The sequence below is a fragment of the Rattus norvegicus genome, chromosome 11 (genome assembly GCF_036323735.1).
Source record: "Rattus norvegicus strain BN/NHsdMcwi chromosome 11, GRCr8, whole genome shotgun sequence".
In the NCBI taxonomy this organism is placed as follows: Eukaryota; Metazoa; Chordata; class Mammalia; order Rodentia; family Muridae; genus Rattus; species Rattus norvegicus.
The window spans coordinates 34,962,854-35,107,032 of record NC_086029.1 but is presented as its reverse complement, the minus strand read 5'-3'; the positions used below and the strand labels follow the sequence as shown (position 1 = coordinate 35,107,032).

General features: G+C 36.7%; 1 pseudogene; it reads left to right on the top strand.

Moving 5' to 3' along the window:
* The first annotated feature begins 87,649 nt into the window (after nucleotides 1-87,649).
* Pes1-ps1 (pescadillo ribosomal biogenesis factor 1, pseudogene 1) lies at nucleotides 87,650-89,939 on the top strand (annotated as a pseudogene).
* The last annotated feature ends 54,240 nt before the right edge of the window (nucleotides 89,940-144,179 follow it).

The window sequence follows — 144,179 nt, the reverse complement described above, 5'->3', positions numbered from 1 at the left end:
CCATATATTTCAATATCTTTAATTCACATTTCTCTACAATTTTTCTTGATGTGTAGAGTTCAACTGTGAAAAATGGTGTCCGTCATAGGAGCTATGATTAGGGTTTAAATGGCAATGAGAAGAGAAAATTTTTCTGCCACTTTGCACTTGCTGTATTTCATACTTACATCATTCCAGAAAAACAATTGGAAAGTGGCTGGGGAAGAAATTTTACTTCCTAGTGAGAACAGATTTTTTGATAGATAGAATGACTGTAGTCAAGAGTTAAATGCACAGCCCCAAGATTTGTCCTATCAATTTTCTGTCATAGAACACTCATACAAAGTGTAAAAGCGGTAGGGGAATATCAGTGTAATGTCTGCTTAGAGAATGTTTGGCAGTGGTATTGTGGCATGTGGATATCAAATACTGTGGCAAAGAAGGCAGAGAATGAAACTAAAAAGGTCAGAAAAGCAACTGTTAACACTAAAGCACTGACGAGTCAGTGAATGAACACAATATCTTTAAGAAAATTGTAAAATACTTCTCAGTATCTGAGGTTATTTTCACAGAAGCTTTTTAAGGATAGCATTCACAATGTTCCTACTTCTAATGATCAGGAAATGCTTAAAGAGCGTAACCTTTTTCAATACATATATAGCAGAGGACTACCAGGTATGAGTGCAATCAGAGATTTGCCTAACCCTCAAGAGACTGGAGGCCCAAGGGAGTTTAGAGATCTGGTGTGTAGAGGTGGGGTGGAAACATCCTCAGTGAGACAGGGCGGGGCGGGGAGGAGATATGGCATGTGGAGCAGTCAGATTATGGACTGGGAGGGGAATAATATCTAGAGTGTAAAAAAAAAACCAAACAAAAACAAAACAAAACAAAACAACAGCAAACCAAACCCATGTATCAATGGTTTTAACCAAACTCAGATCTAAAATACTTTTAAAAATAATCTCTTAAAGAATAAAATATGGGAAATATTTTCTTTTATTGTCAATGTCTTTAAGTAATATGCAACAATAGATATTTTGTAGTTTTGGGGTCCTTTGTAATCCGTTGGTTACAGGCAATGAGTGGCATGCTCTCCTAGGTTATAGACAAATATTCCCATGCCATTTTATCCAAATTGCTTGACCATCCTAGGATTTTCTCATCCATGGGAATTCTTCCACCATCCTCTGAGATTATGAGGGTGAAACCACACTGAAATTCAGATCCTCATTCTATTTCCCAGAGTGACTTCAATGCATGTTATTTGACTTTCAGACTCTAAATAGACCAACTTAAAAAAAATAAAATCTTGTAATCAAGGATCCTTCTCACTAATACAGGAAATTGTCTTTTCATGGCTCATAAATTAAAGGAAATTGCTTATTTTTACCTTTTCTTGTCCCGCTAAGGGAAAGTGATTTTAAAAATGTCACCTTTAAAATGAAAGTTTTACAGACAGTAAAGCAAATGTGTTGTTATCTGCTGTATTCCATGACCTGAGATTATTATAGGCATTGGGGGATTTTGACGTGATATCTCAGAGTTGGGAAGATATATTAAAGAAGGCCTAGTGCCTGCTAGAAAGGCAAATTATATTAAATATAAATCCTGCAGGCTAGACAGAGCGAGGGCTGTTACAGATTCAACAACTGCCTGCAAGTGCAGCTCCAAAGGATCACACTCTCTCTGGACTCTGCACACACCCACAGTCAATGCACACTCACAAAGATAGACACGGTAAACTAAAGTAAATATTTTAAAATAGTTTTCCTTGTTTGCCTTTCTGCCTCTGATGGCTTTTCTCCTAGACTCTTGGCTCTGCAAGCAATGCTGGCCACCCATTCCTGATCTCTCATGAGCCTGGATGTTCTTGTTAGCTCAGTAGAGCTCAAAGAGCCAAGGCCATACCCAATTAACTTCAAATTGACAGATAATTTACAATTCCATGCCACCAAGTTGGCATCTCTAAAGGCTTCTAATTCATTTCTCTTGAGGTTTGGTCTTCTGCTATGCATCGCAATGCTAAAGACTGGCTCCCAATGCCTGGTTACATTAGGGATAAGAGAATCCACAGTATAATACAACCTTGCTCCTTCATTTACAAGTATTGGTTATCTAAAGATTCGGACAGCCTATAGCCTAGCAGAAATGAGGTAGGTGAGATTTAGGTTCCCAGGCCAGAGGTACAAGGGGGGATGGTAAAGGGAAAGAGAGAAGATGAGAGAGGAGAAGAAACCATGAGGTAGCTGACTCGTGAAAACATGACCATGACAGTTGGCCAATTTGAGTTAGGAGTTGCCCAGATGGAACAAGTTATAACAAGTATTGATGGAAAAGTAGATTGCAAAAGCTTAGAGAGTACATATATGCCCAGCTCTAGTGCATTAAAGGCTTATTATAAATATGACACTTGCATTTTTTTTATCCGGGAACTGAATGATCAAAAGCAGAGTACAAATCCCCAATTGACGCTAAATATTACAGCACATTTCTTTATTTCAAAGGCAATTGCATTTGTTACCTTTCCTTTCTATATGTCTCATTTACTTTTGAGATAATATTTACATATTGTGAACACTACAGTAATTATTTGACTCAGGAAAATAAAAAAAAAAGCAAAACTAAATTTACAGAGAGAACTAATGCATTCACAGAACAATTAATCTACCAATTAGATTTAACTAAGATCCTATTCTAAACGTAATTCAGCATAAGAAAACAAATATAAAACTACCTGTAATTTTTCTACTTCATAAAATTTAAAAATGTTTTGTTTTATTTTTTTATTTTTAATTATAATACAATTACAATTACCCTTTTCTCTCTCTAGACTTTCACATATACATCTCTCTCCTCAATTTCAAAATAATGCCCTCTTCTTTCATTAATTAATATTACATATGCATGCATTCCTATAGATAGATACATGAATATTCCTAAATATAACCTGCTAAGTTTGGAAAATGTTACTTGTGTGAGTGTTTTCAGGGTTGAACATGTGACACTTGACAGCCAACTATTGCACTCTTCCTGGGGAAGTATATTTCTCAGGGTTCCCCCAGCTCTGCAGAACTGTCTGTGGTTCCTTATGAAAGACTGAGGCATTCTGGGTTTTTCCCAGTCAGCTTAGGTAACTACATCGTGGTTGCCCTTTTCAGAACAAGTTTGATCAGTCAATCATATTGGTGAGAAATTATGGATATTGCCTGTGACATAATGAGGAGATACAACTGATAGTGAACTTCCTGGTCTTGATGATGCAATCTTTCTACCCCATCTTTCCCAAAGCTCTCTGAGTTTTATTGCAGGGGTAAGATAAGAACTTAATATACACCTGTCCTTATACCCATCGTCAAGTGTAGTATTGGCCTCACATCCGTTTTTTGTTACTTTTGCAATGACAGATGCAACTGTACAAAACCCCAATAAAAACCTAGAGCTCTGGGGGCCAAGTCACAATGTATTCATTTACAACATTTGAATTTCTGAAGAAAGTTCACTTCAGATGGCCAAAGATTGAAAGCTTTTTATCATAACAATTTCTGTTTCAAATGAAAGGTGTTATTTAATTCTAAGGTAGTAAACAGTTATATGATGTACAGTATAGACCTGTAATGAAGCAGCAGTTGGTTCTCAGTGAATATGATTTTTGATAAACAAGTTCAGAATTTAGGCTAATTTTATACTTTGATCTTTAAATTCACTATTAGATGAATTTATGTTTTTGTGTGTTGGTTCTCACTTTCATTAACAAAAGGGAAAAATTAACAAACATAATTCAAGACATCCTAAATATCATTTACTTTCTCTGATTGCATATTTCTAATGCTTGCAGAAAATATAGTCCCTGTACATTTTATGTCCATTTGTTAATGTCAAACTTTAAAAAGTAATCAATGACAAGCATTCTGTAGACAAAATTATGTATCCCAAGTCGAAATGCAAGTCACTGTCATACTTGACGATTGTTTGCACTATATCTGAAGATGGAAATGTACGTTATCTCACTTTCACATTGTTCCCTATAGAATGGTTCAAGGTAGCTTGCAAATGATAGACTAAAGGAAGAAAAATAATGCACTGGTCATTGGATTTCTGAGAGGTGATTATCTGCACTCAGCTAAAAATAGCGAAACTCAGTCACTATGAAGAAAATGAAAATTCTTTAAAACCTGTCTACCCACTTGAATGGTCAGCATAAAGAAAGTATTAATAGGCATGCATGTACTGCTCTATAATTGCTTTTTGAAAACTTGTTACAGCTTTAAATAGAGTTTTTGAATTACTTCTCAAGATGATATTTAAGTATGCTCTTCATTTACAATGCACATCTTTATAATATTTCTTTTATTTTCTTCTCAGTGGTTTTCTTCCATGAGCTTTTTTCATGTAAATTGCTGACTGTCAATTATTTTTGTTTTGGTTATGTACTTTCAGCCTTGCTCCATTGTGTCCTTCCTTTTGTTGCGCATTTCAGAAAAAGTGAATTTTAATATCTTTTATTTTAGATGCATTCTTCCATTTTATTTCCGCATCTAAGTACTTATATGCTTTTGTGTGTTACATTGTTTATATTGGAGGACATGTCTTTTTGAAAACTTTGTTTTTAAGTGGCCTTACAACTAAACACTACTTTATAGAGAACTATGATAAGAAGTAAGATATACAATTTTTAAATCTCACATTGTCACTATTTAATCTTAATGAATGTATCATAATACATTATCTATGAAATCATCAAGCTGAAAATAAAATGATTTCAATTTAAATTTGTATTATCTCATAATTTTATGCACACATGGAAGATTTTAATCAACCCTAACGCATCTCCAATACCTCTTGTCTGCCTCTGTTATTCCGTTATAATTTTACATAGTCTTTTAAAAAATTCACTAAGCCTATTTAGAGCCAGCTATAATATCATGGATGATGAGCCATCTACTGGAGCATAGCCAGATACCTGAGAAAACTGACTCTTCCGCTCTCAGGAGCATCAATGACCAATAGTTCCATAGGCAGAGGAACAATCATGTAACTACCTTGCTCCGTCATGCTTGGCTTCTCTTGGCTTAATCTTGTGCAGATCCTCTGATTATATCCAGAGTCACTGTGAATTCACATGCTTCGTGCTATAGTTGGAAAACACTGTTTCACTGTTCTGAGCTACTGTCTCTGGATATTACAGTCCTTCCATACCCTCTTTCAAGATCATCTCTAAGGCTTGGGAGAAGTAGGTCTGGTACATGGGTTCCATTTGGGGGCTTTGAATTTCTTAATGTCTTACTCTTTGCACGTTTGCCTATTGTAGGGCTCTGTATTAGTCGTTTTTGGATTTAAAAAAATAGTTCTTTGTGGAGGGCAGAGAGAAGGAATATTCTATGGGTATAAAGACAATACCCATAGAATATTCCCAGTGAACGGGATTCTTGGGGGTAGAGTGGTAATGGTGAGAGGATGGGGAGGGGAACACCCATATAGAATGGGAGGTGGAGGGGTGAGGGGGATGTTGGTCTGGAAATCGGGAAAGGGAATAACATTTTAAATGTAAATAAGAAATACCCAAGTTAATAAAGAAAAAAAAGACAATAACATTAGAGGGTGGTCTATTACTCTGTATGTATTGAGAATAATAGCAGTGATTAAAGCCTTTAATCTATGTACTTGAGTGATAATGCAGACATATTTCTAAGAGTTAGAGGATAGGCCCATTTACAAAGTAAGTTCCAAGTCAATCAGAGCTACATAGTTTGACCTTGACCACCTATCCATAAAGAAAAATTACCTTTTATGCAACTTCAAAAGTATATGGTATTCTATTCCCTGTCTTCAACTTCATAGTGTATAACAAACAATACACTGTACCGTGAGAATATCTAACAAAATTAATTTGTTAGGTCTGGTATGTGATTGATTTTTAACACATTGAAATAAAAATATTTTTTTCAATTCTTTTCTCATACAACGCATTCTGACCTTAGCCTCTTCATACCCTATTCCTCTCAGTTGACCTCATTTTACCCCCTTTCTCTCCCACATATCCACTGCCCTTCCATTGTTCTTTAGAAAAGGGAAACCTCCCAGTGATATCAACTGAACACAGCATAACAAGTTGCGATCAGACTAGGGACAGAACCTCATAACAAAGCTGGGTGAGGCAACCCAATAGGAGAGAGAGTCATGTGAGTAAGCAAAGGAGTCAAAGATATCCCACTCGCACTGTGGAGAGTCCTATTGAAATCCCAAGCTAAACAACCACAGCAGGTATCGATAGGACACAGTGCAGACCCATGCGGGCTCTGTGTTTACCTTTGTGAGTCTCTTCAAGCCCTGTTTAGTGAATTCTGTGAGTCATGTTCTCCTGGTATATCTGACCCCTTTGGTTCTTACAAAATTAATTTGAAAAGTCTAATTTTTTTAGTATATTCAATTCAATATATTTTCCTATATCTTATGATTAAAGCTAATTTCAAGAGTAGAATCATGAGTCTATTTCCTGCACTAACTTCTATATGTCACTTAGTTGTAAAGACAGGTAAAAGGAACGTGTATAAGGAAATAAATACCTTAATTGATATTTGCATCACTACCATTTATTTCTATAAAATAAATTGATAATATGATTACATGGATCATTACACCCAGTCATAATACTGTGTTGGGATTTGACATATTATTTTACCTTGTGATTGCTCGGACTCTGGAAAGGTTATGCGTGAAATGCAGTAAACCAAAATCTTCTTTCTTTAGCCCTAGGAAAATACATCAAAGAACATTTTTAGTGATTTGTCCAGCATAAAGGCCAAAAATTATACATTGACATAATTTTCTACAATGCTGCACTGAGTAAATCTCTATTATAATCTCTTACATCTGTGGAATCTGCAGAAAGTATTTTGGATTTGTACCTTAGGTGTAAATCCACTGACCTTGAAAATGTTACATTCTTGTCAATATACGAACTTTAGAATCTTCTGTCACAGTTAGACTATAACCCACATTGAGATGGCTTCACTTTTCAGTGCATTTCCTTACCTATCTCTTCAGAACCAAAGTTTTAACTATGAATATGTATCATTTCTCTTCTTATTTTTAAACCCATTCACAGAGAAAATATTTCATAAATTCCTACCTTATGTACAATTTTGAATGACCTGTTATGCCAGCATGAATATATGTTTATACTGATCTAAGAAACACAAAACAACTTCAGAATTTTAGGAACTGATTACATGATCACAACTAAACTAAGAAATATTTAAAATAATTGGAAACCATTATATTGTGCATTGTTAAGTTACAATAGGAACGTTACTAAACTTGTCTGTTATAATTACTATAATTATTTATAATTATTTATATCACTAGAGAAAGAAAGTCTTAAATGTGTACATTATAAAAAAATCGAATTCAAGTTTATTACAGGTGGGAGGAAAAAAAACGGGAAAGGGGACAATCTGTATAATGTATATAAACAATTTTAACCAATAAAAATGTGTAAATGAATAAAGAGTGATAGTTTACATATATTTACATTTCTAGACACACATTTGACATATAAAAACAAGAGACTTCCTAAAGTTGTATGGAGAAATGTCATAACAATATATTTATTGTCATGTACATGAGGTATTTTAGAATTTTGTATTATCCAACAATATTTAATAGCATGGAACATTGATAACAGTTCCAAAGGGTAAACATAGCATCAATCTAAATATTTTAAATTAACGTTTAATAAAAACGGTATATATTTTTTTCACCTCTTTGCTCTGAATATAATGGGGAAGAGGCATTAATGTTACAGCATAGTGTCATAGAAGTCTAAATTATATCAGGAAATGTATACTGGCCTGTTTTCTTTTTATACCATGAAAAAAACCAAAAAATGATACAGATGGAATTTTTTTTAAGTACCCATTTAAATCAGCCCACCACTCTGGTAGTAAGAGGAGAGCTATCATGATAGCATCTGACATTCTGGTTAAAGACGGCAAGAGTGCACATAAGGTTAGAACATGAATGTGTGGAAAAGCAAGCTCCAGTGCCGCCATAAACGTAGCCACACAAAGACCACAGACTGTTTCTAATCACTTCTTTATCCTAGACACTGGTTTGAAGGACATGCATGCATATTGGACATTTTTCTATTACCACTAAGTATTTTATATAGATGTCCTTTTATGTACATTTTCTGTAGTTTTTGTTTTAAAGAAGACAAACACATTTTATGCGATGAGAAAGCAGTATCAGCATTATCCATATACCTTCACATGCACAGAGAAAAATATAGAAGATTGTATCTTTGGATAAGAATCAGTGTGATTTAGGCTAAGTAGATATGGAGGTTGAAATTAAACAGTATCAAAACTCTGTGTTGATCTTGTGATCAGAGGACAGAATGCAGTTTCCATTAATTATTCTTGCCAATTCTCCGCATCCTTTCTTTGCTAATTGTTAAGAGAAGCCTAGGTTATTTGGTTGTTTGGTTATTTTTTTAGCTGATTTGATTGTTTACTTGTTTTTGTTTTTCCTATTAGAATGAACAAATTCTTCACAAAATGTAGGAGGTGGGCTGTGAAAAGTACCCTGATTCCTGGTCAAGATAGGCATGTCCCAGGAGACTAGATCTTACATAGCTACAGCCCAACACAACCCTCTCTAGAGAGGTTTGAGACAGATCAGTCACATAGGGCAACACCCTAAGCCCTTCCTCCACAGGTGAGGACGTGAAGGTGACCAAAAGTCACATAGGCTTAAGACAGATCAGACACATAGAAGCAGGACCACGCACCCAGATATGTAGATGAGGTCTTCCCAAGCTCTTATGCCAAACCAAAAGGAAGTACTTGCTGTCAGACACTGACCCAATAAAAACTGTATTTAAGAATCCTGTCCAAAAGTGTTACAGATGTGCAGGAATTATTCTATTGTCTGAGAGCTTCTGTCAGAAGAGCTGTAATACCGCCACTTGGGGAAGGGATATGCTCTCCCAAAATAGCTGCCAGAAGCTCTCCTGCACCCTTCACTAACCTAGCTAGTCCCATACTGGTTCAGCCTGGCTGAAAATTAAGGCTGAGCAACACCATTGGAGGTGGTGAAATGCCATTCCCCTCCCTGCCCGAGTTCTCTTCTCTTCTCCTGAACCGGCACACCTAAATGTTCATGTTGTTTTCCCATTGCTGGCAGAGTACCTTCTACATACATAACAAATGTCTTCTTGGAGTCTCTGTGGAAAACCATGCATGAATGGGTGATGATTTGTTTTCCGGTTAAAAGATATGTTTGCTCTCAGGGGCAAAAGATACCATAGAAAACATTAACACAACCTTCAAATAAAATGCCAAATGCAAAAAGCTCCTAACCCAAGAGAGAACCAAACAACAAACAACAACAAATATGTTTGCTTTGCTTTTCTAGAACTCTTGATCAGCTCTTGTCAGTATCTCTACCTTTCACTTGGTTGAGTTATAGCTCTTTAGGTTGTGAATTATTTAATAAATAGCCATCAGTACTAAGATTATTTTTCCAGTTTGCACAATCAGACCATTATTTGGGTGTTAAAATATCTTGACATAAAGGTAACCAAATGTGTGAAAAACCTATACAGTAATAACTTTAAAACACTAAAGGAGATGCAGAAAGAACTGGAAAATGGAGAGAAAAAACATATTTATAAATTAGTAGAATTAATAGTATAAAAATTATTATGCTATCAAAAGCAATTGCCAAAGTCAGTACAATTCTAATTAAAATATCTTCAACATACTTCATAGGAAAAAAAGTAACATTCATCTGGAAGCAGAAAAGACATGGGTAGTATCTAAAGCATTCTTGAGAAGAAAAGGAAAACCAGAAGTAATTCCATTATGTTCCTTAAGATATAATAGCCAGAAGCTGGAAAGAATACAGACATCCTTCAACAGAAAATGTGGTACATTTACACAATGGAGTACTACTCAGCTATTAAAAAAACAAGTTCATGAAATTCTTAAGCAAATGAATGGAACTAGGAAATATTATCCAGAGTGAGGTATCCCAGTCAGAAAAGAACAAAAACTGGATCAGTAATATGTCCCATGTAGCCACCTATAAGAAGAAAGTCAGAGTGGGACCGAAAGATTATTGTGTTAAGTAGGACAAGTGACATAAAGTCAAAATAATGGTTCAATATGGTGGTCAAGGATTGAACCCTATTTCTTTTCTGGACTTTTTCAACTGTCTCATGGCTGGTTTATCTGCTGCTATTCTTTATATCACATAATATCATTTCTATACATTAGAGTAAGATGATTAGTATTTATGTTTATTCAATACTCTTGACATTCTCTATTAAATTCATCTGAACATTATTGTAACAAAAAGTCGTTATATGACTGACAGTGTTTAATGTTGTTAAAGCCCTACTAATATAGATCTTATCTACAGTTTACTTTCTGATGCATTTCTCTAAATATCTTCCATCAGCCACAAATAAAATAGCAGCTCAGAGATTTGCTATATTTTTGTTTTTGTGTACTCTTCTATTCTGTGATTCTGGTACACAGGTCTAGTCTTGTATCACATGGACTTTTCTCAAAGGACTTTCTTTTATGATATTAATTACAATTTCAAGAAGTTTTCCTGGATATATTACCCAATTTTTTAAAAAAAAAGATTACTTATTTTTATATCACTGAATATAACAAAATATATTTGACACATTGAAATATATCTTATGTTGTCTATGCACCATAACAATTATTGTCATATGAGAAATACTTTATTACTTATTGTTATCTCTCCAAGTAGAAAACACAGGGCAATTCATCAGTGTTAGAGCCTTTATTAAATTGATGTATAATATCTTCTCTTTATAGTAAATATGTATAATCAACCTTGAGAAAGTATAATCACAATAGAAGAAATAATAATGTGATTATTTTGAAGTAATAGAGAATACTATGTACAATTGAGATTCATTTTGATTAATAGTATTGAAATTCACTTATTTATATTACATTGTGGATTTATACCTAAAATCAAATGTTTTATTCCTCACCTAAGGTAGAGTCAGTTGTGGGACCGTAAAAGTCCGCCTTGGTCCTGGTTGAGCTAAGGCTAGAAATCCCAGAAACCCTCAAGAGACAGGAGGCATTTGGCCTGACTCCCAGGAAACCAGGCCCCTGTCACTAGCCACAGCTCTCCATAGATTTGTGGCCATCAGTCATATAAGGGCAACACTCCCAAGCCCCTTCACAGGTAGAGGACAGGACCAAAGGCTCAAGACAGATCTCCATTATAAACCTGAAGGCCTGGAGGCTTAGCCAATGAACCTTTCCTTCCCAGACACTCCTCCCTGCAAAAGGTATTTCATTTCAGTTCCACCCTAAGAAGTGGGATACAGTTCTATACATTCACTTTCTGCCATGACAATAAATGCCTTAAAGCCATGGACTGCCTCTTTCTTTCTTTTTTTAAAAGAAGCTTTCATTACTTTTTTAATATGTGCATTACAGGAAACAAAACAAGAGGGCAGGAACAAAGTCACCCAGTCACAAGCAGCTCAGCTCGATGTGTCCTTCTAGATCCTGTGAGTGTACATACACTTAGGTCATTGAGATTATATAGGATGTGCCATGCTTTCCCCACATTGTGAATATTCACCAACTAAGAACCCCACGCTACAAGAGGGTTTTGATAACCAAGAATACACCATGCCATCTCAATCTGTCAGACACAATTGTAATCCTGTCTTCTTTGGCAAGAGAAATTCCATAGACGACAAAAACGGCAGCAGACACACTGGCAAAGTTACAACTGAATTCCGCTCACAACAGTGCTCCGCTCACAAGGAAACGCAAAGCAACAGACCACACTATGTATAGCATTACTAAGCTTATCCTCAGAACTATACACTAACATTTGTAGAAGGGGTGCCCCCCCCCCGTTCAAGAAATGTATTCCTATGCAAAAGCCGGAAGATGCACCCACAGTGAGGGACTCTCAGGATTTCAGTCTCCACATAGCTGCAGACCACACCCTGAGAACCTCGCCGCCCCTCCAGTCAGCCTAGCAACATGAATTTCCCCACACTGTCCAGACATGGCTTAACAATTCCACGTTCAGGAGGAACACTCTGTCAGTTCTACCATATCACTAGCTATACTTTAGCCATGTGCTCTCCTTTAGGACATAACATTCAGAGGACGAGGAATGAACAGTGCACAACGAACACAAGAATTTTACCAAGATGCACATAGGGCCCCTGGGTACAGACAGCTGTCTTCTAGATGTAGTAGTACTAGTCTTTCCCTCTCCCATCCTCTTCTCTGCACAATTCCTAAGCGCAGATTGCTTGCCACCAAGCTGGTGGCCTGAGTTTGATTTCCAGGATCCACATGATAGGAGAAAAGTAATTCACAAATTGTCTTTTAGCCTCCACACAAGTGCAGGGGCACACGTGTGCACACAGTAATGCATAAGTGTAAAAAGTGCACACCATCGTAAAAATAAGAGGGCTGACACCACTCTTTAGGATTGTTTCATTTTGTGGGGAAGGTCACACTGGGGAAATGGAGGTCAAAGTTGGCCTTTGAGCAGATGCTGTTACCAGCGGGTGGAGGTGGGCTAGGGCAAAGACCAGTGCTGAGAAAAAGGCACTGTAGCTGTTGGTTCAAGCTGTCTAGCCATCGGTTAGATTTGCATTTCAGTTAACGTTGTTGCCATGCGTTAGAAATAGTCCCAGAGCCTAAAGGATGTTAGAAATAGCAAAAGAATCACTAAAATTCAGGCTAGTCTTTGAGGAGGGCTGTCTGGGCGTGGCCTCTTTTTACTAGGATCCACCACTGTGAGGAGCTATGGCAATGGCTTTTGCCTTTAGAGTTACAGTTGAATCTCCAGTAGAAGTCCTCTTTGTGCTCCCAAGTATGGCCACTACCAAGCCAAACCAAAGCATCAAGCTGTCAAGCCAAGAACTCCCCCTGCTGGACTAGTCAGACAGCTGGAGATTCCCCCAACCCCCTACCCCTATCCAGTCTACAGCTTCTCTGGGTGTCAGAGAGCCTGAGAACAAGATGGCCCCTGCCTTGCCAGAGGCCCAGGGACCCCCGAGCCAGCTCCAGCTATGTCCCTAGCCTTAGACTGCACTTCCCAACCCTCGGAATGGAATAGTGTCCCAGGGCTGCCCTAGAGTCCAACACCTGGCTACAACAGAGTGGGATAAGCATGGTCAAACTTCCAGTGTCCTGCCTCCCAGAGCAACTTTACACTGTGGTGTAGCTGACACGGGACCCCACCTAACTCTGTAGGCAATTACTGTGATGTTTAATGAAGTATGCCAACAAAAGTCATGCAATTTTCAGAGTAAAGATGATTTCTCTCTGTGAGAATGTTAACATATAAGATTGACATTTGGGTGAACTGACACAGGTAAGTAAAATGTTCTTGATTAGATGTGTACCATCCAATTTGTGTCAAATTTCGACTAAGTAAATGTAGACCGAGGAGAAATTCATGCTCTTTACTTTCCAGATAAATCACTTGTGTTATATATAATATATAGATTTATTTTATATAGTAAAATAAAATTATATTTTATATAATAAAGTTTCTTAATCGTTTTTGAATACTACTTCATTAGTGTCTAATCACAGGTATTGTATCTACAAAATGCAGCAGATCCTATTCTGGCCTTATAAAAATTCTCTTTATTATTATAGGGCATCAAGTCATTTTATATAATTCTGTATCCATCTAAATAACTGTCTTCATGTGGAATTGTATATTTCTATGGGAATGCTTCTCTTTTTTGCATACATATTTGTGTTCATGTTTAATCATGTATTCTCATTTTCATTTTTATGTTTTATACATAATTCATAAATATGAAATATATATAAATAAATGCACTATATATGTAATATTTATATTCCAATAAACAAAACACAATAAGCGTTCATTCATTGAAAACAATACTCAATTTCAGCTATTTAAAACCTTATCCAAATTTTGGTACTTGTTTTCTAAACAATAATATAAATTGACAACCTGTAGATTGGGAAAAATCTGCACTAACTCCACCTCCGATAGAGGGCTAATATCTAAAATATATAAGTAATACATAAAGCTAACCACCAAAAAAAACAAACAAACAACACAATCAAATATTTGGTATAGAACTAAACTGAGAATTCACAACAGAGGACTCTCATGGCTGAGAAGCAACTAAAGAAATGATCAAAGTCCTTAGTAATCAGAGAAATGCAAATCAAAGCCACCCTGAGATTCCACCTTACACAAATCATAATGGCTAAGATCAAAACCTCAGATGACAAACATGTTGGCGACGATGTAGAGAAAGAAGAACACTCTCCCATTGCTGGTGGGATTGCAAGCTGGTACAACCACTCTGGAAATGAATTAGGAGGTTCCTCAGAAAATTGGACATAGTACGACCTGAGGACCCAGCAATATCACTGTAGGGAATATACCCAAAAGTTGCCTCACCGTGCCACAGGAGCAATTGTTCCACTATGTTCGCAGTGTCCTTAGCCAGTGGCTAGAAACAACCTATATGTTTCATGACAAAAAAATGGATACAGAAAATGTGGCTCATTTACACAATGAAATACTACTCAGCTATTAAGAACTAGGATATCCTGAGTTTTGCAGGTAAATGGATGGAACTAGAAAATATCATCCAGAGTGAGGTAACTCAGACCCAAAAGAATATGCATGGTTTATATTCACTAATAAGTGGATAATAGTAAAGAAAAAAAAAGTACAGAATACCCAAGATACAGTCCACAGAACTCAAAAAGTTCAGCAACCTGCAGGGCCCACGTGAGGATGCCTCAGTCTCACTTGAGAGGGAGAAGAGAGCAACCACAAGAGGGGAGAGAGACGGAGGGACAAGGGAGGGAAAGGGAATGGGATTGCGGGGAGAGCAGAACATGATTTGGTATTGGGTAGGGAGAAAGGACTGAAGGCCTGAGGATCAGCAGAAAGAATGGATGACCTTGGGAGGAAGGAGGTTGGAAAAGCGTTCCAGAATGTCCCAGAGACCTGGGAAGTGAGAGACTCTCAAGACTGGGGGGGTGGGGGGGGGTTTAACCCTGGATGAAAGGCCCTACAGTGGGGAGAGGGAACTTATTGAATCCACGTCCAACAGAAGACAGGACATCAAGTGAGGGATGGAGTTGCTATTCCACAGTCAAAGCTCTGACTCATAATACTTCCTGCCTGAAAAAGATGCAGGGATGAAAATGGAGAAGAGTCTGAGGAAAAGAAGGTTCAGCGAGAGGTCCCAAAGTGGGACTCAGCTCAAGGGGAGGCCCCAAGGCCTGACACTATTACTGAGCACTCACAAAAAGGTACCTTTCATGACTGCCCCCTGAAAGAACCAACAAGCAGCTGAAAGAGTCAGATGCAGCAAATATTTGTACCCAAACAATGAACAGAAGCTGAATTAGGGAAAAGCTGGAGAAAGCTGAGAAGGCTGGCAACCCCACAGGAGTACCAGCAGTCTCAATTAACCTGGACCCCTGCAGCAGGAGGGTGATAAAATCTGTAATAAAAGAAAGAAAAGGGAAAGAATAATAATAAAAAGAATACATGTTTCTCTACCAAACATAATAAAAAAAGAGAGGAAGTTTAAATACTATTTAAACTAAGTCCTTGGCAGCTTATATTCTTTTCTGATATATCCATGTTTTACTAAAAGTGTTTTGAATTTTCAACTTTACTCATTATGTAATTACAGTTTAGAAAAAAATTATACCATTTATTTTGGAAGCAAATTAAATTAAATATCAATAGTAAAGCCCTTAAGATAGTTTTGTTTTATGCGCAGCATATGAGACTGAACATTTTAGAGTAATTGTGATTAAAAACAAACACTAAAAGCAAAAACAGCCAAAAGACAAAAAAAAAACAAAAAACAAAAAACAGAAGCATGTCTGAATCCAAAAGCAGTGTCACCACCATTTGCAATACCATCAAGTTCCTGAACTGCTTCTCTAGGGTAGCACTCAAATTGTTGTTGTCTGTTAAGATACTTTTGCCTCAACTCACAGTATATGGTACAGGATAAACTACACTGTAAATTTACATAAAAGTATCTGTGTTATGCATCAGAGTAATCTTTTAAATTTTCAATTTTGAAGGAACAGTGATTTAATCCATTATTCAAACAGCATGGAAGCCATAGAATATGTTAAACACATTTAGGTGAATCATGATTCATATGTTCTGAATAAAAATCTACTGATATTTTCATCTTGGTACTGTGCCTCTCACCTGTGATATTTATTCTAACCTGTATTTCACCAAGTGATGACATATTACAGTTGCAATGATGGAACATTAATTGTACATTTGCTCATGATATAGAGATCCAACAAATATCCTTGGCGAAATTCAATTTGAACAGTTGCTTTCTGTATATAAATAGTATTATTCAAAATGACAATGTATAATCTTTTTTTCCATTTTTTTACTGAATATATTTTATTTACATTTCAATTGTTATCCCCTCTCCCAGTTTCCCATTTATAAAACACCTATTCCATCCCCACTCCCCCTGTTTCTATGAGGAAACACCCACCACTTATGGCTTCCTTCCTGACATTGATCTACACTGGGAAATTGAGCAGTGGTATGACCAAAGACTTCTCCCATTAATGCCCAACCAAGCCATCCTCTGCTACATAGGCAGCTGGAGGCATGGGTCCCTCCATGTGACCACTTTGGATGATAGTTGAGTCCCTGGGAGCTATGGTTTGGTAGTATTGTTGCTCTTATGGGGTTGCAAAACCCTTCAAGCTCCTTTATTCCTTTATCTAAATCCTCCATTGGGGACCCAGTTCTCAGTTCAATGATTGTCTGAAATCCTCCTCTGTTTGTCATGTTCTGGCAAAACCTCTGAGGAGACAGCTATGTCAGGCTCTTGCCAGCATGCACTTCTTGACATCAGCAATATTGTCTGGTTTTGGTGGTTGTATGTGTATGGGCTACATCCCTAGGTGTGGGAATCTCTGGATGGCCTTTATTTCAGTCTCTGCTCCAAACTTTTTCTCCATATCTCCTCCTCTGAATATTTTTATTTCCCCTTCAAAGAAAGACTGAAGTGAAGCATCCACATTTTGGAACTCCTTTTCCTGAGCTTCTTTTGGTCTGTGGATGTGTAATGTGACTTTTTGGGCTAATTCAGTGAATACATACCATGTGTGTTTTTTTTTTTCATATTGAATTACCTCACTCAGGATAATATTTTCCAGTTTTGTTTTGTTTTTATCTTAGCCATTCTGACTGGTGTGATGTGGATTATCAGAGTTGTTTTGATTTTCATTTCCCTAATGACTAAAGATGTAGAACAATTCTTTAGGTACTTCTCAGCCATTCAATATTCCTCAGCTGAAAATTCTTTGTTTGGCTCTGTACCCCAATTTTAATAGGGTTATTTGGGTTTCTGGAGTCTAACTTCTTGAGTTCTTTATATATATTGGACATTAGCCCTCTATCAGATGTTGGATAGGTAAAGAACTTTTTCCAATATATTGGTTGCCATTTTGTCCTAATGACAGTGTCTTTGCCATAAAGAAGCATTGCAATTTTATAAAGCCTTATTTATAGACTCTTGATCTTAGAGCATAAACCATTGGTGTTCTGTTCAGAAAATTTTCCCCAGTACCCATGTGTTTGAGGCTCTTCCCCACTTTTTCTATTAGTTTGAGTGTATATGGTTTTATGTGGAGGTCCTTGATCCACTTGGACTTGACCTTTGTACAGAATGATAGAACTGATTAATGTACACTCTTCTATGTGTTGACTGCCAGTTGAACCAGCACCATTTGTTGAAAGTGCTATCTTTTTTCCACTGAATGTTTTTAGCTCTGTTGTCAAAGATCAAGTGACCATAGGTGTGTGGGTTCATTTCTGGGTCTTCAATTCTATTCCACTGGTCTATCTGCCTGTCTCTATACCAATACCATAAAGGTTTTTATCACTATTGCCCTGTAATACAGCTTGAGGTCAGGGATGGTGATTTCCCCAGAAGTTCTATTATTGTAGAGAATAGTTTTTGCTATCCTGGGTTTTTTGTGTTCCAAATGTAAATTGTTCTTTCTAACCCTAGGAAGAATTAAGTTGGAATTTTGATGGAGATTTCATTGAATCTGTAGATTGATTTCAATAAGATGGCCATTTTTACAGTATCAATCCTTCCTATCCATGAGCATGGAAGATCTTTCCATCTTCTGAGATCTTCAATTTCTTTCTTCAGAGATTTGAAGTTCTTGTCATACAGATCTTTCACTTGCTTGGATAGAGTCACATAGTGGTGTTTTAAGTTATTTGTTACTATTGTGAAGGGTGTTTTCCCACTAATTTCTTTCTTAGCCTGTTCATCCTTTGAGTAGTGGAAGGTTACTGATTTGTTTGAGTTAATTTTGTATCCAGCAACGTTGCTGAAGTTGTTTATCATATTTAGGTGGGATTTTGGGAGCCCCTTAAGTATACTATCATATAATCTGCAAATAGTGATATTTTGACTTCTTCTTTTCCAATTTATATCCCTTTCACCTCATTTGCTGTCTGATTATTCTTGCTAGTATTTCAATGACTATATTGAACAGGTAGGGAAAGACTTGGCAGAATTGTCTAGTCCCTGATTTTAGTGGGATTGCTTCAAGTTTCTCTCCGTTAGTTTGATGCTGGCTACTGGTTTGCTGTACATTGCTTTTCCTATGTTTTGGTATGGGCCTTGAATTCCTTATCTTTCCAGGACTTTTAACATGAAGGAGTATTGAATGTTGTAAAATGCTTTCTCAGCATCTAATGAGATGATCATGTGTTTTCTTTTTCCCTTTGCGTTTGTTGATATAGTGGATTGCAATGATGGATATCCCTATACTGGAACCCTCCCTGCATCCCTGAGATGAAGCCTACTTGATCATGTTGGATGATCATTTGGTTGTGTTTGTTCTTGTATTCAGTTTGTGAGAAATTATTTAGTATTTTTGTATCAATAGTCATAAGGGAAAATGGTCAAAATTTCTCTCTCTTTGTTGGGTCTTTGTGTGGTTTAGGTATAAGCATAATTGTGGCTTGATAGAAGGAATTTTGTAGTGTTCCTTCTGTTTCTGTTTTGTGGAATAGTTTGGGCAGTATTGGTATTAGGTTTTCTATGAAGATTTGCTAGAACTAAACCCATCTAGTCTTGGACATTTTTTTGGTTGGGAGACTTTTAATGACTGCTTCTATTTCTTGAGGATTTACGGGAAATATTTATATGGTTTATCTGATCCTGATATGACTTGGTCCCAGGTATCTGTGTAGAGAATTGTACATTTCATCCAGATTTTTCAGGGTTTTTTTTTGTATAGGCTTTTGTAGTAGGATCTGAACTTTTATTTTTTTTTAAATTCTCATTTTCTGTTATATCCTTTGGTTTTGCTAATGATAATAGTGTCCCTGTGCCCTCTAGTTAATCTGGCTAAGGGTTTAATCTATCTTGTTGATTTTCTCAAAGAACCAGCTCCTAGTTTTGTTGATTCTTTGTATAGTTCTATTTGTTTCTACTTGGTTGTTTTCAGCCCTGCATTTGATTGTTTCTTGCTGTCTACTCCTTCTGTGTATTTGCTTCTTTTTGTTCTAGAGCTTTTAGGTATGCTGCCAAGCTGCTATTGTATGCTCTTTCTTTCTTTTCTTTTTTTTTCTTTTTTTTTTTTTCGGAGCTGAGGACCGAACCCAGGGCCTTCTGCTTGCTAGGCGAGCGCTCTACCGCTGAGCTAAATCCCCAACCCCTTGTATGCTCTTTCTAGTTTACTTTTGGAGGCTCTCAGACCATTGAGTTTCCCTCTTAGCATTGCTTTCGTTGTGTCCCATAAGTTTCAGTGTGTTGTGCTTACATTTAATTAAATTCTAAAAAAGGCTTTTATTTCTTTTTTTTTCTTCCTTGATGAAGTAATCATTGAGTAGAGCATTGTTCAACTTCCATGTATATGTGGACTTTCCGTCTTATTATTGTTGTTATTTTTGCTGCTGCTGTTGTTGTTATTGGAAATCAGACTTAGTTCATGGTGATCTCTTAGGGTGCATGGGATTATCTCAATCTTCTTGTATCTATTGAAGACTGTTTGGTGACTGATTATATGGTCAGTTTTGAAAAGGTACCATTAGGTGCCTTCTGTTTTAGGATGGGACATTCTATAGATGTTGTTAAATTATTTTGTTTTATAACTTATGCTAGTTTGTCTGTGTCTCTGATAGTTTCTGTTTCCATGATCTGTCCACTGCTAAGAATAGGGTGTTGAAGTCTCCCACTATTATTGTGTGAGGTGTAATGTGTGCTTCGATCTTTAGTAAGATATCTTTTATGCATGTAGGTGTCCTTGCCTTTAAAGCATAGATATTCAGGATTGAGAGTTCATGTTGGTAGATTTTTTTTTCTGTAGTGAATATGAAGTGTCCTTCCTTATCTTTTTAGCTTCTGGTTGAAAGTCAATTTTATTCGATATTTACATGGCTATTCCAGCTTGTTTCTTGGGACCATTTGCTTGGAAAATTATTTTCTAGCCTTTTACTCTGAGGTGGTGATTGTCTTTGTCACTGAACTGTTTCCTGTGTGTATGTAGCAAAATGCCCGGTTCTCTTTATGTATCCAGTCTGTTAGTCAGTGTCTTTTTATTGGAGAATTGAGACCACTGATGTTGAGAGATATTAGGGAATAGTGACTATTGTTTCCTGTCATTTTTGTTTTTATAGGATGAATTATGTTTCTGTGGTTCCCTTCTTTCCAGTTTGTTGCAAGATTACTATCTTGCTTTTTCTAGGGTGTAGTTTCCCTCCTTGTGTTGGAGTTTTTCATCTTTTATCCTTTGTAGGGCTGGATTTGAGGAAAGATATCGTGCAAATCTGATTTTGTCATAGAATATCTTGGTTTCTCTTCTATGTTAATTAAGAGTTTTGCTGGATATAGTAGCCTGGGCTGACATTTGTGTTCTCTTAGGATCTGTATGGAATCTCCAGGGATCTTCCCACTTTCATAGTCTCTGGTGAGATGTCTGGTATAATTCTGATAGTTCTGCCTTTATATGTTTCTTGACCTTTATTCTTTACTGCTTTTAATATTCTCTCTTTGTTTTGTGCATTTAATGTTTTGATTATTATGCAGTGGGAGGAATTTCTTTTCTGGTCTAATCTATTGGGAGTTCTTTAGACTTCTTGTATATGTTCATGGGCATCTCTTTTTTTAGGTTAGGACGTTTTTTTCTATAATTTTGTTGAAGATATTTATGGCCCTTTAAGTTGGGAATCTTCGCTCTCTTCTATACCTATTATTCTTAGATTTGCTCTTCTCATTGTGTCCTGGATTTCCCGGTTCTTTTGGGTTACGATTTTTTTGTGTTTTGCATTTTTTCTGAATGTTGTGTCAGTGTTTTTTATGGTATCTTTTCCCACTGAGATTCTCTCTTCTATCTCTTGTATTTTGTTGGTTATGCTTGAATCTATGACTCCTGATCTCTTTCCTAGGTTTTCTATCTCCGGGGTTTTCTCCCTTTGTGATTTCTTTATTGTTTCTATTTTTAGATTCTGGATGGTTTTCAATTCCTTCACCTGTTTGCTTAATTTTTGTGTTTCCTCTTCAATGGCTTCTACCTGTGTACCTGTGTTGTCCTATATATATATATATTTTTTTTTTTGGTTCTTTTTTTCGGAGCTGGGGACCGAACCCAGGGCCTTGCGCTTCCTAGGTAAGCGCTCTACCACTGAGCTAAATCCCCAGCCCCGTCCTATATTTTTTAAGGGAGTTATTTATGTGTATCTTAATGTCATCTAACATTATGATGAGTTGTGATTTTAAAGCAAAATCTTTCTTTTTCTGTGTGTTGAAGTATCCAGGGCTTGCTGTGGTGGGGGTACTGGGCTCTGATGATGTCATGTGGCCTTCGTTTCTGTTGCTTTGGTTCTTACCCTTGCCTCTCCCCATCTGCTTATCTCTGGTGTTAGCTAGTCTTGCTGCTTCTGACAGTGGCTTGATCCTCCTGTCCACCTTTGTTTTAGTACTACTGAAAGACCTGCTCTCTCCCAGGGATATCTGGTTACTGAGAGCTGGGGCACAGGGTCAGCTCAGGGTGCAAACAGAAACTGGAAGTATCCTGTCCCAGACTGCTCCTCAGTTACTGTGTCCTTAGGGTTCAATGTGGTTTCCTCTGGGGCTAGGGTTGTGAGCAGAAGTGGTTGTCTCACCTGTCCTCTAAGGAGTGTCAACACTTCTGAGAATCTAGCTCTCTCCTAGGGACATCTGAGTACAGAAACCTCTGACACAGTGTCAGCTCCGGGCTCAGGAGGAAACTGGAAGTACAATCTTATAAGTAGTAAAATCGAAGAAAAATGTAAATCAAAATTTAGCACAACTCCAGTGTTTATGTATTATCGTAAGAGACTTTTGTCAATGATTGTCTCAAGAAACGTATTCAAACCACCTGTACTCTCTAATAATCTATTTGGAATTTAACCTTGAGTTTCTTTGTATTGATGTGGTATCATAGTTTTAATTTTTCAAATACATATTTTATAATAGCTTTATTTTAGGTTTGTGTCTTAAGTTTTATGTTATATTTTTTTCAGTTTAAGCTCATTTATTTATAACTCTAAGAACTTCATTTCATAATTTACTGAAAATTTCTTTGGACAATTATTGAATTATATGATATCTAATTTTCTTTGAAAATTTCAAAATTATCTAATAAGCCTGGCTCAGCTTTTGACAACATAATACAATATTGTCATTTACAATGTTGAACCTTAATTGATAAGTGGCTATTAGCCCAAATGCTTGAATTACCCTAGATCCCTAGAACAAACGAAACTCAAGACGGATGATCAAAATGTGAATGCTTCACTCCTTCTTTAAATGAGGAAAAAGAATACCCTTGGCAGGGAAGGGAGAGGCAAAGATTAAAACAGAGACTGAAGGAACACCCATTCAGAGCCTGCCCCACATGTGGCCCATACATATACAGCCACCCAATTAGACAAGATGGATGAAGCAAAGAAGTGCAGACCGACAGGAGCTGGATGTAGATCGCTCCTGAGAGACACAGCCAGAATACAGCAAATATAGAGGCGAATGCCAGCAGCAAACCACTGAACTGAGAATAGGTCCCCTATTGAAGGAATCAGAGAAAGAACTGGAAGAGCTTGAAGGGGCTCGAGACCCCAAAAGTACAACAATGCCAAGCAACCAGAGCTTCCAGGGACTAAGCCACTACCTAAAGACTATACATGGACTGACCCTGGACTCTGACCCCATAGGTAGCAATGAATATCCTAGTAAGAGCACCAGTGGAAGGGGAAGCCCTGGGTCCTGCTAAGACTGAACCCCCAGTGAACTAGTCTATGGGGGGAGGGCTGCAATGGGGGGAGGGTTGGGAGGGGAACACCCATAAGGAAGGGGAGGGGGGAGGGGGATGTTTGCCCGGAAACCGGGAAAGGGAATAACATTCGAAATGTATATAAGAAATACTCAAGTTAATAAAAAAAAATAAAAATAAAAAAAAAGAATTATACAATCAATCTTAAACATAAATCATAAAAAATAATCTATTAATGCATGAGTAAAGTAAGCCTATAATCTTGTGTTGACAACATTCAAATCATGCATCTGTGAGCAACAGACTGGACAGACATTCCTGATGAATTTTAAAGAAAATTTTCCATAGACAAATTTTTTCAAAAAATTTTAATATTGTGAATGTGAATACACAGAGTCAATCTGGGAAATATTTATGCCTTACTATGTTATTATTACATTTCTTGAATAAAACGTGTCTGTTACTAATTAGTTTTCTTTGAATGCTTTCATCAGAATTTTGAAAATTTCAACAAAACATACTTAATTGTGCTTTTGTGTTTATACCTAAGTTTTGAAGTATTTGATGAATGGCATTTTAAAAATAATGAATTTGCTTAGCATCTACAGTATTAGTAGCTATTGAAAGATAGTTCTCAGAGAGTAGTAAAAATTCATAATGATGCATGAGGATAAAAATTATGTATCTTCTGCTTGATATTGGCCTTTGTGTTACATAGTTTGTGGGTTTTGAGGAGTATATTTTCAGTCTTAGTGTTATATTTAGGATTCATATATGTAAAGAAATACATATTACCACTTACCAGATATAATTTTAAGGAAGTGTGGAATAACAATTACTTGAGAAATACTTTATAGTTATTCATATTACAAGTTTATATTGTATTTTAGTATTGATAAATATAAATATTATATAATTCCAATATCATGGTGGTATTTGTTTCTTCTTCATTCCTCTCCTGAATTTGTGAAGGTGCCATGACTTGTCTATACAGTACTCACAAGACTCAAGCTACCCCTATTATAAAAAACTTCCTGAAGTATATCTTTCAGAGTATTATGAAGACTGTTAAGGAAGGGGACTATCCAGTCATCATGTTTAACTCCAACAATGACCAGCACGGACAGATCTCCCTAAAGGTGTAGCAGTAGCACAGTCATATATTGATGAAAATTAAATGCTCTCTAATTGAATGTAAGGCTCGCATAATAGGATAGAAAGTATGCCTAATACTAAAACAGTGAAAACAACCGAGAGCTAATAATATCATGAATCTTAGATAATAATCTGTTGAGGGAGAGAGAGAGGTCAAGTTGTGAAACAAAACCCAAACCTGCCTGCAGAGAATAGAATTTGAGCATTGTGGAGACCGAATGCTGCAGGTTAGGATGTTACCTGGCCTCAAGCTAAGTTCTGGCACCACAGACTTCTTTGCTCATGGACCTTCAGAAAAGGCGTGGAATGATTTGATGAACCAGAAGAGAAAGTTGCTTGTTGTAAAAATTGTGACTTCTAGAAATGATAAGGTATTACAACCACCATACTTTAGCATTATAGCTGCTAACACAAAACCAACGCATGGAAAATATCAATAAATGGGCTCATTTAAAAGGGGGAAGATTTCATTAAGTAATACCCTTAGAAAAAGAACTTGAGGCAGCAAGTGATTGCTGAAAGGAAGAACTAACTGCATGCAAGATGAGCATATCTATCTTGAAATGATATATTTACAACTCACTTTATAGGCTCAGTAGACTATATGTATACACACACACACACAAACACAGACATTAACACACCTACACAAACAGACTACACACAGAGACATTAACACACCTACACAAACAGACTACTCACACACACAGACATTAACACACATACACAAACAGACTACTCACACACAGAGACATTAACACACATAAACAAACAGACTACACACACACACAGACATTAACACACCTACACAAACAGATTACACACACACACAAACACAGACATTAGCACATCTACACAGACTACACACACACACACACACACACACACACACACACACACACACACACAAGCAGCCACAAAAATAATCAAAGAAATATTGGCCATCAATTTGAAAGGGGTTCAGAATGCCCATTGGAGAGATTGGACAAAATATGAATGGTAGGGGTTGGAGAGAGGAGAGATAAAATAGATTTAGTAAACTTACTTTTTTCAAATAGAAAGGAATACAAGCTGCAACATACCCTTTAGAAAACTACAGCAAATGTAGACAAACTTTTCTTTAATCATTGTAAATCCTGTTAATTTGAAAACTGGAAATCATTGTTAACTGTTTTTTGTTGGTTTGTGGTTTTACTTTTCTTTAAAATGAACGTATAATGATGTCAAAGTTAATATGGAACACTTAGATTTCTTATATTATCACAATTATAATAATTTTATCATTTTAAATCTATATTTAATTTTATAAATGAACATACTTAAGCTTTCTATAATTTTCTATCTCCAAATTATTATCTATACTTAGTATAAAGAATAAAAAATGTATTACCTTAACTTGTAAAAGGTAGAAATAATAAGGATTTAAGATATCAATGACTAAAATGTTCAGAAATTGGGTACTTGTGGGTGTTTGTGTTTAGCATCATAGTAACATTTCAAATCAGTACACTAACGAGTCAGGTCGTCTGAATACTTAAGATAATCCCCAAAGGCTCTTTCAGCACTTCCCAAAAACGGTGTACAATTTTCAGGCTGCATTTGTACAATTTAGTGCACTGAAGCATTAGTTACTTCAAATGATGCCCTCAAGACTCAAACTAGCTGAGTAGCTGTAAATGGCTTTCCAGATTTCCAAATATAATTTAAGGGTTTCTATAGATAAAATGATAAAATAAACATTCTGCTACACTTGTTTGACCCATGCATTATTTTTACTGGCTATTTTTTTATTTACATTTCAAATGTTATCCTTTTTCCTTGTTTCCTGTCCATAAACCCTTTATCTCATCCTCCCTCCCTCTTTTCCTATGATGGTGTTCCCCTCCCCAGCCACCCACCCCTTCCCACATCCCAGCCCTGACATTCCCCTATACTGGGGGGTCCATCCTTAGCAGGACCAAGGGCTTCTCCTTCCATTGGTGCCCAAGAAGGCCATCCTCTGCTACATATGCAGCTGGAGCCTTGGGTCTATCCATGTGTACTCTTTGGGTAGTGGTTTAATCCCTGAGAGCTCTGATTGGTTTACCCATAAATTTTAGTAATTACTTTTATTTTATTGAATTGCATGATACATTTAAAAGCCATTTATGACTTAAAGTTTATACTTTCTAAGAAATTTTGAGGAAGAAAAGAAGTCAAATCATCTCATTTTCATATTTCAATTCCTTTTCCAATTGCCTCTGATATGATATCCTTTTACCCAACTTTATTTATTTCATTGATACAAAAGTTAAGCTGCCATGTTCTTTGGCATAATGATTGTCATGTAATAAATTCAATCTTTAGAAGGCATAGTTTCTCCTCTTATTAATAATAACCATCCTCAAAAAAATTTTAGTTTATATCTATGAGTTCTTTCAGGCTTTCTGTTTAATCCTTTCTAATTTAATTCTTTATATTTTATTTGAAGGAAAATGACCAGAATACACCCATGAAAATTTGATTATGTTCATTAAATGGAATAAAAGTTATCAGTCAATTCAAGGTAGTACAAATCATTAAATAGCTGTGGAATCTTAGACCAATTCCTTGGCTTATTTAAAGTGTAACTCTGCTTTGTTAATAGTTAGTCTTATTTAACTGAAGATATATTTTCAGATGTAAAAAATTCTGACAAAGGGAAAAAAGTTAAGTATACTGGCACAGAACATTTGAAGACTGATTCATGAATATTATGAGTTAATATTCATAAGGTTAATTAGGTATATATCATGAGTCTACTAAATGGGTTCACATGTAGAAGTAGGAAATAAGGAAATAAATATAATTTTTAAATGTAAATGGATATACTCTCTAAGATACTGATGTGTTTTACATTATATTGATGGAAATTTTAAAAGTGACAGTAACAAAAGTGGTATCACTACAAAGTCCCAATGTGAACCTAATAATCAAAATAAAAATCAAACATTGTATTAAGGTTCTGGGGATATATATATATATAACTTCATAGAGCTTCCCTAGCTTGCCGTTGCTTGTTTACTGTATCTCCCTGCTTCCTGGCTATTATAAGATGAGAATAGATACGGACTATACCTCTAGTCTGATGAAGTTCTTCAAGTTCTCCCTCTTTTAAACAGAATTCTAGACCAATCTGATCCTTCCTAAAATTATAAGTGAACAGAAAAGAAAGAAAACATTGAAGAAAGCAGAACATACCAAATTGAGCCAAATCTTTTTTTCTTAAGGTAGGATGAATGAGCATCTACCTCTGCCCCCATTTCTAGAGGTTTGGTAGCACTGAGAACAACCTGGTGGACACTTTCCCCTTCCCATCCTCCATCCCATGTATTTTATGTTTCCTAAGAGTACGCCTATCAGTGAGCTACACCCTATATCTGAGCTTGATCTTCTACCCAATGTCTATTCCTGCATTTTCTGATACCTGTCAGCATAGGGAAAATCAGGTGGGTTACCTGCCTGCCAACACGTGTCTGGTGGTTCCAACTGGGCATTGGTGAGCTGCATTTACTTGTGTTCCATTTTCCAGCTCACATCTTTGCCTGCATTCCTAGGGGCCTACTGGTTTTAGTGACAAACAGATAAGTTTTCTCCTCCTGAACCCTTTGCCTATGAAGTTCCCCTTCAGCACCAAACAGCTGATAACTATACCCATTCCCTGCACTTCCTTTTCCTACCTACAACTCTGATAGACCTCCCAAAGACCTGCCTGCACCAGGGACTACCAGATGATTAAAGGTCAGTGTGATGGTTTGCATATCCTTGGCCCAGGGAGTGGAAAGTGATGGTTTGCATATGCTTGACTCGGGGAATGGCACTATTAGAAGGTGTGGCCTTTTTGGAGGAAGTGTGACAATGTGTGGTGGGCTTCTCCAAGCATCCTCCTCCTTGCTCCTTCTCGGATGCTCAGGCTGTTCCTGGCTTCCTTCAGATGAAGATGTAGAACTCAGCTCCTCCTGCACCATGCCTGCCTGGATGCTGCCATGTTCCTGCCTTGATGATAATGGACTGAACCTCTGAACCTGTAAGCCAGCCCCAATTAAGTGTCCTTTATAAAACTTGCATTGATCATGGTGCCTGTTCACAGCCATAAAACCCTAACTAAGACAGCATAAAAATACAAACCAGAGGGGTTGGGGATTTAGCTCAGCAGTAGAGCGCTTGCCTAGGGAGCGCAAGGCCCTGGGTTCGGTCCCCAGCTCTGGAAAAAAAATACAAACCAGGGTAATATGGAACCTCCAAGCCCAGCTACCCTATTATAGCAATACCTGAATATATGAACACATCTGAAGCACAAGAAAAATGACACTTAATCCAATCTTGTGAAGATGATAGAGGCTTTTAAAGGATAAAGGGATAAATTCCTTAAAAAAAATAAAAGGAAATAAAAATAAAGGAAAATAGAATCAAATAGGTGAAAAAATGAATAAAACTGTTGAAGACCTGAACATTGAAATGGAAGTAATAAAAAAAAAACCACAAAATTGAGGGAATTCTAGAGATGGAAAGCCTAGGTAAAAGAACATGAACTACAGAGGCAAGCAGACCAAGAGAATACAAGACATGGAAGACAAAATCCCAGGCACTGAAGATACAATAGAAGCAGTTGATACATCAGTCAAATAAAATGAAAATCTAAAATATTCCCAACAAAAAACATTCAGAAATCTGAGACACCATGAAGAGACCAATCATAAGAATAGGAGGAATCAAAGAAGATAGTTCAAAGGATATATTCAACAAAATGATAGAAGAAAATTTCCGCAATCTAAAGAAAGAGATACCTATAAACATACAAGAAGCTCAGAGAATACCAAATAGATTTGAACAACAAAGAAAATCCTTCCAGCACATAATAATCAAAATAGTAAATGTACAGAACAAAGAAAGACTGTTAAAAGCTGCAAATGCGGGGTAGGGGATTTAGCTAAGTGGTAGAGCGCTTGCCTAGCAAGCGCAAGGCCCTGGGTTCGGTCCCCAGCTCCGAAAAAAAAAAAAAAAGAAAAAAAAAAGGAAAAAAGGAAAAAAAAGCTGCAAATGCCAAGTAGTACATTAAACACAGCTGTAAGAATTACATTAGACTTCTCAACAGAGTCTCTAAAAGCCAAAAGAGCCAGAGCAGATGTTTTGTGTTCTCTAGAAGACCACAGATGCCAGCCCAGATTACTATATCCAGCAATACGTTCTATTACTACAGATGGAGAATACAAGACATTCCATGATAAAACCAACTTAAAAATGTATTTATCCACAAATCTGGTCCTCTACAAGATACTAGAAGAAAAACTACAAGCCATGGACATTAACTATACCTCCTCCCCAAAAAACCCCACAGGAATTAAATAAGTCCACACAGTAAAACAAAAAGAAGAGAATCACACCACACCACACACACACACACACACACACACACACACACACACAGTACCACCAACATCATCAAAATAACAGGATTTAATAGTCATTGGTAATAATATCTCTGAAAATCAATGGACTGAATTCCACAATAAAAGGATAGAGACTAACATAATTCTGCTGAGTACAAGAAACAGAGCTCAAGTATAAAAGTAGACAGTATCTTAGAGTAAAGTGCTGGAGAAAGGTTTTTGAAGCAAATGAACAAAAAAAGAAAGCAAGTTGAATATCAAATATATAGATATCCAATGAAAATTATTCAAAAGAGATATGGAATGACATGTCATACTCAACAAAGGAAAATATACCAAGAAAATTCAATTTTGAAAACCTATGCTCCAAATGGAATGGCACCCACATTCACAATAGAAGTATTACTAAAACTTAAATCACACATCAAAGTACACAGTTTAACAGTAGGAGACATCAACACCTCACTCTCACCAATAAACAAATCATTGAGACAGAAACTAGATAGAGAAATAATGACATAGCAGACATTATGAATCATATAAATTGAACAGATTTCTGCATAATATTTCACCCAAACACAAAAGAATATACATTCTCAGCACATCACAGAGCCTTCTTCAATACTTGGTCATAAAGCAAGTTTTATATACACATGAAAATTTAAATAACCGAAACTCCATGGATTAAAGCTGGACATCAGCAAAAACAGGAATAACAGAAAGCCTATAACTTATAAAAAATGAACCACTCTCCCCTCAATGATCACTGGGGTGGGAAAGAAATTAGAGACTTTCTAAAACTCAAGGAAAATGAAGGCATAACGTACCTAAATTTATGATACACAATACATGCAGTGCTAAGAGGAAAGTTTATAGCACTAAGTGATTTAATAAATAAATCAGGGAAACTAAATCCTAACAATTTAATAGCAGAGCTGAAAGTTCTAGAACAAAATGAAGCAAAAACACCCAAGAGGAGTACATAGCAGAAAACCACTAGGACTGAACCACTAAATTAGAAACAATGAGAACACGACTAAGAATCAATGAAAATAAGAGTTGGTTCTTTGAGAAAATCAAGAATATAGACAGCTATTAGGACAGCTAATTAAATTTTATCTTATTTAAGGACATTGTGGCTACATAAACATTTTCATGAATGGACTTCAAAGGTAAAGGTAAAGTATAGCTGTAATAAAAAAATGGACATTTCCTAGTATTGGATTAGGAAATTAGTATAATAAATTGCATAGTAAGGACACCTCGAGTCAGTTTAGTAAACATGTTTGAAGAAATAGTTGTTTTGGTTTCCTGAGTTAATGAACACTATTTCATAACTGGCTTAGTAACCCAGGAAATAAACATGAACTTTCTCTTACTTTTTCAGAAGAAATAAGGAAAAGAGTATACCCCAGGCTAGCAAACAGGAATGAGAGTATGAAAAAAATCCCTGAGAACTCGAAGGTTGAGATAAACAAGGTATTCACTAGAGATTATTAAGTAGGGAAGAAGCTGTGAAAATAAAACATGTTTTCATAGGTCTGGTGACATTTGTTTCTGTTGTCACTAACTGCTTACCATAATTTCTATAATTCTAATTCCATGCGGATAATTTGAATGACATATTCTTTAACTGTATTTTGGGTTATACTAAAAGAAGAAAAGCCATCAAATTTGTGGTAAATATGGTGTTGTTTAGGTTTACTTTGGTTGCTGTTCACTGACTTCACTGACTGGTTTGGGAGAGGCATTGAAAGCTTCTGGTACCCATGAGAATGGACATTTTAAGGGTACCCAAATATACAGAGGACAACTCTAGGCAAGCAACTCTCTAGTTACAAGCAGAATTATTCATAAACAGCACTAGACACTAACTGCTAACACAATTAGGAAATACTGGACGTAAATATTTAGCATTCTTGGAAAGATATCAGACTTTCCGAATTTATTGTTCTTGTACACAATGAAAGTATATTTTGTTTACTTTCTTATTCCTTTGCTCAAGATATAAGTTGAACACCACAGAATATCTAGTGAGTTTTAACTTTTCATTAAGTTTTCTTTATTCTTCAGAATTCATATATATACTGTGAAATAAAATTGTATCAATTTTCTCCTCCCAACTTCAAAAAATACCCTCCAATTCAGGACCCCAAAGAACATAAGAGGTAAGTGAAGATTAGGAAAACTGGGACAAGTGACCTGGACCTGGCATGGTGATTGAATGCATGAACTCTCACTAGCATGTTTATAAGCATAAGATCTGAACAGGATCAAATTAGCCAACATTTAGGATAGGATGGAAATGTGCTCTTAGGGTTTTATCCATTTATGAAATGTTATTTATTGGAAATTGTTTGATGATGGACAAGGAAGATCTCTCTTGTTGTTGCTGCTGTTTTGTTGTTGTTGTTTTGTTGTTACTGCTATTGTTTTAAATCTTTACAATAGTTTTCTCATATTCTGGCAAAAGCCTTTTTTTAAATCTTCATTTATTTCATACATTCTCTGGGGTAACAGCAGATAGAAATTTCATATTGAGAGGTGGTGTGCATTCTCTATTATGGAATGCAAGTATTTGCTGTAGCAACAATTAGGGTAAGAAAAAAACTAGCCAATATGACATAAAGTAATCCTCAAGATAGATTAGACACAGTATGTTAATGTATTTTATGTATACTACCATCACCCGTTTTCTTCAATTAAGAAAGCCTATTTGATATTTCGCCAAAGCTTGTATTTATCCTGAACTCTAATCCCTACTGTATCTGTTTCTGCTCTGTTTTTCATATAAAATTCTCCCCTTCCTCCTCTTTTCTCTTAAATTTGAATTATCAACTAAAACTCTTTCACATGATAGGGATCTCCTTCCAACCACACCTTAAAATTTTGTCCATTCCCTGATTTGATGATAACACATCCTAGATATTTCTCATCCCTCTATAATACATTCCATATTTTATTTCATGTTGTCTTGTTTTATCCCCTTTCTTTTTTTCTTATTCTTATTAAAGCTTTAGAAATAATCAAGGAAAACCACCACAGCTGATTAGACTTCCATCTACATGTCTGTGCATTTCCTACTCTAATGACTTAATGGCAATAAGATTGCACAATAATTAAGGAACTAAATTGTCTAGGGATGTTGGCACGATGCTCATCATCCTGTAAGGATTACCTTTGCAAATCCTCCCAATCTTAAGTTTTCTAACTTATTTTGTAAATGACCTATTGATGTAGAAAATTAAGGATAAGCATATGTCTATTAATATGTTCTGCTTTTATATCTTAGCATTTTGTGGATTAGGAATATGGGCTGATGATTCTTTCTCTCCGTTTGGTACTTGAGTGAATTGTACTCATCTGGTGACTTGACTCAAATTAAAGGTACAAAGGTTTCATTCAAACACTGATTTGGAAATAGGTAATACTAGGCGCATTCCTAAATGCTATTACTTGGAGTTGAAGTCAAAAGATGACCAAGCAAACTAGACAGTGAACAGCTATGGCTTAGAGTAGAAAAGAGAAGTTTGGTATTATAATCTCCTTAATTATTAGGCCAGCAGTCAAGCAATATCATGCCAGTTGCACCAACTGAATTTCTGGAAATGAAACCTAATTATTTAAAATGGTGCAGTTTTTTACTGATTCTAAGAGATATTTATAGTCTATTATTATTATCACTATGTTTCATTTAAAGGTCTATATCTTAGCTAAGTGAATTAATGGTATAAATTCACAAAATAGCATGTGGATATCTAGGCTTATTGTTTGCGATGAAATCTTTAGCTTAATGTCTGCAAAATGTAGACCCATGCTTCTAAATGTTGAACACCTATAATTAAAAATTACAAGAAGCTATATTCAGTCAGACTTCACAAACAGGGCACTAAAGTAATTAAGTAAACACCTTCAAAAATTTTCTATTCTTATCTTCTTTTACTCACATTTTCATATTTATCTTCTTTTAAAATATTTCATTGTCTTCTCACACAGAGTGTTTTTACAATTGATCCACCTCTGTAGGTCAGACATGTTGCAATAACTCAGATATAAACTGGCATATCCATGAAACAATGTAGTCATTAAAAATGGGCACTTCATTGACTTCTCTATTTTCAATCCTGTTTATAAAATGCGGTATATGAAATGTTATAATTATGGGAAGGTGGAAATGTAAGTGGTACTAGAGTACTTTATTAACAATATGATTAACTGAATAATTTTGATATTGTATAATTTGGGTTCCTATGATATTTCAAAGAAATACTGACAATTTGTTACAAACTATTGGTTGTGAAACAAGTCTAAATTTCAGATTATGTTTATAGGTATAAAATAACTCAGTTCCAATATCTACCTTTAATATTATATTTGAAGTCATGAAAAATTCTACCTGGGACATAGGTAATTTTATTATGGAAAAATATGGTTTAAAAAGCCAATATGAAAGCAATATTACAATTATATGAACTCAGAGGTATGTTCTTATATCTAGAGACACATGGAAATGAGAACATTTTCCATTGTATTTACCAAATATCATATTTGAGAGGATTTTTTCATTAAAATGCATAGTAGATTGACTATTTTCTGTATGTATTTTAATTTTAGTACAACATTCATAAAAGGTCATATAATAACAGTATGAATTTTTAATTTGAAAGTTAAGTTAATGTCAGATGACTTCATTGACTTTTCTATGTCATTATTTCGCATACAAGTATCATTGATGTAACAAAAGGGCTTTTAGATTCACTTCAGATATATGCCAATTTATATAGTAATACATTAATTTGTTTCATATTTGAACCATAAGAGACTACTCCATACATTGTATAAGTTTGCCATCTCATGAAAACCTGATATGTATGAGTTGTTAAGTTATTCACTTGGTCTTATATTGACTATATTTTTAACTTATTTATTAGGATAATTGTAATGGAAATGGTGGACATCTCAGATAGTAAAGTTAGTGACCAACATGAGAAAGAGTTGGAAACAATGGGTTTTACGGATTTACCTGAAAGAATGGGTAAAAAATTCTGTAAATTTTCTACTCAATTGCTGCTCTATCAGTGAAATCATTCTGCTGAGCACAAATGAGATGAATCCTGAAAGTGACATCAATGTAGCCACTGTGCAGCATATTTTTGAGTGATTACTATCCCTTAAGCATTGGTTTACTCTGATAAAACATTAGGAAGAGTCATTCTGAGTGAAACTTTGTGACTGTGTGATCCTATTAAATCCCTTGTATGTATATGATCATTTAGAGGTTTCCCAATACCTCTTGGAGGTAATATTTTTATCAAGAAGAAACACATATACAACACTCTATCCATTCCTTCAATTCTTATATTTTCCTGCCTCTTCTTTCTGTAATGTTCTGTAACCCTTGGAGAAGATAATATAGATGTCTGAGAATTTTCCTTAATGTATGGTTGAACATTCAGTCATCATACTATCGTCATGGTCCTTTATTGTAAGCACTTTGATCCTTTGGGAGTCTTAGTGGTGACACTCATCCCAATATAAAGCAAAAGCCTACAGATCAATACCTACATATACATCAGAAAAAAATTATTGCTTTTGTGAGTGCTTTTACCTACCCATGTTCACTCTTTTCAGAATTGTTCAACAGCTGTGTCTGTTGGTCTTCAAAGTGTCTTCTTAATGTTTATCTTTCTCTTTCTTTCTTTCTTTCTTTCTTTCTTTCTTTCTTTCTTTCTTCCTTCCTTCCTTCCTTCCTTTCTTTCTTTCTTTCTTTCTTTCTTTCTTTCTTTCTTTCTTTCTTTCTTCCTGCATGTCTGTCGGTCTGTCTGTCTTTTTCCTTTTTTCTTTAACAAAATCATCTTTTAGAAAGTGGACAGTGTTCTCTTACTCCACATCCTTGCCAGTAAAATTGGGTTATTTGCTTTCTTGGTACCTAGCTATGTGAGCTCTTTGTATATTTTGGATTTAAGTCCACTATCCGATGTGTAGTTTGAAAAATACCTACCCACTGAGGAGTGTACTACTAAGGGGGAAATTATTATGGTCTAATGAAACATAAAACAACTTTACCTTTCCAAACAGTTATTCAGCAAATGAGCAATAGTGAGGACAGAGACCTGGGTGAAGGATGGGATATGATGTAGACCTCTTATTTCCTGTGAATTACCAAGAGTCTCATCATGGATTAATGCCATGAAGCCATTTTTTCCATCTGTCACCTGGTGACAACTCCCAGACTGCATGTTCTGCTTTGAACCTCCAGGGTCAAGACAGAGTACAGTTAATACTCTCCTTTCCTTCATGGAGTAGGAAAGTCATAGCTCCTGTCTTTATTAGGCACATGGAGTAGATAAAAGAGTCAAAGCTTGCTGCACAATCTCCCACCAGTACAGTTCATTCTAAGGCAAGATGTACAGCATATTATAAATGTGTAACTGCTTGTCTTTATGAAAAGACTGTGTTGTGGTTATTCTCCTATAAGGTGCTTTGCTTTTTCTGTCCATCCTTTGTAGTCCTTCCAGCTTCAGAGTTTTCTATATCTTCACATGCTTTGAATTCTGCATCTTGGCAAATTATTCCCCCTAGGAATTCAAACTCAAGAGAAGTTTGGCCTCATTGTGTCTTTAGGGAACTAGGAAGGTTGCCCTGGTCTTAATCCTATTCTGAGTGACACAGGAGCTAGGAACATGATTTATATGTTGCTCTCAATCATTCGGCTTCATCAAATCCTCTATGTCTTTTAATCTTATCACTTCTTAGAGGTTTTACATATGTATATATATATATATATATATATATATATATATATATATATATATATGTGTGTGTATATATATATTCTATTTCTCCTCCTTTCCCTTCTTCTTCCTCCATAATATCCTCTCCCTAAACACTCAACACTCAGGGTGGTTCCCTATTTTGTTTTCCATCCATCAAGAAACTTTGTACTATCTAATATTCATGCTTTCATCCTAAAGATGGGCTTTTATGTGCATACCCATACCCATTCTGGGATTTGGCCTGCCTAGAGCTTGCACAAATGTTGTACATGGTGTCCAATCAGTATTTTCCTTGGTGTATATTCATTGCTGACCTACTTTGAAGGGTGAGAGATCCATTGATCTGTAGGTATAACATTTAAGTCCAAGCCATACCATGATGGTAGAAAAGCCAAGGATACAACATGGCATTTCTAAAAATCATGTAAAAAATTAATTTTCATCACTCACACTTGAAAACTTACAAATTCAACCCAGACAACTGTACATTGAACACTCTCTGCAACATGTTTGCTTTCCTCAGCAGTTTTTACCTTTTCTCTGCTATTTTTTTAATCTCTGCTTTTCAGCTAACTTCAACTGACAATAGTAAGCATCCCTTATGGATCTTACAACTCAGTTTCTCAGGGACTTATTTTCATTACATTGTTTTATTTTATACCATCGTTCCTTCAAAGGAGATTCCATGGTTAAGCGACTCCTGTTTTGTTTTTTTTGTTGTTGTTGTTGTTTTTGTTTGCTTGTTTGTTTTTATTTCCTTAGCACACAAATCCCATTTACATCACTTTTCCTGTAGGCCGGGCTATGGAAACCTCCTTTACTGGATTAAAAGACTTTCACAATTCACATAGGTCAAATGAAGAATATTCCCTACAGATAATATTTTATTTTTGCTGGGTATCTTATCAAGCTCCCTGTCTTGATTCTGAGTCAAGAATTTCCTCTTCAATATTAAACGTCAGAACTGAATGAGTAGTGACTCTTACTTCTATGTTACAACCTGCACAGTCAAACCATTCTTATATGCTCCAAGATTTGTAGCCCATAAAAATACTTTTAGCCCAGTTATATGTTTTTCTATATGGATTGTTCCCCATTACCTGTGAGAAATGGAAAGCTAATATTGGGATTGGTTCTAATGCTTTAATCAGGAATTGGTGTGTCAAAAATGCTGGATGCCCTTGTCCCCAATTGGTTTTTGATTGATCAATAAAGATGTCAAGAGCCAATGGCGAGGCAAAGGGAGATGGCATGGAACCATTAGATTTGTGAGGGCTAGGACACAGGAGAGAAGAGGAGAGAGAAGGATCACCATTATGCATGGAATACAGATCAGATTTAGAGCTGCAGGAGAGAAAGCTAACAAGCAATGTAAGAATTCAGGTAAGTGGGCACTGGCCACTTTCCTGATTGCATCTGGGTTAACAGACAGAGGACTAGAACTGTCCAGCCTTTGAACTAATCATGACATTTCAAAAATAGGCTAGTGTGTGTGTGTGTGTGTGTGTGTGTGTGTGTGTGTGTGTGTGTGTCTTTTATTACTGGAAGAGTTTCTGTGGAGGTAGCTTGGAACAGGATCTACCAGAAGCACAAAGCTGTATAGCTAAATTCACTGCTACAAGCTATCACCTCCATCTTGTCTTTCTTTTCTTTTGTTTTACTTGTGAAATCAGAGACTCATACAACACATAGCATTCACACACCCTTTTCTCCAAATCGATTGCTTTTCTTTTCCTATAAGAGAAAGTAATCCTGGGGAGATCACCAGATTCACACAGTACAAGGAGATGTACCACTGTGCATGCTCTAGGCAAGGATCCCACTTTCAGATTTCTACTGAGGACAGTTTACCTACTGGGAGCTCAACTGCATATTGATTCCCTACTATTCAAAGCAGGAAAGCACGCAGTAGCATAACATATGAGACAGTTTATCATATAGGATGGGCTTCACAGATGTGCCACCTTCTGAATGTTCAGCCTCTGTTATAGTTTCCATGTCTTACAACAATATATTCATAATAGATTCTCCAAATCTCATATATTAGAGTCTACAAGCTATGATTAAGTGAAAGATGCGTTAAAGTATTTTTTTCCTGGTATACTATGACTAGTCATGCCAAAGAAAGGAAACCTAGGAAAAGAAGTCAGTAACAGATTTAGAAAAAATCATTCCAATATACTCCAGGTTAATTATAATTTTTCAAAATTTTTCATCGTGTTGTTTGATAACTGAGAATTTCCCCTAACAGTAACACATGTTTTAAAGATGTGTTAAAGAATGATTTAAAAACATCTGTGTGCACATATTTCATATTTTAAATGTAAATAAATCCGTTAGATTAAGTGGCATTACTGATTGGCAACATATTCCCTAAGAGGCAGGCAGTTAATATCATTATGAGAGGAAGTTTAAATATGAGTCAAATACCTCATACCAAAGCTCATTTTCTCTGATAGAACTATGTAAGAAAATAAGAGAGGAAAATGTAAAAATTTCCAATTTCTGATCAAGTGTATAATGGACTCTACAGAGAGAGACATTTAGTTATGTCAGGTGTGTAGGTGCAGCTGTTTATGGAAGCAGGCTCCCCAGTTCAAACCGTTATTTGAAAAATGTATATAAAGGTGAGGTGGAGCCGTACTGACTCTAATTGTATTTTGTGAACATACTCAAGTGAATTGAATTAATGAATTTGAAAATACACTGCACAAAATAAGTTTTCAGAGGTTCTATTCTGGATCAAGGACTCTGAAATGATTTAAACATGCTGGTACTAACTACTTCTCAAGCATAGACAAATTAACAATCTATAAAACTAGATTTTATCATTTACAGCTCTGAATCTGACATCGTTCAAAGGGCAGTAAGTCAAAAACTTTATGTTCAAATGTTATTTAGTTTGAAGTGCTATAAATCTATGCATTTTTATGTAGTAGAGTCCTAAGAGAAAACTGCAGAATAATTATTTTTGTGACCATGAAGTGGCATTGAATGTGACCTAACTTGTAATGATGTATGCTTTACATAGAATAAAACGGCATTGCCCTTCTACTCTAGAATTGTGAGAGCACTCTATTTGCTTTCCTAGAGAATACAGAGAATTCTGGTAAGGATGCTTGGAGACTGGATTTTAGTGAGTTCATAATTATTTATCTATGTATCTATAGAGAAAAATTCTGTTTATAAATATACAGACCTCATTAATGACTAAGGGATTATGAGAAAAGAAATACATATTTTAATAAAATTTTGGTACCACACGAAAAGTAATACATAGCCTTTGATAAACCTCAGTAATTGTCAACTATAGTACCTGATTTTGTTCTGCTAAGAAGAACCCTAATAAGGGATTAAGAAGAAAATGGATGTTCTCAGAAATTTTGTCTATATATTAAACTTCCTGAATGTGAAAGCACACTATACACAGTGTGTATTCTCACTGTATCAAAACTATTAATGTGTAGATATTACTGCATAGTATTTCTGATTCCAGGTCTTCTTATTTACAACAATGGTAAAACAATGATTTGTAATATACTACTATTGATAGGAATGTCGATGATTTAAAACAATTTGTGAGGGGGAGACCATGATGGCCCAAACTGTGAAGGGGCTTGCAGTGCAGTCTTGACAACATATGTTCAGTTCCTGGATGCCATCTAATTGTGTAAGCAAAGACTCAACTATTAGCCAGTTAGAAGAGATCACGATTACATATTGATTTTCATTGACTTAAACAAGTGTGTGGCAGGACCCATACACATAGAGGAGCACACTCTCAAAAACACTAAATGAACATTCAGATAATTCACTACATTCACATTAAAAACATTAGCTGTGCTATATGATGCTTTCATCACATTGTCCTGCATACTCTTCTGTAACTGTTGCTTAGAAAGCTCTGTTTTGCTCTTCTCACTAAGGATGGCATTTCTGTATCAAACATGTATTCAAGTGTTTGTATTTGTTACTGCCAATACATCATCTCATCTACTGCACATATTAAAAATTATAGCTAAGAGGTAAGGGACTGGATCTACCTCACTGATATGTTAACATCAAGTATCTTAAGTAATATGAAATGAGCTTCTACGCTCCTCCTGTAACTCCTTTCTTCATTTTCTGTCATTTTCTAAAATTAAGACATTGTATATAGTTATGACCATCTTGGGAATTTTGAGCTTTTATTACCAAATACTGAACAAATAGAAAAAGAAAACAAAATATTGATTGCATATACAGCTAGAATTTATTATTATCAGTTACAAGGGGAGATGTTCACATTATTATTGGAATTCCCGATGGCTTTGGAAAGGAATTTCTCTGTAATATCACCTGGTGGTGGAGTGAATTCCCATGTTGAGTTACTTTATTGAACGAACAGTAATATAATAATTTAGCCCCATCCCATAGCATGGTAGAAACCTAAAGAACCAAAGGCTTCCCACGCCATCATATTGAGGCTTGAACTTCAACATGGTGGGGATACTCTCATTTATATTTTGATATTTAAATTCATAACACATAAAGAGTATTATCTATGATGGTATATCCAAACAGTAGCTACAACTTTGTAAAATATCCAAGAGGAAAAACATTCCTGATACAAAGCAACATCTAATTCAACTACAGGATTTAATCACGGATGTGTCTGTTCCAACCTGGTTAAACCTGGCTTTCTTGTCGCGATCTCTGTTAACATCTTTGGTGAGAATATTGCAACTTATATATTTGTGAAGTGAAGCAAACTAGAGTAATTCACATTATAAGGGTCTTATTAGTCAACAAACATTAAAATTTTATAAATTGTTCCAGATTTAATTGGTGTCTGGTAAGGTCCCATTGAAATTGTTTTCACTGAGAGTGTGGATAAATCCCAAAAGCACTGCTTGAATACACATGTACAGAATGATTGCTGAAAACATAACAAACATTTATTCAAGGTGTTGACCTCTGAAGTGTCGTTTTTGTCTGTCATACACATAGTTAATCCACGGGAGTGTGAGCTGCGTGGAACTTAACCATCTTATCTCTTTCTTAGAAAACTAAATGAGACATCACCAGGCTTATGATATTAGTGTGTTACGTGAGCTCTTATTTACACTCACATCCCTGTTTACTGAATATTTATTAGAAAATTTTAACAAGTCCCAGTGTACCTTTTAAATTTGTGGATGCAAATAGCTACACGTTTTCTGAAAACCTGAATGTATGATGAGTGCAAAGAATTATTTAATATCAACTAATACATTCAAATTCAGTTGGGAACATAGCAATATTTTTTAAACATCTTATACAAAGTCTAACAAGTAATTGTAATTAACTCATTATAAACTCATCAGATTTCAATTTAAACATTCACAAATTACTTGATCATTTGGGAGTATGTTTGTAGCTTACATTTTTATTAAATTTAACTTTGAGCTTTTAATAAGTGAACAAAAGATGGCATGAAGTATTTGTAGGAAAATAAATACTTGTGAGAAAATGTATCCTCTTCTCTATTCATAGGCTAATTCTCATTTCCTGCCTCTGATAAATCTATTCATCAGTAAGCAAGCTGTCTCTTCCTTACTTGGAGCTTGTTTCATTGAATATTATTTCAAGTATGTTTACAGTTCAATACATTGTTGCTGTTATTTATATTTCAAGAGAAGTAATTAATTACAGTCCATGCTATGGAAAGAAGTCATGACAGTATTATTCTGGACAGATGGAAACATTTTTCCGAGTACTTGACTGAGAAGCTAGATGGTTGAGAAGGAGCAAAAATCATGTGTTACATGATAAGGAAGACAGGCACTGAAAGCTAAGATACATAGTACTTTCCAAGCCCCATAAAAACATTTGCTAGTTATCCCAAGGACACAACTTTTAGGAAAACCAGCATTGACTTGAAACTACACCTGTGTGTTTAACATTAAACACATATATTAATGGGGACAATCAAATAGTAATGATTCAGATTGGAGTAGTGGCAAAGGGATTTCAATGTAATACAATGGGTGAATTGATATGTGGAGAGATGTGCAGTTTAAATTTTAGAGATGGAAAGAAAGAGAACATATAACCATTTACCACTCTTTAAAACTACAGGACATTGCTGGATTCAAAATAAGTACTAACTGGATAATTTATTCAATTAAAAAACACTATTGCCTATTTTAATCACATATTTGGTGCGCACACACACATAGGAGGAGGAGAGAGGGGAGGGGGAGGGGAGGGGGAGGGAGAGGGAGAAGTGAAAGAAGAAGAAGGAGAAGAAGAAGAAGGAGGAGGAGGAGGAGGAGAAGGAGAAGGAGAAGGAGAAGGAGAAGAAAAGAAGAAGAAGAAGAAGAAGAAGAAGAAGAAGAAGAAGAAGAAGAAGAAGAAGAAGAAGAAGAAGAAGAAGAAAAGAAATAAACAAATGCTCAGACACACATGAGCAGAGGGCTTTAAACTGGAGACAATGAGCAGCACTGTGTCTTCAAACCTGTACACTAATTAACACTTGGTTAAGTGAACATTTTATTCATTATGGCCACACAAAGACCAACAAAAATAAGTTCCCTGGTATCAATGCAGATGCAGACTCAGAGGATGGTAAATGTTCATTGGGGAAATCTCTCCGTAAAGTGAGCTATCACAAGTATATTTAAATATTAATAGTTAGGCAAGTTCAGTAAGCTGACATCTGTAAATTATCATTCTTGCTCTAAAATTTCTTAAAATATGCCCTTTGAATATTGTGAAAGATATCATAGAAGTAAAAAGGTATGATAGATCTGAAATCAATCGTGGATTTGAAAACATCTTTTTCTTTAAAAGGCAGAGGATGAAAGAATCTTTAAGGTTGTACATTTTTGATAATCCTTTTTCAGTTCAATAGCTAGATAGCTTGTTAATAAACTGAGAGAAACAGGAAAATACTCTTTAGTTTCATTTAAAAAAACCTCAGAAACTGATAGGATAAGTGGAATCCCATAAATATTGAATGCAAAGCTTTCCCAAATTTTTTAATTTTATCATCAAGACGAGTATTCCATCCATTTCTCCCATAGGTATCTTGTCACCTTACTCGCTTCTGCCGTTTGGAGCAGGAATTAAGAAGGCAGTGTTTCAGTTAGAGTGTGTGTGATCTAAAGAAATGTTATCCAGAAGAACAAAGAGCTACCACAGCTTCATTAGCTCGGGATTAGTGCGCCCGTATTTAAAGGGTTATGCCACTTGTAAGTTGTCTAGCATGAGTCACTACTGATACGCAATGGTAAAAATACTGCAATGGGAAAACATTGGGCATTGCAACCTGTGCATGCACCGTCTGTTTAGGTTCTCAATTTTCAGAACACATAATCTTTGAATTTTTATCTATGTGTCTGAAATTTAAGAAATGCTTTTTAAAAGGGGTCTTGTGTGTGTTTGTGTGTGTTTGTGTGTGTGTCTGTGTCTCTCTGTGTGTGTGTGTGTGTGTGTGTTTATATTGAGGAACTAAGAAGTTCATGCTGTCAGGAAGCGGATATAGCTGTCTCCTGAGTGGCACAGCCAGAGCATGACAAATACCGAGGCAAATGCTAGCAGCAAACCACTGAACTGAGAACGGGATCTCCATTGGAGGAATAAGAGAAAGGATTTAAGGAGATGAAGGGGCTTGCAATCCCATAAGAACAACAATGCCAACCAACCAGAGCTCCCAGGGAATAAACCACTATCCAAAGACTATACATGGACAGACACATAGCTCCAGCTGCATATGTAGCACAGGATGGCCTCTTTAGGCAACAATGAAAGGAGAAGCCCTTGGTCCTGCCAAGACTGGAACCCCCAGTGCAGGGTAATGTCCCACTGGCGGGAAGTGGGTAGTTGGGGAGGGGAACACCCTTATTGAGGAAGGGAAGGGGGATGGGATAGTGGGCTTATGTCTGGGAAACTGGGAAAGGGAATACCATTTGAAATGCAAATAAAAATAGCCAATTAAAACAAAAAAAGAGTAGAAGACGCATGCCAGTATTTGTGATCAAAAATAGTGTAGCATCCATGTGTCTGTGTGTGCATTAGTAGTTTCAATGTCATTACCAAGATTAGAAAGATAAAGGGATGATGATGTTGTCACATACTCTATCTTTAGCTTCTTAAAACATCCTCTAGCAGATCTAATCAAGCAGGTCCCTCTTACTGGATAATGAGCATTAATGTACAGTATCTCCTTTTATCTGATGGTGAGTGACAATTTGCCCTCACATGAGAGACACAAAACATAGTGTAGCTGGTAAGTGACAGTTATTTAGATCACATAATTTTTAAACCTTCTGAATGAAACAGAATATAAATATTTTATAGCTGTGGTAGTTTGCATATGCTTAGTCCAAGGTGTGGCACTATTAGGACGTTGCGCCTTGTTTGAGGAGTGTGACTGTGGGAGTGGAATTGGAGAGCCGTCTCCCAGCTCCCTGGAAACAGTATTTCCTGGCTGCAATTGGATCAAGATGCAGAACTCCTGGTTCTTCTAGCACCATGTTTGCCTGCACACTTCCATGCTTCCTGCCTTGAGGACAGCAGACTGAACCTCTGAAAGTGTGAGCCAGTCCTAACGAAGTGTTGTCTTTTATAATTATAAGAGTTACCTTGGTCAGGGTGTCCATGCACAGCAATGGAAACCCTAAGACAATTGCCAAGCCAAAAAGCTGTGGCATATGTGTATTTGGAGGTCGCCTGAAGCACATGTTTGTTGGGGTTTGGGACCTGGAAGAGGTTATCTCCCTGGACCTCCTACTCCCCTGCTGATGTCACGTAAATTCAGCAGAATGAGCTAAGGCTCTATGTCTTACCTCATTCTTTATACGGTTGAGCAAGTTCTACCAGAATACTTTTTCAGCAAAACCAGGATAATCTCAACCATTTTTGGCACTGAAAAAATTTAATGTTACTGACCACGGACTCCAGTAGGACTGATCATCTGCCAGAATTTATTTGATTTAGGAATTAATAAGAGTTCAAGAGAGCCTCTAATCTTCAAAGTCACAAATTAGGACTTTTGTTTTCAGCACTGTTATTTTTTTTCTTTTTTTTAACTGTGTGTGATAAGTAGAATGTATAAAAATTCTGGGACAATAACAATTACAAGCTCAAGGTCGTTCGTTTTGTATATTTCTGGCTTTTCTGCTGGCTCTTTTGATATTTTCCGGTTTTAACTTTTTTAATTAAAAGAGAATAGCGTCTGCCCCTCCTTTCCTTCTGCTGTCCTTTCCTGAGCACCCTTCCTTAAACTCTTTCCCTGTCACTCCCAGACTCTCAAGCTAAAAGCCTCTTTTGCTTTGATTATTATTCCTACATATGAATGTATGGTATATTCACATGCTATTATTACAAGCATTGTTGTTGTTACATACAAAATATGTTTATTCAAAAATATGCACATAGAGCTTGCTGTGTCTTCTTATTTTATTTGCGAATGTGTGCTTTTAGGGCTTATCACTCTGAATTGGACAATCAAGAAAGGGTATGGCAGGGCTGCTATCTTCCTTCTGACAGTATTAGCATACATAGCTAGTTGGGTAGGACTATGGCTTACGATATAATTGGGTTAACATGAACTGAGCAAAGTATATTGGACATTATCCAGTATAACTGAGAAGATGTTAGTCAATTTTCCAGAGAGGATCCTGAAAATGCACGTATCCTTTTATTCACATGTGAGCTGTGCCCATGACCTGCGTCTGACTTACTAACACCAAGCTGCCACTCATATTTCTTCTCAAGAAAGTATAAATATTGCTTGGAAAAAGTACTTTTGGAAATTCACTGATTATCATATACTGCCAGAGTCTCAGATTGGATGGCATTCTGGGTCCTTGACAGAAATAATTGCTGGCAAAATCTTGAGCAGTAATACTGTTGATGTTTCTATCTTGAGAAACACTACTTCTTTATTTATGTTCTAGATTTCACTGTTGGTTGCCTGTAAGAAATAGCACTGTTTTTTAATGACAGCATTTACTATAACGGTTAAATGTAATTATGATCAAAAAGAAAATGTCAAAAATTGATATCATAAAAAGAATGCAAATTGATCCATTCTTACCACCCTGTACAAAGCTCAAGTCCAAGTGGATCACATCCAACCAGACACACACAAACTAATAGAAGAAAAAGTGGCGAAGTCTCAAACACATGGACACAAGCTCGAAATACACAAGATGCAATTAACAGACCACAGGAAGCTCAAGAAGAAGCATGACCAAACTGTGGATGCTTCATTCCTTCTTAAAGAGGGGAACAAAAATTTCCATAGGAAGGCATATGGAGGCAAAGTTTAGAGCAGCAACTGAAGGAACAGCCATTCAGAGCCTGCCCCACATGTGGCTCATATATACACACCCACCAAAACTAGAGATGATTGATAAAGCTAAGAAGTGCATGCTGACAGAAACTGAATATAGAACTTTCCTCAGAGACACAACCAGAGCATGTCAAATACAGAGGCAAACGCTAGCAGCAAACCACAGAACTGAGAACAGGAACCCCATTGAAGGAATTAGAGAAAGGATTGAAAGAGCTGAAGGGGCTTGAGACCCAATATGAACAACAATGCCAACCAACCAGAGCTTCCAGGGACTAAACCACTACCCAAAGACTGTACATGGACTGACACAGGGCTCCAACTGCATATCTAGCAGAGGATGGCCTTGTTGGGCACCAGTGGAAAGAGAAGCCCTTGGTCCTGCCAAGGTTGGACCCCCAGGGCAGGGGAATGTCGGATTGGGAGTTGTAAGGGGGGATGGGCAGAGAACACCCTTATTGGAGAGGGGATAGGGGGCTTATGGACAGGAAACTAGGAAAGGAAGTAGCATTTGAAATGTAAATAAAAATATATCCAATAAAAATTTTTTTTAAAAATTTAAAAAAGCAAGGAACCTATCAGTCTAAATAATTATTTGTTTTCTATATTGATATAATAACTATATTTGATTTCAAAATATCAAAAATTATAAAGGGTATATTTAGAATAAGTAAAATTTATAATATTCATTCTAAGGTACAATATATTATATATTAATGCATTTTTTTCATTATATAATTTAAATTATGTTTAAATTATATATTTGAAATACAATATATTTTATTAGTTCATTTATACTACTTGTCATTAAATTAATTTTTGTTGTTTTTTTCTTCCATTTTTATTAAATTGGGTATTTCTTATTTAGATTTCAAATGTTATTCCCTGTCCCAGTTTCCAGTCCATCAGCCCCCTAACACCTCACCCTCTCCTTCTATATGGGTGTTCCCCTCCCCTTCCACCCCCATTACCATCCCCCTCAACAATCCTGTACACTGGGTGTCCAGCCTTGACAGGACCAAGGTCTTCCCCTTCCACTGGTGCCCCTACTAGGCTATTCATTGCTACCTATGCAGTTGGAGCCCAGGGTCAGTCCATGTATAGTCTGAGTAGTGGCTTAGTCCCTAGAAGCTCTGGTTGGTTGGCATTGTTGTTCATATGGGGTTTCGAGCCCTTTCAGCTCTTTCAGTCCTTTCTCTAATTCCTCCAATGGAGGTCCAGTTCGCAGTTCCGTGGTTTGCTGCTGGCATTCACCTCTGTATTTGGCGTATTCTGGCTGTGTCTCTCAGGAGAGATCTACATCTGGTTCCTGTCAGCCTGCACTTCTTAGTTTCATCCATCTTATCTAGTTTGGTGGTTGTATATGTATGTCCCACATGTGGGGCAGGCTATAAATGGCCATTCCTTCAGTCTCTGTTCTAAACTTTGCCTCCCTATTCCCTCCTATGGGTATTTTTTATAATTGCTCCAAAATCACAATTAATAATTAGTCTACTGAGTTTAATTAAATGTGATTTATATCAAATACCTATTTTTTTTTTGCATTAGGTGAGATTTTAAAGCTAGCATCCATTACAAACATCAGCATGCATAGGTTTAAATGGAAGATGAATTCAGGGAGCAGCAATAGGTGAAGGATAGAGAAGACTATGTGCTTGGCCAACGGATGAATAGAACTTGATTCCACGATGACCCTTTGGGATATGACCTGGATCCTATCCTACTTTGGAAAGCAGAGAACATTGTTGTTCTCAAATCATACAGAAGATTTATGTACTAGAAAATCTGCAAAGTTGTGCTAATATGCATAGGCCTCTTCAGTCTATGGCTTGCACCTAGTAACTTTACAGAGCTATTTTGAGACTGACTACAAAATACTATGTTATCCTTTTCTTGTTACCTTCAACACTGAGAATGGATGAAGACACATTTATGTTCATTTGGAATCAAGTTTCCAAAATATCCCATTTGGTACATAACCTAAATTAAAACCCATGCATTGTCTCCACAAAAGTAATTGGATCTGGAAATATAATTGTTAAAATGATTTCTTTCTATCTATAGCTCTGGTAGGGTACTTCTAAAGTACAGTGTACTACACTGGCATTTGTGAGAATCTTAGTATTCTAAAAATAATTGTACAATTATTTTTGACTTGGCTGGGTAGGTGGGGCTCAGTAGTAAAAAGCACCGAATGCTTTGCCAGAGGATCTAGGTTCAGTGCCCTGTACCCACATGGTATATTTCAGTCATCTGAATGCAATGGTTACACAGAGAGACATTTATACAAAATCATACACACAAAAATGTTAAAAGTGTGAAACAACAACAATAAAAAATTGACTGTATATATAATAGTGCGGAATAGAATAGCTACAAAGAGGAAATATTTTAAGACTATTATTACATGACAAACATAAAATTTTATGTAGGTTTGTGATTAAAATTATAGAAATATTTATATGTATTAAATTACAATAGTAATATATATTAAATTTATATATATATTAAATTACATATATAAATATATATATATATTAAATTACAATAGTATGATTGAAGAGTGATACACAAAAATATCTCACATGTAGTAGCACGTATAGATAGTTAAAAGAGCCACATTTCATGAAGCCTTCAGCTTAACGAAACTATACCACATTACCAGAATCTCAGGAGCATTTATCCGGTCCCACTTCAATTAATAGTATAAAACAAACCACAAATTTAAACCAATCCATTACATCTCTTAAAAGTTTATAGAAATAAATTATTTTATTTTGTACCTTACTTCATTTGGTAACAATTCACTTATATTTTACTGACATTCTAACTGACATGTACATAATGCATTTGTGGTCATTGATATTTAATCTTTCTTCACATAAAATTAATTTTTACATAAGTTATTAAAGCATACTTTAAAGTTATAAAATCTTACTTTAAAGTATGGTTTTATATATATATGAAGAATGCTGATTCAGACGCATGATATATTTTGATAAATTTTTTAAACAATATTTAACTTCTATGATAAAGAACATTTACAAGTGAGATTGCGGTGTCATCAGTGCCAAGAGAGTTGTGGCAATAGTCAGAATATGATGCTCACGGTTCTTAACTCAAGTTTGTTAGATGACCAGGTAGGTGTTCCATACTTCCAAAATAAAAAATTTCATAATTTTTGTTGTGCTCCATTTGTAGAAGCAAATAAATTTGCACAGTACTACATATCATCACCAAAATTCTGTAGCAATTTCTGAGATTAAGGCCATCTAGAAACTACCCCACCTGGGGACCCATCCCATCTGCTGACACCAAACCCAGACACAATTGCTGATGCGAAGAAGGGCTTACTGACAGGATCCTGGTATAGCTGTCACCTGAGAGGCCCTGTCAGAGCCTGATGAAATCAGATTCAGATGTATTCAGCCAAACATTGGATACCAGGGGGAAATTTGGTGCAAGGACTGTAGGATCTGAAGGGGTTTGCAAACTCATAGGAGAGGTTGCAATATCAGCCAACCAGACCTCTCCTCCCCTCTTCCCAATGCTCCCAAGGAGTAAACTACCAACCAAGATGGCTACCCATGGCTCTAGCTGGATATGTAGCAGAGGATTGCCTTATCTGGCATCACTGAGACAGGAGCCCCTTGGTCCTGGGGAGGTATATGACCCAGAATAGGGGAATGCTAGGTGGGTGAGGTAGGTGTGCGTGGGCGGGGAGTTGGCCCACCCTCATAGAGGCAGGGGAGAAAGAAAAAAAAGACAGTCTCAGAACAGTACACTGCCTAGAAGAACATAATCCAACCTGCCTGAAAGATGCAACTTCCTAGGAGAAGTTTAAATGGACTTAGGCACCTATAAAGGACACAAAATTGTTCAGCTGCCTTCAGGCTTTCTTGTTTCATGAGCTGCCCCCAACCCCTGGGTGGAGTAAGCGTTGGTGAAACAGTGTGTCTATGTCACTTCTGCTCTTGCAAGTAGTCTCTAACTAATGTTTCTACAATGAACCCTAGTAGAATTTACAGGTTACCTCGCTGGATTTGATGCTATCCATAGTTTGACTGAATGAAGCTGGAGTGAGTATATCTTTATTCGTGTCTCCCTAGAAAGAGTGTCATAGAATTCCTCATGGAGTTCCTAAAAACAGTGATGTTCTCCATACTCACGTTTTTCAAATAATTTAAATGACACAGTTTCCTTCAGCTGTAATTGAACATAAATTAAAAGCCATGTATTAAGAGACAGAAGAGAGCTTTGAAGTTAAACCTTCTCACTTCTTAAGTCTAGCTACCTGATGTTGATCCTGAGAACCCATGTAAAAGGTGGAGTAGAAATAACTGTAACATTGTCCTGTCACAATAGATGTGTCATGACATATTTGAGCACAAGTGTACACACACACACAAACACACTAAAATGTTAAGATATAATTTGGTACAAATTTATCAGTGCCTTATTGGAAATCTGAATAAATCTCCATTTTCATATGTGCCTTTTCACTGGTCCGCTCTAGACTTTTTTGGCCCTTGCCTTGCTTTAGGGAATACATTGATTTTTGAGGGTGAAGATCACCACATTAGCGATTATTTTGTACCATGTCAGGTAGTACACAATGTGTGATTGTCTCACCGTTGGTGATAATAAGTTTCCTAAGTTGAATAAGGTGATAACTCTCGCCTCTCTGTCTTGGAAAAGTTCATTTACACCTTTTTAAAGTAAGAAATATTCTGTAAAATGACGCTTTAGAATTGCCGCAAATGATGCTTCCATTTCTGTGCATCTTTGTAACACTAATCAGAGAGCCATTGTAAAGAACAAAAGACTTTTATTCTATGCCATTACATTCTAGGTGGAAACACCTGCTATTTCTGACAGCCGTCACACCTTACTGCGCTTGCTTCGCGCAGATACCATTAGCATCATCAACCTCTTTGAATTCCATTTACAACCTTCCATTCTTTACTGGGATATGTTTCTTTCTGATATATAATTATACAAATTATTTCACTAGAATAACAGGATTTTCAGGTAACAGAATCCCTAACCAAATCCAAATGTTGTGGCTAGGCTATCTGGCCCTTCATTACTTGATCTCTGTTCTGCATTCATTAAATCCCTACTTTCTTCTCTGTGTTTTCCCTGGTATGAGTTATTTCAGTTTTCAAACATTTGCATGTTTTTCAGTGGCTAAAATTTGTATTCTGGATATTTCATGTCTTATTCTTCCAGCAAACCTGTGTGGTTTTTTGGTTTGTTTGTTAATTGTTGATTTCTTTTCTTTTAATGTGACATTACTCTTGCAATGACTGTAAGTTCCAAAAAAAAGTTATTACAGAAGAATGAAAACTGACAGTCTGATTCAAATTTTTCATTTTAGGATCCATGTATGCTAGCATATTAGATGGCCCTTAAAATGCATTCATTATATATGGGATAAATTCATGAAATTAATCAATTTGGTTTTGCTGCTACTTTTTATTGTATTATGGATTTGGTTCAAATTAAAAGCTGTAGTTTCCTATAAAGGATAAAAAATATGTGTACCTCTTACTTGATATTCAGAATAACGATCTATGAAACAAGAATTGAATGAAATTCTCCCTATAAAAACCTTATCCATTTGTGTGATCTATTATAAAATTTAAATTTGATAATTATAAAAATCTAGGATTGCATTTTAAATGAATAAATATTATTAGTAATTTACAAGAATGAGTTACATAGTAATGCTTAGTTTCATTTTATTAAGTTTTAAATTATTCTACAAATAGTATAAAAATCAACAATTTATAAGTTTTGAAAATATGCTATAGAGTAAATTTATTTAAGTTTATACCATATAACATTAACAAACTGAGTATGCATAATCACAAGCATACTCAAGGAAAGCAAAAGAGAGTCCACAGAAAAATATTAATGATTCTTATTGTGTTACTTGGGTTTCTTCTACTGTGATAAAACATCATATCCAAAAGAAAGGAAAGCGTTTCTTTCTGTACAAGTCCCTAACATAGTCCATAATGAAGAGAAGTCAGAGCAGGAACTCAAAACAGGGATTTCTAGGCAGTAACTGTAGCAAAGGCCATGGAAATTAATTGCCTATGGTCTGCTAGTGGCTTGCACAGTTCGCTTTCTAACAAAACTCAAAACTATATGCCTAGAAGTGGCACGACTCACAGTGAGCTGGCCATAATAAAAGCCTGATCCTGTGGATATATTTTCTTGTTTATGATTACTTCTTCCCAGAGGACCCTAGCTTGTATCAAGTTGGTATAATAACTACCGAGAACAATGTTATAATATAAATTGACTTTCAGAAATATTTTTTTACTCGATTCTTTTGGTTCTAACCCATGTACTCCTGGAAGCTCTTCAAATCTTTTTCTTTGGGAGATTTGCTACAGTTTAAATAGCCAGTTTTATAGTAATTATGATTACTGTAGCACTTCCTTCCATGTATGATAAAGCATGAAAATGTAAATGTATTTCCTCCAGGTAATAGAAATGCAATCTACTATTTCCAAAGTTTAGTTTTGTATCCTGACTGTGAAGGGAAGATGTTGACATGTTGGTTTCTGTATAGTCATATTTATCTATTTACCAATCTCTATTCTAGGTAAAAAATGTTTAAAATAATGAAACATGAAATGTCTAAGAATACTTTATAAATAATCAATTGACATAAGTAATTTCTAATTGAACCAAATGGAACTGAACACATTTAACTATACAATGTTTATTTATTTATTTTTTTTATTTTTTATTTTTGTCTTCAGCATTTCTCAGTGTGCAAGTTTGTGGCTTTAAATGGGAAAATACCACCCTTGAGCAAACAACACATCCACTAGGTGGTAGTATGTCCTTTCTTATTTTCCAAAATATATTTAATTTCAAATCATTTTCTTAAATATTTATTTTGAAGAATGCTGCTAGTTTACTTGTAAAACAAATTTAGAACAGTGTTAAATATGTATTACTGTGTGATATTTATTTATTTTGTTATTTTTAAACTTGTATTTTATGCATCCTTATTATGAATATTGTTATAAAATTACTGATCCAGGCTCATAATTTTAGGGATTTTATTGTTCAAAAAATGTACAAATGGCAAATTCTTGATATATAAATAGGACAGATTTATTATAACATTAAAAGTTTCTACTTCTGTCTCATGTATATTTTAGACATTAAATGTTTATACTCTACAAAAACCATCTTCAACCTAATAAAAGCTTGGAATAGATTTCTTTCATTGTATACATTTTGTTTTTGTTAATAGTATATTTTAAAATAATAATTCACAGGTAAGCAGAAAAGTAAACTCATAAACACTATTTTAAGTGAAAAGTCACTGGGCAATTAGTACTTTTCTTTGGTTCATTCCCCAGTTACACTCTGTATAAAGGAGATTAGCTGAATGCTGTATTCAGTGGTCAAAAAATATCAAAAGATTTTTACAACTTGTTCAATCTCTACCTTTTCAAATTGCTGAGTGTATAAATCAAGAAAATGTTATAATTTACTGTATTATACATTATAAGAGTAAATAAATAACCAATGTGATTTCTTTTTTTTTTTTTCTTTTATTAACTTGAGTATTTCTTATATACATTTCGAGTGTTATTCCCTTTCCCGGTTTCCGGGCAAACATTCCCCTCCCCCCTCCCCTTCCTTATGGGTGTTCCCCTCCCCACTCTCCCCCCATTGCCGCCCTCCCCCCAACAGTCTAGTTCACTGGGGGTTCAGTCTTAGCAGGACCCATGGCTTCCCCTTCCACTGGTGCTCTTACTAGGATATTCATTGCTACCTATGAGGTCAGAGTCCAGGGTCAGTCCATGTATAGTCTTTAGGTAGTGGTTTCTTGAATTTGTCACTTTAGACGTTTTCAAGTTTATAAAGTCTGTTCGGGATTTATTTTAAAATATTCTAAAATGCTACAGGGTTCCAGGTAATGGCTGTGTTGCTTAGATCCACTGAAAGGTGTGAAGGCCTTGGCTTGATTCCTGGGGTTGTGGGTATGTGAATTCCAAATAAAATGAATCACAATTTAGCTATAAAGATTTTCATACCATAATCATTCATGATGTTAACACCTTGACATTCATTTTTAATCTTTTGTATGAAATATAAACCTTTATTATTAAGACATTTGAAGCAAAATTAGTCATGATCATTTCTTAACATAATATTTTCATTGATTACTTTGAAATCTCATAAAATACACCTTGGCCACTCTTACTTTCAAGTCCTACCAGGTCTGTCCCCTCAACTTTCTGCACCCCACCCATCCCACAAAGAAAACTAAGACCACTTTCTGTTGTCCATATAATGAGTGGAGAATGGTCATACTCAAGATGGGCATCCTCTTAGAGAAAAGTGAATCCTTATTCATCCCCCTCCTTGCCATAGGCATGGATTATGTAAAACTACACTTCAGAATCCTTAGCCTGTCTAGGTTGTTTGGAGCAGGAGGATTGGGGTTGGGTGGTGTTACAGAAGACTTCTCCACTGAGAGTCTGCAGCCATTGACAATCACCTGTGTTTCATGGGAAAAGTAATGATTTCAAGAGAATTGATTTTAATATACTCCTTTCCTGAACTATATGCTGTATATTTGCTATGAAGCAAAAGACTGAATGAGTGTCATTGCTAAATCAATGGCACAAATATTTTTGTAAAGTGTCTACCTTGCTAGTTGCTTATTTAGAGGTATTCATTTTAGACCATGATGTATTTGTATATATACCAAGTGGGACAATATATAATGTCCTGTTAATAATTATAGAATTCTGGACATTGAAACTTAAAATCACCAAGGAAAATGACTGAATGAATGATTTAGGAATTAGAAATTATGACTTTCTTAACAGATAATTTTATAGTTCTGTCTCTTTCAAGGTACATGTCTAGAGTCAAATAATACCAAAAACAATGTTCTCCTGATATGTATAGACTATATGTTTTAATTAGAATCTAGGGCTCTTTCTCTTTCTTCATATGCATAGTAGAATTGATAAATTTTTATATTAGTTACAATAACCATAATTTCTGTTTGCCCATATGATATAAACTTCTAAGCAATATAGTCACCCATCATAAAGGTCTTACTATATTATTCTTTGTTAAAATAGTTGTGAGTAGCTGTTATGATCTTCTCAATGATATTGTCTTTTCATTCAGAAATGAATGTAAAGTTTTTATCATACAGCTAGAATTTATCAAATAAACATCACAGCTACATTACATTCATACTAATATTGTATAACCTTCAAATAATATATTCAAATAATAGAATATAGCTATATTTTGCTTACAAATTATAGTAAAAATTTATACATTATATTCCCTAGTGATTAATTTTACTTTTTTGTTGTCTTTATTGTTGCTTCTTGAGATGCTCAATCACTATATAATGAAACATGATATATAACTCTTTATGAACATCAATTATCTTTAAGATAAACTGTATTCTCACTATTTATACATTTCCCAGATTTGCCATCATTTTCCAGATAAGCTACATTTATGAAGATCTTTTTTTGTATGTCCAGCATTTTTTTGATATTTTATATATTCACATTTCAAATGTTATCTCCTTCCCCAGTTTTCCCCTCTCCTATTTCCTGTCCTACTACTTCTATGAGGATGTTCTCTCTCCCATCCACCAATTCGCACCTCAATAACCTGGCATTCCTCTACATTGGGGAACCAAGCCTTCAAAGGACCAAGAGTTTCTCTTCTTATTGATGCCCGACAAGGCCATCCTCTGCTACATATCTAGCTGGAGCCATGGGTGCCCCTATGTGTACTCTTTGGTTGGTGGTTTAGTCTCTAGTAGCTCTGGGGTTCTGGTTGGTTGGTATTCTTGTTCTTCCTATGGGGTTGCAAACCCAATTAGCTCCTTCAGTCCTTTCTCTAACTCCTACAATGGGATCCCCATACTCAGTCCAATGATTAGCTGCAAGCATCCTCATCTGTATCAATACGATTCTGGCAGAGCCTCTCAGGAGACATTCATATCAGTATCCTGTAAGATCTTTTAATATACCTGTTTAACTAATCACAAGAACACACAGCAAATAAAAAAAGGCTCACCCCAAAACTATTAGAGAACTATTATAGGAAATTATAAAGAGAATAAAAATATGCCCCAAAGGTGACACCCTTAAGATGGCTATTTACAAAAGTAGGCATCAAAGTGACTTGAACTTAGAGGTCAAACTGCAGGATGTCTTGGTGGTTATTTTGTGATAGTAGAATGTTCTTATTAGCATTGTTTTAGTATTGTTTTCTTTCCTTCATTTAACTTTTTATTGATTCTTTGTGAATGTCACAGCATGTACCCAAGTCCCACACATCTCCACATCGCCTCATATCTGCCTTTTACCCTTGCACCTACCCCTCCACCAAATTAAATACACACACACATACACACACACACACACACACACACACACACCCAACAACACAAAATAACAAAACAACTCATAGTGAAAGCTCTAGTGTGCCACAGTATATCCCTCTGTCCACATGTCTTCATTTGCAAATTTGTCATCACAATGAGTCATTGATCTGGTTCAAGAATTCTGGCTTCTATGTCAGCATCAATATGGAATCCTTATCAGGATTTCTCCCAGTTATTCTGTGGATACCCTCTGTTATGGAGATATTGTGGCTTTGAATCAGCAGGACTGGCTATTTGATGTGTCTCAATCATTTGTAGATGATATAGACTTTGCAGTGGGGGATCACAGAGCACTGGATCAGGGCCTGGATGGTAGCAGAGCTGGTCATCCCACTGGCTGTCTGCACAACCACAGTAAGGTATTTAAACTTGCTCTTGCTAGGCTACCAAATGCTGCCATCAGTAGGAAGAAGGGTTACCTTTCCTGTGATTTTGCCCTCAGAGTTGGGCTCACTTGAGTTTCTCCCACCTAGGGTGAGCTCTGCTGTGCTGTCCTGGTGAGGTACAGGTCCTGTTTTCCTATGTCCTGGAAGTGAGGGTGAGGGTCATGTCTAGCTCTCTAGAACCCATGTCACTTTGGGCAGCTCGCCCATCAGCCTGTGAAAGCAAGGGGCTGAGAGGGAGTCATCAGTGCCCTTCTATTGCAGATGAATGGTGGGATCAGCTCTCCCACACTCATGTCCTCAAGGTGTTCTCTCTCTCTCTCTCTCTCTCTCTCTCTCTCTCTCTCTCTCTCTCTTATCTGATCACTACATACTCTCACATTGCAGTGGCTCCAGATGCATGCTGGCCATGTGGCTGATAGGCAACTGGGTAACATTCTCTATTCATCCTGTACAACATGTCAATCAGGTGTCTGTGGTCTGCATATGCTGTGCACTAGAGGGAAAGTCTGTAGTTGGTATGACAGTCATCAGTTCTGTCAGTCATCTTCCTTCTTCACTCTGCTGCTGTGATTTTCTTTGAATTAATTTGGTTTTTATGAGTCCTAAGCATAAAACAGCCTGGGTAATCATGTCTTGCATCAAGCTAGGAGGAACAAAAGATCACCATTTGCTCTGCCTTTGACTGACAGAAAAACAAAACAAACAAACAAAAAAACAAAAAAGCACTACCACCAACAAGGTGTCTCATTTCCCAATGCCAGAGGGAAACCATATCATATTTTAACTCATAAGTTCTAATTCCTCTTGCTCATATATACATGACTGAGGGTTATCCACTGGAAAGTGGAGTATTAATAATGGCATTAGCATAAAATAGAATGATTCTCCCTCTCTTAGAATCTACCATTTTCTAATATGTTTTCAGTAAGGGATGGATGTTGGAGGTTATCTACCTTGCTAACAGGGTGGGATTCTTCTTGTTCTGATCCTTGTCAGGCAACCACACTCACTGTGTTTATGAGAGCAAACACCAAATCAGGTCCAAAAAAAAAAAAGTGCACTGCTTTTTAAATTTTAAATGCTGCCCTTTTCACATTATTGTTTGACTGTACTTCTTCAGGATATCCCCTGATCCTGACTTGGGAGTAAGTGATGGAAATATAGACACATATGCTAGGCCTGGGAACCCATGGTCTTATTTTCAGACCTCCATTGTGCATCTCTCCATCGCCTCCTCACCAGTGTGAAAAAGAAGCTCCTCTGGCTAAAACTGTGACAACTCATATGTATGGATATACACAAATGTTTTGAAGATGTTCCTTAGTAGTTTAATGGTAAGTTACCCACATTCTGAAGCAAAAGTAGTACATTTTTAATAATTGGGTCTTACCATGGACTCATGGTAGGTGACCGAGGGCAGTAGCAATAAATTCTAATAATATATAAACCTCTAGGACCAAACTGACCAATAACTCAAAAACTTACCATTTATTACAGAGATTTTAATAGCCTATGTATTTGGGAGCAACATTACCCACCAATAAAGGGTAATTCCATCTGATATATATATATCTCAAAACTAGCCAAGGCACAGAGAATAAAGGATTTTGTAGTGTGCAACCCTAAATGGGACATCTATATCAGTCTATTATTCAACGTCTCAAAAATCACCCCCCCCAAATTTTTTAAAGTCACCTGAGCTAGAGGTAGTTGCTGACTTCAATGCTTGATGGAAACAGCAGGACAGAGCTTAATGCTGTCACAGGCAGCTCTTTGTAAGCTCAAGCAAATCAAAGTCTCACTATGAAGGAAGGAGGTAAGCATGGCGTCCCACACCTAACTCAGAGCTATTAGCAATTAAGTATTTTTTTTCCTTGTATACTTTACATCTAGCTCACTTCCCCTCTCTTGGTCAACCCTCCCACAATCCTTCCCCAATTCTCCCACATCTTCTTTCTGAGCGGACAGGATTCCATGGGTATCACCCCATTCTGGGACTTCAAGTCTCTGCAAAGCTTGGTGGTTTCAGTTCACTGAGGCCACAAAAGGCAAGCCAGATAGAAAAACGTATCACATACAGGCAAAAACAGCTTTTGGGATAGCCTCAGCTCCAGTTGTTTGGAACACACATGAAAACCAAGCTGCATACGGGCAAACTGGAGAACCATACCATGGCCAAGCACCAGTTCCTGACAGCATAATAATATTTGTTAATCTTGCATACAGGAATCTAAAATGGTTGTCCTCTGAGTGACTCCACCCATCAACCGACTCAGACAGATACAGTCACCTACAGCCAGTGAATGGAGACTCTTAAGGAAGAATAGAAAGAAGGATTGCTGCAATAGAATTTTAAGGTGGTGAATTTTGATAAGTGTAACATGTTTCAGTGGAAGGTCAAACATTCAGAAATGTATGGATTAAATGAATTTAATAAAAATTAGAAAAAAGGATACACAGTTGGTTGGATAGGGAATGAAATATAAATTGGGAACGAGCTGTTCAAGTAGGTGACTATAATCAAAATACTTTGTATAAAATTTTCAAAGAACTATTAAACATTATAAAAATAATACATTATAGATATGAAAACACTAAGATACAATAAACCTTTCTCCAGGACTCCAGGGTTCTTTCATTCTAATCAGTACTAAGTAAATAAATAATTGAAAGTCTTTCACTGATGGACCAAGAACCAATGTTATGGTTTTATATTTATTTACCACTGTAATATATTGCCTTTCTATAAGTGAGTTTGAGTTATGGCCATTGTTGCTTTCTCTGAATTCACTACCAGGTAACAATAACAATGTCTGATCAGAATAATCCTGACCAGGCATCCTGAATTCCACAGGAGAAACAGTGTGATGGATCAACAATTTCACTAACTTGTGGGAAGGATGTTACTTAAAGCCTCCCCATTGTCTTTACTGGGCAGCTTCATGCTTCATTGTCTAATAGTTTCCTTTCCATCACTGACAGCTTTCTTATAGCCTTCATTCATTCAAAGCTTCCTCAAGTTCTTAAAGTGTCTGTTTTTCCAAGGTACACAATTCCTCTCTCAGCAACTCTTTACTCTTTTTTCTTTGCCCTTAGTCTTATAACTAAACATGAGAAAATGGTCTAATTCCATGATCAATTATAAAAAATGAGTATACACATCATATGCTATTTAGCAGCAAATAATTTTTTATTATATAGTTTTATTAAACATTATCATATGGAAATATATATGAAATATTTCTAGACATTTAATTTAACTTTGAAGTAAAGCTTTGCTACATAGTTGTTTAGTAATGATCTAGTTATTTAATAATAGCATTGCAAATAAATAACTTTTAAAAATCTTAAGTAATTAATTTCCACATGAGAAGTAATTCAGCATGAAAAGACCATTCTATAGTTCATGTCTTCTTTTCCTTATATTCTACTGAAATTCTTTCTATTTATTACATATTTTTCAGTGGAAAAGAGACATAAGATTTATTCTGAGTATTTACTTCTAGATTTTATTTTATATTTTCAAGAGATAACGTTATATCCTAGATTTCATGAAAACATTTTCTAATTTAAAAAGTATTCATGCAATATAGTATATGTTTCCCATTTATGCTTATAAATTATATATAAACCCTTATCATCTTAATTTTATTTTGTCAAATATTGAAAAGAAAAATAAAATAAGCAAGGTAAGTTAAGAAGAATGAATGTATGCCTTTACAAACTCACTATGCTCAAGAAAATTCCAGAGATGACACTGATTGGCGTAGCTAATTAGAAAAACCTGGAATTAACTTTGGTTATTATATATCTAATTATAAAGTTAGAATATCTATATGTTTATGTTCATATGGGATAAATGCGTCATCATACAAGAGAATTCAGTCTCTTAAGGAATTTTCCCCAGTACTCAAATCAGGAGTACTTTATTCTCACTTAAAAGACTAAGTTGTCTTTAAGTTTTGATAGTCACTTTCAGAACACACATAGCACTGATAGGCATTTTTCTTTCTCTTTTTTTTCTTTCCTTTTTTTAAAAGATGTACTTGTTTATTATATGTGAGTACACTGTCTCTGTCTTCAGACACACAGAAGAGGGCATCAGATCTCTTTACAGATGGTTGTGAGCCACCATGTGGTTGCTGGGACTTGAACTCAGGACCTCTGGAAGAGCAGTCAGTGCTCTTAACCGCTGAGCCATCTCTCCAGCCCACTTTTAGGCATTTCTTGATTTAAGGAGAAGACACAGACATTTGTATCTAACTTTTTCAACCATATTTATAGCAGTTTTATTCTTAATAGCCAGAAACTGGAAACAACTTAGATGCCCCTCAACCAAAGTTTGTGTAAAGAATAGATGGTACATTTATAAGGTGGAATATTACTCAGCTATAAGAAAGAAGAAATCATGACATTTTCAGGCAAATGGATGGAACTAGAAAAGATCATCCTTAGTGATGTAACCCAGACTCAGAAAAGCACACATGGCATGTCCTCACTTATAAGTGGATATTGGCCATAGAGTACAGGAAAACTACGCTACAACCCACAGACCCAATAACAGGGTGGGGACATCTAAGAGAGAAACTTGAGTCTCACTCAAAAGGGAAAATAATAGACACCAGGGCTGGATGGAGGGAGGTAACTAGGTGGAGAATGTGTTGGAAAGAGAGCAAGAGACATCAAGAGTGGGGAGGACATAAAAGGAGAGAACACTGGGAGAGGGAACTCAAATTGTTAGAGAGCTCATCCCTGTCATGAACTAGAAACCTAGGAAATGGAAACCACAAAAAATCTATAATGTGTCCATAGATAAGACCCATAGCAATGGGGGATATGAAGTCAAAACTCCTCACCTCCTGTAACCAGAAAAGACTTCTAATGGAGACACGGATACATGAACCAAACCACCAAGTTTTAAACCCCAATTTCCCCTCCCAACCATAGGTAGAGGCATAAAGATATAGATAAAATTGAAGGAGTGACCGTCCAATGACTGGCCCAGTTTGAGACCTATACAATGAAAGATAGCCCACCCCTGATACTATTAATAATATTCTGCCTTATTTGCCAGTAGGAGTCTAGCATACGTGTCATCAGAGAGACTTCACCAAGCAGCTTATGAAAACTGATTCAGAGACCCACAGCCAACATTAGAAAGAGGTCAAGGAATCTTGTGGAAGAGAGGTAGGAAGGATTGAAGGAACCAGAGAGGTCAAGGACACTACAAGAAGACTTACAGAATCAACTAACCTGGGTTCATTGTGGCTCACAGAGATTGAACCACCAGATAGAGAGCACACCCAGAAAACATCCAGGCTTTTGGCACATATATAAGAGTTGTGTAATGAGTCTTCATATAGGACTCCTAACAGCAGGAACAGGACCTTTATCTGACTCCTTTGCTTGTCATTTTATCCTGTTCCCCTAACTGGAAACAGGCTCTGTTGCCTAGCCACATAGGAGAACATAAGCTGAGTCCTATTGAAACTTATGACAAGGTTGGTTGATACCCATGAGATGTCTTCCTTTTCTCAACCTTTTTTGAGAAAAGGGGAAGACAGGAGAAAATTGGGAAGGTTGTATGAGAGGAGGGGAATGGGAGGAAGGAAGAGGGAAGGCTATGATCAGGATGTAAAATAATTCATTTAAAAATGATAAACATGAAACAGAAATACATCTTTTAAAAAGTTTTTTTCTTTCATAATGGTTGTGATGTGGACAGAAATGATCTCCATATGTTCATATATTTGAAGGCTCTGTTATTAGAGAGGTATACACATGAGAGGAATTAGGTGTCACTTTGTTGGATGAAGTGTGGTATGGGGGCGGGCTTTGGAATTTCAAGTGTTCAAGCCAGTCCCAACGTCTCTCTTCCTATTTCCTGTGGATTGAGATGTAGGTCTCTCAACTGCTCCTCCAGCATTATATATACCTACGTGCTGCAGTGTTTCCTACCATGCTGGTAATAGATTAAACCTATAAACTTCCATCATGCTTTTTTTTATACGAGATTTCATACTCATGATGTCTCTTCACAGCAATCAAGCATTGACTGACATGTTAAAAAACCAAATCATCACCATGAGAAAATATGAGAATGAGTTTTGACCTAAATTTATATAAACAGAGAAGAATACATAAAACATATTGAAATACTGTAATTTCTTTCTGAAATTGAAAGTAAAATATGTATATCCCTTTTAATGTGTATATATATATATATATATATATATATATATATATATATATCCTATCAAATGGATAGCAGGCAAAGATTCCCATTTTGTGAATTTTCACTTAGCTTGATTGATTATTTTCAACTGAAGATGAATTATGAACTTCAATACCAGGCATAAGGAGCCTTCTTTTGAACTATTGATTAATTGACTAACGGGTTCCTCAAATATACAAGCTGTTTGTATTACTCATTGCTGCCTACAGTAGTGGAAGATAAGTCTCTAATTCTGAAAACAGCATGAACTTCAGGAAATTACCCATAGACTCTAGGTAGACCTGAATGCACTGTTACACTGAACAAGCTTTTACAGAACCTGTAGGTACTCTGCAACTTTCCAAAGGAAAGAGGAAAGCAACGAAGGGTCTTACCTATGTATAATGCCTACAAAGGATAGCAGAGTGAGCATGACAGGAAAAGTGTGAGGTGGCAGTAGTCGCAAACATGCCTTTGTGATAATCCATAGCCCTCTTTTTGGACCAAGAAAATGGAATCTCAGTCATTTTGTTTTGGATTTCTCTGATGGCTAAGGGTGTTCAGCATTTGTCTGAGTGTTTTTCTGATATTTGTGATAACTCTGTGAAGAAATCTCTGTTCAGATATGTACACCAGGTTCTAATTAGACTATTTAGTTTCTTGATGCCTACTTTCTTGATTTCTTTATACATTTTGGATATGAAGATTTTTTCTGCCTGCAGACTATTCTAGGACCAGAGCCTAGTAGAATTGTTATCCGTAGACCAGAGAGACCAGCAATTGATGGGAGCAGATGCAGAGTTCTACAGCCGAACTTTAGATAGAGCTCAGAGATTACTGAGGAGAAGTATGATGAATGATTGGAAGAACCAGAGGGGCCAGGGGGATGCCACAAGAACACAGCCCACTGAATAAAATGAAGGGACTCCTTGGGACTTGCAGATACCAGTGAACCCCTTGGGTGTCCTCTGCATACATGTTATGGTTGAGGAGCTTGATGTTCTTGTGAAAAGCCTAACAGTGGGAACAGGATTGTACATGACTCATCTGCCTACCTGTGGAACCCTATTCTTCCTATTGGATTGCGTTGTCCTACCTTGAGGTATGTGTCTGGTCTTTTTCGTGATTGTTATGCTCTATTTTTTGTTGTCCTTGAAAGACCTCTTCTTTTGTGATGAAAGACAAGGGCAGCAGGTTGTGGAATTGGTGGAGAATGAAGGTCGAGGAGAGACTGGAAGGAGGAGAAACTGTGGTTGGGATATAATGGAAAAGTGAAGGATGAAAAAAATAAAAGAGAAAATAATTAACAAGGAGGAATGCTGGAGAAGATGTGGGGGCAGGGGAGAATCCACTCTCAGTATAGCTGGGATTGCCAACTGGTGGCAGGCTTAATTTCACTCTTTATTATGTGTACTAAACACAAGTAGTTATTGACAAATCTTCCTGGACTTTTGGTCACATTGTTAATGCTGTTGGACACAAAAATGTCAAAATGTCAACTTAATGAGTGATAGGTATTAAAGTGTACAAGCAGACATTTTTGAACTACCAAGCCTGCATTTTCTAATCAAATCTAATAATTAGACTTTGTCTTATTTTATGGGGTCTATTCATCTAAGAAATCCTGAATGCACCAGTTTAAAATGGAATCTGTCCCACGGAATGTTGAAACTTTGAGAATAATGCTATCCTGTTATTATGTCCTTTAGTGTCTAGTGGTCAGATGAATATATTACAGAATAGTCAATTGTGACACTAGTAGAGAAGTATTTTTTTCTGGTAACTGGAATTTGGTGTTAATGATTTTCTATTTTAAGTGAAGAAAATCCAGACATATACAAGCAGATTTTTAGATAAATATGTTATGTGACAACCCACACTGTATAAATACAACAATGCAATCTGTGGTATTATTTCAATGATAGTAGACAAATCAAGAAGGTACCCCTTTCTTTTAATACTTAACTGAATTACCAAGGCAATTGCATTCTAAAGCTTTTGGTTGTTGTTGTTCTTTCTTGTGATTATTAATATATCTTGCTTATATTGTTTAGGTTAAAATTTTCCTTGTATGTCAGTTTGATGTTTCTCAGTATCATCAGTTAATTAGTTGAATCTCCAGAATTGTTGCTTTTATATTAATTTCCCTATGGTTTCTGCTACTGATGATGAACACATGGCTTTCTGCTATTCTTACATTCGACCTGGTTATACTGAGTGATACAAATACTTCAAGCCAAGTTCCCTTATGTGAAAAGGTGGTTGGCTCTTTTAAGCATACACATATTTATTCAATTACAGTGATTAAATATGCAAGTTTGTAAGGGAGGCAATTGAAATCATTGTCTCTGGTACTAGGTATTTTTTGGATTTTACTGTCTAATATTTCTAAAAATTTCAGTGGCATGTTATTCATTTTACAACAGAAGTTGTACAGATGTTAAATAATGTAGTCCACTCTTAGGAGAAGTGCTACTGACCACTGTTTATTACTAGGAAAGAAAGCCTCAGGAAGCTTGAGATATAGTGCTCTAGAGAGGGCCCTAGTGCTACAACAGATGATCCTATATTTATGATCATACTGGCAAAGTTAAGTGTATCCAATGCATTAAAAAAAATCAACATCAAAATAATTTGGGAAAAATGGCCTAAAATAGCACAAAAATTGGAGGGGAAGGGATGAAAGATGAATTTGATCAATATATTATAGGAATGTAATAATTTTGTTTTAGTAAATGCTATTGATATTGACTTTATTGAATGACTTTCTGGAAGTCACTGGAATTCTTGGAAGACTGAAAAGTCTTGGAAGGCTTATTAATCTATTCAAACAAACGCATTTTTAAGATCGTTATTAGCATTAATGGTATGTTTGCAAAACACAAATAAATAACATTTTTAACACTTGGTTTTCTAAGAGGCTAGTTAAAAATACAGAGGAAAGATTGATATAAAATTCAACCACAAATTATTCAATATATAGATGGAAATCAAAATACATATTTTACTTGATTGCACATCACTTTCACTGTTCCAAACCTCACAGAAATATTCTTAAATTTATCTTTGTTATGTTTAACTTTATTTGTATATATTTTGAACAAGATCAAAGGTTTATAGAATATTGTAGGAGAGAGGGGAGAAAGATAATGAGACAGAAGACTAGGAAATCTGTGACATTGTGTGTCCTAGAATTGACATGGAAACTTCTCCAGGGTAGTTAAAAAGATGGCTGCCAAAACTAAAACTTAACAAATATGAGAACAATAGATACGTTCACATGGAAGGAGGAATTCTCATAAGTCCCCAGTCTAGAAAACAGATGAAAGGCAACTGATAAATCCTAAGTGGGAAATTTTGCTTTCTTCCAGGATAAGACTCCTAATTCGTTTTCGGGTGCCCATTCATCAGCCCTGAACCCAATCATTCATGTATATGTGTGTGTGTGTGTGTGTGTGTGTGTGTGTGTGTGTGTGTGTATACATACATACAGGCAACACGAAATGGCTGTATTCTGTATTCATATATTTGTGCGTGTCATGTGAGTGTATATAAAAATAATGATTAAAAATAGAGATGGTAGCAGCAGCTCTCTGCTCCCAGACCCGGTGAGAGAGAGACCCAACCGCCTGGTCAGGTGGGCACTCCTGAGGCTGCAGAGCAGAAGAGACCACCAACACTGCTCACCCCTGCCCACATCCCTGGCCCAAGAGGAAACTGTATAAGGCCTCTGGGCTCCCGTGGGGGAGGGCCCAGGAGCGGCAGGACTTCTGCGCCTGAGACACCGCCGGATCCTGAAAGAAACAGACCGGATAAACAGTTCTCTGCACCCAAATCCCGTGGGAGGGAGAGCTAAACCTTCAGAGAGGCAGACAAGCCTGGGAAACCAGAAGAGACTGCTCCCTGCACACACATCTCGGACGCCAGAGGAAAAAGCCAAAGACCATCTGGAACCCTGGTGCACTGAAGCTCCCGGAAGGGGCGGCACAGGTCTTCCTGGTTGCTGCCGCTGCAGAGAGCCCCTGGGCAGCACCCCACGAGCGAACCTGAGCCTCGGGACCACAGGTAAGACCAAATTTTCTGCTGCAAGAAAGCTGCCTGGTGAACTCAAGACACAGGCCCACAGGAACAGCTGAAGACCTGTAGAGAGGAAAAACTACACGCCTGAAAGCAGAACACACTGTCCCCATAACTGACAGAAAGAGAGGAAAACAGGTCTACAGCACTCCTGACACACAGGCTTATAGGTCAGTCTACCCACTGTCAGAAATAGCAGAACAAAGTAACACTAGAGATAATCTGATGGCGAGAGGCAAGCGCAGGAACCCAAGCAACAGAAACCAAGACTGCATGCCATCATCGGAGCCCAATTCTCCCACCAAAACAAACATGGAATATCCAAACACACCAGAAAAGCAAGATCTAGTTTCAAAATCATATTTGATCATGATGCTGGAGGACTTCAAGAAAGACATGAACACACTTAGGGAAACACAGGAAATCATTAATAAACAAGTAGAAGCCTACAAAGAGGAATGGCAAAAATCCCTGAAAGAATTCCAGGAAAACACAATCAAACAGATGAAGGAATTAAAAATGGAAATAGAAGCAATCAAGAAAGAACACATGGAAACAACCCTGGATATAGAAAACCAAAAGAAGAGACAAGGAGCTGTAGATACAAGCTTCACCAACAGAATACAAGAGATGGAAGAGAGAATCTCAGGAGCAGAAGATTCCATAGAAATCATTGACTCAACTGTCAAAGATAATGTAAAGCGGAAAAAGCTACTGGTCCAAAACATACAGGAAATCCAGGACTCAATGAGAAGATCAAACCTAAGGATAATAGGTATAGAAGAGAGTGAAGACTCCCAGCTCAAAGGACCAGTAAATATCTTCAACAAAATCATAGAAGAAAACTTCCCTAACCTAAAAAAAGAGATACCCATAGGCATACAAGAAGCCTACAGAACTCCAAATAGATTGGACCAGAAAAGAAACACCTCCCGTCACATAATTGTCAAAACACCAAACGCACAAAATAAAGAAAGAATATTAAAAGCAGTAAGGGAAAAAGGTCAAGTAACATATAAAGGGAGACCTATCAGAATCACACCAGACTTCTCGCCAGAAACTATGAAGGCCAGAAGATCCTGGACTGATGTCATACAGACCCTAAGAGAACACAAATGCCAGCCCAGGTTACTGTATCCAGCAAAACTCTCAATTAACATTGATGGAGAAACCAAGATATTCCATGACAAAACCAAATTTACGCAATATCTTTCTACAAATCCAGCACTACAAAGGATAATAAATGGTAAAGCCCAACATAAGGAGGCAAGCTATACCCTAGAAGAAGCAAGAAACTAATCGTCTTGGCAACAAAACAAAGAGAATGAAAGCACACAAACATAACCTTACATCCAAATATGAATATAACGGGAAGCAATAATCACTATTCCTTAATATCTCTCAATATCAATGGCCTCAACTCCCCAATAAAAAGACATAGATTAACAAACTGGATACGCAACGAGGACCCTGCATTCTGCTGCCTACAGGAAACACACCTCAGAGACAAAGACAGACACTACCTCAGAGTGAAAGGCTGGAAAACAACTTTCCAAGCAAATGGTCAGAAGAAGCAAGCTGGAGTAGCCATTCTAATATCAAATAAAATCAATTTCCAACTAAAAGTCATCAAAAAAGATAAGGAAGGACACTTCATATTCATCAAAGGAAAGATCCACCAAGATGAACTCTCAATCCTAAATATCTATGCCCCAAATACAAGGGCACCTACATACGTAAAAGAAACCTTACTAAAGCTCAAAACACACATTGCACCTCACACAATAATAGTGGGAGATTTTAACACCCCACTCTCATCAACGGACAGATCATGGAAACAGAAATTAAACAGTGATGTCGACAGACTAAGAGAAGTCATGAGCCAAATGGACTTAACGGATATTTATAGAACATTCTATCCTAAAGCAAAAGGATATACCTTCTTCTCAGCTCCTCATGGTACTTTCTCCAAAATTGACCATATAATTGGTCAAAAAACGGGCCTCAACAGGTACAAAAAGATAGAAATAATCCCATGCGTGCTATCAGACCACCACGGCCTAAAACTGGTCTTCAATAACAATAAGGGAAGAATGCCCACATATACGTGGAAATTGAACAATGCTCTACTCAATGATAACCTGGTCAAGGAAGAAATAAAGAAAGAAATTAAAAACTTTTTAGAATTTAATGAAAATGAGGATACAACATACTCAAACTTATGGGACACAATGAAAGCTGTGCTAAGAGGAAAACTCATAGCGCTGAGTGCCTGCAGAAAGAAACAGGAAAGAGCATATGTCAGCAGCTTGACAGCACACCTAAAAGCTCTAGAACAAAAAGAAACAAATACACCCAGGAGGAGTAGAAGGCAGGAAATAATCAAACTCAGAGCTGAAATCAACCAAGTAGAAACAAAAAGGGCCATAGAAAGAATCAACAGGACCAAAAGTTGGTTCTTTGAGAAAATCAACAAGATAGATAAACCCTTAGCCAGACTAACGAGAGGACACAGAGAGTGCGTCCAAATTAACAAAATCAGAAATGAAAAGGGAGACATAACTACAGATTCAGAGGAAATTCAAAAAATCATCAGATCTTACTATAAAAACCTATATTCAACAAAATTTGAAAATCTTCAGGAAATGGACAATTTCCTAGACAGATACCAGGTATCAAAGTTAAATCAGGAACAGATAAACCAGTTAAACAACCCCATAACTCCTAAGGAAATAGAAGCAGTCATTAAAGGTCTCCCAACCAAAAAGAGCCCAGGTCCAGATGGGTTTAGTGCAGAATTCTATCAAACCTTCATAGAAGACCTCATACCAATATTATCCAAACTATTCCACAAAATTGAAACAGATGGAGCCCTACCAAATTCCTTCTACGAAGCTACAATTACTCTTATACCTAAACCACACAAAGACACAACAAAGAAAGAGAACTTCAGACCAATTTCCCTTATGAATATCGACGCAAAAATACTCAATAAAATTCTGGCAAACCGAATTCAAGAGCACATCAAAACAATCATCCACCATGATCAAATAGGCTTCATCCCAGGCATGCAGGGATGGTTTAATATATGGAAAACCATCAACGTGATCCATTATATAAACAAACTGAAAGAACAGAACCACATGATCATTTCATTAGATGCGGAGAAAGCATTTGACAAAATTCAACACCCCTTCATGATAAAAGTCCTGGAAAGAATAGGAATTCAAGGCCCATACCTAAACATAGTAAAAGCCATATACAGCAAACCAGTTGCTAACATTAAACTAAATGGAGAGAAACTTGAAGCAATCCCACTAAAATCAGGGACTAGACAAGGCTGCCCACTCTCTCCCTACTTATTCAATATAGTTCTTGAAGTTCTAGCCAGAGCAATCAGACAACAAAAGGAGATCAAAGGGATACAGATCGGAAAAGAAGAGGTCAAAATATCACTATTTGCAGATGATATGATAGTATATTTAAGTGATCCCAAAAGTTCCACCAGAGAACTACTAAAGCTGATAAACAACTTCAGCAAAGTGGCTGGGTATAAAATTAACTCAAATAAATCAGTTGCCTTCCTCTATACAAAAGAGAAACAAGCCGAGAAAGAAATTAGGGAAACGACACCCTTCATAATAGACCCAAATAATATAAAGTACCTCGGTGTGACTTTAACCAAGCAAGTAAAAGATCTGTACAATAAGAACTTCAAGACACTGAAGAAAGAAATTGAAGAAGACCTCAGAAGATGGAAAGATCTCCCATGCTCATGGATTGGCAGGATTAATATAGTAAAAATGGCCATTTTACCAAAAGCGATCTACAGATTCAATGCAATCCCCATCAAAATACCAATCCAATTCTTCAAAGAGTTAGACAGAACAATCTGCAAATTCATCTGGAATAACAAAAAACCCGGGATAGCTAAAACTATCCTCAACAATAAAAGGACTTCAGGGGGAATCACTATCCCTGAACTCAAGCAGTATTACAGAGCAATAGTGATAAAAACTGCATGGTATTGGTACAGAGACAGACAGATAGACCAATGGAATAGAATTGAAGACCCAGAAATGAACCCACACACCTATGGTCACTTGATTTTTGACAAAGGAGCCAAAACCATCCATTGGAAAAAAGATAGCATTTTCAGCAAATGGTGCTGGTTCAACTGGAGGGCAACATGTAGAAGAATGCAGATCGATCCATGCTTATCACCCTGTACAAAGCTTAAGTCCAAGTGGATCAAGGACCTCCACATCAAACCAGACACACTCAAACCAATAGAAGAAAAACTAGGGAAGCATCTGGAACACATGGGCACTGGAAAAAATTTCCTGAACAAAACACCAATGGCTTATGCTCTAAGATCAAGAATTGACAAATGGGATCTCATAAAACTGCAAAGCTTCTGTAAGGCAAAGGACACTGTGGTTTGGACAAAACGGCAACCAACAGATTGGGAAAAGATCTTTACCAACCCTACAACAGATAGAGGCCTTATATCCAAAATATACAAAGAACTCAAGAAGTTAGACCGCAGGGAAACAAATAACCCTATTAAAAAATGGGGTTCAGAGCTAAACAAAGAATTCACAGCTGAGGAATGCCGAATGGCTGAGAAACACCTAAAGAAATGTTCAACATCTTTAGTCATAAGGGAAATGCAAATCAAAACAACCCTGAGATTTCACCTCACACCAGTGCGATTGGCTAAGATCAAAAACTCAGGTGACAGCAAATGCTGGCGAGGATGTGGAGAAAGAGGAACACTCCTCCATTGTTGGTGGGATTGCAGACTGGTAAAACCATTCTGGAAATCAGTCTGGAGGTTCCTCAGAAAATTGGACATTGAACTGCCTGAGGATCCAGCTATACCTCTCTTGGGCATATACCCAAAAGATGCCTCAACATATAAAAGAGACACGTGCTCCACTATGTTCATTGCAGCCTTATGTATAATAGCCAGAAAATGGAAAGAACCCAGATGCCCTTCAACAGAGGAATGGATACAGAAAATGTGGTACATCTACACAATGGAATATTACTCAGCTATCAAAAACAACGAGTTTATGAAATTCGTAGGCAAATGGTTGGAACTGGAAAATATCATCCTGAGTGAACTAACCCAATCACAGAAAGACATACATGGTATGCACTCATTGATAAGTGGCTATTAGCCCAAATGCTTGAATTACCCTAGATCCCTAGAACAAACGAAACTCAAGACGGATGATCAAAATGTGAATGCTTCACTCCTTCTTTAAATGAGGAAAAAGAATACCCTTGGCAGGGAAGGGAGAGGCAAAGATTAAAACAGAGACTGAAGGAACACCCATTCAGAGCCTGTCCCACATTTGGCCCATACATATACAGCCACCCAATTGGACTAGATGGATGAAGCAAAGAAGTGCAGACCGACAGGAGCCGGATGTAGATCGCTCCTGAGAGACACAGCCAGAATACAGCAAATACAGAGGCGAATGCCAGCAGCAAACCACTGAACTGAGAATAGGTCCCCTATTGAAGGAATCAGAGAAAGAACTGGAAGAGCTTGAAGGGGCTCGAGACCCCAAAAGTACAACAATGCCAAGCAACCAGAGCCTCCAGGGACTAAGCCACTACCTAAAGACTATACATGGACTGACCCTGGACTCTGACCCCATAGGTAGCAATGAATATCCTAGTAAGAGCACCAGTGGAAGGGGAAGCCCTGGGTCCTGCTAAGACTGAACCCCCAGTGAACTAGTCTATGGGGGGAGGGCGGCAATGGTGGGAGGGTTGGGAGGGGAACACCCATAAGGAAGGGGAGGGGGGAGGGGGATGTTTGCCCGGAAACCGGGAAAGGGAATAACACTCGAAATGTATATAAGAAATACTCAAGTTAATAAAAAAAATAAATAAATAAAAATAAAAAAAATAAAAAAAAATATTAAATAAAAAAAAAATAGAGATGGTAACTCTATGAGACACATGTTGGAAAAGATTGGATGGTTTAAAGTGAGAGATTAGATGTGAGAAATGATAATACTGTTTTAGTTAAAATAATAAAACTTACAAAACTTGTTTATAAAGCTATGTATAACTGTTCAAACATTTTCACTGTTTCATATACTTTCGTTAGAGGTATATCCTCATAAAACTTATAGGACTTTTATTGGTGTTCCATGGAGCTAGAATCACCAGAAGACAATATTATCCAAAATAATAAAATAAAGAAAAATTTGTTTTAAATATGTGACTTAATATATGGATATTAATCTTCCCCATAAAAATGGAAATAAGATAACAAAACACATATATAGGCTTAATATGTTTATGTGTGTATGTGCGTATATGTGTGTGAGTGCACACATGTGAGCATGGGTACATGTATGTATTTATTTTCAACTAATTGTATCTATATACGAAACTCATCAAGTTGAACTGCTGTAAATTCCTTTCATGATAAGATATATCTGGGTATTCCTTATAACAAGTTTTGTATTGCTTAATCTACCCTCTACATTTAAATTCTTCCAAGAAAACAAAACAATAAAGTTGGAGCTTATATCTGAGAGCATAATTGGTTAGATGAGTGGTTATGGATAAGGATTAAAAATTACAATGGCAAGACCTTGTTCTTAGAACATGAAATGACTGAAAATTATGGTGCATTTGTATTGCCTTCATTTTCATGTTAAAATTGCGATCTCAAATGCATGATTATTTTCTTTACTTAATGGGGGCGAACTGTGTAGGTCAGGTGGTCAGGTAAAATCTCCACTGTAGGAAATACACTTTAGATCTTTGAAAAGGCATGACATTTTTTTCCCTGTAATTAGGTAATTAATTCTAGTGGGTTTACAGACGGCATGTTGTGTGAGAGAAGGTACAGGAAAGCTTAAATTCAAAATATTTCAACTTAAACTTAAAGGTCTTCGAATCATGTAGTAAAATATCACATTGAACTCTGCAAACACAGGATATTATTACTTTCAAACTTCATAAAATTTACAAAGAAAAATAACTATAACCTACTTTTGAAGTATTTACGTAAAAGTAAAAAACGCAAAAAAGATGTAAATTACTAAAATGGTAAACTTATGATCTTTATTCATTTTAAAATAGCCAACCACTGTGTTTTCATTCACAATTTGGGACTTTTTGATAAACATGCTAGTCCACACATGATGAAAACACCATTGATTCAAAACCACATTTATTACATTCAGGAACTGAGTCTCTTTCATGTTACAAAAATGGTGAGATTTCATAATAATGGAGAGCTTTCTTGTTGACACACGAAAATGTGTGAAGAAATACAAGAGCATAGAGATTATAGCATTTGAGGATTTAAGATTTATGAAATATATTTATTAGAATATGCCACTAGTTTTAGAGTGTTATGAGATGAACATGTTAAATTTAATGACAATTCTTAAAAATATACAAGTAATTTTAAGTATTCTTAGTTCATATACATATTGATTTTTATATCTCAAACAATATTTTTTAATTTATTTAATAATTACATATGAAGGATGTTTCCAGCACTCAATAAACATTCTATACAAAGGCATACTATCACAATTATTTATTATGTATCAATATGTAGAGATCTAAATGAATTATTATATTTAGAGTAAGTGTATTATCAGCCATAAGAACAAGGAGAGCTTTTTTTTTCTGCATGTCAACCACCACACCATAAGCACACCCCAAACACAAGAGTGTTTCCCTTCCCCTCAAAAATGATCTCAATGGATTTTGTTATGTGGTGGTGGTTTTTGTTGTTCTTGTGCGTGCACATCATTTTGCTTGTAAAAGATTACAAAATTATGCAATGACTTTTCAAAAGAAATATAATTTCTGTGTGGTATTATTGCCTCTTGTTAAAAGAATCAAGGCCCAATAGTAGACACCAGTGATATTTCTCTATTCTGACTGTTCCAAGTGGATGCTTGTACACGAAGCATCATAACTTCACTGCAGCCACTGGTGGGAATGACATTCTCATGCACTTAATTACATCACTTGAACTCTGACGCTTACTGCGCCATTAATGCACAGGAAGGTTGAATCGGGATTTATGATGACTTCTTCATTCTAGGCTAAAAAGAGTCACCTGAGCAAGGTGCTTGGAGACTCATCAGCAAAGCACACGAGATAGAAAATCCAAACATTATATACTGAAAAATAAGTATCATTTCTGCATAGTAGTAAAAGGTGTGACATCCTAATATTTGAAATATGTAACTACAGATATATGGATCTATACTAGAGTATACCCGTAGTAACTGAGGGCTATATTTGATGACAGTGTCACATTTGATTGGAAATGTTTATTTAAAAAATACAATAAAATAAGACTTTCAAAGCAGAGCCAAACAATGAAGACTAGGTACTCATCTATCTGAGATTTTGAGAATCATTTATCCTTCAAACCTCTTCATTGATCTCTGAAGACCTCATAGGCTCATGGTTATGCCACAATGCACAAGGCATTTAGCTTTCTTTCCTTTTTTAAATTTTATTTTTCTTGGATATTTTTATGTATTTACATTTCAAATGTTATCATCTTTCCCCCTCTGCCATAAACCCTCCCCCTGCTTCTATGAGGATACTCCCACTCTCAACTCAATGTCCTGGCATTTCCCTACATTGGTGAAATGAACCTTCACAGGACCAAGGACTTTTCCTCCTATTGAGGCTGGACAAGGTCATCCTCTGCTACATATGCAGCTGGAGTCATGGGTCTCTCCATTTTTAATCCTTTGTTGGTGGTTTAGTCCCTGGGAGCTCTGGTGGGGTTTGGTTGGTTGATATTGTTCTTCCTATGTGGTAGAAAACCGCTTCAGCTCCTTTAGTCTTTTCTTTAACTCCTCCATTGGACTCCCCTTGTTCAGTCCAATGGTTAGCTGCAACCATCCTCATGTGTATCTGTAGAGCTCTGGCAGAGCCTTTCAGGAGACATCCATATCAGGCTCTTGTCAGACAGCACTTCTTGGCATCAACAATAATAACTGGGATTAGTGGCTGCATATGGGATGGATCCCCAGGTAGGACAGTTTCTGGATGAGCTTTTCTTTAGTCCCTGCTACACATTTTGTCCCTGTATTTCCTCCTTCGAGTATTTTGTTCTCCCTTCTAAGAAGAAATGAAGCATCCACATTTTGGTCTTCCTTCTTCTGGAACTTCATATGATCTGTGAATTTTTCTTAGGTATTCCAAGCTTTTGGGCTAATATCCACTTATCAATGAATGCATAACAAGTGTGCTCATTTGTGACTGGGTTACCTTACTCAGGATATTTTCTAGATCCATCCATTTGACTAAGAATTTCATGTAGTGATTGTTTTTAATAGCCAAGTAGTACTCCATTATGTAAATTACCACATTTTCTGTATCCATTCCTCTGTTGAAGAATGGGTTCTATCAACTTTTGGCTATTATATGTAAGGATGCTATGAACATAGTTTTGCATGTGTCCTTATTATTTGTTGGAGCACCTTTTTGGTGTATGCCCAGGAGTGATATAGCTGGGTCCTCAGGTAGTATTATGTCCAGGTTTTGAGGAACCACCAGACTGATTTCCTGAGTGGTTGTACCATTGTACAAAACCACCAACAATGGGAAGTGTTCCTAGCTCTCCACATTCTCACCAGCATCTGTTGTCACCTGAGTTTTTTAATCTTAACCATTCTGACTGGTGTGGGTTATTTTGATTGTCATTCTTCTGATGACTAAAGATTTTGAACATTTCTTTAAGTGCTTCTCAGCCATTTGATATTCCTTAGTTATGAATTCTTTGTTTAGCTTTGAACCCCATTTTCAAAATAGGATTATTTGATTCTCTGGAGTCTAATTCTTGAGTTCTTTGTATATTGTGGATATTATCCCTCTATCAGATGTATGATTGGTAAAGACCTTTACCCAATCTGTTTGTTGCCTTTTTGTCTTACTCAATTCTTCATAGAGTTAGAAAGAGTAATTTGCAAATTCATTTGTAATAACAAAAAACCCAGGATAGGAAAAACTATTCTCAACAATAAAAGAACTTCTGGGGGAATCAACATTCCTGACCTCAAACTGTATTACAGAGCAATGATTAAAAACCGCATGGCATTGGTACAGAGACAGGCAGATAGATCAATAGAATAGAATAGAACTGAAGACCTAGAAACGAACCCATATAGTTTAGGTCATTTGAACTGTGACAAAGGAGCTAAAACTTGCCAATGGAAAAAAGACAGCATTTTCAACAAATGGTGCATGTAGAAGAGTACAAATTGACCTGTCCATAGCTCAAGTCCAAGTAGATCAAAGAGCTCCACATAAACACAGATACACTGAAACTAATAGAAGAGAAAGTGAGGAAGGGCCTCGAACACATATGCACAGGGGAAATTTTCCTAAACAGAACACCAATGCCTTATGCTCTAAAATCAAGAATAATCAAATAGGACCAAATAAAACTGCAATACTTCTGTAAGGCAAAGGCATTTAGCTTCTTCACAACTGAAAAATTTGCATAGAGTTTAGGGAAGCTTGTTGGGAGTGATGTCCTTGAAGCCCTCCATTATTGATGTTATTATTATGGTTAGAATTAAGTATGACTGGGTTCATGGAAAATCCCCAGCCAGCTGCAGAAGACTAATACAATCTGGTGGTCAAAATGGATAATAATATGATAACATCTGACGCGTTAAGATACCCAATGTGATGACTTGTAACCTTTCTGAAAAACCAACATCCTGCTGACTAATAGATATGACAAACCTGTGGCCTTTCTGACAACCTGTCAACATCAGCCTATTCCCTGACTACACGAATATTGTGTCCTTGGCCTGCGTAAATGTTTCTTACTTCCCCCCTCCCTCTGTTATCCCTGCTATGGTATAAATTCAGCTTTGGGGAAAAATAAAATTGTTGCCTTGATCAGACTCTTGTCTTGGCGTCCTTCTTCGTGTCTCTTGTCCCCCATTCTCTTCCAGGTACATAGCACCCCTTCGTTGACAAATGGCGCCCAGCATGCTGCTGTTTGGAGGTCTCCTGGAGGAGAACGTCACCCCTGTGAGTAGACAGGCCTGTCTTCCTTGTTTGTCAGAGCCTTTGCTCCCCACTTGGAGCCTCTGTTCTCCCACTTCTGGCAACCATGGACTGCCTGACATTGGTGTGTGTTTCTCCCCAGACAATGCAGATCTCAGTGGTGAGTGATGGGACAAGCATTCTACAGTCAGCTTTTGTGACAGGACTCAGGGAGTCACTCAGGATGCGAAGAATAAGGTTAAGAAAAAAAATTTAAAGAAATTCTTATACTTTGTAGGAAATATTTGTTCATAGTTCCCCCAGGAGGGAACAATTGATACAAAGGATAGTGCAGAGTTAGTGATTGTTTAATGGATCAGCTAACCCTGTTGCTGTAGTCTGGCTTCTGTAATGAATAAAAGTTGTGTGCTTTTTGGGTTTGAAGTTGCCTCTCCCTGCGTGGTTGAGCAACCCCACGTACATGGATTAAAAACCTTATACCCTCATGCTATTGCAGCAGTCACTTTGTCAATCTGTGCTCTGTGGGTAGTGCTCCTGAGGTAAGGCAACTATGGGGTGCACCATCCTGGAACTGTGCTCCCCCCAGCCGGAAACTGTGCTCCCCCAGACCACAATTGGCAGGGAGATAAGAGGTAAGCTCAAGCAAATCTGTGTTTTATGTTTTGTGTTACTTTCTGTTTTGTCTCTGTGTCATGTTGTCTCGTCTTTATTTCATGTTGTCTTGTGTTATCTGTGTCTGCTCTCTGAAGGGTTCGAGTCCCTTCAGAGGGGGGTTAGAGTCCCCTCGGTGGTCGCTATGGGTCCCGTCAGGAGCGTACAGCTGTGACAGGTGGACGTGCTAGTTGTCACAGGCCACAGGCCCTAAAGGATGCTCTGGGAGGAAAAAGTAATCTGGAGGACACTCTGGCATTCCGTTGGGAGGTGAGATCAGATGGTCCAATTCATTCCAGAAGCAGCTACGGTTAAGTTGCAGTTTGGGCCAGGTACTGAAAGGTATCAGGCATCTGTTAGGACGCCTTGTCTTGGTCTTGTTTGTCTAGTTTGTTTTCTGTGGTATTGTCGAGTGCCTTTTTGGCTTTTGTTTCGTTTTTGGACTTGGAAGGATGACTGTGTTTGAAATCACGGACTGACAACTGGGTTTGAAATCATGGAATTGTTTGTTTTGTTTGTCAAGGAATTTTCCTAGGTCCTCTTGGTGCTTGACTTGGAAATAATTTGCTTGAGAGAAATTGTTTTCTACCCTGGGAGATTTGTCTTTCTCTTTTGAGCCTCCTCCCCAAGGAGAAATGCCCCTCCCTTTGCTCCCCTTGCCCAGTCTAGCAGCTGTTAACAGTTTATCACACATGTGCCTGAAGGACTGCAGGTTAGCGAGTGATCCTGTCTGAAGCAGGCATTAACAAGATCCTGAAAGCTTTGCCTTGGGTCCTGAAGAAAGGATCTCCCTGTTGTTTAGACAGTCACAGCTTCTAAAGATGTGAAAAAAATTCCAGTTGCTGACTTCAGTGGCCAGACCTTCAAGACTTACTCACAGAAGGAGAGCATTCATTATGAGAAATCCTTTGAGGGAGCCTGCCTTATCTGCTGGCCCTATTCCAAGAGAGAGTTGATTTCCAGCATTAAGTCACCTTCCCCGTTAGTCATCATTGACAAAGAGAGTGCCTCTGATCCTAATCACGCAACAGTCAGTTACTGCCCCGTGGTCAAAATGCCCCAGGTTGGGGGGCAGGGGAGCTCCTAAAGTAGTTTCAGAAAGAGTCTGCAGCAGACTGTGTGTAACTTTGTTTTGGCAGACAGAGTTCAGAACAGGCTTTGACTATGTTTTCCCTACAATGATAACAGGAGAAAGTCTTGGCATGGGCTCTTCAGCCTACTCCAACTGAAGACTGTGGCCAAGGTAAGGATCAATGTTTTCTTTTCCATGGCCCTCTAACCCAATGAGACAGCGTGGTGAAGGGCTACTACTGAAGTCCTGGAATTCAGAGGCACAGGGAAAGCTATACTTCCATTAAAGATCAGTACTCCAATGTTAGCAATCTCTTTATTGGATGTAAGAGGCAGGAGGCCCAGCTCAACTGTGACTTCTGCCTCAGGAATAGCAGTAGAGAGAGTCCTTATAGCCAGTTATCTCTAATTATAGCTTACTTTCTGATACTCGAGGCTTCAATCGGATACACCCCTCTGGGCAAGCCTAACTTCAATATTCAGATGCTATTTTCTCCTGGTCTTTTGGCTCAAGGTTGCCAGGCATGTCTGACAGTCTGGAAGAAACTTCCCCGCTAAAGCAAACAGTCATACAATTCTTTTGTCAGTTATTTGGCATCTAGCACCCAGGTCCTAACTATCTCTCCATCCTGTTGTTATTAATTCTTACTGGAAGCCTAGTGTCCTTCAGAGGCTGGGTCTCCTGAGAGGCAGAGCCACTGAGCTGACACTGAAGGGAGGTACTCCTTACGGGAGAATCTAAATCCAGAGAGACAGCCGGTAACAGACTCCAACTGCCCCTCTGCTTGCCTTTCTGTTTCACAGGCAGAAAGCTTGCACTCATTTTTGCACTGGACTTTTCATCCCAAGAAAGCTTCCTAGTTTAGCTGTGTGACTGAATGCTATTTGTCACCTGATCCAGTTGTTCCACCAGCTCTCACCAGGCCACCCCCTAGCTTTCTTGCCTGGCCCCTTTCTCCTGTTCCTAAGAATTTTATCACCCAATACACTGCATTGTTTGACTTATAATACCTCCCGTCCTACTAATGTAAATGTCTCAGATTCCCATTCTAATTCTAAAACAAGGGGATGGTACATCCCCCTAAATATTAAATTTACTTCTATGGTTTGAAACCAGGATTGGACACATTGATATACTTGGGATCTTAGAATGTTTCAATCAGGTGCTGATACAGGGATAATATTTTCCATAAAATTGTTAAAAGAGCCTGTACATTCCTACTCCTCAGCTTCTGGGCACTGATCCAAAGAAGGAGCCCAGAGAGGCACTGAACACGGTGCAGGGCACACGTGACTTCATCTACAGCCTCTACTCCACCGAGAGGAGCTGCTTGCTCCAAAAACTGCACTGCTTCGAGGCCATTGCCATCGCACAAGAAAAGTTAGACGCTCTACCACCCACTCCAGGACATGCATTCTGAGATATATATTCTTCTACCTTTCCTAGGGTTTGACTTTTTTGGATAATACAATTATCCATGTTACATGAAACCAAATTGAATTATCTATTGGAATTATTTTAGGAATTTCAACAATGTCAATCACATGTTATTTTTTCCTTCTATGTATCAACATATTTAATTTTCAGTTTTTGATACTGTACTGAGTTGGAGTTTGATTATTTCTTATATAACATTCAAGGGATACCTATTTATGTCTTTTTTCCTGATGGTTATAATTTAATGCTGAGGTTTCTCCAAATTATTTAAGATGTTTAATATCAGTTACAATTGTAATTCCCTGCCTGGTGGCATCCCTTCTGTGATATTTCATGGTAAACATTTATAATCATATAAATTCATTCAATTTTTAAACTTCCACATCTGTCCAAAATGGAGCAGAGTTTTAAGTATATCTGACTATTTTAATTTTGACTCACACTGTCTTTAAGAGTGAGAGGTTAACCAGAAAGAGCAATTGTCTGGCCCTCCTTTTACATAAGCCATATATGCTAACAAGTGTATTTCTTTCTGATTGGCTTTTTACCTTTAATTTCCCAACTTTGACCAATCACACTGAATTCTGGTTTGTAAGAGAAAGACAGTGTTTGGATACTTCCTGTGCCTTAGAATATGGCTAAAGAAAGCATGAAACAGGTCAGAGAATGCTTAGAAAAGAGAAAATGAGGAAGAGAAAAAGCTGAGAGCTGATATCAAAATTGGTTCTCCACATCCCCTTGGTTGTCCACCCTGCTTCTTTCTCTTTTGGGCCTCCTAATAGGCCTTCTTTTGGTTATATATTTTGGTACTTGGACATTTAAACATTTAACCAGCTTTATTAAACAACAGATAGATAATATGGCAGCAAAACCTATTCAGGTATATTATCGTAGGCTAGCTATGGAGGAGGATGTTTTGATGATGGCCAAGCTCACCTACGCATCTCCTCCCAGCCCAGGCAAGGACATTTTTGTCCTTCAGCCAAATGAGGCCAACATTCTTTTCTGCCTGCTGTCCTGATGCCTTTGCTGAAAAATCAATAAATTGTCACCCCTGCATGCTGAGCTGGACAATCAATGATGGGTAAAAGAGCAATATATTCACGAATAAAGGGCCTAAGACAAGAGGGTTGCCATTATTCACTGCCTTATCCCATGACAGACCCTGGCCACTCTTGGCCATGTAACAAATATCACTCCAACCTAAGACAGACACAGCTCCCAAAGGGCTCATTCCAGGACAGCACGCCATTTGGTCACCTTTTCATTTGACTATAAGGAAGGCGGAGATGTTGGGAATGATGCCCTTGAAGCCCTCCATTATTGATGTTATTATTATGGTTAGAATTAAGTATGACTGGGTTCATGGAAAATCCCCAGCCAACTGCAGAAGACTAATACAAATCTGGTGGTCAAAATGAATAATAATATGATACGTCAAGATACCCAATGTGATGACCTGTAACCTTTCTGAAAAACCAACATCCAGCTGACTAATAGATATGACAAACCTGTGACCTTTCTGACATCCTGTTAACATCAGCCGATTCCTTGACCACACGAATATTGTGTCCTTGGCCTGTGTAAATGTTTCTTACTTCCCCCCCTCCCTCTGTTACCCATGTTATGGTATAAATTCAGCCTTGGAGAAAAATAAAATTGTTGCCTTGATCAGACTCTTGTCTTGGCGTCCTTCTTCGTGTCTCCTGTCCCCCATTCTCTTCCAGGTACCCAGCACCCTATCGTTGACAGAAACCTTAGTTGCGATTTATTGTATGAGAGAATAATTAATCATTATCTTATTCTTGTTCCATAAAATTCAAAAATAAATTTCTAATAAAATTTCAAGAACTTCTAATCTCAGAATTGTTTAAAAGCCCAAAGTTCCTGAGACTCAGGACAATCTTTAAACTAGAACTCACCTTTGTAAAGAATTAGTTTATGATGTCTGTCACAGGATATACATTCTCAATAGAATGGGAGACTGGTGCTATAATGAGAAAATACTGGTCCAAGGCAGAATCAACATTCAACAAGGAAAATACCATTTGCACTTTCATTTCCAATGCCAATGGCTTAAATGGCTTTGGCCTTCCAGTTTTGCTGTCTGAACACACGTTTTCTCTTGCCCTGTGTGTGCAGCTCTCCTTGGCAAATATCCTACATCAATAGCATATGCACAGCTTAGTGTCCCCACGAGGACTCAGGTTTCATTTTTATAGCTTTAACCAATGACCTGTCAGAGACTTTGCCATCTCAGGACATTCAGAAAGATATTTCTGCTGAAAATTTCTGTTTATATATGTTAACATTTAATACTCTGGCAAAATTGCTCATATTGAAAAGAAGAGACCAGGTATAGGTAATTACTGGTACTAGAATTAATCATTTTTATTATTATTTTATTGTAATCCTTAAACAATAATATTGACTAATATATCTATAATTATACAATGTACAGTTTAAAAGTGTTTTTACATCAAGATTTAATGGTTCTATATTATCTTTGAAATCAAAATGACAACACATTTTATAAAGATTTTGGGTTTTCTCACAGATATGTGGAAAATCCTAAAGAATGGATGTATGCTTTTTTTCCCATGTCTTAAATTTTCACTACTGCAGAACATTGAATATCAATAAAATTGTTTTGAGAAAAACAGGAGATGGCAGTGTTTGTTCATTATTTCAGATATGAGATACTTGAACTTAATAATCAGTTAAGCCACAGAATATTAATATATATATGCATATATATATACTTATGTGTGTGTGTGTGTGTGTGTGTGTGTGTGTATGTATGATGCCCTCTCTTGCCTTGTAGTTAATATTAGAAAGTTACAGGTTTAATTTGACAAAGTAATTATAAATGAAAATAAAAATCTCATTTTCCTTTGGCTAGTTTATAAGAATGTGGAATAATAAAGTATATTTTTATAAAATCAACAAGTTTAAATAGTTGAAAGATAGTCATACTATCCAACATTTTAAGGATATCATTCAGTATGCATTATATATAAGTAAATATATGAGTAAAATATTTTATATATGAGTAAAATATTCAATTATTTTCCAACATAGAAAGCCATACTCCAAAAATGCATGATAAATGAATAGCATATTTTACATACATGTCTAAATTATGTACTTTGCCACATATTCATCTATTTAATTATACCTGTTTTTATGTCTATATGAATATATTCACACATTTGTAAATATATATTTACATATACAAATATATTAAATATGATAAATAATGTTGACTATTTGTATACATATAAATTTGGAAATTGTCTAGGTCATTGGGTAATTATTAAAAGAGAAGAATAATAAATTGAGAGATACTGGGAAAAATCTTCTCATGTATCCTCATCACTTTAATCTTTGTAAATTAATTGAAAATTCATAGTGTTAATACGCAAGGTCGAGCCTCTTGAAATAATTTGATATTGTTTTGTTTTGTTCTCTGTATCTCCTTTACTGGAAATTAACTGTATTCGTTACTCAGGCCTTTCATCCCACTTGAAAGTAGACATTATTTTCCCTAGTGGCAATTAACAGGACCGTGGAAGACTTTGGAGACTACATTTTGTTTACATATGTGAACACTATGGCCAATTGCCTGCTCGTCTGGATAATGAATAATTGTCTAGATAAAGTTAACAAGCTTTCTTTACCTGTGCCATTAACATTGGAGAGAAATTGGACATAAATTCATTAATTTTACAAAGTTGGTAAACTTGGTATATATATTTATATTTATACATGTGGTGAAAAACTTGCCCTCAAACATAAACAGACCTACTATAAACTAAAAAGAAAGTAAACTCACAGGGGTTGGGGATTTAGCTCAGTGGAAGAGCACTTGCTTAGCAAGCACAAGGCCCTGGGTTCGGTCCCCAGCTCTGAAAAAAAGAACCAAAAAAAAAAAAAAAAGTAAACTCACTGACTGGAACAGCAATAAGTTTGTAATTCTTTCACTCAAATGACAGAGGCAGGAAAAGGCTAACAGATCATATGTATGAATCCAGGATTGATTGAAATGTAAATTCTTGCCTAAACACCTCAACATAAGATAGAACTAGAAATTTCTGGATGATGGTAAACTAAGTCAATCTATGAGTGAAGAAAGTCTTATTTGACTAGTCCTTGCAAGTATTAGTTCTAAAAGCTAAAAAAAATTAATAAACTTCAGAAAGAAGAATAAAATGACTATGAGCTGTGTCCATTCAAGAAAATTGAAGGCAAACTGAGGATCATTCTGCTTGCAGCGTAGTGAATGGAAATCAAGAAGTTTGGAAACTTGGGTTAAGAGAAAAATCAAAGCCGAAGTGGGACACTCTCAAACTCTTGTGTCAGATTAGATGGATATAGATAAGAAGGTACAGAGGTAGGTAGACAGACAGACAGACAGATAGATGATAGATGGATAGATAGGTAATAGATAGATGGATAGATAGATTATAGATAGATAGATAGATAGATAGATAGATAGATAGATAGATAGAGACATAGACACAGCATGAGACAGAGTGAGAGAGGAGGGAGCATACAAGATATAAAATCTGATAGCAGTTGCATTAGTAGAAGTGAAAATAAAAATAGCTAAATGTAGAATAAAAAAGTACAGTCAATGTAGTACACGTCTCTGAGCGAATCTATAGTTCATCATAGTTAGGGTCTTGGGAGCTGTCTTTCGTAATGGTTTCAGGAAAAGCTTCTCTTCCATGGGAATAACAGAGTAAAACTAATAAATAATTTGCAAAATGAATTTATGTATTTCAGACTATCCTGGAATTCACTATGTAGCTGAAGATTACCATGAACTTCTAGTTCCCATGCTCGCACATTCAGAATTCTGGGGTTAATATGTGTAACATAAACTAGGTATAAAATATATTATACATGCAAGCTAAAAACTGGTTAAAAGTGCAGAGAATATATAGCAAATGTGTGTTTATTCAGAAATGAGACAGAAACTTCATATCACTGCCATCTCAAGGCTCAGCTACCAAGATAGAAGATTGTAAGAGTCAGAATGATTGTGAAATCCGGAAGTTAGGGAGGACTGGAGCAAAACAGTATCTTTTGATATGACCACGCATTTATAAACTCACAGCACTAGCACATCCTCTTAGCTGAGGCCAGTTAAAGCCTCTCAGTTATAGGAACTGGATCCATAGGCAGGTAACAGAGTCAGAGAAACCCCCACTATAGTTGTTGCAGGACTTGCATGAAGACCTAGCTGCACATCTGCTACTTATGTACGGAGTGGGGGGTAGGTCTAGCTCTTTGGCTGTTCAGTATCTGGGAGCCCCCAAGGATTTAGATGACTGTTATTCTTCTTGTGGAGTAACTATCTCCTCCAGATCCCCCAAGTCTCCCCATAACTCTTCCATAACTCTTCCTGACTCTACCTAATGTTTGATTTAGGGTCTCTGCATCTGTTTCAGTCAACTGCTAGGTGGACCCTCCCAGAGGACAGTTATCCTAGGCTCCTGTCGTCAAGCATTACACTGTATCATAAACAATATCAGGTATTGGTTCTTAACCATGGGATAGGTCTCAAGTTGAACAAGTCATTGGTTCATAAAAATTAAAGTGTCACGTGCGAGAGGAAGTAGCTTTACCTTTCCTTGGGGCTTTCTCAACATGGAGCTATGGGAGGTCTGGAAAAGATGTATGAACGAAGCTCTGCCCCCGATTGTATCACCCAAAACAAAGCCAGGAAGAAGCTGTAGCTGAGCCTGCTTGATTTCAGGCATTTACCTTCATGAACCCAAGCATAAGAAGAAAGTTAACAAGGGTTCCACAACAGCCCAAACATTTTACCTTATTAAATTCCTCTTCCATGAATCCATCTTCAACAGTACAAGTTGTTTGTCCAGAAGCTCCTCAAAGCCTATGGGAAGAGTGGATGGAATGCTGTAGCGTGACTGAAGGACAATAAATCCAGCTACAAACTTGACCACATTGTCAACGAGTGGAACCCCACATTTATTGATACATTGCTAGTCCTTGATAATGCCCTGTCTATGTGCTTCCTTTTCTCCACCTTCCCTAGAATGGGCAAGTGCCATGTGCAGACCATTCAGCTGTGACGCCGCCTTACTGTGGAGTTCTGCACTACGTCATTGCTGCCTGAGCCCTGAGCAAGGTCTTCCTGTCCATTAAAGGAATTTATTATTAGGCTGAGGTGATGGGTCAGCCCATCGTATGTCTTGCACCCTATGCTTTCTATGTATTATTTCTATGTATTATCACCCATGATAATACAACAGATGTGGACTAAAGAGTCATGGCCACCTTCACTGAGTTCTATACCACTCTCCTGGGCTTCATCAACTTCCGCCTCTACTAGTCACTCACACTTCACTATCCCCCCAAGATTGAAGGTCAAGCCCAAGTAGAAACTAAAGTTAGTAAGGACACATATGCATTGGACTCTGACAGCTCTATGGAGAAACTGACTGCCCTCAGTGCCAGCCTGGCCCGAGTGGTGGTGCCTGCTATACAGGAGGCTGAGGCTGATGGGTTTCCTACTGGCAGGGAGGTGAAAGCACAGGAGAAAGGTTGAAGGAAAGAGCTGGAAGCACAGGAAAAGCCCAAGAAACTCTTTGAAGCCTGAAGTTCTTCCCGAACCAAGAGGTTCCCAGTGAAGCGTTGGCTTTCATCATCAGGAGTTTTGGTAGGGATGTATCCTGGGACAAGTCTTTGTGCGTTGGAGCCATCTATGACAACACAGACTCTTGCATCACCTGCCAGATTGTTGAGCGGCCAAGGCAGCAAACCCCCATCATTGCCAGGTACTGCGTACAGCCCCAGTGGGTGTTTGACTGTCTGAATGCCAGGCTCCTCCTCCCTGTGGCAGAATATTTCCCTGGGGTGCAGCTGCCCCCAAACCTTTTACCCTTCATAGCTGAGAAGGAAGGAGATTACATTCCCTCTGAGAAGCTGAAGCTCCTGGTTCTGCAGCAGGGAGAAGACCCAGGAAACTTGGAAGAGGAAGACGAGGATGATGAAGACAATGACAATGAAGGTGACACTGGTGTTGCAGCAGAAAACAAAGAGGAAGATGTGGAAGCTGAATCAGAGGAGGAGAAGGAGGCGCACCTGTCAGCCTTGGAGCAGCAAAGCTGGAAGGAAAGAAGCCCCAGGTTAAGGCCTGCACCGTGAAGCTGAAAGACAAGCAGCCACTGGCCCCGGAGGAAGAGACTGAGGCCAACCATCTGGCCATCATGATGAAGAAGCGAGAGAAGGACCTTTAACAAAAGATCATGTTCTGCAAGCGGCACAAAATCTGAGAGGCCAACAAGCTCCCAGAGAAGAGGAAAGCACATGAGGACACTTTGAAGTCTGAGGAAGAAGTCAAGAGGACAAGGCCTGTGTGAGCGAACACCAGCCAGCACTCTCATACCTTCGGTGGTGTGTAGCCAGTCCCAGCCTCCTGTGTGGTTCATGCCAGTGTCTGGGAAAAGAGGACTGTACCCAACCCATCTTAATCCAGGAGTCCATCTGACATCCTCATTTTGTGCTCAGGATGCTGTCGAGGAGTAAGGGTGAGGAATTTATGTTATTAAATGGTTGGATCTTTCAAAAAATTAATGTGTAAGTTTCTCGAAGATATACAAATATATCTATGATACTATCTATTCTTTACCATATTCTTGAAAGGTTTTTATATTCTAGTTCAGAAGTTATACTAATACATATTCATCAGCATCTTGACTCTCTTCTTATTAGTCATGCAATGGAAGAAATTTAGATACACATAAAATAATGACTGTATAATGAAATATTGACCTACACACAGTGGGCTATTATCAATAATAAACATACACATGAATGATTATTCAATAATAAATATATACATACTGGAATATTGTTCAGATACTAAACAAAAAATTAGGAAATTTGAAAAAAATAAGATATATCTGTAAATAACCATTTTGAATGAATGCAACTAAGACTAAAAGAAGTTAAAATTGAGTTTTTTCTCATAGATGCTAGATTTGATTCTTTATATCTGTGTGCCTAAATTGGTGTGCCAATAGATGTCAGGAAACTACGTAGTGAAAATGGGGAAGTTTCATGAGAAAGGGGCCAAAATACAGGTAGGATGGAGGGAGACACTGTAATAATAGGAAAGAAAGGTTAAAGGGGTTTGGATTGGTGACTACATGGTAAAAAAGAGAGTATGGGACTAACCATGAAAGCCAAGGAACTTTAAAATTGACCCCCTTCATGAAAACCTACCACTGTAGAATCTTCCAAAATATGTTTATACACAGAAAAATGAGTTTAAATTGATTTACCCTCTAAAAATGGAATCACTCATCCAATTCTCACCACCTATTAGCAAACCAAGCCCCTGTACATACTATAGAAAACCCATTTTTCAGTTGCTGCTTTATTGAATGCTAAATGACATGGGTAATCACTATTATTTCTGGTTGCTATCCAAAACTTTGTGTTACAGCCGTATTGCTGAGGACACCATACACTTAAGTCATAACACTTGGAGAAACCAATCCGTAAGCAACTGTGGGAGAAAAATAATGAGCAGAGTTATTCTGCCATAACCACAGAGAGCTGCTTTGACAACTGATATCTCAAGATATATTAATTAGTATGATAATGATATGAATGCTAATGAAGTAAACAAAAACTCACCAGTCATATGTAAATTTCACTACAGAAGATGGACATCATGACTAGTCCAATTACAAGGGACAAAAACATGTTCGGATGGGTCATAGGGTCAAGTGGAAAAGCCCACACTATTATTCTAATAAATGGAAACAGTGTTAATGGCTTATCACTAGACACATGGTGTGGATCTCTCAGCCCTCATGAAAGAATCTTATTCTGTAGGACAGATATTGCTGTAGACATTAGACCTTAACATATGCAGAAAATACGACATTACAGAGTGTTAATCTCTAAGTAATACAGCTGTATTGCTACCTATTACATCGGGGTCAGAAATCATCTGTATGAGACTGAAAGATTATGTGAGTCAGAGGTAGCATATGTCTGCATCAGACTGTATTTGTTGAGCACAATAGTGCTATTGGCACATAAATTCACAATGTCTGGGACTACATGCAAACCCAAGTAAGGTTGAACAGAGGGTCATAAATATCTGTCTGTACGTGGTTGAGGAGTTACCTAGAATTGATAGCTGCCAATGTCTAGAGCATTTTAGGGTTTTGTTTGTTCATTTTCTTTTCTGTTTTAATTTTTTTTAATTCAGCCCATGTTTCCCATGTTTCAGTAAACGTTCCATATAAATGCAGCATTAGGAGAATTGAGCGAGTCTAAAATAATAACATGCATATGAAATGCTGAGAGAAAGGCAGTAGAGCAGAATGTGGGAGATTCTGGGATGGATGGCAATATTATTTGGATAAACATGTAAAAGTAATTATTAATAAAGAAATAATATTTGGTGAAGAGATGGCCCAAGTAGTTAAAAGCAAGCACCATTCTTGTTCACGACCTAGATTCAGTTCCCTGCATGCACATGGTAGTTGAAAATTCCATGTGTCTAGTTCTAAGTGATCTGACATACTGAACTTACCTCTGAGGGCATTCAGTAACGCACGACCTACACATACATAACTGGATATAAACCACTCATGAACATAACATAAAACAGATAAATGTAATCTTAAGAAAAAAGTCAAAATGTACACACCATAAGCCTAAATGCACAAATTAAGATCAGTGAAATAATTCTGTCTGGTTTCAACACACATCAAGACTAAAAATTAGCAATGAAAAATCTGAGCTAAATGGCATTATAAATCAAATAAATATCACACATTTAAACCCCCACTCATATAGGTATGAGCAATCTAAGTCCATGAATTTTTCATAAATGTTTTCGTGAATGGTTGGGAAAAATCAGAAGATTAGCAAAAATCAATAATATGCATGAATATTGCATATTTCTTCAGTGCTTACAAAAACCTTTAGTCCAAACTATGATCATAAATATATACATAGAGAGATTTTTTTAAAAATCAGACATTTTAAAATTGATTAAATTATATGCACACATAATTTTTGAGCTTGATTTTCACCCATCCATTTTGAGACAGGATCTTCCTACACAAAGAAAGATGGCACACGACTCCATTAGAATTGCACAGGAAATTCTATTATAGGACAGTGACCCCATGTCTGACTAAATGTCTTTAACTTAATGATTTTAATTTATATAATTTTTCTTTCAAACCATAATATAGATAATGTCAAGCAGACACAACCTTCTGGTAATAGTTTTATTTAATTATTTTCATGGGAATCTGAAACACAGCCTTTCATGCATTATATACAACAAACAAGAAAGCAAATTAAGAGAATTAAATTTATTCTGTGTGGGTGGGAGGGATGAGGAAGTCACACAATCATCCAATACTATTATTTCTTAAATTTTTTGATTTTAGCAGTATCAGTTTTACAGTAAGAATGCTGTTCTTTTTGAAACCATTAAGATAATGAGCCTGAACTAATAAAAATTATGCTGAAGATTATAGCAATACTTTCTGCAAAGCAAGTCAGTTAACATTTGCTATTTATAAATATGTACATATGGTTCACAGCATCAGCACCCAGCTAAAACCCAAAGGGAAGACACGAATGCATTACTACTCACATCTAAATAAGAGCTTAATTATATTAATATGGATGTGTGATAATGGAAAGTATACATAATCCATTTTCCCATTTTTATGCACAAACATCAAATGTGCTAAGCCAGTTTTACTGAGGTTTTCCTTAAGGCACACACTTCTAATCTTCACTGTGATCATTATATGTACTGTCAAATATTAGAAATAATAATTTCCTTATAAATTTAAGGTTCAGAGACCTGTCCTTTTTGTTCATTATATCTAAAGTCAATAAGAAGGAAATGAGTGGCAGTCTGCAAAAGAAATCAGGGTAACAATGCCATTCCCAATAGCTAGAAATAGTATAACACATCTTGGCGTGGTAAACTAAACAGGAAAATGACCTATATGACAGGAACTTCAGGTCTGTGAAGAAAGAAATTGAAGAGAAGAAGATATCTATACATGGATATGGATATAGCATATATATATATATATATATGTACATATATATATATGTGTGTGTGTGTGTGTGTGTGTATACACATATATCCAATACTATATACAATACAATACATATACATCATATATGAACTCGAGATCTTCTATGCACTTGGATTGGTAAGACTAACATGGTAAAAATGACCATGTTTCCAAAGGCACTGTGCTATGCTGTGAAATCAAATTATTCATGATCAGAGAAATCCAACCAGAATACAAACTAAGAAAATACGAAGAGGAAAAGCATTCCCTGATAATAACCAAGATATGTAGGTCCTTTCCATGAGATTTGAAAAACACCCTTCCTACGGACACACACCAGGAAAATGGAATGGCAATATCACAATGCAGAACTCTAAAGACAAATATAATAAGCAAGCATTCAGGGGAAACACTATCTATGAGAAAATACTGAGATTCAATATTTACTCATAAAATGCTAGCTTAAACATAAGTACACTGAAAAATATTGGGCTATTTAAAGTCTAGGGCGACACAAGAAAAGTAAGTGATTTTTTTTTCTTTTTAAAGAAAGAGTTGCCAGTCTTGAAACGTATCTATACAAACAGAAAATGGACTCAACAGACTAGTTTTTTAATATATCTTACATTTATCTTTATACATACCTATGGTGTCTTAAGAAACACACAAAATAAAGCACAATTAAGCCTTAAAGGGGTGCACTTAATACATTCAGGACCTTAAGGTAACTTGTGTGAAATCTATGTGTGATGAAAATGACGGAAATGAATGAAAATTTGAATTTTTGTACACTTAGAAACCAAAAGAATCAGAGGGACTTCAGATATAAACAGAGTGGAAGAGGTCAAAGAGGATAGTTTTATATTATTAAAATTTGTGCAAGTAAAATATTTTTAAATGATCACGAAGTAGAGGAGACACATTAAAGAGGACAGATAGTATTACCAATAGAAGGTCATTTTTTAAATAATGAAGAACATATGTTACCTGAGGTGGTTTGAATGTTTGGGGCAGGGAATGACACTATCAGGAGGTATTGGAGTAGATGAGACTACGTTGGAGGAAATGCATCACCCCGGGGTTGGGCTTTGAGACCCTCTTCCTTGCCATGTGGGGGACAGTCTTCTCCTGTTCAACTTTGAGCAAGATGTAGATCTCTCAGCTTCTTTAGTGCCATGTCTGCGGCCTGGACACTGCCATCCTTCCTGTTATGATGATAATGGACTACACCTCTGGAGCTGCAAGTCAGAACCAGTTAAATGCTGTCCTTTATACGAGTTGCCTTGGTCATGGTGTCTCTTCACAGCAATGAAACTTTAACTAATGTAAAATCTGAACTAAAAAAATGTCCTACAGCATATGCTGTTTTAAATAAAATTCTCTAGTTACACATTACATATACTGTTTTAATAATGGAAGTCAATTGATGCCTATGGTGTTTAGCTTTGTCATTCTGTTCTAGAATGATCTGAGCACTTTCTCTCAGAGATTGTCTTCATTGTGCTGAAATGTGGACATGATGGAGGATTGTCTTAATTAAGTTAACTAGCATAATAAAAACATGTCAATTGTGGGCAGCACCATTTCTTCAGCTGAAGACCCAAACCTAACCAGATAAGAATGAAGAAACTGAAATAAGCACACACAGGTAGGCAAGCCACACGTGTGCATTGATTTCTCTCTGATCTTTGCTTTGGATGTGATATAACAGGTTGATTTATTTATGCACCTGTTTACTTGACATCCCTGTGATCGACTGTTGCCTGGAATTATGAGCTAAAAGAAGCCATCTCTCACTTAAGTTGCTTTTTTGTCAGGGTATTTTATCACAGAAAACTGTTGGAGGTAGAAAAAAAGGTTAGAAAATATCACATGAGGAATAACTGTTATCTGCAGGCAAGACAGTGCATTTATTTCTAACACTCCACAGTCGCGTTCTGTGACCAAAGCAATAAAACTACACAAAACAAAGTTTGAACCACGTACGGTGTGTTGTTACCTTTTTATTGAGGCATAGATACCTTTAAGCATGAGAGTTTTTTGAGAATGTCTTTCAGGCTCTTAAGAGCAGGCAGAATTTTCCCCAGAACATTCTCAGGAATTGTACCTATTCTATTCAGAGAAATTTTCTTTAGTGAGTTATACTAAATGTGTCTTCTGTAGACTCTGATGATGATGAGCCCTCGTTACTCACAGTTTTTGCTGTTGTTTATTTCTGAGAACTTGGGGATCCTCAGTGTGGCTATGCTTATATCAAAATACACACACACTCTCTCAGGTCAGCCTTCCCTCCCTGTAATAGTATATAAAACTAAGTGGTCATCTGTAATTAGGTTTTGAAGGGAAATCTAGGTGATGCAAGACAAATATAGATGCAAGGCTACAACACAGAACTATTAGCTTCAAGAGAGCATTAACTCAGCAGTTAGGGCTCTACAAATCCACAGCAACAAAATTCTTACTGAGTCCGTAGCCCTGAGTTCTTGTTTCATGAATTCAAAGGATAATTTTCAGGAACAATGAGCGCAGTTTAAAATTCAGTTTTGTTTTCTGAGGATTTAGGATTACAGGTAGGTACTCCACAGAGAAAAGGTGAGCAGAGATCCTGATTGGCAGACTTGATCTAAGAAAATGGGCTTGCACTGAACTCTTCTCTTCTGTGAGATTTTAGATGATTTATGGTGGACATTTAGGCGAGGAATAGGGAGATGATGTACTTCGTCCAGTGAACCTACTCCTAGGATATTAGGCAGTACACAGTTCATTTCTGTCTGGATAAGCCTTGCAATTTCATGGATTTCTGATGCTTCAAAATCCCCATATGGTTGTGAGTAATCAGATCAGGTGAGCCTGTAACCTTAGTTGTCTTACACCTGGACTTGGTCCAAAGTTCTCCTTGCTACCGTCTGTCTACACAATTACTTTCAAGCCTATCGATAGAATATTCTCACGCCCTTTGCGATTGTACTTAATCCTGAACCCAAGAAGATGCTTGATTTATTATCTTCATTTTTGCCAGCAACAGCACTTGTTTGCTTCAGCATTCTTTCTGAAAGCTACTCACATATTATTCTTTGCAAGGTGTGACAAGACGCCTGCCCTCAGTTCCTGTGAGGAGAATACATCCCTTAATTTTCGAGCTTTTTCTTTATACCTCAGAATTTCAAACCTGTATACAATATGGCTATACTTATCCCACTTGCCTTTCAATTTCCACCATATGTCCCTCAACTCATCTCACTGCCTGTGGATCACGACAACTTAAAATTCTTTGTTGGAATGAACATAAGAAGTAAAATCATTAGACGACTTATTCCATCTGTATAATAACTTACTTTAATTCTTGCCTAGAACAAGAGTCAGGAGGTTGTGCACATATTTTGGGGGGGTTAGATATTTTTTTAGGGTCGAGGAAGAAACATTAATGAACTACAAAAGTTAGGCCAATGGCGCTAGGGTCTTTAGCATTTTTGCCTCACATGGAAGTTTGTATGTTGTAAATATTGAAAGAGTTGCTCTGACCCACGTCAAAATAATAAATTACATATGTCATTGGATATATTATATTCTTTGTCAATTAAAGTATAAGTAAAAAATCATATAAGTTTAGAAAATATGACATCCATGATAATTATAGCTGTTTCATCTTCTCTTAAAAATTAAGGGGTCAGAGAAAGGACTAGAAGAGCTTGAAGAGCTTGAAGGGGCTCGAGACCCCATATGTACAACAATGCCAAGCAACCAGAGCTTCCAGGGACTAAGCCACTACCTAAAGACTATACATGGACTGACCCTGGACTCTGACCCCATAGGTAGCAATGAATATCCTAGTAAGAGCACCAGTGGAAGGGGAAGCCCTGGGTCCTGCTAAGACTGAACCCCCAGTGAACTAGACTGTCGGGGGGAGGGCGGCAATGGGGGGAGGGTTGGGAGGGGAACACCCATAAGGAAGGGGAGGGGGGAGGGGGATGTTTGCCCGGAAACCGGGAAGGGGAATAACAATCGAAATGGAAATAAATACTCAAGTTAATAAAGATGGAAAAAAAATTCTCTCAGAAATAGTGTGATCGCCTGCCATTTTGAGAAAATACCTAAGGCTGGCTATATGATTAAAGAGTTGAGATTTATTTATCTCAGTTTTAGATAAAGATTCAAATGCAAGAATGCCACATCTCTGAATTTTTCCTCATAAAATGGGTGTGCATTTGAGTAAGAAAGCATGTGCAGATACCAGAAGTCAGTTTTTAAAATTTATGGTTAGTTTATTCTATCAATTATTATGAATATTAGACAGCGTCACAAAAGAACTATATTATATCTTCTTGAGAAATTGACCTAATTATTTTCTTTGCGGTACCTAGTCTTAAAGCACCCATATGATGCTGGAACACTAACATACTGATAATAATGTTTCTTCAAAATCACCCAGTAGTGGTTGGGGATTTAGCTCAGTGGTAGAGCGCTTGCCTAGCAAGCGCAAGGCCCTGGGTTCGGTCCCCAGCTTCGAAAAAAAAAAATCACCCAGTAGCCAAAACATTCTAACTATATCAAACTTGTTACCATTTTAAATTTAACAAAAGCATGGAGGCCATTTGGTTAAAATATATCTTTTAATTATATAAATTAGCATATATGGTATGTATTACATATGATAATTTGTTTTTATTGGAAAAATGTATCTCACTTTACATTTATCATCCCTTATTCAAGTATTCCTGTAAAACTGTTTCCCACTTATTTAAAAAGGGTGAGTTAGCACTAATTATTTTGCAATGAATCTTTTAGCATAGTTGATGATTCAAGTTGACACCATTAGAATTTACTTATTTTACCATGAACTCATTTTTATTCATAGAATGAAATTTGATGGAATTGTGGAAGATGGTTTCTAAGACTCATTTATATTGTCATTTACAAAACTAAAATTCTGAAACTTTAGAAATACTCTATAGAAGAATATATGTGTGGCTTATGATAAATTTTTGGTAATATCTTTCCAATTTACAAGGCATATTGATATAATTAGGTTACAATTCCACTGATAGTAGTAAAAGTACCTGTCAATATATCTACTTCCTATTTATACTATCAACGTGGTTTTTTTTTGGTGTCTTGCCATCACTACATTCTAATATATATTCTTTAAATATTGAGATAGTAATTACACGTGTCCCTTCCTTTCCTTCCTCCATAACTTCACAAATACAACTGATCACTCTTTTTTTAATTTCATGTTCTCCTTTCCCATTTATTGTTATTACATGCACATATGTACTATATATATTTATGTGTGTGTGTGTGTGTGTGTGTGTGTGTGTGTTCCTAATTGTAACATGTTCAGTAAGTATAGTGTCAAATGAGTGAATGTTTTCAGGGCTGACTATGTAGTATTGGATAATCAGGTGGTGTGTGCCCTCCTTCCAAACTAGTCACTTCCTTCCTTTGTTGCTGTAGTATACTTGCATGTGTAGGGGTGAGGCCACCAGTGTCTATCAGTGTCTTCACTGTTTCACTCAGGTCTTAGCAGTCACGTCAGTGATTGTTATGGATGTAACTTCTGGCATTACTAGGAGACAATCTCACATCAAACTCATGGATCCTCTGGTTCTTGCCATCTTTCTGTCTACTCTTCTACAACAACAACAAAAAAAAATATGATTTTCCTACAAGCTACCATATTCATGCACATAAAATGTACTGCCACTCTACTTAGCCTACAAATTTACAAAAGAAGTACTACATTGGCTGATGCAATATACTTCCTAATCTAAATATTTTTCTGACCAAATCTTAATTATTGAAACACATAACTCAAAATAGTAACAAGAAGGCTCCTTATAAATATATAATTTGTGAGAAAATTAACAGACAAATTCTGCAGTATATTAAATATGACCTATAATAATACAAACCTTGAAGAAAAAGGAGTTTTGCCAATGATTAAGTATGGAATCATCTGGTATCCATCTGCACACCAGAGATAAATCTGTGGCACAGGTCTCTGGGCTCAGAATTCAACATTTAAAATAAAAAAAATCATATACACCTGCTATGGATATTCAACCATTTTAAGAAGTAAAATGCATAAATATCTCACCTGACTTTATGTAAAATTATTCATGAAATGTCTTTACGATTATAAACCTGTAAGGATGTCTATGTTGGGGACATTTTTTTTCAATTTTGTATGTTTTCATAGCTAAGTAAAAAATTCATATTTGCCCATTATGTTCATACTTTTTAAAGTTGTGAAGTTTGGATCTATTTAACCTTGTTTTGGGGAGTTTGTGATAATTAGAGGAAATGATGATACACACATATATAGCCTTCAGGAACTCACTGCCTCTATTCAGCTGGGATCTGCACATTAACTCCTCTCATGACTCTGTGCACACATCAAATTATCCAGTTGAGAAACACACATCACATTAGGTATTTCTATTTAACTGAGGGGGATAGTTTGAATACATCTGTTGCCTGTGCACTAATACATTTTTTCTAATGGGTCAAATATTTGCTTTATTTGCTACCTAATCCTTCCAGTACATAAATCAGAACATAATACACACCAATTTATCTACATAATGCAAAGTATGTGTATTATTATTATATAATGAGTCAAATAATTTACTTCTTTTTATTTTGTTATACTATCTTAAATACATCATTCAAGGAAAATAAAAACTCTTATGCTGACAGTGAAATACAAATTATTCAGGTAAAAATCATCATCCTTTATGATTTAAACAAAATCAGCAGTAAATGATTGTATGCAAAAAAAGCTTAAAATTAAGAGAATATGAAACTTAAGGTTAATCAAATATCTTTGTTTTGTGTTAGGTTGAGAAAAACAAACAGGAGATAGAAAGCTGAGAGCTAGAAGAATATAGGATTTTCTCTCTCTAATAAAAAGCCAAAGAGGAAAATAATGACAAGCCGTACTTTTACTGGAGTTCACACACTGCCTCTTCACTCTATCAATATCCTGCCATTCTTGGTTGGTGCCTGACTTTGTAAAGTAGTTAAACAATTTGCCCATCTTCATGTCTTCTTTTTCATGTGGCTGTTATCAATTGGCATTTTTATATCTCAGAGTGTGTAGTACTTTATTTACTGGGATTAGGACTATTTAAAAGTGGTAACATTATGAAGAAAATTGCACACTACCCAATTAACTCTTAATTGTCATTAGTCCATCCATGAAGGGCGAGCTCAATCCTTTCTAGAAATTAATTTAAAAATTCAAAGTTCCACTTTTTTCCTTTCAAAGTAAAGCATTTTCTATGTTCAAGCTGTACACATTTCTGCTTTTAATTCACTCCAGATCAATAAAGATTCATAAAGTAGAAACCAATATTGTTAGAAATTCAAGTTACATAAGTTATAAGTTTCAAAACATTTCAAATATTACAGAAAATTACCAGAAAGCTGATTACACTTGTCGGAATTTTGCCATAAGAGCATATACATTTTTCCAGATCATTAAACATATAAAGAAATGAAAATTTATTATAGTAAATTAAATAAATACACAGTCATATAAATATATTATTTATGTTATACACACTACATATCATACATGCATATTTCTAACTAAAAAGTTACAAAATTTTTAGAGATTACATACATAAGAATTAGTTTAAATATAATTATTCTATACTTATGTAACTACTACATGAAAATACATGTACAATTCAATTTGAAAAAGATACCAACACTGTTAAAAATTTTTATCTAAAATGCCATATTTAATTACACCTGAAAATGTCTGTGTTTTAGTGTCAGCAATAGCATCATATGCTACTACCTTCCCTATACATATTATTTAGTGTTCTTTCATGTGAATTGCTCAAAAATTTCTGTTCCTTTTTGGAACTATTCCACTGAAGGAGTCTTTAAACAACTTTTAAATTGCCCATCTAGGTAATGGCACAATTTCACCATTGTAGTTCCTACTGTTAAAGTTTAAAGTGCAATCATTAGCCAAGGTTTATGCTCTTTCAGAGAAATTTTCCATGTTTAATCTATTCATAGTTTTAAAAAGTATTTAAAAGACTATAAAAGTTGTAGATATTTTCCTTCAAAAATATTCCTTCCCCACGTTTTCAACGAACTCTCTATGACAATGCTGGGAGTTTACTTCCTCGTCATGTAAATGAGGGTAGAGAGGAGTACTGGAGAAAATGTACATTGAATTCCAGAATTAGCCAAGATTACCAAGGACATTTACTTAATGCTCTCGTTGTAATCGAGTCATTTTCCAAGTGAGTAAGTAGGGACGGAGATATCGTGAATCTATATACAGGTAAGCATAACTGTTAAATGTAGAAAGCTTGGAAAACTCCCTATTGCTACTACACAGTCAGAGAAAGCCCTTGTCATAGTTTGTTTTCCTGATGCTCTAATAAATAACCTTGAAAAACAAACGATGTTAGAAATATTTTACTTCCTAATAGTTCTTCTTGGCACTGAAATCAAGAAAAGTGAAAAGTGAAGCACGTTCATATTGTCTCTGAAGTTAGAAGTAAAGAGCAAGGAATTTGTGCTTGCTTGCCCGCCCCTTCTTGCACAGACAGGTACCGCCTGGTTTCCGTTTGGATTTCTCACACCAGTTAAAGTAACTAAGACAATCTCCTACAAACAGGCTATGAGGGTCATTTCCCATCTTTTCCTCGACTGTCAAATTAACAACATCATAATAGTCTCTCCTACACAGGATCCTAATTATTCATTGAATTATTTGTGAAATATCAAATAGTTATTAATTCAATTTTACACTGTTTTTATAATTTTTCATACAATTAAGATTAGCATCCTGCATGGTCTGGAGGACATACATTCTATCTATGCCTACTTCATTCACAATCAATGATATCACATATTGTCAATGATATATATATTATATATATATTGTCAATGATTATATTATATATATATATATATAATCATTTCCACCTTCTAGTATTTGGCAGAATATTTAATAAGAGGCTTTTCCTGACTTGTGTATGTGAGATCTTCTGGTATGGTGACTAAATGTTGAAAGGTAAATGAATAATGTGCCACAGATGTAGCCAATATAAGCATTTTTTTTAAAAAAAAAGATGAATGCAGGTTCATAAAAAATATGAACACAAAGAATTTCTATTTCACACAAAGAAAAGAAATGCCTATAGCAATAAGATGAAATACTTCAGTATATTATAACAGTGAAATACTGTGCAAAGCAATTGCTTTCTTGCAATTTCAAATCAGTAACTCATAAGAAGCCAAAAGAAAGTCGAAATACTCAAAATGCCAAAAGAACTCACTGAAATTAACAAAGCATGAAATGTCAATATTATGAACTCTTGGATTTAATCTGTTGTTGCAAATCTGCTTCCTACTATTGAAATCAGCTCCATTGTTGCCCTTGGACAAGTCTTGATCTTTTGGGGACTGCTATTTAGAGACATACTTTTCCTACTTATTAAGTGTTAGTCACCAACTGCTCTTCTCCCTTTTGTATTGTTCTAACTAAAAATCTAAGTATCCATTGTTCAATCTCCAGGCACCTGCATACTAGACAATAAGTAGACTACACAAAGATTTTATTTATATTTATTTAAAGATTATTTTCCCAAAGTCTGCTCCAGAGGTTAAAATATTGTTGACTGAAATTAAAAATCGTTATATGGGGTGCTTATGCAATGCCTGTATATTGCTTGCTATGAGTATTCCTAGAGAAAGACATGCTAATATCAGTTTCATATAAGTGTAATATGTTATAGGAAACAACTACTTTTGTGTGTTCTGACTTATCTCAAAATAAAAGTGCATGATTATGAATCCATCCAAGAAATACTGGCAATGAATATAAGCTACAACCCTCAAGACACCCTAATCATGATTCTTCACTGTATTGACTAATGATCAAATTAAATACAATAGCCTCTGAATTAATAACATAGAGTGGAGTCTAAACTTATATATACTGGAATATTTTATGTAATATCTTATTTAAATATATTTGTACTTAAGTGACAAAATCATGATGTTGTGTTCCTTTATAGCCATGTCAGAAAATATTTTGTGTGACAGTATTATGTTCTCCACATGTATTCGAACTAGATGAATTCTTTGGTGTCATCTGGTTGGTTGATTTTGATAAACATCCTTAAGAATGCCACAGATAAATAAATTCATTTATATTCAAAATATTGGAATTAATAAAATCAGTTAATGACATCAGCCTGTCTACCATTGTTCTATTACATTATGATCCTGTTGAAGAAATACTTCAATTAACAATAAGTAAACAGGTTTTCTGGTGTGATCGCAAGTCTGTATACATGTTAGATATTTCAAAATATAAAAATAGTTTTATGTAATACTTATTATTAATATTTGCTTGTTAAGCAAATAGTTGCTGATTTTAATAATAACAAATGTTGACTGAAGACTGAAGACTCCATAATTTATCTACTTAATTTACCAGTGGCATCTAGAGAATTGATTTACAGCTTCACATACATGCCAAGTCAATGCTTTGGAGATTTACCACAGCCTTCTACTCCACATCTTATTTTGGTGCATGGTCTCTCTATGTTACTCTTTCTTTTCTTGTACTATGTGCCTGCTCTTTCACTGTCGTGAAAACTGCATTATGTGCTTTATGTGTCTGAAACATTGTGACTGACACCCTTTCAATTTTAATCATAAACATTTCTGTTGTCTTTCTGCTCGCACCATATGTTGTACATTGTAGCCATAAATCAATAGGAAGTAGTTATACAGTGAGTCTTAAGCAAATGAAACTAAAATAGAAACAGGAATTTTGCTGAAGAATCCACCTGACTTTGCAGACTCACTTTAGAAAGATTTGAAGTCAGATTTCCCCTTGTGACTTCGAAGAAAGGCTCTTTTCAGCAAAGTAAATAACGGGAAGATTGCACACTTAATGTTTCAGTGTCATTTGCTTAAGACTGATAGGGAACTTTTGCTTTGCTTGACTCTATGTGTTTAAATGTTGACAGTGTTCCACTTGGAGCAAATTTCTAAGAATGGAATGAATCTGGTACTTTGAAGAACATTCAAGGCAAAATAGCTGCAATATTCACGAATCTAGAGATGAGAATGTAAAATTTTCTGAGAAAATATGTTAAAAGGAGACTGAATCCAAAAGCACTACCTGTATTCACTGCAGTGTGGTTTGCACAGGCCTTTGGTGAAGCAGCTTATCCACTACTCACTATTCTGTGCTGACACGCTTTTCTTTTGAACTTCAGAATCTAGTGAATTTTCATGTAGTCTGAACAGTACCTCCATACTTTGCTTTTGTCTCTAAGGAAGTAAACACTGTGATAATTTTTCTAGTTCTTTCTACAGAATTACATTGATCCACAGATTGTAAATCTGCCATTTGAAATCTGTATTTGGACACTCTCAGGCTTACCCATCCCGTTTTCTTGTCTAGATATTGGAAAGGGACTGCTTCCTTCCTTGACTAATCCAAAGCAGTGTGATAAACTCAGATTTATGGCTTTAATCTCTTTGCACAGGAATTTTAAGATTGTGTTTCAGCCATGTTGAAAAATGGAATTAATAAAAAAATATTTTTGTATATTTCTTTGTCCTCAGCATCTGATAGAACTCTAAACCTTAAGATAAATGTGAAAGTAAATAATATTGGCTATCATAATTATAAAACTATTAAATTTAAATAATGAATACCTTTATAAAAGCTTTTTCTCTGTGTAATTTTAAGAAAAAAGTAAATGCTTTGAAGCAGAATAAAAATAAATAACCATGCTAGAATTTAATATTTTCTAGCATTTTCAAGTTTTGGCACAGGAGAAAAAAAAAGAAATATCAAAATCTTTTTAAACTTGTGGTCAGGCTTTGTTGATGGAGAGACTTCTGCAAACCTGAACATGGCTTTCTTTCTGAATAGCATCTCGTGGGCATCTAAAGCTGTCTCAGTTTCTACAGCGTCTTTAATTTGACTGTCGGCTTTGTATTTTTGTAAATGAAAATAAAGAATGTGCTTTACATTTACACAGAGTTCTCTCTAACCAATTACGTAAAGTCTAGTTGTGAAGGTTGTGTGTGAGTGTGTGTGTGTGTGTGTGTGTGTGTTTGTGTGTGTGTGTGTATATATTAGTATGTCTGGGTGTCTGTGAGTCTGTATGTATTGATGGGCAATTCTTCTACCTCATTCTTTCCATTTTACAACTTACTGGTTTGTTCCTCTGTACCTAGTATTCAATTTTTAAATCCATATTTAATATTTTCAGAAGATTTCTGTAATGATATAATAGATCGTTTAAAACCTTGGCCTCATGTATATAACAGAATTAAAATTATTTCAAAGTAATTGTTATGTAACTTTACATATTGTATTGCATTTTCTTTCATGAAAAATAAGACTTTTGCATGTTATATATTCTAATTATACTTTCTCTTATCCTCACTCCTCGGAGATCCTCTTTATCTATTTTAATATATGTTCATCAATGTTTCATGCTGGGTCAAGTACTGAATTTTGTTATATCAAATTCGTGCCTTGTGGTTCCTATCTATGTTTACTGTTATTATTATCATCATTATTATTATTAATTATTTTATTGACTTATATCTCAAATGCTATCCCCTTCCCAGTTACCCCTCCACAACCCCCTATCCCATTCTTCCTCTTCCCTGTCCCATTTGCACTGTGAGGGTGCTTCTCTACGCACTCCAGCCTCACCGTTCTAGCATCTCCCTATGTTGGAATATCAAACTTCCATAGTACCACAGGCTTCCCTTTCCACTGTTGTTTGTTCAGATAGGGCCATCCTCTGCTATACATGTAACTGGAGCCATGGATCCCTGCATGCATACTCTTTGGTTGGTGGTTTAGTCCCTGCGAGCTCTGAGGTGTTCAATTAATTGATATTGATTTTCGTATGGTGTTGGCAATGCCTTCAGCTCCTTCAGTACTTCCCTTAGTTCTTCCATTAGGGTCCCCGGGCTAAGTCTGATGGTTGACTATGAGTATCTGCATCTGTATTGGGTAGATGCTGGCAAAGCCTTTCATGGGACAGCCATACCAGGCTTTTGTCAGCAAGCGCTTCTTGGCATCTGTAATAGTGTCTGGGTTTGGTGTCTGCAGATGGGATGAATCCCTAGGTGGGGCAGTCCTTCCACCTTTGTTCCATCTTTTGTCCCTGCTATTCCACTGGACAGAAACATCTATGTGTTAAATTTATTGAGATGGGTGGGTAGCCCCATCACTCAAGTGGGTCCCGTGCCTATCTACTGGACGTGGTCTCTACAGCTTCTATCTCCCCTTTGTTGAGTATTTTGGCCAAAGTTATCTGCCTTGGGTCCTGGGAGTCTCTCACTTCCCTGGCATTTGGAACTTTCTAGTGGCTATCCCCAGTTCCTTATCCCCTACTGCTACAAATTTCTATTTGATTTCCTGACCCTCTGTACTTCTCTCCTGTCCCTTCCAATACCTGATCCTGCCCCCTCTTTTTTCCTTCCCCCTTCCATCTCCCTCTCAGATCCCTCCCTCCCTTTACCTCTTGTGATTATTTTCTTCCTCCTTCTATGTAGGATTGAAGCATCCACACTTTGGTCTTCCTTCTTCTTAAGCTCCATGTGGTTTCTGGGTTGTATCATGGGTATTCTGAGCTTTTGAGCTAACATTCACTTATAAGCAAGCACATACTGTGTGTGTTCTTTTGTGATTGGGCTACCTCACTCAGGAAGATATGTTCTACTCCCATACATTTGCCTAAGAATTTCATGAAGTCATTGTTTTTAATAGCTAAATAATACTCCACTGTTTACATGTACCACATTTTCTGGTCTTATATATGTTGACCCAAACTTTGAAGCTATTAGATACATACATATATATATATATATATATATATATATATATATATATATATAGTCATAGAAGGAAAGATGTGGACAGGAACATTTCTATAGTTTGGAAGCATGAGACTCGCAGAGATGATCCACAAAAGGATAATCAACTCCAATTTTTGGTTTCTGTGTCAGAAGACTCTACTGTATCTTCCCTGAAGGGGATTACTTTTATGGCCCACAGCTTTGCTCAGTTGCTTGTAGATTTTTATATTATTATTTTTCATTTTTTTATTCGTGTGTGTGTGTGTGTGTGTGTGTGTGTGTGTGTGTGTATGCAGGCTTGAGGCCATTTCAGTGACCCTGCATAACTGAGTATTCATCCTGAATACTCACGTCTGGATGGCCATTTCATGGAAATGTACTGGTATGGTTTCTGCTGCTACTATAATGCCCAAGTGCACAGCAAACACTCCCTCTGATCGTCTGGCGCTGGAAATCTTTCTGCCCTCTTCTCCCTCCTGAACCTCAGATGCCAGATTATCTTGGCAAATGCATCCATTGAATGTTGTCTTCACACGTCTGCATTCTGATCGGCTGTTATTTTCTCTAGTGGTTTCCCACTGTTGCAATAAGAAGTTTCCTTGGATTTCTGGCACCAAATGTTCACGTATGAAAGCATATACACATGTAACCTTGTGTCTTAGTCAAGGTTTCTATTTCTGCACAAACATCATGACCAAGAAACAAGTTGGGGAGGAAAGGGTTTATTCATCTTTCGTTTCCACATTTCTGTTCATCACTAAAGTAAGTCAGAACTCAAACTCATGCAGGTCAGGATACAGAAGCTGATACAAAGTCCATGGAGGGATGCTACTTACTGGCTTGATTCCTCCATCTTTTTCAGCTTGCTTTCTTATAGAATCCAGGACCACCAATCCAGGGATAGCACCACTCACTGTGGGCTCCCCCATCCTTGATCACTAATTGAGAAAATGCATTACAGCTGGATCTCAGGGAAGTAGTTCCTGAAAGGAGGCTCCTTTCTCTGTTATGACTCCAACTTCTGACAAGTTGACACACAAAAGCAGCCAGTACATCTTGTATAGAATCATCATATTTGAGAATATGTATGTATGTGAGAATCTATCTATGTATGCAATAAAAATTACTGAAAATGGGCCATTAATTTGAATGAGAATGGAGGAGTAGAATATGGGAAGGTTTTAAGGTAGGGAATGGAAGAGAGAAATATCAAAATTAAATTATAATCTCAAAAATAAAGGAGGACTTTATTGTATTTATTTTACTTTTGAAAATGAAGACTATTTTACTTACCTTATATTTCTATTACTTGATCTGTTCTTGTTTTACCAACATTATTTTTTTCTAATATAATAATGTATTTTGGAATTAAGAATACAATGGAAAGGGGCTGGGGATTTAGCTCAGTGGTAGAGTGCTTACCTAGGAAGCACAAGGCCCTGGGTTCGGTCCCCAGCTCCGAAAAAAAGAACCAAAAAAAAAAAAAAAAGAATACAATGGAAAAAGCTGTCCTGGTTTGCTCAACATAATAAAAGGGTTTATTTGAATTTGAAGTATCTATCTTTCCACTCTATGTCCCCAATTGGATCTCATATAAATTTATGATTGCATTATTTCTATGTGTTTTTTCCTGAGGTCATAAAATAATTACATTATTAGTCCCTCCCTTTTCTTATTTCGAATTCTCCTGTATGTAAATCTTTGTTTCTCCCAATCATGGCCTATTTTCATTCATGTTATTACATGCTTCTGCTTATATGACTATGTTAACCTAAACCTGCTGAATATTTATATACCATTTGTTTCTATGTTTTTAGGGATCAAAGCATTGGTATTGAATAACAAGTCAGAGTGCCCTTCTGGAGGGAGACCATTTTTCCTGCCCTCAGCATTCCTTAGTTGCCTGTGGATGTTTGGATAGGGTAGAGGCCTCCTTGGATTTACTCAGTCCACATTGGTATGCCGTTGCTCTCATCCTTATGCAAACCTATCTTAACGAAATTATTCAAAAAATAAAAGATACAAAATTGATAGGTCTAAACATATATCTTTTTTTTTAAAATTGTTTCCTCCATCTTTATTAACTTGGGTATTTCTTATTTACATTTCAATTGTTATTCCCTTTTCTGGTTTCCCAGCAAACATCCCCCTAACCCTTCATCCTCCACTTGTATATGGGCGATCCCCTCCCCATCCTTCCCCCATTACCGCCCTCCCTCAACAATCATGTTCACTGGGGATTCAATCTTGGCAGAACCAAGGGCTTCCCCTTCCACTGGTGCTCTAACTAGGCTATCCATTGTTACATATGCAGTTGGAGTCCAGGGTCAGTGCATATATAGTCTTTGGCTAGTGGCTTAGTCCCTGGAAGCTCTGGTTGGTTGGCATTGTTGTTCATATGGGGTCTCAAACCCCTTCAAGCTCTTCCAGTCCTTTCTCTGATTCTTTCAATGGGGGTCACATTCTCAGTTCAGTGGTTTAATAATGGCATTCGCCTATGTATTTGCTGTATTCTGGCTGTGATTCTCAGGAGAGATCTACATCTGGTTCCTGTCAGCCTGCACTTCTTTGTTTCATCCATTTATATAGTTTGGTGGCTGTATATGTATGGGCCACATGTGGGGCAGGCTCTGAATGGGTGTTCCTTCACCCTCTGTTCTAAACTTTGCCTCCCTATTTCTATTTTTTTTATTAACTTGAGTATTTCTTATATACATTTCGAGTGTTATTCCCTTTCCCGGTATCAGGGCAAACATCACCCTCCCCCCTCCCCTTCCTTATGGGTGTTCCCCTCCCAACCCTCCCCCCATTGCCGCCCTCCCCCCCATAGTCTAGTTCACTGGGGGTTCAGTCTTACCAGGACCCAGGGCTTCCCCTTCCACTGGTGATCTTACTAGGATATTCATTGCTACCTATGGGGTCAGAGTCCAGGGTCAGTCCATGTATAGTCCTTAGGTAGTGGCTTAGTCCCTGGAAACTCTGGTTGCTTAGCATTGTTGTACATATGGGGTCTCGAGCCCCTTCAAGATCTTCCAGTTCTTTCTCTGATTCCTTCAACGGGGGTCCTATTCTCAGTTCAGTGGTTTGCTGCTGGCTTCGCCTCTGTATTTGCTGTATTCTGGCTGTGTCTCTCAGGAGTGAACTACATCCGGCTCCTGTCGGTCTGCACTTCTTTGCTTCATCCAACTTGTCTAATTGGGTGGCTGTATATGTATGGGCCACATGTGGGGCAGGCTCTGAATGGGTGTTCCTTCAGTCTCTGTTTTAATCTTTGCCTCTCTCTTCCCTACCAAGGGTATTCTTGTTCCCCTTTTAAAGAAGGAGTGAAGCATTCATATTTTGATCATCCGTCTTGAGTTTCATTTGTTCTAGGCATCTAGGGTAATTCAAGCATTTGGGCTAATAGCCACTTATCAATGAGTGCATACCATGTATGTCTTTCTGTGATTGGGTTAGCTCACTCAGGATGATGTTTTCCAGTTCCAACCATTTGCCTACGAATTTCATAAAGTCGTTGTTTTTGGTAGCTGAGTAATATTCCATTGTGTAGATGTACCACATTTTCTGTATCCATTCCTCTGTTGAAGGGCATCTGGGTTCTTCCCAGCTTCTGGCTATTATAAATAAAGCTGCAATGAACATAGTGGAGCACGTGTCTTTTTTATATGTTGGGGCATCTTTTGGTTATATGCCCAAGAGAGGTATAGCTGGATCCTCAGGCAGTTCAATGTCCAATTTTCTGAGGAACCTCCAGACTGATTTCCAGAATGGTTGTACCAGTTTGCAATCCCACCAACAATGGAGGAGTGTTCCTCTTTCTCCACATCCTCGCCAGCATCTGTTGTCCCCTGAGTTTTTGATCATAGCCATTCTCACTGGTGTGAGGTGAAATCTCAGGGTTGTTTTGATTTGCATTTCCCTTATGACTAAAGATGTTGAACATTTCTTTAGGTGTTTCTCAGCCATTTGGCATTCCTCAGCTGTGAATTCTTTGTTTAGCTCTGAACCCCATTTTTAATAGGGTTATTTGTTTCCCTGCGGTCTAACTTCTTGAGTTCTTTGTATATTTTGGATGTAAGGCCTCTATCTGTTGTAGGATTGGTAAAGATCTTTTCCCAATCTGTTGGTTGCCATTTTGTCCTAACCACAGTGTCCTTTGCCTTACAGAAGCTTTGCAGTTTTATGAGATCCCATTTGTCGATTCTTGATCTTAGAGCGTAAGCCATTGGTGTTTTGTTTAGGAAATTTTTTCCAGTGCCCATGTGTTCCAGATGCTTCCCTAGTTTTTCTTCTATTAGTTTGAGTGTGTCTGGTTTGATGTGGAGGTCCTTGATCCACTTGGACTTAAGCTTTGTACAGGGTGATAAGCATGGATCGATCTGCATTCTTCTACATGTTAACCTCCAGTTGAACCAGCACCATTTGCTGAAAATGCTATCTTTTTTCCATTGGATGGTTTTGACTCCTTTGTCAAAAATCAAGTGACCATAGGTGTGTGGGTTCATTTCTGGGTCTTCAATTCTATTCCACTGGTCTATCTGTCTGTCTCTGTACCAATACCATGCAGTTTTTATCACTATTGCTCTGTAATACTGCTTGAGTTCAGGGATAGTGATTCCCCCTGAAGTCCTTTCATTGTTGAGGATAGCTTTAGCTATCCTGGGTTTTTTGTTATTCCAGATGAATTTGCAAATTGTTCTGTCTAACTCTTTGAAGAATTGGATTGGTATTTTGATGGGGATTGCATTGAATCTGTAGATTGCTTTTGGTAAAATGGCCATTTTTACTATATTAATCCTGCCAATCCATGAGCATGGGAGATCTTTCCATCTTCTGAGGTCTTCTTCAATTTCTTTCCTCAGTGTCTTGAAGTTCTTATTGTACAGATCTTTTACTTGCTTTGTTAAAGTCACACCGAGGTACTTTATATTATTTGGGTCTATTATGAAGGGTGTCGTTTCCCTAATTTCTTTCTCGGCTTGTTTCTCTTTTGTATAGAGGAAGGCAACTGATTTATTTGAATTAATTTTATACCCAGCCACTTTGCTGAAGTTGTCTATCAGCTTTAGTAGTTCTCTGGTGGAAATTTTGGGATTACTTAAATATACTATCATATCATCTGCAAATAGTGATATTTTGACTTCTTCTTTTCCGATCTGTATCCCCTTGACCTCCTTTTGTTGTCTGATTGCTCTGGCTAGAACATCAAGAACTATATTGAATAAGTAGGGAGAGATTGGGCAGCCTTGTCTAGTCCCTGATTTTGGTGGGATTGCTTCAAGTTTCTCTCCATTTAGTTTAATGTTAGCAACTGGTTTTCTGTATATGGCTTTTACTATGTTCAGGTATGGGCCTTGAATTCCTATTCTTTCCAGAACTTTTATCATAAAGGGGTGTTGAATTTTGTCAAATGCTTTCTCAGAATCTAATGAAATGCTCATGTGGTTTTGTTCTTTCAGTTTGTTTATATAATGGATCACGTTGATAGTTTTCCGTATATTAAACCATCCCTGCATGCCTGGGATGAAGCCTACTTGGTCATGGTGGATGATTGTTTTGATGTGCTCTTGAATTCGGTTTGCCAGAATTTTGTTGAGTATTTTTGCGTCGATATTCATAAGGGAAATTGGTCTGAAGTTCTCTTTCTTTGTTGGGTCTTTGTGTGGTTTAGGTATAAGAGTAATTGTGGCTTCGTAGAAGGAATTCGGTAGGGCTCCATCTGTTTCAATTTTGTGGAATAGTTTGGATAATATTGGTATGAGGTCTTCTAAGAAGGTTTGATAGAATTCTGCACTAAACCCGTCTGACCTGGGCTCTTTTTGGTTGGGAGATCTTTAATGACTGCTTCTATTTCCTTAGGAGTTATGGGGTTGTTTAACTGGTTTATCTGTTCCTGATTTAACTTCGGTACCTGGTATCTGTCTAGGAAATTGTCCATTTCTTGAAGATTTTCAAGTTTTGTTGAATATAGGTTTTTATAGTAAGATCTGATGATTTTTTGAATTTCCTCTGAATCTGTTGTTATGTCTCCCTTTTCATTTCTGATTTTGTTAATTTGGATGCACTCTCTGTGTCCTCTCGTTAGTCTGGCTAAGGGTTTATCTTTCTTGTTCTCAAAGAACCAACTTTTGGTTCTGTTGATTCTTTCTATGGTCCTTTTTGTTTCTACTTGGTTGATTTCCGCTCTGAGTTTGATTATTTCCTGCCTTCTACTCCTCCTGGGTGTATTTGCTTCTTTTTGTTCTAGAGCTTTTAGGTGTGCTGTCAAGCTGCTGACATATGCTCTTTCCTGTTTCTTTCTGCAGGCACTCAGTGCTATGAGTTTTCCTCTTAGCACAGCTTTCATTGTGTCCCATAAGTTTGGGTATGTTGTACCTTTATTTTCATTAAATTCTAAAAAGTTTTTAATTTCTTTCTTTATTTCTTCCTTGACCAGGTTATCATTGAGTAGAGCATTGTTCAATTTCCAAGTATATGTGAGCATTCTTCCTTGATTCTTATTGAAGACCAGTTTTAGGCCATGGTGGTCCGATAGCACACATGGGATTATTTCTATCTTTCTGTACCTGTTGAGGCCCGTTTTTTGACCAATTATATGGTCAATTTTGGAGAAAGTACCATGAGGAGCTGAGAAGAAGGTATATCCTTTTGCTTTAGGATAGAATATTCTATAAATATCCGTTAAGTCCATTTGACTCATGACTTCTCTTAGTCTGTCTACATCTCTGTTTAATTTCTGTTTCCATCATCTGTCCATTGATGAGAGTGGGGTGTTGAAATCTCCCACTATTATTGTGTGAGGTGCAATGTGTGTTTTGAGCTTTAGTAAGAGTTCTTTTACATATGTAGGTGCCCTTGTATTTGGGGCATAGATATTTAGGATTGAGAGTTTATCTTGATGGATTTTTCCTTTGATGAATATGAAGTGTCCTTCCTTATCTTTTTTGATGACTTTTAGTTGAAAATTGATTTTATTTGATATTAGAATATCTACTCCAGCTTGCTTCTTCTGACCATTTGCTTGGAAAATTGTTTTCCAGCCTTTCACTCTGAGGTAATGTCTGTCTTTGTCTTTGAGGTGTGTTTCCTGTAGGCAGCAGAATGCAGGGTCCTCGTTGCCTATCCAGTTTGTTAATCTATGTCTTTTTATTGGGGAGTTGAGGCCATTGATGTTGAGAGATATTAGGAATAGTGATTATTGCTTCCTGTTATATTCATATTTGGATGTGAAGTTATGTTTCTGTGCTTTCATTCTCTTTGTTTTGTTGCCAAGACGATTAGTTTCTTGCTTCTTCTAGGGTATAGCTTGCCTCCTTATGTTGGGCTTTACCATTTATTATCCTTTGTAGTGCTGGATTTGTAGAAAGATATTGTGTAAATTTGGTTTTGTCATGGAATATCTTGGTTTCTCCATCTATGTTAATTGAGAGTTTTGCAGGATACAGTAACCTGGGCTGGCATTTGTGTTCTCTTAGTGTCTGTATGACATCAGTCCAGGATCTTCTGGACTTCATAGTTTCTGGCGAGAAGTCTGGTGTGATTCTGATAGTTCTGCCTTTATATGTTACTTGACCTTTTTCCCTTATTGCTTTTAATATTCTTTCTTTATTTTGTGCGTTTGGTGTTTTGACTATTATGTGACAGGATGTGTTTCTTTTCTGGTCCAATCTATTTGGAGTTCTGTAGGCTTCTTCTATTCCTATGTGTATCTCTTTTTTTAGGTTACGGAAGTTTTCTTCTATGATTTTGTTGAAGATATTTACTGGTCCTTTGAGCTGGGAGTCTTCACTCTCTTCTATACCTATTATCCTTAGGTTTGATCTTCTCATTGAGTCCTGGATTTCCTGTATGTTTTGGACCAGTAGCTTTTTCCACTTTACATTATCTTTGACAGTTGAGTCAATGATTTCTATGGAATCTTCTGCTCCTGAGATTCTCTCTTCCATCTCTTGTATTCTGTTGGTGAAGCTTGTATCTACAGCTCCTTGTCTCTTCTTTTGGTTTTCTATATCCAGGGTTGTTTCCATGTGTTCTTTCTTGAGTGCTTCTATTTCCATTTTTAATTCCTTCAACTGTTTGATTGTGTTTTCCTGGAATTCTTTCAGGGATTTTTGCGATTCCTCTCTTTAGGCTTCTACTTGTTTATTAATGTTTTCCCTTGTTTCCCTAAGGGAGTTCTTCACGTCTTTCTTGAAGTCCTCCAGCATCATGATCAAATATGATTTTGAAACTAGATCTTGCTTTTCTGGTGTGTTTGGATATTCCATGTTTGTTTTGGTGGGAGAATTGGGCTCCGATGATGCCATGTAGTCTTGGTTTCTGTTGCTTGGGTTCCTGTGCTTGCCTCTCACCATCAGGTTGTCTCTGGTGTTACTTTGTTCTGCTATTTCTGACAGTGGCTAGACTGTCCTATAAGCCTGTGCGTCAGGAGTGCTGTAGACCTGTTTTCCTCTCTTTCAGTCAGTTATGGGGACAGAGTGTTCTGTTTTAGGGCTTGTAGTTTTTCCTCTCTACAGGTCTTCAGCTGTTCCTGTGGGCCTGTGTCTTGAGTTCACCAGGCAGCTGTCTTGCAGCAGAAAAGTTGGTCTTACCTGTGGTCCCGAGGCTCAAGTTCGCTCGTGGGGTGCTGCCCAGGGGCTCTCTGCAGCGGCAGCAACCAGGAAGACATGTGCCGCCCCTTCAGGGGGCTTCAGTGCACCAGGGTTCCAGATGGTCTTTGGCTTTTTCCTCTGGCGTCCGAGATGTGTGCGCAGAGAGCAGTCTCTTCTGGTTTCCCAGGCTTGTCTGCCTCTGAAGGTTTAGCTCTCCCTCCCACGGGATTTGGGTGCCGAGAACTGTTTATCCGGTCTGTTTCCTTCAGGTTCCGGTGGTGCCTCAGGCAGGGGTCCTGCTGCTCCTGGGCCCTCCCCCACGGGAGCCCAGAGGCCTTATACAGTTTCCTCTCGGGCCAGGGATGTGGGCAGGGGTGGGCAGTGTTGGTGGTGTCTTCCGCTCTGCAGCCTCAGGAGTGCCCACCTGACCAGGCGGTTGGGTCTCTCTCTCACCGGGTCTGGGAGCAGAGAGCTGCTGCTGGCTTGGATCCGCAGGCGTGGGACCTCCGGCAAATACAGGACGTGCCCGGTCGTAGATGAACTCTGCCTCTGTGTTTCCCGATCTCACCAGGCAGCTCTCTTGCAGCAGACAAGTTGGTCTTACCTGTGGTCCTGAGGCTCAAGTTTGCTAGCGCGGTGCTGCCCACAGGCTCTCTGCAGCGGCAGCAACCAGGAAGACCTGTGCCGCCCCTTCCGGGAGCTTCAGTGCACCAGGGTTCCAGATGGTCTTTGGCTTTTTCCTCTGGCGTCCAAGATGTGTGTGCAGAGAGCAGTCTCTTCTGGTTTCCGAGGCTTGTCTGCCTCTCTGAATGTTTAGCTCTCCCTCCCACGGGATTTGGGTGCAGAGCTAAACATATATCTTTATAGTAAAAATTTGCATTTTCACATGTTCGTAAGCACTCACAAGTACGTGCGAGCGCGCACACACACACATACACACACACGTACACACGCACCAGTTTAAATTCTGTTTTTTCCATCCATCTTTCTCTTCTTATTTCACTGCAGCTCCTCTGGTTTTGTTCATCATTTATTTTCTTTATTTATTTTCTAGGATAAAGGCCATAAACAAATCATAGTACAAACCTAGAAGAAGATTTCTTTCAAGTTATAATGAAAAAATAACAGTGATGAGACATTTAACAGGAAAGGATTTAGTGTAGAGGTAAGGGTATGAAGTTTTACTGTATGATAAAAAGCCCTCTTTGTCCCTATTTACACAAGAAGTTCCCTAATATGCAAATACACTATTCCAGGTGCAGAGAATACATGCAAAAAGATAATTTGGGTAGTATCTCAGTAATTACAATAATTTAGAACATGTAAATACATTATGTGGACCAAGGAAATGTAAATAGTTATAAGAAAAAATGAAGTAATTAAGAAACTATGCCTTTAGGTTAAATAGCAGATGCACATTACAAACAAAGGAAAAATACAAGGATAATATACTCATTTGATTAAAAACTTTTAAATGCATTTCCAACTCACGTATATAGTAAGAACAATCTAGTCACAGCAGATTATCTAAGAAAAATATTATATTTTTCCAAAACTGAGCTATAAGAACAAGTAACAATTTAGGACAATTGTAAACTATTTATTTTCCTTTGAGGATAGTGATAAACTTCCAAAAGATATAGAACACATTTTAAAAATGACAGAATAACCTGAAATAATGTCTTATTTCTTGAGCTCATTTTATATGCCAATGAGTAATAGGCTACTTTTCAGATCCTCAAGGCAGCAAGATAAATTAACAATCAGATCACTTGCTTTTTGACACATCTTCTGTACTATGTCAATTCTCATTAGTATGAGATAATAGTCATAAACATTTTCCTTAATAGGAAAACATGGAACTTTGTTCAAATGTGATCTCCAGCATATATATATATATATATACATATATATACATATATATATATATATATACGTATATACATATATACATGTATATATGTATATATATATTACTTAGAAATATTTTTCCTTACTTCTGTGCAAAGTGATTTAATATAATTTGATGAATTCAATTTTTCTCTCTTGTCAATGCACAGAAGATTCTCTAGAGAATTCATATTCAACTTTCTGAACTGTAGTGATGATGGAAGTGCTCCTTAGAGGGCACTTGAATGTGAGCCTCACCATCCAGAAAAATTTCAGTGACTGCAGTACACTCAGGTTTAGGGAACCACAGCATAGAGGAAGTCATGGAGGGAAAAAAGAAACCTTGAACTTATGTATAGTATCTTGTTAACTCCATCAAATGGTACACAGGATTATATAGAAAGGCTGGTGGATTTGCCCATAATATCACTGTAAAACATACAATGGGAAGAGACCTCCTCCATCAATTAGCAAGCAAGGAAAAGCTCTGTACGTCAGTCTCCTGGATGCTGCTCTTCAGTGAGGTTTCCTCTTCTCAGTTGATTTATGTGTAACATATAGAAGACCGTACTTGAATAGATGAATAAGATTCCACACTGTAATGTGTGAATTGTAGATTGATTTTAACATGTGATTGTTGACCTCCGGGAGTTGCCACAAACCACACACTGATCTCAGTCACACAAGAAGGGTTTACTGAATGAGCGCCCTAAAACTGATTGATGAGGGCAGTAACTCAGAACTTGGGGTTGAAGAACATCTCCCAAAATTTCTCAGGGCCACCATATAAAGAAAAAAAAAGAACACAATGAGCTCATATTCAGGTGCAGGAAATACTACCCTGTGGTCTGCTCTGACTCAAGCTATTTTGGCTAGCTAGACAGGGTAATTCTAATTACCTTATTCTGGTTGGTCCTAAGAAGACCTTAAGGTTGTTGAATTTCTTAATATTAACAAATCTCAGAAAATATAGAACATAACAGAGTTGGAGGCCAGTATGACCCTGCTCTGACTCCAGTTATTTTTCTGCATCAATAACTGTTACACATAGTACCACGAAAATTTGAAATAGCTGGCAGGCATGTAACAAAATGGCTGCAGCTGTGCTGGGGTGAAGGCGTCAACAGTGTATCTTGGTATCTCACCCTCTGTGGGTTTCAAGTCATCAACTTTCATGAACATCAAGTGGCCATATGTAGGTTAACTGGATTCAGTTTCATAACGCATGTCATTTTGTTCTGTTTCATTATTAAAATCATGGATGTATTAATATCCTATGCATTTTCTTAAATTTTTAGTTTCTATTTTTGTTGACTCCTGATTAGGAAGAGAAACATAGCCTTGTTTTTATTGCTCACAATTTGTGTCTGATGTTCTACTTTCTAAAGTTATGCTTAAACTTCACTAATAATGCCTTACTATTCCTTAAAATGGGCACAGCCTGTTCAAAACTTACCAAAAACTGTTATTTATTTTTAATTTATATAAGTGGTTACATGGTTGTGTATATGCAAGCAATATTTTCAAGAGTTCAGAAGCAATCACTAGTTTCAAGGTGAGCTTATAGAGGTTGATAAAAGATGAGGAAACATTGTCTACTTCATATATTTGGTCTTGCCCGTATTATTTTAATTATAGTACTCAATATCAAAAATATGTCCATGAACTTGTCAAAGACAATTAAGTGTAGTTTATATTTTCTTTTAACACTGAAAATATTTAGCATTTCTATCAATTATTTTTATTTTGATTAATCATGTATTATACCTATCACTTGGTTGTATATTATTAAACTACATGTGCAATCTTTTTAGTACAAAGTTTTCTAAGCTCTTTACGTTATTTCAATAGAAAGTCTCTAAAAAAATCACTAAAATCCAGATATTATAACCATAGTATCATCAAGTATTATTTATACAAAGAAAGAAAAAATATAATAAAATCAGGAGCAAAGAATCCTCATACAAGGAAAAGATAATAGCAAAATGCTCTGTGTGTTTATACATGAATAAGCAAGTGCCTTATTTTAGCATTTATGTACAATATAACCTATATCTAACCACTATCTCCAAGTGCATATTGTTATGTTATGTAAGGAAAAGGAAATGTCTAGAAAATCTAGAGTCTATTGGTTATTTTAAGGAATATGAAGACTTAGCCTAAATTACTAATAACTATCAAGGATGATATCATATTACTAATCCTGCCAATATTGAAGATTTATATCTAAATTTTTATTTAAAACTTTGAGGTAATTTGAAGAAAAGAGATCTCTTTTTTTTAAAAGAATAAACATTTTTAATTGGAATTTATATTTACATTTCAAATGTTGTCCCCTTTCCCAGTTTCCTGTCCATAAGAGATCTCTTAAGCTAATTGTCTGGTTTCGTGACTACATAAAATTCAAATTAGATGTGAAATGCAATTTTTCTGAAATTTGCTTATTATGTCTCCAGCGGATAATAAAAAATCTCTCAATTTGATTTCATAACAAAATGTATACTTCAATTTATGGAAGTTAAACATTAGTATTAGAGTTCATGACTGTAATAGATACAAATAAAAGCCTTTGATGGTTCTTTCAATGTTCTTCAACTTGTGGTCCGTTTTTATACTTTTAGTGATAGCATTTAATACCTACCTGACATCACATTTACAAATGGAGCAATGTGTTCTCTACTGAAAATATGATATTTCATTATTTTTACCATTGTTGAATTGGTTGGATTCATCTGTTTACTGACCTGTTCATTTATTCTTTTACTTAGCGAACATCTATCAAATATCTATCATATATAACTTACAGTTTCATCATAAAATTTAAATAATGGAACAGCAGTACTGCCTTCATAAGTCTGTACATGTTCATATAATTCATATTGTCTCATTTGGTCAAGTCCTCATGAACCTCTTATAGTTTTTGCTTATGCTAATCTGTAGAGGAACTATTCCATACCGGCCAGCAATATCAATAATGCACAGAAGTCTAGGTCTTCTGTGTGGCAGTCTACTCTAACCTGAATAATCCTACCACGACATCTCGCCATGTGGGCAGCTCTACCTCTGCTCTGCTCTGGTCCATCTATTCACCATCATGTTCCTGGAATCTCTCTCTGTCTCTCTGTCTCTCTGTCTCTCTGTCTCTCTGTCTCTCTCTGTCTCTCTGTGTCTCTGTCTCTCTCTGTCTCTCTGTCTTTCTCTCTATCTCCCTCCCTGTCTCTGTCTATCTCTGCCTGTCTCTGTCTCTGTCTGTGTCTCTGTCTCTGTCTCTGTCACTGTCTCTGTCTCTGTCTCTCTCTCTCTCTCTCTCTCTCTCTCTCTCTTTCTCCCCCTCCCTCCCTCCCTGTCTCTGTCTCTCCTCTGCCTCTCTCTGTCTGTCTCTCTCTGTCCTCAGCCATTGGCCATCAGATCTTTATTACAGCCAAACAAATAAAATTCTCAATTGCCTTAGGCAAGAGAAGAGCAATGAATATTGACAACATGTGAGATAAGTGATGGGCCACAGAAATAGCAATATCAAGATATGGCCAGCATTTAGCTTTCTGTCATTACAGAGCTAACAACTAAATGTACAGAGACACACATTCACACAATATACCATAATGTACGCCATCCCTACAATTTCCACTATATAATTACAAAGCAAGGTAGCATACACTTCTTAATAGACTTAAGTAAAGATTCTCACTAGACCCGCGGATCCCAGCCCGCAGCAGCTCTCTGCTCCCAGACCCGGTGAGAGAGAGACCCAACCGCCTGGTCAGGAGGGCACTCCTGAGGCTGCAGAGCAGAAGAGACCACCAACACTACTCACCCCTGCCCACATCCCTGGCCCAAGAGGAAACTGTATAAGGCCTCTGGGCTCCCGTGGGGGAGGGCCCAGGAGCGGCAGGACTTCTGCGCCTGAGACACCGCCGGAACCTGAAAGAAACAGACTGGATAAACAGTTCTCTGCACCCAAATCCCGTGGGAGGGAGAGCTAAACCTTCAGAGAGGCAGACAAGCCTGGGAAACCAGAGGGGACTGCTCCCTGCACACACATCTCGGACGCCAGAGGAAAAAGCCAAAGACCATCTGGAACCCTGGTGCACTGAAGCTCCCGGAAGGGGCGGCACAGGTCTTCCTGATTGCTGCCGCTGCAGAAAGCCCGTGGGCAGCACCCCATGAGCGAACTTGAGCCTCAGGACCACAGGTAAGACCAAATTTTCTGCTGCAAGAAAGCTGCCTGGTGAACTCAAGACACAGGCCCACAGGAACAGCTGAAGACCTGTAGAGAGGAAAAACTACACGCCCGAAAGCAGAACACTCTGTCCCCATAACTGACTGAAAGAGAGGAAAACAGGTCTACAGCACTCCTGACACACAGGCTTATAGGACAGTCTAGCCACTGTCAGAAATAGCAGAACAAAGTAACACTAGAGATAATCTGATGGCGAGAGGCAAGCGCAGGAACCCAAGCAACAGAAACCAAGACTACATGGCATCATCGGAGCCCAATTCTCCTACCAAAGCAAACACGGAATATCCAAACACACCAGAAAAGCAAGATCTAGTTTCAAAATCATATTTGATCATGATGCTGGAGGACTTCAAGAAAGACATGAAGAACTCCCTTAGAGAACAAGTAGAAGCCTACAGAGAGGAATCGCAAAAATCCCTGAAAGAATTCCAGGAAAACATAAATAAACAAGTAGAAGCCCATAGAGAGGAGACACAAAAATCCCTGAAAGAATTCCAGGAAAACACAATCAAACAGTTGAAGGAATTAAAAATGGAAATAGAAGCAATCAAGAAAGAACACATGGAAACAACCCTGGATATAGAAAACCAAAAGAAGAGACAAGGAGCTGTAGATACAAGCTTCACCAACAGAATACAAGAGATGGAAGAGAGAATCTCAGGAGCAGAAGATTCCATAGAAATCATTGACTCAACTGTCAAAGATAATGTAAAGCGGAAAAAGCTACTGGTCCAAAACATACAGGAAATCCAGGACTCAATGAGAAGATCAAACCTAAGGATAATAGGTATAGAAGAGAGTGAAGACTCCCAGCTCAAAGGACCAGTAAATATCTTCAACAAAATCATAGAAGAAAACTTCCCTAACCTAAAAAAAGAGATACCCATAGACATACAAGAAGCCTACAGAACTCCAAATAGATTGGACCAGAAAAGAAACACCTCCCGTCACATAATAGTCAAAACACCAAACGCACAAAATAAAGAAAGAATATTAAAAGCAGTAAGGGAAAAAGGTCAAGTAACATATAAAGGGAGACCTATCAGAATCACACCAGACTTCTCGCCAGAAACTATGAAGGCCAGAAGATCCTGGACTGATGTCATACAGACCCTAAGAGAAGACAAATGCCAGCCCAGGTTACTGTATCCAGCAAAACTCTCAATTAACATTGATGGAGAAACCAAGATATTCCATGACAAAACCAAATTTACACAATATCTTTCTACAAATCCAGCACTACAAAGGATAATAAATGGTAAAGCCCAACATAAGGAGGCAAGTTATACCCTAGAAGAAGCAAGAAACTAATCGTCTTCGCAACAAAACAAAGGGAATGAAAGCACACAAACATAACCTCACATCCAAATATGAATATAAAGGGAAGCAATAATCACTATTCCTTAATATCTCTCAATATCAATGGCCTCAACTCCCCAATAAAAAGACATAGATTAACAAACTGGATACGCAACGAGGACCCTGCATTCTGCTGCCTACAGGAAACACACCTCAGAGACAAAGACAGACACTACCTCAGAGTGAAAGGCTGGAAAACAACTTTCCAAGCAAATGGTCAGAAGAAGCAAGCTGGAGTAGCCATTCTAATATCAAATAAAATCAATTTCCAACTAAAAGTCATCAAAAAAGATAAGGAAGGACAGTTCATATTCATCAAAGGAAAAATCCACCAAGATGAACTCTCAGTCCTAAATATCTATGCCCCAAATACAAGGGCACCTACATACGTAAAAGAAACCTTACTAAAGCTCAAAACACACATTGAACCTCACACAATAATAGTGAGAGATTTCAACACCCCACTCTCATCAATGGACAGATCATGGAAACAGAAATTAAACAGTGATGTCGACAGACTAAGAGAAGTCATGAGCCAAATGGACTTAACGGATATTTATAGAACATTCTATCCTAAAGCAAAAGGATATACCTTCTTCTCAGCTCCTCATGGTACTTTCTCCAAAATTGACCATATAATTGGTCAAAAAACGGGCCTCAACAGGTACAGAAAGATAGAAATAATCCCATGCGTGCTATCGGACCACCACGGCCTAAAACTGGTCTTCAATAACAATAAGGGAAGAATGCCCACATATACGTGGAAATTGAACAATGCTCTACTCAATGATAACCTGGTCAAGGAAGAAATAAAGAAAGAAATTAAAAACTTTTTAGAATTTAATGAAAATGAAGATACAACATACTCAAACTTATGGGACACAATGAAAGCTGTGCTAAGAGGAAAACTCATAGCGCTGAGTGCCTGCAGAAAGAAACAGGAAAGAGCATATGTCAGCAGCTTGACAGCACACCTAAAAGCTCTAGAACAAAAAGAAGCAAATACACCCAGGAGGAGTAGAAGGCAGGAAATAATCAAACTCAGAGCTGAAATCAACCAAGTAGAAACAAAAAGGACCATAGAAAGAATCAACAGAACCAAAAGTTGGTTCTTTGAGAAAATCAACAAGATAGATAAACCCTTAGCCAGACTAAGGAGAGGACACCGAGAGTGCATCCAAATTAACAAAATCAGAAATGAAAAGGGAGACATAACAACAGATTCAGAGGAAATTCAAAAAAATCATCAGATCTTACTATAAAAACCTATATTCAACAAAATTTGAAAATCTTCAGGAAATGGACAATTTCCTAGACAGATACCAGGTATCGAAGTTAAATCAGGAACAGATAAACCAGTTAAACAACCCCATAACTCCTAAGGAAATAGAAGCAGTCATTAAAGGTCTCCCAACCAAAAAGAGCCCAGGTCCAGACGGGTTTAGTGCAGAATTCTATCAAACCTTCATAGAAGACCTCATACCAATATTATCCAAACTATTCCACAAAATTGAAACAGATGGAGCCCTACCGAATTCCTTCTATGAAGCCACAATTACTCTTATACCTAAACCACACAAAGACACAACAAAGAAAGAGAACTTCAGACCAATTTCCCTTATGAATATCGACGCAAAAATACTCAATAAAATTCTGGCAAACCGAATTCAAGAGCACATCAAAACAATCATCCACCATGATCAAGTAGGCTTCATCCCAGGCATGCAGGGATGGTTTAATATACGGAAAACCATCAACGTGATCCATTATATAAACAAACTGAAAGAACAGAACCACATGATTATTTCATTAGATGCTGAGAAAGCATTTGACAAAATTCAACACCCCTTCATGATAAAAGTCCTGGAAAGAATAGGAATTCAAGGCCCATACCTAAACATAGTAAAAGCCATATACAGCAAACCAGTTGCTAACATTAAACTAAATGGAGAGAAACTTGAAGCAATCCCACTAAAATCCGGGACTAGACAAGGCTGCCCACTCTCTCCCTACTTATTCAATATAGTTCTTGAAGTTCTAGCCAGAGCAATCAGACAACAAAAGGAGATCAAGGGGATACAGATCGGAAAAGAAGAGGTCAAAATATCACTATTTGCAGATGACATGATAGTATATTTAAGTGATCCCAAAAGTTCCACCAGAGAACTACTAAAGCTGATAAACAACTTCAGCAAAGTGGCTGGGTATAAAATTAACTCAAATAAATCAGTTGCCTTCCTCTATACAAAAGAGAAACAAGCCGAGAAAGAAATTAGGGAAACGACACCCTTCATAAAAGACCCAAATAATATAAAGTACCTCGGTGTGACTTTAACCAAGCAAGTAAAAGATCTGTACAATAAGAACTTCAAGACACTGAGGAAAGAAATTGAAGAAGACCTCAGAAGATGGAAAGATCTCCCATGCTCATGGATTGGCAGGATTAATATAGTAAAAATGGCCATTTTACCAAAAGCAATCTACAGATTCAATGCAATCCCCATCAAAATACCAATCCAATTCTTCAAAGAGTTAGACAGAACAATTTGCAAATTCATCTGGAATAACAAAAAACCCAGGATAGCTAAAGCTATCCTCAACAATAAAAGGACTTCAGGGGGAATCACTATCCCTGAACTCAAGCAGTATTACAGAGCAATAGTGATAAAAACTGCATGGTATTGATACAGAGACAGACAGATAGACCAATGGAATAGAATTGAAGACCCAGAAATGAACCCACACACCTATGGTCACTTGATTTTTGACAAAGGAGCCAAAACCATCCAATGGAAAAAAGATAGCATTTTCAGCAAATGGTGCTGGTTCAACTGGAGGGCAACATGTAGAAGAATGCAGATCGATCCATGCTTATCACCCTGTACAAAGCTTAAGTCCAAGTGGATCAAGGACCTCCACATCAAACCAGACACACTCAAACTAATAGAAGAAAAACTAGGGAAGCATCTGGAACACATAGGCACTGGAAAAAATTTCCTGAACAAAACACCAATGGCTTATGCTCTAAGATCAAGAATCGACAAATGGGATCTCATAAAACTGCAAAGCTTCTGTAAGGCAAAGGACACTGTGGTTAGGACAAAACGGCAACCAACAGATTGGGAAAAGATCTTTACCAATCCTACAACAGATAGAGGCCTTATATCCAAAATATACAAAGAACTCAAGAAGTTAGACCGCAGGGAAACAAATAACCCTATTAAAAAATGGGGTTCAGAGCTAAACAAAGAATTCACAGCTGAGGAATGCCGAATGGCTGAGAAACACCTAAAGAAATGTTCAACATCTTTAGTCATAAGGGAAATGCAAATCAAAACAACCCTGAGATTTCACCTCATACCAGTGAGAATGGCTAAGATAAAAAACTCAGGTGACAGCAGATGCTGGCGAGGATGTGGAGAAAGAGGAACACTCCTCCATTGTTGGTGGGATTGCAGACTGGTAAAACCATTCTGGAAATCAGTCTGGAGGTTCCTCAGAAAATTGGACATTGAACTGCCTGAGGATCCAGCTATACCTCTCTTGGGCATATACCCAAAAGATGCTTCAACATATAAAAGAGACACGTGCTCCACTATGTTCATCTCAGCCTTATTTATAATAGCCAGAAACTGGAAAGAACCCAGATGCCCTTCAACAGAGGAATGGATACAGAAAATGTGGTACATCTACACAATGGAATATTACTCAGCTATCAAAAACAATGAGTTTATGAAATTCGTAGGCAAATGGTTGGAACTGGAAAATATCATCCTGAGTGAGCTAACCCAATCACAGAAAGACATACATGGTATGCACTCATTGATAATTGGCTATTAGCCCAAATGCTTGAATTACCCTAGATCCCTAGAACAAACGAAACTCAAGACGGATGATCAAAATGTGAATGCTTTACTCCTTCTTTAAATGAGGAAAAAGAATACCCTTGGCAGGGAAGGGAGAGGCAAAGATTAAAACAGAGACTGAAGGAACACCCATTCAGAGCCTGCCCCACATGTGGCCCATACATATACAGCCACCCAATTAGACAAGATGGATGAAGCAAAGAAGTGCAGACCGACAGGAGCCGGATGTAGATCCCTTCTGAGAGACACAGCCAGAATACAGCAAATACAGAGGCGAATGCCAGCAGCAAACCACTGAACTGAGAATAGGTCCCCTATTGAAGGAATCAGAGAAAGAACTGGAAGAGCTTGAAGGGGCTCGAGACCCCAAAAGTACAACAATGCCAAGCAATCAGATCTTCCAGGGACTAAGCCACTACCTAAAGACTATACATGGACTGACCCTGGACTCTGACCCCATAGGTAGCAATGAATATCCTAGTAAGAGCACCAGTGGAAGGGGAAGCCCTGGGTCCTGCTAAGACTGAACCCCCAGTGAACTAGTCTATGGGGGGAGGGTGGCAATGGGGGGAGGGTTGGGAGGGGAACACCCATAAGGAAGGGGAGTGGGAGGGGGATGTTTGCCCGGAAACCGGGAAAGGGAATAACACTCGAAATGTATATAAGAAATACTCAAGTTAATAAAAAAAAAAAAGATTCTCACTAAATACACCCGTCTCTTTTATCTTACTATCTAAATTATAAATAAATATTAAAACCAGTTCATTATAATCCTCACAAAATGGTGGTTATCAATGCTGGCTTAACTATGAACATTTTAGCAAGCAGTAAAGGTTTCTTTTAAAAGTCACATAGCATTAAACTATAGTGGGTAACATGTAAAAATGCTTAGAAAATAAGACAAAAATGATGTTAAGCCTTTTATAAAATCTATTCTGAGAGCCAGACAGCACAACTCCTGCACATGGACATTGAATAACAATATCAAAAATAAAGATGAAGCAAGAATGTGGAGAAAATTAAAGATAATGTTAATGCATAAGTGAGAATGTCATTAACCACTAAGCAAAGCAAACTGTCTATGGCTCCACAGTGCCAGCCATCCTTATAATTTGCTGTTACCATAGCAATTTCATCATATGCATGACATATTACATCCAAATCCAAGCTATGAATATTAGCAGCGTGTGACTTAAGTAGTTCCGATTCCCTTGATCAAATAACATCTAGAAGGACCAGTATCTGCATTTTCAATTTCATTAGTAAACGTAGTGACTTTGCTGACCAAAATTCACAAAAGTAAAACTTCTCTACTAGAGTGAGGGGTCTTAGTTTTGTGAAAACAACTGGGCAGGTTAAATAGTTTAAGTGATATTTATCTACTACACAGAATTCTCTCTGAAAAGAAGCTGGGGAGTGTGAAAATCAAAGCTAAACACACACACACACACACACACAAAGAGAGAGAGAGACAGAGCAGGGAGAAAGAGAGAAACTTCAAATAGTTTATGCTGAATTATATTAATTGTGGAGAGATGCAAACACTGCAAAGTTTAATAGGTTAGGCTTTTGACATTTTGCTTAGCACTCAGAAATTTGTTGAACCCAGAGAAGAAGAGCTTCAGGAATCTTATCGTTAATCTCATAATTGGTGATGAGAAACACAGTTCTGTCCAGTTAGAAAGATGGCAAGATGTTTACACCCAAACAAGGGACAGAAGCTGCTGACCCCTGTGGTCGATTCAAGGAAGAACTGGAAGAAGCTGAGGAGGAAGGTGATCCTTAGGTGGACCAGCAGTCTCAACTGACCCAAACCCTGAGATCTCTCAGATACTGAGCCCCCAACCAGGCAGCAAACACCAGCTGATATGAGGCCCCCAACACATATACAGCAGAGAAATGCCTGGTCTGGACTCAGAGAAGATTTACCTAACCTCTAAGATACTTGAAGCTCCAGGAAGTTGGGAGGACTACTGGGGTAGATGTGGTGTTGGAGAACATCATCTTGGAGATGGGGTGGAAGGGTTGGGGAGGAGTTGTGAGATGTGGAACAAAGGGTGGTCCAGGAGGGGAATAAAGTCTGGAGTGTAAAAAATGATTAAAGAATTTTTTTAAAAAAAGAATGTTATATACCCAAAAGATGGTACAACATACAACAAAGATACATGCTCCACTATGTTCATAGCAGCCTTATTTATCAGAGCCAGAAGCTGGAAAGAATCCAGATGCCTTTGAACAGAGGAATGGATACAGGAAATGTGGTTCATCTAAACAATGGAGTACTACTCAGCTATCAAAAACAATGACTTCATGAAATACATAGGCAAATGGAATGAACTAGAAAACATCATCCTGAGGTAACTCAATCACAGAAAAACACACATGGTATGCTCTCACTGATAAGTGGATATTAGCCCAAAAGTTGGAATTACCCAAGATGCAATCCACAGACCACAGGAAGCTCAAGAAGAAGGATGACCAAAATACAGATGCTCCAGCTCCATCTTTAAAGGGGAAAAAATATCCACAGTAGGGGATATGGAGGCAAACTTTAGAGCAGCGACTGAAGGAACGGCCATTCAGAGCCTGCCCCACATGTGGCATGTATGTGTGTGTATATATACTCCCCCAAATTAAGATTGATGAAGCTCAAAATTTCATGCTGAATGACTGAAAGGGACCGGATATAGATCTCTCCTGAGAGACACATCCAGAGCATGTCCAAAACAGAGGTCAACGCTAGCAGCAAACCAACGAACTGAGAATAGGATCCCCTTGGGGGGAATTAAAGGAAGGACTGAAAGACCTGAAGGGGCTTGCAACCCCATAAGAACAACAATACCAACCAACCAGAGCTTCCCGGGACTAAACCACTACCGAAAGACTATACATGGTCTGACGCAGGGCTCCAACTGCATATGTAGCAGAAAACAGCCTTGTGGGGCACCAGTGGAAGGGGAACCCCTGGTCCTGCCAGGGTTGGACCCCTAGTGCAGGGGAATGTCGGGGGGAAGGGAGCGATAAGAGGGGTGAATGTGGGAGAACACCCATATGGGGTAGGGGGAGGGGAGGGGGGTTTATGGACATGAAACCGGGAAAAGGAATAACATTTGAAATGTAAATAAAGGAATATGTCTAATAAAAATGTATTAATTTAAAAAAAAGACAGCAAAATGTTCACAGGTCAGAGAAGAATGAATTGTTCTTTCAGCTCCTGAAACAAAAGTCTATGTAGAAACTTCACAGAGTGAACAGAACTCAGTAGAGTGAAAATAGAAAATGTCAAACATAATGTTCAAAATTAGATTAGATTTACATATAACAAGAATATCAATTACTAACTTAAACTGAAATGCAATGGCATCCGATCAGGATAAAGAGACTTTAACATCATTGTATTTGTAACAGTATAAGTATGTGTAATTACATACAATCCAAGTTCTAGTTAAAACATTATTTGTTACATGTAATTTACTTGATGATTTAACCTATGCATTCCTCACTTAGAAACTTGAAATTAAAAACCTAAATAAATTGATTATATTTCATATTCTTGACAGGATGATTCCATACCTCCAGGCTGTCAGCTCGGACAACTTAGCTGTAGAGATTCAACAGATTTACTTAAAAAGAAAACTCAGAAAAACTGTGGAACTCTATGTGCTGTAAATATAATATGTTAAATTACATGTTGAAGTTTAAAAGTATCAAGCTTCATGACATTGTACATTGCTAGAGTGGTCAAGACAGTGGTATAGAGACATAATAGGCTTTGTATCTACATAACAATACTTTGTAATGTGTGTTGCTATGTTGTTACCATAAAATTAGAAGTGATATGATTGTCTTAAAATTGTTTGGTTTTTATATTTTTATGAATATATATATATATATATTATTTCAACTTTCTTATATAGAACTAAACTTAGGTCATTTGAATATTACCTTTTGACAATATTCTTTTAATCTATTCTTCTGAGCACAGTTTCCCCTCCCTTCACTTTACCCAGTTCTTTCCCCACTTCCCCTCTCCCCTAGATCCATTTCCCGTCAATTTACTTTCAGAAACAAGCAGACCTCCCAGAGTTATCAACCAAATATGTGTGGCACATTAAAATAAGACAAGGGCACAACTCCTCATATTAAGGCTGGGTGATACAAACCAGTAAAAGGAAAAGGGTCCCAGAGTTGAAATCATAATATTTTGACTATTTTTTTCTCTATGTTCCTTGACATAATGAAGACTTCCGATTGATCTGTTCTTCACATGTAATGCAGATATTGGTTATATGAAGTTTATTAAACAATAGTCAAGTTCAGATTTTAAATCCTTCTTATATTTCCAATAAAGTTATTAATTTAAATTTTGATTTTAAAATAATGAATCTGTATCTCATACTGGAGTTAATACATTGTCCATTCATCAACATGAGATTAGTGAAATTGAAGGGTTTCAAACTTGAAAACTTTCAATTACTTAATGCTTGAATCTGAGGAAAATCATGATTCCAATTCTTTCTTCAGCATTTTGCCTCCTGTTTTATTATTACCTCTTTTGATAGGAAAAAGAGATTCTTAAATGATGCCACTCTCTTATGGAATCTGGGAATTCCTTAACTAGCTTGCACACCATGCCATAAAAATACATAGATTTAACAATAAGTATAAAATTATCTTAGCAATAAACCTTTGTACATTTGCCCTACAAGACAGTGACCTGTGCCATTGTGAACCCTCTGCTCTTTGGAAGGAAATCACTTTACTCCGGTGTGTTCGTAGCATTTTCTTTTCTTGCATAAAAGTGCCTGTCTCGTTTACATTTTAATTTGCTGTCTTACAGGACAGCAGTCTCAAATTGGCTTAGGCCACTCCTCTCCAGTGACTCATTCACAGTTTTTCTCAAAAGATCATTTGTGATTTAGATTTTCAGTGGAGAACTCAGCCAACAATAAGAAATTGAAATTTACTAACACAGAGATTTTTTTTTTCTGCCATCTGTGTCTCGGCAGCCATCTTGGATTCTGACACAGTATCAGAAGACAGCAGGGTGAAGATTCAGAAACTAATTATCCTTCATGTCCATGGACTTGGCATGCTCCCTCCATCCTGTAGCCTTATCAGTCTCTGCAGAAAGCTTCAGCCTTCTCTGTGAGCCTCATAACAGAGGTATTAAAAATTCAAGAGTAAATCAGGCTCCATCTGAGCCATTTTATGAGGCTCGTTCTTCATTTGAAACTTACATCATATAATTTCTAGATCAGAGATAATTATTTCAGCATGACAAAAATCACATTTTACTCTGTTCTCTTTAATATTCCTGAATCTGTTTTCTTATAAACTAAATTAATATGGAAAAGGGAATTGTACGTAGTACAGTAAACAGATTTATTTAAATATTTCCAATTTATTTTCTTTCCTGTGGGGATTGCTTTGTATTCTGGTGGCACTTAAAGTCTACAAGTAAAGACTAAGTTGTGTTTACTGATGATAAATAATGAATTAAGTGTAAGGCACTACACAGTTCTTAACCCTTTCACTCACTGAAAGTAAAGAAGATTAAGTAGAAAACTAAGTAAAGTTTAATTAAAACCATCAAAATCTTTATACATATAAATCGGTGTTTAAATAAAACTGCAATCTCTTCTTTAAGTCAATGACCGGCAGAGGTTAGTGGCTCCCTTCCTCTTTCTAATTAATTACTTTTATTTCTCAAACATCTTATAAAACTGCTTATTTTGATCTCCAAAGTAGCTTCCATATTCTTGGAAAACCTCCCATTTTGGCAAAGGTAAAATGGATGATACTTCACCAACTAACACTAGAAAATAATGTGACCATTAGCGAATTTTCAGCTTGTTTCAGAAATGCTGATGAAGCACTTGGCTTCCTCCATCATGACCTTAGCGATATTATAGCAGTCTATTAACCAATATTCATGCAAATTTCCTTGTTCTCACAGAGAAAACAGTTCAGAAAAATCCTATTTGGTTCTTTTGACAAAAAAAATGATTATAAATTTCATGCTTTTTAAATAGAATACCTTTTCTAAACTTCAACAATTTAAAATTCACAAACAATTCATTTTGACTATATATACATATATGCATGTCTTTTACATCTGCATATAAGCATATATATTGATATACATCCTCAATATATTCATATATCATCAATATATGAATACACACACACACACACACACACACACACACATATATATATATATATATATATATATATATATATATAAAATACATACATATCCTCAACTTTCCTGACTACCTCAATCCCAACCCTGTCTAATATTTTTCATTCCGACAATATGGGATGCTATTTTGTTATTTTGTTCAACATATTGACTGATATTATTGACTTAATCTTATCAAAAATATCAGTTGACATTAATTAATGGGTACAGTGGTCACATCATCTCTTAAAGAAAACATTTCAAAATATTTCACCCTAACTTCTACTTTCACATTCTTTCTATGCTCATTCCCAGTATTCCCTGAGTCTCAAAGATAGGGATTGATATAGATCCTTAGGGTACTTAAATGTGTAGGGCAGTGGGGAGGTTCCATGAGGAGTTGGGTGAAAAGAAAGTCATCAAGATATATTGTATTAAAGTACTCCAGTTTGACAAAACAAGACTTACTTTCCATATGTTAGCAAGACATGAATTAGGGCACTAATCATAGAGAGAAGTTTATCTGGTCAATGTTAAGATTAGCACTAAGATAAGACATAAGCATAAATGTGTAAAAGATATTTTTATAACATGCTACTGTTAAGACAACAATTATAGACTCCTCTCTGGAACCTGTTCCTACAGAACCAAAGGCTTTTGACTAGGTTTAGAATGCTAGGACTGAATACTTTTCCTGTTGAACAGGCTTCAAATCTGTTCTGAGTAATTGGGTTCTGACATATCATTGCACCAGTGAGGACATCTTGCCTGAGCAGACAGCACTGTAGCTTGCTAGGTTGGTCTTATCTATGGCCTGGCTCATTAGTGGATTTACATTTCTGATTCTGTTTTTAAGATTCCTTCAATAGTTTTTGTAGACCTTTCTTAGCATTCACTTTCAGTCTCCTTTTGTCAGTTATTATTATTTAAAATGTGAAATATACTATCATAAAACTTTCTGGATATGCAAATTATAGTTCAACAATGTTGTATTGAATTAATATGCAACTTAGTTTTATCTATTTTGTATTTATTATTTATTATTTTATTTTATTTTGATTTATAATTTAATTTTATTTATAATTCAATTTATTTATATTTTATTTAGTTATATTTTATTTACAACTTGATGGCATGAGATTACTTTTGTCTATTTCATATTATCGTGCTAAATCTCTCTGATATCAGGATTGGTATATCTTTCCTTAAATCCAAGAAATTGTGTTAGAATTATTGAAAATATTTCGTATGTCTTTAGAAGATTCATTTACTACCTCTATAATCCTTAAAGGTGTTCTTTTCAGAAGCTCTTCCAGACTTAGGGTCTATTGTTGCCTTCTTATTCTCTCACCTTTGACCCTGTTGCACTGTTGCAATTCCTCTAGTTGTCTTTACGCTCAGACTGTCTGGGCTTCTACTGTCCATTTCTGAGATTTTCCGAAGAATTTTATTTGACTTACTACTTTTCTTTTTTTTAAACCATTTGTTTGATTTTTTTACAATATTTCTCTTTTTTATTGATTCATACCACGCATTACCTTCCTTATTTCATTCAACTGTTGGTGCCTTTTCATATACTTATGCTTATTTTTGTGCATTTTACTTTAGTGATCTTTGTCTATTTCATTCTCACTAGATGCCATTAGTCCATACTATGCTTATCAAAGAATGAAAATAACAGTTTTGTTAGTTTTCATTTTGTGGTTGCTATTTTGGACAGGGTCTAACTATGGAGCCTGGCTATGGAGACTCAGAGAACTCATTACCCCTTCCTCCCATGTGCCCTCAAAACCGACTTAAAATGCTGTTAATAATTCTTTTGGCATTTGAGAAAAATAATATTTCATACTTATTATCTACTATGTAATGTTGTTCATAAATGCATAAAGTTTGTGTTAAAAGCTTATGTCCTCAAACATTTATGATAGAACTTTCAAAATTCTTCTAGCTTTGTTGAGATACAGAATAATTCACTGTTAAAGCCATAATTCAGTATAAGTATGCCGAAGACATTCTTGTTTCTATATAATTGTAAAGAAGTTGTTTTATTCAAACCCTTAATCTTCCCAGATTCTGAATAAAAAAAATACTGTTGTTATTTCAACTCCTGCAGGAATTTCTGCTTGTTTTAGATGCCATAATGGCAATGCTTGTATTCCTTCAGTTGCTCATTATAATTCATATAAAGATCATCAGTCCTGTCTCATTGTTGAAAATAGTACAGATTCATCTCCAATTGGCCATGCACAGCTTTACATACATATCAATAGTCTTTATTCACATTGAACCCACTCCGTGAAAGTGAATCCATGCCTGACACTTCTTTGGAAAACTAAAACCAGAGACCGGATAACCCTGAGGCCTTGAATAAAAGTGAATGCCCCTGGTTAAAACAAAAATTCAATAAAATTACTGTAAATAGTAGGATTTCATTTACAGTGTGGCAGTGTTCAGTTTTGCATATGTGCCAATTTTCTTTTTCTTTTCTGACAATGAACATTTGACAGATATTGTATGATCTTCTTGTCATGTTCAGTCATTATCTCTTAGAGCCCCTTTATTTTCTAGTAAGAGACAAAAAAGAAGCAAATCCCGATGGAAGGTGAGGTGAGGAGGAACTGGGAGGAGTGGAGGGAGGGGAATCTGGAATCTGAAGTCAGGATATGTAAAGCTGTTATTTTCCACATAGAAATTCAGTTGGCTATAATTTGGAAGAATTCATTACTTGGGAAGGGGAAATCATTTCATGTACATCTTAGTTAAGTCAACTTTCAGAAAATGAACTTATAGAATCATGGTTGGATGTATTCTGACTTCTGCTTCACAGTATAAATTTTTATAGCAAAAACTATAAAAAATTTTAGATTGGTAATGTAACAGGTAAATGTTATACTTCCAATGAAGTAGAGAGGCTGCATAGATCGTGTCACGAATGGAAGTCTTGAAAGCATATGGGAAAGTCTTGGCTGAAAACTATGGAAATGGAATGGCAGATGATATGGGAAAATGGATTTTAGCACTGTGAATCCTGATATAGTAAAACTGCTGTGATGAAATACAAATATAAATATGAAATTTGATTATATTGTTATCAAAAATGAATATCTGGTATGGTTTTGTAGATTGAACTAGTCAAAATATTGACAGTGTCTAGGTTTTCAGAAAATTGACTTCTTTTATTCATGCTTGATTTCTACATCATATGAATGGGTTTTGATGGGGATAGACTTCCTTAAGATTATACAAAGATAATTTTATATGTATTGATTTAAAAATCTGAAAGGCTTGTCCAGTTTTTATGCTCTACAAATATATATGAATTCTATTTTGGGATATCCAACACATATACTAGAACACTTAAGCACAGATTTCTTTCTCATTTCATTTTAGTTTATTTAGAGACAAGAATTTTAATTCAGCAATATGGCTGCTCTGACCAGGGATTACATTCAAAGACCTAGGTCTATGTGATCCATATGAAATGCAGAGATGCCACACATCTTTAATCCCAAACAAGGAAGGTAAAATAAATTTGTACAAGGATGACTGTTTGAGAGGTAAATATAATGAGTCATATAGATTATGCCCCACTCTGACAAAAATTGACAGGAAATATAGACTACTTAAGAATAGCACAGAGAGCAGTTAGTCCATTCAGTTTGTGGGATCAGGTCAACACAGTTGAGTCATTTCAGTTCCTTTCAGTGTGGTCAGTCAAGGGAGTGGACTGAGTTCAATTGAGTAAGTTCTGTTTGGGGCAGTCAATGAAGTGTAGTTCAGTTTGTGGGGGGATAACCAGAAGCAATTTTAGTCTGACAGTTTTACACAGGCAAAGATGAAGACAGTGCAAGCCAGAGAGAGAAGAAGTAGCCAGAAGACTCAAGATTTAGTCTGAAGCCCTTCAAACTTTGAGCAATTCAGTGAGAAGCAGAGAGAAGCCAGATTGCATTAATCAATTTGGAGAAGAATTTGAGGCAGAACACCTGCATTGAAGCAGCCAGCAAGGGTTCAGGAAGAACTAGAAAGGGTGAGTTGATTCAGCAGTAAGCTTCTGAGATAACAACTGCATCTGTAGAATGAAAGTTAATTTTATACACACACAATATATATATATATATTTATATATGCATATATTTATATATTTTAAATGCATTGTCATCATTCATTCAGCCTTAACATACTAATAGAACATGTGTGTGTTAAAATTAATGTATTTGGTAATGTGATTTTGTTATCCCTGAGAATAACATTTTATATATAAATCCCATTAAGGAATATATGAGGATACAACTTATGTCCTAGAAAAAGATCAGTATGATCTATGAAGAAGTACCAAGCAGAGTAGAAAGCATCCACCAAATCTACGAATTCTGGGTAAAGCATTTAGTAATTAAGTTTATTCAAACTCTTAAACAAAACAAAAGCATAAAAATTGATGGCCTGCAACACATTATTTAAAGTCAATGGGAGTTATAAAGTAGAAAAATACTAATAAAATGGAGATTAATTAAAAGCTACTACATCTAAAATTAATTCAATGAAAATGGAGTGAGATTTATTGCTTGTCATCAATGATATACATGAGAAATGACATTCCTGATAATATGTATGTATACGTATAATATATTTCAAAGAATTGTATGTTTAAATTGTTAGTCTTGTCTACATCATTTAACTTCAGTGAGGGTAAGAATAACAGGATGAAGTGTAATTAATATACAAAAATACTGAATACTACATTTAGCAGCAATGCAGTGCAAACGATAAGGAGCACAGCCCTAGCCTTGGACCCACCTGCTCTTCTTCCACTGTTCACTCATGATGATAGCCATACCCTAATGAGCAATATGGTACTTCAGGACTGCACAGTGGTGTGTGTGTGTATGCTGGTCATGAAAATTGAATGAAAGAACACATAAGCTTCTTAGAAATGGGCGTGAACTAACAAAGTCTAAACTTTCATAAGGTAAATGTGAAGAAAATCATCATAAAACTTCTTTTTTAGACATTTGAATGTGGCTGTCATTGCAATTACTTCATAATTAATGCCACATAAGTTAAGTCTTGATTTACCATCCATGTACAGAGAAAGACTGGAAGAGCTTGAAGGAGCTCAAGACCCCTTATGAACAACAATGCCAAGCAACCAGAGTTTCCAGGGACTAAGCCACTACCTAAGGACTATACATGGACTGACCCTGGACTCTGACCTCATAGGTAGCAATGAATATCCTAGTAAGAGCACCAGTGGAAGGGGAAGCCCTGGGTCCTGCTAAGACTGAACCCCCAGTGAACGTGATTGTTGGGGGGAGGGCGGCAATGGGGGAAGGATGGGGAGGGGAACATCCATAAGGAAGGGTAGGGGGAGGGATTAGGGGGATGTTTGCCCGGAAACAGGGAAAGGGAATAACACTCGAAATGTAAATAAGAAACACTCAAGTTAATAAAAAAAATATAGCATTGCTAAACTCATCCTCATTACTATTTCTAGACAATGAACAGTAGATAAGAACTCATTTTTGGCTTTGAGAAGCCTAGGCTGTTATTAATTCCATTAAAAAGGATGTTTCTTATCATCATGAGGGAACATGTCTGCTTTAATAGACATTATTCATTTGGCTTTCTACATTTATTTGTTTCAGAAATTAATGATAAAAATCGTTTCTCAACATTGTGTTGTATATTCAGTCACTCTCTTGATTTGTTTTATACTGGCCAAGATTCTACTCCAAGTCTAAAAGAATTAGTCCTTCAATCATATAAACCTGCATATTTCTTAAAATCAGCCTCATTGTAATTGCAGAATGGCACTCAGTTTTAATTGCCCAACCATCTTAAAAGTTTTTGCACACTTACTCATTATAACAATAATATGTTAATATATTGATGAATATATGGATTGCATGTGATATTTGTATCTTCTATTCATTTTTCCCATTTTCCAATCCTAGATATCTTCCTGCTATTTGTCTTTTCTTATGAAAAGAATCCTCATTTTCAGACAATTAATCAAGCCAAAATAAATTAAGCTACCTAGAGTGCTTTAAGTCTATAAAAGTAATTAATCATCTAGTACTTTAGTTTCCATTTCTTAATTAATTATTGAATTTGACCTCTTATCCACAAAATTGAAACCCAGAAACTTCTTTTGTCACATAGTACTATTTTCTTTACCATTCTGAGTCTTTTCTTGAAAGAGTGCTGGGAATATCTTCAGTAACATTGTACTTGCTGAGTTGATTAAAAAAAAAAAAACAGTTTCTGGCACACATGAGCTCTAATATCCAGAAGAATAATACTCTTATACCCATCTCACATGCCTATTGAGATGTCATGTAGGATTTTCTTAAAATGCTCCTTGAATTTCTTAAGGTATTCTTTGCTTTGTCAGTGCATTAAGCTATTAAACATATTAAGAAACAACAAAACCACTGAATAGAGAGATTTGTTTATTCATTATAGTAGTGAGTGAAAGTTCACATTTACCATGATAACTTCTATGATAATTCAGGGTATACTTACATTATAGGTTGACATTTTCACCACATATACTTTTACTCTCTTTGTATATTTCAGAAAAAATGTCCCAGAAATAGGCCTGCATGTACAAGTAACAAGACTTTTCTTCTACAAGTTGCAAGAATAAAATGTGTGAATTAAGTATATAAAAGGAAAGCATATAATTGTGATAAAACCTGAGGGATAGCATGCACTTTTATATAAAACTTCTTCTAATAATGAAATTCTAACTGTTATTTCTGAACTACCTCAACTCTCTGATGTTTTATTTTGAAATGAGAAATTATTGCATTTTGGATTTTGCTGTAATCATTCATCTGTTTGTTTTACAAAAATCTTCTCTGACTAAATCTTAAAGACATAATATAAAATATGAAAATAAAGAACATTGAGGACATTTCCACAATTCAGAATTTCTTTACAAATCATGTCTTTTCAGTAAAATCTATAGGAAAAATGTATTTAATTTACATATGCATTTTCTGCTATATTTTACCTATATCCAAATTAATATATGATTTAAAATCCCACAATTTATTTTAGTTTATAAAACATAAAAAATGTTGTGAGTAATTACTTACTTTGAAGTATTTTGTTTCTATTTATGAAATAAAAATTTAGGATATGTTCTTCAGCTGTTGCTAAATCCATTGTTTTTATCTCAGTAGTAAACAGGCTGATTTTCATCTAGAGAAAACTTCTAATGAACTTGTGTTGGCTTAATAACATAACATCCATCATAATCTTCATCTAAGACTGTCATTGTAGTCACATGACCTAAACTATTTTATTAAATAGGAAAAGTTCCCTAACGTTGTGGATTTTTAAGAAAAATGAGATGAATAAAATAATGTGTTAAATGTAGTTATATTATTCCTAATGTAAGAATACTTAGAATATATGTAGCTCATCAAATTAGAACACAAAACAAAACACAATTGGTCCAAAATGTAATAAATGGGCTATCATACTAGACAAGATAAAGTTTAGCTTCCAAACATTTAATGTATGTTGGATAAATAAATTGTTAATTTTTCTTATTGGTCACATTATTTCAAATTACAGAAACAATGATACTAACAGAATGCTCAAATTAACCTAATCTATTACTGAAAATTTTAAAATAAAAATTTAAGAATTTGAAATGAAATTTCTAATTGAGTAATAATATACTTCCTGATATCTGACATGCCATGAAATAATAAAGGTAGACTTTCTGAAATGTGTATTTTACAAAAATGTTGAAATATATTTAAGCTTTTTCTACATGTTTGTTAGGAAAATTTATTGTAAATACAATTATTCACCTAATTTTCCCAACAACTATTTGCCACATTTTCCCCTTTAACATAACAAGAAAATATTGTATAAGTTCTTTCTTTAAGAAATACTTTCTATCCTGAGAGACACAGCCAGAATACAGCAAATACAGAGGCGAATGCCAGCAGCAAACCACTGAACTGAGAACAGGACCCCCATTGAAGGAATCAGAGAAAGAACTGGAAAGCTTGAAGGGGCTCGAGACCCCATATGAACAATAATGCCAAGCAACCAGAGCTTCCAGGACTAAGCCACTACCTAAAGACTATACATGGACTGACCCTGGACTCTGACCCCATAGGTAGCAATAAATATCCTAGTAAGAGCACCAGTGGAAGGGGAAGCCCTGGGTCCTGCTAAGACTGAACCCCCAGTGAACTAGACTATGGGGGGAGGGCGGCAATGGGGGGAGGATGGGGAGGGGAACACCCATAAAGAAGGGGAGGGGGAGGGTTTAGGGGGATGTTGGCCCATAACCGGGAAAGGGAATAACACTCGAAATGAAAAGAAGAAATACTCAAGTTAATAAAAAAAAAAAACAAAAAAACAAAAAAACAAAAACAAAAACAAAAAAACCCAAAAAAAAAGAAAAAAAAAGAAATACTTTCTAATTTTAACAAATTCTAAAGCATTTAGGCCCAATAAATTAGTTCATTGTATTTTTAAATGCTATCAATTGAATCATTAATGATATAAGATAGCACCTCTCTAAGCTTTCCCATGAACACTGCCAGTATTACTTGTTCTACATAGAAGAATTTAACTTTCTCCACCAAAAAATTAAAAGGTTAACACATACACAAATGTGTACCAAATAGTACAATGACACAAAAGCTAAGGTATATAAAAATAATCACAAATCCTCTTCCATTCAGTTCCTCATCATTTGTAAGTCAAAGCGAGTGTTAATAGAACATGTACATACTAAAACCAGAAATGAATAGTGCTTATGTGATTTTATATGTCCTTTCAACATAGTGAGAACATATGTACATGATAGCTATGTTTGATTCTGTTTGGCAGGTGAATATTCTCATATTACAACATCTTGTGAGTGAATGATACCCTACAAAAATCTCTAATTTCTAATGTTAATGTGTATGGAGAAATGATCTGGAAGTATGGTTCCGTGAAGTTCTGATGAAAGAATCTTGTGATTTTATGTGGCCCTAAGAGAATGGAAAGATATCTGTCTCTCCCTGTCTCTGCCTTGTGTCTAGCTCTCTAACTTGCAAGAATACAAGTAGATATTATTAGCTGTCCCCAAACCCAAGAGGAAGATTTAACTGTAATCCTACTATGCTGGCACTTTGATAAGTTGCTGTTAAACCATCCTTCATTTGGGAAAAAATGACATTCATTAAATAAAGATATGTGATGGCCATCTGTAGTTCTCTCCTATCCCTTCCAATACCTGAACCTAGCCATCTTTTTTTTTCCTTTCCCCTCCTCTCTCCCTCCCAGCACCTTGCCCCTGTACCTCCTGTAATTATTTTGATCCCTCTTCTATGTAGGATTGAAGAATTCACACGTTGGTATTCCTTCTTAAGCTTCCTATGGTTTGTGGGTTATATAATGGCTATTCTGAGCTTTTGGGTTAATATCCCCTTATCAGTGAGTACGTACCATGTGTCTTCTTTTGTGACTGGACTTCTTCACTCAGGATGATATTTTCTAGTTCCATCCATTTGCCTGAAAATTTCATTAAGTCATTGTTTTTAATAACTGAGTAGTACTCTGTAGCAGTGGGAGATGGGGGAATGGGAGTAGCCACTAGAAAATCCCAGATGCCAGGGAATTGAGATGTTCTCGGGACCCAACAGGGGTGACATTACCTAAAATAGCCAAGAAAGGGGAGATAGAACTAGTAAAGACCACATTCAGTAGATAGGCACTGCCCAAGTTGAGGGATGGGGTCACCCACCTATCTAAAATTTTTTAACCCAGACTTGTTTCTGTCTAAGAAAAGTGGAGCAGAGACTGAAGGAAAGGCCATCCAAAGACAGTTTCACCTAAGGATCCATCCCATCTGCAGACAACAAACCCTCATACTATTGCTGAGGCCAAAAAGCACTTCCTGACAGAAGAGTGGCACGCCTGTCTCCTGAGAGGTTCTGCTAGCCCCTGACTAACACAGATGCAGATACTTTCAGCCAACCATCTGACTGACCCCTGGACCTCAATGGGAGAACTAGGAGAAGGACTGAAGGAGATGAAGGGGATTGCAACCGTATAGGAAGAACAGACGACTCAGATCTCCCAGAGACTAAACCACCAATCAAAGAGGGTCCATGGAGGGTCCATGGAGGGTTCATGGCTCCAACTACATATGTAGTGGAGGATGGCCTTATCTGGCAACAATGGGAGAGAAGGCCCCTGGTCATGTGGAGACTTGATGTCCCAGAGTAGGGAATGCTAGAGTGGTGAGGTAGGAGTGTGTGAGTGGACGGAAGAGCACCCTCATAGATGCAAAGTGCAGTGGGGATGGACCAGGGGTTTGTGGAAGGGGGATATCATTTGAAATCTAAATGAATAAAATGATTAATAAACATAAACAAATAAATGTCACATTGTAATTTTAAAAAACATAAATGATGAGATTCACACAAATAGTTTGAGGATTGTTTTATTTAATTTTAATATCATTAAGTGGGCAATAAAAGCATAATGGCTAGATTAGAAAATGTTATGGCTGTTAATACTTCAAAAAGCATGCTTACCTGGGGCTTGAGAAAACTATCCATTTTACATTATGCCCATCAATATTTTTACCTGGTCTTGAAGATGTAATTTATTTTTGATGAATATGAATATTCCAAAGAACACTTTTATTATTGATTTATATTTAAAATTAGTACCTTGAATTCCTCATGGTAAAATTTAACAATG